General features: G+C 33.3%; 12 protein-coding genes across 21 annotated transcripts in view; 6 read left to right on the top strand and 6 right to left on the bottom strand.

Moving 5' to 3' along the window:
• Positions 1–843, top strand: part of LOC142636742 (beta-glucosidase 11-like) — a 7419-nt gene extending 6576 nt beyond the window's left edge. The window contains exon 13 of the mRNA XM_075811029.1: positions 435–843. Within this exon, the coding sequence (XP_075667144.1) occupies positions 435–681 (247 nt within the window). The 3' untranslated portion in view covers positions 682–843. The remainder of the gene's footprint in view (positions 1–434) is intronic.
• A 2721-nt stretch (positions 844–3564) lies between these two features.
• On the bottom strand, positions 3565–4500 carry LOC142635904 (myrcene synthase, chloroplastic-like). The gene is made up of 3 exons (XM_075809957.1): positions 4399–4500; positions 4026–4293; positions 3565–3896 (listed from the first exon to the last, which is right to left on the bottom strand). Exons 1-3 carry the CDS (start codon positions 4498–4500, stop codon positions 3565–3567), a joined length of 702 nt encoding a protein of 233 aa, XP_075666072.1.
• An 18497-nt stretch (positions 4501–22997) lies between these two features.
• Positions 22998–28758, top strand: LOC142636743 (beta-glucosidase 11-like). The gene is made up of 13 exons (XM_075811030.1): positions 22998–23228; positions 23371–23434; positions 24029–24084; positions 24751–24826; positions 24916–24987; positions 25113–25200; positions 25327–25582; positions 25832–25947; positions 26195–26415; positions 26518–26546; positions 26630–26717; positions 27555–27645; positions 28313–28758. The coding sequence occupies exons 1-13, from the start codon at positions 23094–23096 to the stop codon at positions 28557–28559; spliced, it is 1539 nt and encodes a 512-aa protein (XP_075667145.1). The 5' UTR covers positions 22998–23093; the 3' UTR covers positions 28560–28758.
• Positions 28759–32390: 3632 nt separating this feature from the next.
• Positions 32391–38548, top strand: LOC142636741 (beta-glucosidase 11-like). Of its 2 annotated transcripts, XM_075811027.1 has the most exons (13): positions 32394–32628; positions 32835–32899; positions 33665–33719; positions 34170–34245; positions 34336–34407; positions 34531–34618; positions 34745–35000; positions 35253–35368; positions 35628–35848; positions 36371–36399; positions 36482–36569; positions 37397–37487; positions 38105–38548. In XM_075811027.1, the coding sequence occupies exons 1-13, from the start codon at positions 32461–32463 to the stop codon at positions 38349–38351; spliced, it is 1572 nt and encodes a 523-aa protein (XP_075667142.1). In that variant the 5' UTR covers positions 32394–32460; the 3' UTR covers positions 38352–38548. The 2 variants fall into 2 exon arrangements, with proteins under 2 accessions (XP_075667143.1, XP_075667142.1); XM_075811028.1 differs by lacking the exons at positions 36371–36399; positions 36482–36569 and having other exon boundaries at positions 32391–32628.
• A 6091-nt stretch (positions 38549–44639) lies between these two features.
• LOC142637338 (beta-glucosidase 11-like) lies at positions 44640–51961 on the top strand. Of its 4 annotated transcripts, none has more exons than XM_075811608.1 (13): positions 44641–44837; positions 45039–45102; positions 47332–47387; positions 47935–48010; positions 48100–48171; positions 48266–48353; positions 48480–48735; positions 48933–49048; positions 49281–49501; positions 49701–49777; positions 49861–49948; positions 50761–50851; positions 51523–51961. In XM_075811608.1, exons 1-13 carry the CDS (start codon positions 44703–44705, stop codon positions 51767–51769), a joined length of 1587 nt encoding a protein of 528 aa, XP_075667723.1. In that variant the 5' UTR covers positions 44641–44702; the 3' UTR covers positions 51770–51961. The 4 variants fall into 4 exon arrangements, with proteins under 4 accessions (XP_075667726.1, XP_075667723.1, XP_075667724.1 ...); XM_075811609.1 differs by having other exon boundaries at positions 49281–49513; positions 49749–49777; XM_075811610.1 differs by having other exon boundaries at positions 44642–44837; positions 49749–49777.
• Positions 51962–55493: 3532 nt separating this feature from the next.
• Positions 55494–63456, top strand: LOC142633863 (beta-glucosidase 11-like). 2 transcript variants are annotated; one of them, XM_075808119.1, is made up of 13 exons: positions 55494–55654; positions 55900–55963; positions 59127–59182; positions 59390–59465; positions 59565–59636; positions 59813–59900; positions 60022–60277; positions 60509–60624; positions 60894–61114; positions 61402–61430; positions 61514–61601; positions 62385–62475; positions 63017–63322. In XM_075808119.1, the coding sequence occupies exons 1-13, from the start codon at positions 55538–55540 to the stop codon at positions 63258–63260; spliced, it is 1518 nt and encodes a 505-aa protein (XP_075664234.1). In that variant the 5' UTR covers positions 55494–55537; the 3' UTR covers positions 63261–63322. The 2 variants fall into 2 exon arrangements, with proteins under 2 accessions (XP_075664234.1, XP_075664233.1); XM_075808118.1 differs by lacking the exon at positions 61402–61430 and having other exon boundaries at positions 60894–61132; positions 61500–61601; positions 63017–63456.
• Positions 63457–64413: 957 nt separating this feature from the next.
• Positions 64414–70942, top strand: LOC142633537 (beta-glucosidase 11-like). The gene is made up of 13 exons (XM_075807776.1): positions 64414–64602; positions 64776–64839; positions 66331–66386; positions 66615–66690; positions 66790–66861; positions 67028–67115; positions 67233–67488; positions 67766–67881; positions 68158–68375; positions 68690–68718; positions 68803–68890; positions 69740–69830; positions 70518–70942. Exons 1-13 carry the CDS (start codon positions 64486–64488, stop codon positions 70756–70758), a joined length of 1512 nt encoding a protein of 503 aa, XP_075663891.1. The 5' UTR covers positions 64414–64485; the 3' UTR covers positions 70759–70942.
• Positions 70943–72206: 1264 nt separating this feature from the next.
• On the bottom strand, positions 72207–78375 carry LOC142636374 (uncharacterized). Its single transcript, XM_075810577.1, has 6 exons — positions 77798–78375; positions 76590–76734; positions 75808–76068; positions 73883–73964; positions 73291–73478; positions 72207–72693 (listed from the first exon to the last, which is right to left on the bottom strand). The coding sequence occupies exons 1-6, from the start codon at positions 78037–78039 to the stop codon at positions 72424–72426; spliced, it is 1188 nt and encodes a 395-aa protein (XP_075666692.1). The 5' UTR covers positions 78040–78375; the 3' UTR covers positions 72207–72423.
• A 1851-nt stretch (positions 78376–80226) lies between these two features.
• LOC142633653 (YTH domain-containing protein ECT4) lies at positions 80227–88843 on the bottom strand. Of its 5 annotated transcripts, XM_075807894.1 has the most exons (9): positions 88634–88803; positions 88130–88159; positions 87008–87045; positions 86726–86900; positions 86211–86287; positions 85507–86022; positions 82861–83391; positions 81592–81804; positions 80227–81004 (listed from the first exon to the last, which is right to left on the bottom strand). In XM_075807894.1, exons 1-9 carry the CDS (start codon positions 88659–88661, stop codon positions 80633–80635), a joined length of 1980 nt encoding a protein of 659 aa, XP_075664009.1. In that variant the 5' UTR covers positions 88662–88803; the 3' UTR covers positions 80227–80632. The 5 variants fall into 5 exon arrangements, with proteins under 5 accessions (XP_075664009.1, XP_075664010.1, XP_075664008.1 ...); XM_075807895.1 differs by lacking the exon at positions 88130–88159 and having other exon boundaries at positions 88634–88843; XM_075807893.1 differs by lacking the exon at positions 88130–88159 and having other exon boundaries at positions 87008–87084.
• Positions 88844–94384: 5541 nt separating this feature from the next.
• LOC142633875 (organic cation/carnitine transporter 7) lies at positions 94385–99161 on the bottom strand. The gene is made up of 6 exons (XM_075808130.1): positions 99022–99161; positions 97720–97988; positions 96640–96877; positions 95525–96053; positions 95202–95404; positions 94385–94664 (listed from the first exon to the last, which is right to left on the bottom strand). The coding sequence occupies exons 2-6, from the start codon at positions 97986–97988 to the stop codon at positions 94416–94418; spliced, it is 1488 nt and encodes a 495-aa protein (XP_075664245.1). The 5' UTR covers positions 99022–99161; the 3' UTR covers positions 94385–94415.
• Positions 99162–107892: 8731 nt separating this feature from the next.
• LOC142634060 (coniferyl alcohol acyltransferase-like) lies at positions 107893–111060 on the bottom strand. Its single transcript, XM_075808329.1, has 2 exons — positions 110512–111060; positions 107893–108897 (listed from the first exon to the last, which is right to left on the bottom strand). The coding sequence occupies exons 1-2, from the start codon at positions 110932–110934 to the stop codon at positions 107953–107955; spliced, it is 1368 nt and encodes a 455-aa protein (XP_075664444.1). The 5' UTR covers positions 110935–111060; the 3' UTR covers positions 107893–107952.
• A 26236-nt stretch (positions 111061–137296) lies between these two features.
• Positions 137297–138273, bottom strand: LOC142635903 (uncharacterized). Its single transcript, XM_075809956.1, has 2 exons — positions 137986–138273; positions 137297–137653 (listed from the first exon to the last, which is right to left on the bottom strand). Exons 1-2 carry the CDS (start codon positions 138271–138273, stop codon positions 137297–137299), a joined length of 645 nt encoding a protein of 214 aa, XP_075666071.1.
• Between the last annotated feature and the right edge of the window lie 5906 nt (positions 138274–144179).

Raw genomic sequence — 144179 nt, 5'->3', positions numbered from 1 at the left:
AGAAAGTTCATAAAACTGAACTCACTGTTGGCTAATTTGTCGACACAAAGTTAAACAAATTCATCACCTAAAGGCACAAGCTGTGGACATAATTATATCACACAGAAAAACATGGAAAAAGTCTAAAATGTTGGGTTGTGTCTGATGCTCCATGCACCCTCACAGAAATTCAAGCCACATAATCAACACAATCAATTCCATTTCATATACTTGTAAAACTAGATTGATGGATTAGTGTTAGATATCTAATATGTATTTTCCCTTTGGTTTTCCTTAAAACTAAATTGGCTAGAATTGTTTGTACAAAAACAAAAAATCATAATACATTACAAAGCATGATTCTAAGCTTCCACTTGTTTCTTTACATTAACATATGGTTATTACTTCTTTGACATAACTCCTCCTCCTTTTTTCTCTTTCTCTAACTTTGGTAGGAATGGATCAAATGCAATAGGCTATTTTCAATGGGCCTTCTTGGATGTATTAGAGTTGTTGGATGGCTATGAATCAAGCTATGGCCTTCACTATGTAGACTTGGATGACCCGGATTTAAAAAGGCAACCAAAGCTTTCTGCTCACTGGTACTCCCATTTCTTGAAAAGCAAAGGTGTCAGCTCAGATGGGTTTATCAAACTTGAGAAGAATTTGACTGCACTTTCCCATGATCACTTCTCTCAGTAGATCCTGTCATTCATTGATGCATATTTACATGATGGTCGACGTGGTGGTGCTTCTGTTTTTTGTTTTCTAGAAGTAAATTTTTTACCATAATGCTAATTTACTGCCTTTGTTTTTGTTTTGTTTTTTTTAAATCAAAACATATAATACAAATATACAATATCCTTTAACTTTCTTCAGTCTCAATTCCAAACAACATAGTACATGTTTCTTTAAGTTCCTTCAGTCAGTCACACGCACAAGCACGCATACACGCACAGAATTTCAATCATTTGTTAGAAGATAAAATGTTTAGACATACATATGCTGTCATAAGACAGACAATGGTAAAGCTACTCAAACTGTTGGAGGAGTTATAGTTCAACTCTAACTATTAGACAGAAATAAAATAGTCATAAATGACTGGAGATGGCTTCAAATTTGTACAAGAAGACACACATACTGAACTCTGTTACACTCCTTTCTGTTACCACAAGCAAGCAAAGGTTTTGGAGACTCTTTTTAGGTGATGAACAAACAGGTAATAGTTTGTTGTACAAAGAGACTCTTCTCTCTGCTGTTCTAGAATTTGGAAGGAACTGGATTAAAATAACCTTGGACACTCTGTTAAAGCATTAAAATCTAACTTGAAATTCTCTGATATTTAAAAAAAAATCTATTTTTTATTTTATTTTTTAAGTGCAGCTTGTAATTCATTTGAAATTGAACAAGATAATCACTTAATTGAACTTTTCATTTCTAAAGTTATTTTAACGCATATCTATCTTCCTCTCCCAAGATGATAGGATGAAAGATTGACTTGGAGGCTGAAATTTTGAAGCAGGAGGACATAGTACCGAATAATGCACTTTGTTTTCCGTTCGGAACTCACACTATTACAATGGAATATAGATCAATCAATAATTACAAATAAATTTATCAGACTTCGTCAACACTAAAAATCCCAAGAAACTCAAATTCCAAATACAACTCAAAAAGGTCTCTCTCACCACAACTACCAGTCCACAAGAATTCTTAATTCTACAAAAATTTGATGTGTTTAAGATCAACGTTGTTTGTGCCTCTCTCTCTCTCTCTCTAAAACAACCAGAAAGCAGCACATCTTTTTGTGTATGAGGTTTGAAATTCCCTACTTTTTTTTTATACAGGATAGAATTTCTACTCTAGCCTAATCTAAGTGTATATGTATATAAAACTCCCTCTTGGAGACTTGAACCCCAACCCTTGCCCTCCACACCCTACAAGCATTTATATTTATAAAATGACCACCGCACCAAGGAGGAGCGGTGGTATTCCCTACTAAACAAGACGAGGTTGGTAAATGGCAAAATTATAACAAGCAGCAAGGCAGATGACACTGTCGAGTCTAGATTTTTGGTTGGCAAACCGTGAACAAAATAATGTCTTATATTTGTCTTAGAAGTATATTTTTTTTAGACAAGCATATCAAATTCAAGTTTTTGTAGGTTTGATAGTTTTTGATGGCTAGTCGATCAATCGATCAGTCAAGCTTATTTTAGTCCATTTAGCCTATCAAGTGACTAGGGTTTCATGCATGTAAGCTTAAAGTATATAACAAAACCCTAGAGCATGTGAAAAAGACTTTTAGAGAGCTACTTATTGTAAATTTTAATGGAAATGTGCTTCCTAATCTCAAAAGTCTATATTAGTGATCAAGCTTGAAGAAAATTCAAAATTGGTGATGTTGAAGTTGATGCATATTCCAGAAATTACAATGCTGAACCAAATTTTTTAAGCGAGTGTTTGAAGTTGTGGACAGAGGTTCACATGCAATAACTCTGTAATTGAAGAGTCCGTGAATTCAAAATTGTATTGGGTAACATTAATAAGTAATGCTATAAGTTGTAAAAATTTAGAAATGGGTAATTCTATTTTGTAAAATTTCAATTCTATTCAGTAGGTTGCCACCTAAACCTAATCCATTGTAGACAGCACAAGATTCCCCTTCTTCTTCTTCTTCTTCTTCTTCATTGTTTAATCTCTGCTTCTTCTTTTGTTCTTCATATTGTAGTCTCCTGCCTTCAGTTTAAATAAATGCTTTGTTTTCAACTTTATTTTCCTTTTAGTTTGTTGAGCGTAGTCATGTGACAATGCATTGGAAATAACAAAAAAAGAATTTGAAAGTTTCTGACTCATTTATTGAGTCACGGCCTTTCTCTCGTTATGTTAACGAGTGCTCTTAGAGCAATTGTTAATAAACCAAATTAAGAAAGTTTTAACATCACATTTATGAGAAATATAAAAAGCTATTAGAACAAAAATTAATTATTTTATCAATTTCCAATAATATATTAACATTTCCCTATAATTTATGATACACCATTGTTTTCTTTACTTGTGCCATTTTTGGCTTTTGTTTATCATTATTATTATTACTAGCACCAGTTTCATTCATGTAACATTGGATTGATTTTGGAACATCACCTCTTTTTAATTCACTCTACGTTTCCAAAGAAAAAAAATAAAAAGAAAACATTGTTAGGCTATGCTTGTGTGAAGTAGTTGAAAGCATTCTTAATGAAACTATTAGGATAGTGTGATTAACATACTACAGATGTTCCGAGATCAACTGTAAGTCGTATAATCATTGATGACCAATAGAATGTTTTGGGGTACTCTTCCAAGCAATCCAAGGCTTCCTTCGTTATTGGATTGGTGACCATAAAGTAAGCGTGCATTAGTATAATTGATGCAGTAAATTATTCAGTATCACCACCAGTTATACTAATGCACGCTTACTTTATGGTCACCAATCCAATAACGAAGGAAGCCTTGGATTGCTTGGAAGAGTACCCCATAATATTCTATTGGTCATCAATGATTCTACGACTTACAGATGATCTCGGAACATCCGCAGTATGTTAATCACACTATCCTAATAGTTTCATTAAGTAAGATAGGGTTCATGTCTTCTCTACTCCTGTATACATCAATAAACCACATTGTTTCAAACTTTATTATTATCCAATGCAGTGGAAGCTCCAAGGCATAAGTCACCATAGCAGAAAGAGTTTTATCTCTATTCTGCTTGACATATTCTTGGAGGTGCTTTGTTGCAAAATTTCTCAATTCCTCCAACATATTCTCACTTTCTGTCAAAAGGAATGATGCTTCATACAAGGATAGTATACCCTTGGTTTCCTCACAAAGGCATGCCTTGAATTTCCCTCTCTTATCCTTGAAAATATTGAAAACTCCTGCAATGACCAACACAATAATTATTAACTATATTACGGTAATATGTACACTATCAAATCCAAGAAATAAACTCTTTACCTAAATGTACTCTTTCCATTTATTCCGGTTTTTTTTTTTTCCTAAATTACCTTGAGAGATGTTGTATCCATGTTGTCTTAGGAGTTTAAATTTAAGAGTTGTGGTATATAAATTCTCCTTCCTCCACGTATCACCACTTTGATCATTGTTGTATAGACCTTCCAATATTCTCTTCATCTCTCCCTCAAAGCGATGAGATAATCCAAGTCTTTGCAAGATATCTATCAGCTCGAGTTGCTCTAAAGGATACACCACTTTGTGAATCATCATCCTCACATGTTCCTTCAACACATTACTTTGTCCAGTGCAAGTTTCTCCCTACATCACAATTTTATCTTTAGGGTCTAGTCAGTTTCCAAGTAATATATAGTCAGAAGCACTAGTAAAACGATATAGCAATTGAAAACAATAATAAAATGATACCATTCTTAGTGACTGGATGTAATTGTAGTCCCAAATGGAAGGTTGGTAATTTGCCGATCGCCGAATGATACTGGAATTATTTGAAGTATTGTTGTTTGTCATGCTAGCTGGATGTTATACTAAGTGAGACTGAGCTTTAGATGTGGGGTGCTCCTGTGAAATCCAAGTATGGAGAGAAAGCAAGTAGGTTACATACATATATAATATCCATTGAGGCAGAGTCACAGTGGTTTTTGAGATTGAAAGAGTTATTATTTGAAAAGACTCAGAGAAAAGAAATAGAAATGCAAGAGAATGAAAGTAATTTGTAAAACGAAATCTACATTGCAAACATGGGCAGCGCTACGTTAAGGTTAGGACCAAATTTGTAAAACGAAATCTGCATTGTAAACATGGGCAGCGCTACGTTAAGGTTAGGGTGGTCCTGGGGACCACCTTGATGTGAAAAAAAAAATTTATATATAATAATTTAAAAATTTTTATTTGTTTACCTTTTAAAAAAAATTTAAAAACACCCTCAATTTTTTTTATGTCAATAAAATTAAATTTTGCTCCATAATTTGTTTTACATTCAGTGGATGAATAATTGTTTGGTTGTTTACATTGAAAGAGATGCAGTTTGTTACATTGATAATGAGACTATCATGCAACGATTTCAAAATATAAAAACTTGTAGAAGGCAATTGTAAATTTTATATATTTGCGTGTTTTTTTTATTATTGTTATTGTCAATATATGAATTTCTTTTTTTATTAGATTGTGTAATTTATGCTACTTAAGGAATACTCTGAGAAAAATTCCTAAAGTCGCTACTGATTACAAAACTTGATTATGTACATTGTCCTAATTAATTACAAGTCCTAATGAAACATCTAACAATAATTGATTTAACCTCATTTCGTGATTCAAAGATGTAACGCCCCCAAAATTCATAAATAATAAATGTCTATTCAATCTAAATAAATAATTAATTCTTACAACAAATTCATAACTTATAACTCATCAATATATTATCATTAAATATTTCATATAAAAGAAAATATTTTTTTATTGTGAGCCATCATAATACATATATCAATATCATCATATAAACAATTTCTTAGGTTTTTCTTATGGTCAACGCTTACGCCCCATTGACAGGGTTGTGCTGTTCCCTTTTTGGGACTGGAATCTCCTTTTCATCCATTTTCTTAAGGATGACTCTTTTCAAACCTAAAGGTGCACTCCCTTACTAAGGAGTTTTCTTTTTGGATCCTCAATAGTATACTCCCTTGTTAAGGAGCTATAAAATATGTACTGTCCCCTTTTCTGGGACCGTCCCTTGCTAAGGACTAACTGTAGTATGATGGTCTCTTGCTAAGAACTAAATACAATACTGAGCTTTTAATCATGACTTGCCATAAGTTTTCAAAACATATTCAATATGCTCACAAAAATAATCCATTCATAATTCTCAAACATATAAAGATATATTCACACATACAAGTTTAAATAAATTTAGGTTGTTCCACAAGTTTTTCATAAGACAAATAGTCGATGTGCACATCAAAAATTTATAAAATATCAATCTATATACAAAATATCAATATATTTCTTTGATATAAAATAGTCTAATAATCAACAACGTTTGGGAAAAATCTCTAAAATTAGTAAACACCACTTACCTCTTAGTTGCAAAATAAAAGGAATCAATCACCCTTGAGTCACAATAAATCAGTAGAATTAGAGCCTAGCAACACCAAAAATAGGTCCATCAATACCCGAATTTTTCACTAAAATCTGTTTTCATACTTAGACAATATAATCTTAGACAACATTGATATTTCCAAAATTTTACATTTATTTACGTAACTCTCCAATTCACTTTTAGCTTTAATCTAATTGTTCTGTTTTTTTTTTTTTTTTTTTTTTACTATCTATTAATAGGCATGATTGCACAGCAACTCTATAAGACTCTAGCATTTCACTATAGGTCTAGCCATCATGTATTCTACTATTCCTTAGAAGCCACATGATATATATACATATCTGATTAACCTAATATTTATATCTATTAGTCAAAAAGTAGAAGCCACATAATATAGTTTTGTCAAATCAATATTAAAGCCTATGGAAGACCATATGGCTATACATACTATTTTTACCTAATCAATCTCAAGGCTTACGAAGGACCATACGGCTATATATATATGTACAATTCCTATTGTAATATTGTAATAAATCATAGGTCGGCTAGAGAAGCTAAACTCCCTTTTTTTTGTCTTTTAGGTGGGTCCCTAGAGAAGCCAATGAGGCTGCCCACTCTCTTGCTAAATGGAGTTGATGTACAGTATATTTAGATTCATGAACCCAATGCCAATTATTTTACTTGGTACCAACATAACAGATGCACAGACACATGTCTTCCTATAAGCGTGGGGACAATTGTTAGCCATAGAATAATTCTAACTCTGTAAATCTTTCAACCTTCTAAAATTTCAGCAAGACAAACCATACCTGAAATACTTGTGCACAGCCGTAGAGAAGAAGAGGAACAGCTCAATTGTGTGTTGCGGCTGAAAACAAAAAGGAACTTTCTCATGTACATACACATGTAACTTAAAATGTAAAAGGTTAGGGTTATCAAGGCTCATATATTTACTTATGCCACTTCACTTGGGCTTCATATCCCACAATATTTATCTTATTTTTAATATCTTAGGCCCAAATTAATTTAATCTATTTAATTGTAAGTCTTCTTTATAATTTACGTATAATAATTAAATAGGTATCAAAATTACAAGGTGTTACAGAAGAATTCCAAGAGCATCGCTCCCTCCTCTTTAGAATACACAGTGCTCTGCTCTTGTGGAAGATTGGTCTGTGTGTGTCAGAAGAATGAACACACTTTATCCATATTAAAGTTGATCTATCTCCATTTAAGAAGTTCATATCATAGAAACATATGGCAGAAATTTCATATGGAATTTCTTATAAAATTCCATGTTTCACTTACCAAAATTTTGTTTGGATCTATGTTAACTCATGTAGTATAGTTTTTGGTATTTGATGCGCCAAATGCTAAATATTCAGCATTTGGCACACTTGATGCTAGTGCTCTATTTAACTCAACTTATCATCCAATTAGACAGACGAAATAGACAGGATTCAAATTCTGTCTATAAAAAAGATTTATTTTTATAAACTTTTCAGTCTCAGTCATTAATTTATTACTAGCCGCAGACCCATGCGATGCGTGGGAATAGATAATTATATTTTAATTATAGTATAATATATAATTAATGTGTTATCTAAATTTTGAAGAAAATAATTTGTTCTCCCAAAAAATTAAAGAATTTCTAAAAATATTTTTCATTTATTTATCTCAAAAAATATATCATCATTTTCTTATTTGAATTTTTTTATTGATAATATTCATTTTTTATGCAGTCCATATTTTGATAAATTATGTTATTGTGTGTTATATTTTCCTAATTTGTTTTTCCTGTACAACTAAACTGTTTGAGTTTCAAATATATTATTCAAAATTTTCATTCTCTTAAAAAAATATATTATTTATAATGTTTCTTATAGTAGGAGTAGCTTCGAACAATTGATTGGGTTTTGTTTATTAATATAGATACATGAGATTAGAACTGCATATTTTTTAGACATTTTGAGGAGATTATACCATATTATAATTTTAATATTTAAAATAATATGTAGGAAAACAAAAAGTAGACTTTATGTCTAAAATTGAACACTTTACCTATTGAAATAAAAGAAAATTATTTGTATAACAACATATAGAGAACGTGATCTAACAATTTTTTTTTACTACATACACTTTGATTTATTAAGATTTAATTTCCTTTAATTGGATCTTCATATTGTATTTTTGTTGCTATGCTCCTATTGAGCTTTCACATCTGTCACATCATTGGCCATATCATTATTCTTTTTATTATTTATTTTTTAACTTTTTTTTTTGAGATAATTTATTTTTTAACTTTTAGTTCTTTGACAATATTAAATATATAACTATATTGGTTTTACAAATTCATTTTAGGCAGTTTTATCTTTACATATTCATTTACTTTAATTTTAATGTTATAACTAAATAATAAATCAATGAAAAATTAAAACAAAAATATTTTCTATACATATTCATCTTGGGCGGTTTTAATAGTTGATAGACACAATTAAATACATATCTAAGATTGTATTTTGATATAAATTCAAAATCTCACTTCCAAAATAACTAAGTATTTTGTCTTAAAAAAATCAAACAAAAGTTATAAGAGGGGAAGAAAAGACTTGTGATGGAAAACTTAAAAAACCAAACACACTACCAAATCGTATTAACCCAAAATAGTACCATAAAAAAAATTACAATGATTCATCAATCTAAAGTAAAGTTGCAAAAATTAATAAATAATATATATATATATATATAGAGAGAGAGAGAGAGAGAGAGAGAGAGAGAGAGAGAGAGAGAGAGAGAGAGAATAGTCACCTCTTTTAGAGAGATAGATAAAAGAAAATAAAATGAGAAGAAGAAGTGTCAAAATAAGAAATATAGTCATAAGTCAAACACCAAATATTCCAAGCCATGCTATATAATAGAATAACATAACATTCTTGTAAACTATCTTTAAAAGGAATAGAATAACATTTAACAATCATAGGAAAAAAAGGATAATAACTTAAAAACACAAAACCAAACTTCATCAAATCCAAAGTAAAATTCTATAGAACACATAAATTCATCAATGTAAAGTAGAGATACAAAAAAATAAAAAGTTCACACAAAAATAAAACATGAGAGAGAGAGAGTAATAACATTTTTTCATGTGAGAAAATATGTATAGAATGGAAGAGGGAATGACATATTTATAGTAATAGAATGAGGAAAAGAAAAGCCAAAATAAAAAGGAAGAGGAAGGGATAGATGAAGAGTGACATAAAGGTTGAGAGTAGTGGAAAGATGAAAAGGTAAAAGAGATATTATGATTGGAAGTAGTGGAGAGAAATAAAATAGGTAAATAATGTGGCTGCTGATGTGACTCAACAGGAGCGTAGTAACAATAAATGCTACACTTCAATATATATATATATATATAGATTATTATTATTATTATTATTATTGTTATTATTATTTTATAATTGATAATATTGCATTGATTGTTGAACACTATAATAAAAGTTGTGACATGAAAAATATATTTAAAAAATGGTCTTTAGATTTATCTGCACTGTTTTATTGAAAATTTCTTTTTGTACTAATTTAATATATTTATTTATATTTGTAATTATTATTAAATTAATTATAAAGTAATCACAGTTCAATCTTGGTTGGATCTCATCTAATTTCAAAAATCTTGAACCTCTTCTTTCCACAATCCGTTGAATGATCCGATTTCAAAATCATGACCTTTCCACTAAATTTATTTTTTAAAATATTAGTATTATTCACTTAACCAAGAGGCAAGAGCTGTTCATAAATCATCTGTTTTCAGGGTCTAATGTCTAAGAAGGTATTTGGTATCAAATGATACCACGTCATCGGTATTAAAATTTGTAAAGTTGTGATTTACAATTATTTTGTGTTGCCTTTAATTCAATACCAAATTTGATTGTAATTTTATTCAATATTTTGTACCTTGTATTTTATGTGGGATTTATTTGTAAGGACTGTGTGTGAGAGAGAGTGTGTGAAGACTCAAAGGCAACATTGAAGACTAAAGAAGTTTTTGCGGGTAGCTTGCAAGTACCCTTCCCGCAAAGTGAAGCATGTGCTCAGCACATGACTGGAATGTGAAGAGTCATGACAGATGGTGACAGCTAGTTTTCGCGAGTGTCTCGCGGGTAAGGCCTTCTCGTGAAAGATCCGCGAAACATTCTGTTTTGCTATTTTGTTATATCTGTTTCACTACATCTTCATACACACTATATATACCCACATTACCCACATATTGAAATGAGTGCTTTCAGAGAGAAAATCCTAGCCATAAACCCTTGAGACTTAGAGATTGTCATACCCACAATTCTCTACGCCATCCATTGTGGTTTTCCTCAACTCCTACCTCTCCATATCTAAATCCTTGAAAGGTTGATAGCCCAAACACTTACCACACCCATACTGAGTATCAAGTGAGGTTTTGGTGCTACTAGGAAGTATTAGAAGAAGCCACGTTTTGGCAGATACAATTGGGCGCATTGCGAAATCCAGAAAGTTAGACAAGACACGGTTCCAAGGAGCCTTGTTGAAGTAGGAGCTTGGAGGGCTTAGGTGCACTGGGTAGATTAGGCTTGGAGGGTCTCTTGCTATTCGTATATCCCAACTTATTGTCTAGGGGATCGATTTACTGCATGAAGAGCGGCAGAGAAGTTTTTTGCCAAGTTCTTTAGTTTTCTCTTCGATAACACATTGACGTGTTATCTTGTGTTTGTATTTCTCTTTCCTACTCTTTTAACTTTCACTTTATTGCTGAGATTTGATGAATATGGCTTGGAGTAGCTTTATTGTTTGTTCGCTCGCATTTACTCTATTTCGCACTTAATTTAAGTTAGAATAAAATCAATCGAGCCGTAATTTTTAATTTGGGGTCTAAACAGCTCTTGTATTTTTAACACAAATTCGAGCTTTTAATTGGTATCAGAGCGGGTGCACTTGTTGTGGTTTCATTACCTAAGTGTGATCCTAGACCCCTTATCTTGCTATGGATAGTGCTATGGCTAAGGCCAACATGAAGTGTAGTTCATGTGTTTGTGATAATGACTCTATGAGCAATTATATAGATTGTCCTAGCAATGAGCTTTTAGAGTTATTCAAATCTAAGAAACATGCTAGAATTTTTGTACACATGCTAAAATCCTTAGAACAAAGGAATCATGATATTCATAATAGCTTGTGTGAGTCAAATTCCTTGATTGCTAAATACAAGAGAAGGAATAGACATTTGTGTGATAAATTTGATGGCTTGAAAAGAAAGCTCCACTCATCTATGAATGAAATAAAAGAAAAGGAGTGTATCTTTAAGGGTCAAGAGTGCTTATCTCATGCTTGTCTTTTTGTTCATATTGCATTGAAAGTGTTTAATTCGTGTTTGTGGTATCTTGACAGTAGATGTTCAAAGCACATGACTGGAGATAAAACACTATTCAAAACTCTTAAGGAGAAGGAAGACGTCTTTGTGACTTTTGGAGATGGTAGCCATTCACAAGTTCTTGGAAAGGGAACTGTTGATATTCTGGGACTTCCCTTGTTGACCGATGTTCTTTACATCAAAGGATAAAAGGTGAACTTGCTGAGTATCATCGAAATATGCGATGAAGACTTCATAAATTCTCAAAGAAGGGGTGTCTAATTCTCAATGAAGAAGGTGTTCAAGTTTTGAAGGGATTTAGAACCACTGACAATTGTTCCCAAGCCAAGCATATCATGTCGGAGTGCTCGAGTAAATCTTTTGGAGTTGTGGCACCAACAATTTGGGCATGCAAATTACAAGCAAGTAGCAAAAATCTCAAAGCTTGAAGCGGTGATTGGCTTGTCAAAGTTTGGAAAGATTGAGAACAATATTTGTGGTCCATGTCAATTGGGAAAACAAGCAAAATGAATCCATCCCAAAGTTAGTGTAGTGTCTACCTCTCGTCCTTTGGAGGTACTCCATGTGGATCTAATGGGTCCAATGAGAACAGAAAGCTTGAGTGGAAAATGATATATCGTGGTGGTGGTTAATGATTTCTCAAGATATTCTTGGGTGGAGTTCCTTAGAGAGAAGTCGGAGGCATGCGACAACATGGAAAGGTTATGCAAAAAGCTCCAAAATGAAAAGGGAGTTCCCACAGTCAAAATAAGGAGTGATCATGGGAAAGAGTTTGAAAATGCAAAATTTGAAGCATTTTGCAATGAGCACGGTATCAAAAAGGAATTCTTCGCTCCAAAGACACCACAACAGAATGGGGTGGTGAAAAGAAAGAACCAAGTGATCCAATAGATGGCAAGAGTAATGCTTCTCAATAAAAACATTCCATAGAAGTTTTGGGCTGAAGCGGTAAACACATCATGTCACATTGGGAATATGATTTTCTTTTGGGCTGGAACAAAGAAGACATCGTATGAGATTTGGAGGGAAAAGAAGCCGAAAGTAAAATACTTTCGAGTATTTGGAAGCAAATGCTACATTCTCAATGATAGGGAGAATCTTGGGAAGTTTGATGCTAAGAGTGCTAAAGGGATCTTCTTAAGATACTCCATAAATAGCCAAGCATATAAAGTGTACAACAAGCGTACTAAGACGATGATGGGGTCAATAAATGTGATCATAGATGACACCATCTCCGAATGGTGAGAATGGTGAAGCACCAACCCTTAAGAAGAATGAGGGTGATGATATCATGTCTCAAAGGGATGAGGGTGAGAAAGAATCATCGGAAAAGGAGTCCACACCTCCTACATCAAGAAGGGAGACTAGATTAATGCAAAGGCCTTCAAGTCCACTCACCCCTCTGGAAGTTCAACCTCCAATTTCACGGGATGAGAAACCCTTTACTTCCAAGAAACCATCATCAAGAGTAAGTCTCAATCATCCTATAAGCAACATCATTGGTGATTTAGATGAGGGACTTCGTTTGAGAAGAGGATCGAACTATAGCTTGAATCATGTGACATACAATTGCTATTTTGCTCAATTTGAACCCAAGAAAGTGGAAGAAGCTTTGAAAGATGAGAATTGGGTGGAATCCATGCATCAAGAGTTACATCAATTTGTTAAAAATGATGTATGGGAGTTGGTACCAAAGCCCAAGGATACACATGTAATCGGTACCAAGTGGATATTTAAGAACAAGACTGATGAAGATGGTGAGGTCGTTCGAAACAAGTCTAGATTGGTGGCTCAAGGATATACTCAAGTTGAAGGTGTAGACTTCGATGAGTCATTTGCTCCAATAGCAAGATTAGAGTCAATCTGAATTCTTCTTTCCATAGCATTTGTTGTGAACTTCAAGCTATACCAAATGGATGTGAAGAGTGCCTTCTTGAACGGATTTTTGAATGACAAAATGTTTGTTGAGCAACCAAAAGGGTTTCAAGATCCTCGCTTTCCGAACTATGTGCTAAGATTAAAGAAAGCTTTATATGGGTTGAAGCAAGCACCAAGATCATGGTATGATCACCTCACTGCATATCTTGTGGATCATGGTTTCAAGAGAGGTCAAGCCGATAGAACACTCTTTGTTATAAAATGAGAAATCCCTCCTTGTTGCTCAAGCATACGTGGATGACATTGTCTTTGTATCCACAATTGATCACCTTGCTCAAGAATTTTCAGAAGAAATAAAAAAAGAGTTTGAAATGAGCATGGTGGGGGAGCTAAACTACTTCTTAGGGTTTCAAGTGAAACAACGAAAAGATGAGATATTTATCTCTCAAGAGAAGTATGCCAAAAATTTGGTAAAGAGATTCGGCTTAGACTCCAAAAAGCATGCATCCACCCCCATGAGTTTATCGGCAAAACTAAGTCTTGATCCAGCCGGTGTGGAAGTAGATCCAACACTCTATTGGAGCATGATCGGCGGTCTTCTCTACCTAATGGCAAGTAGGCCGAACATCGCCTTTAGTGTAGAGGTATGTGCTCAATAAAATAACTACCCTACTAACAAATGAAAAACATGTATTTTTTTTTTATACAAGATAAAATTTTACTCTAACATAATTTAAGTGTATGTGTATGTGAAACTCTCTCCTAGAGACTTAAACCCCAGCTCTTACCATCCACACCTTACAAGCACTTATACTTGTAGAGTGACTATCGCACAAAAAGTGTGCGATGGTGAAAAATATGTATTAATAGGTAGTTATTTTTATACACATATTTTTCATTTATTGAGTTTTAATATGGATAATATAGTATTATACAAAATATTTTTTCCTAATTTCTAAACAAACCAACAAACACCGTGAATGCAAGTGTCAAACTATTCTGTCATATTCCTTTTAACGTTGGTAAAAAGTACAGTATTTCCCGAGTCGGCAACCAGGACAAGTTTGTCTCTTTCTCATTTCTCAATGTACTAAGATACTAACTTGGATGCACAACCCATCCTTTGCATGTCGATTTTTCTACTGGTGGGACCCACTCTTTGTCTGGCTATAAATTAAAGCTATAGAGGACAATAAACATGCATGCTTTGAAAGCATTGCTTTGAGATACATCACTTGCTGCTCCTCCAATTCACATCTCAATTGTTGCATTAACTGAGCTGAACCATTACTAAACACTCCCTTCCTAGCCCTTTTATTCCTTGAAGAACTCCTTTCTTCATTATCATTCTCATCTTCATGTAGTACCCCATGCCCACTATGTCCCCTAGAATCATCTTGATCCTCTTGATCCTCATCCTCGTCCTCATCTTCATCAGAATCATCATCGTCATCATCATCTTCCTCGCCCTCTTCATCTCATTTGTATATTCTCTCTCATATCTTTCTGTTTCTTCTGACAAATATATCAGTGGTTGAAGTACTAGGGGTTGATAAATTTAGCAGAGATGACTTCCCACCTGACTTTGTGTTTGGTTCTGGGACCTCAGCTTATCAGGTATGTTTATTAATAAAAGTTCTGGGACCTTAGCTTTTCAATTTTTTCTTAAAGATAACTTCTTTTTTTCTTTATAAATGTGCTATTTGTTTAGTTATTTCATTACTAAAAGTTGCAAAGAATTGATGATTTCTAATAGATAATTAATATTCTCTATATTTCTTCACATCCTTCAAAAAAATGTTTATATATGAAAGGTTGAAGGTGCAGCAAATGAAGATGGGAGGGGGCCTAGCATATAGGATTCTTTTTCCCATTCTGGTAAGCTTGTTTATAATTAGTATTGCATTTTAAAGTCATATGCGTGCTCATGCACAAAGAGTTTGTTTGTACGTATGCTTCTTGCTCCCTTAGAACTGAAGAATCATTCATCAAAGTAATGCTAGAGGGCATTTTGATAGAAATATGATTTTTAACACAGAATTTTCTTTTCATGATTTTGGTCCTCTTAATATAAGTTTCTTTACTTTAAATGTGACTCTTGCTTCCTCATTTTGAATCACAAATATTAGGTAACTACGGAGCGCATAATAAGCCTTTATTGGCAGACTTAGTTGCAAATGAGAAGAGTTTCTTTTACTCTATCTTCAATTTTAATATTTGTAAAAGCTGTCACTAGTTTTGGTATATGGACTTGATAGATGGACATAGAAATATACCGACTGCCATCACAATTTGGCATTTTATAATACATTATCTGAAACAACAATCAATGGGCAGCCTGCATAGAGGATCAATGTCCATGAACTAAATGTTTGATAGAACGTCAACCATTTTATTCTCGTTTTCAAATGTTTGCACCATTCAAAATGAAAGTGATCAAACAATGAACAAATGAGTTACTTTAAAAAAAAAAAAGAAAAAAGAACCCCTGATTGTATCTTTCATATTTTCTTCCATTGCCCTCTCAAATACCATTTGTTCTAACTTACGATTTTTGTTCATGTTTGGGGGCAGTACGTAGCTAAGTTCAAAATCCAATTTTATTTTCATTTTAAGTGATCCCTTAATTGAGAAAATTAATCTTTTTTTTTTTTTGGTTAGGGAGAAGCTTAATCTTGGTTTTAATGTTTTTGCAGGACAGCAAACACCACATAATTCATCATTGGAAGATGAGACAAGGGTGAACTACTTGCATGGACATATTGGGGCTTTGCTTGATGCACTGAGGTATGCCCATTTTCTATTGATTTCTGTTTAAATCTTATAAATAATCTAAAACTATTTTAAATATTACCTTCACTATAATCTGAGTGTCTGCAATTCTAGACATCCTGATCCTATCTCAGTGGTCACATCGCAAATTAGGGAGATCATAGAAGTGGCGCAAAATACTGACAGAATCCAAAACTTAATACATCAAGAGAGTTCTCTAACTTTCTCTTGTCTAATACCAATAACACAACAAGATATTTATATTTATATTTCTCTGCCACAAGACACGTGGCGAGGAAAGAAAGTTCATAAAACTGAACTCACTGTTGTGGCCTTGTGGGTATAATTAGTTGTCACACCAATTTAAGACACATTATCATCACAAATAATTCCATTTCATACACTTGTAAACCTAGATTGATGGATGATCTGATATGTATATTCCTTTATGTTTTCCTCAAAACTAAGTTAGCTAGCAAAATTTATTTGTACTAAAGACTAAAAAGTCATCAGCTAATTTATACATTGGAGAGCATTATTATAAGTTTCTAAATGTTTCTTTGCATTGATATATGGTTTTCACTTCCTTGACATAATTCCCCCTTCTTTTTCTCTTTCTCAAATCTAATTTTGGAAGGAATGGATCAAATACGAGAGGCTATTTTCAATGGTCCTTCTTGAATTTATTAGAGTTATTGGACGGCTTTGAATCAAGCTTTGGCCTTTACTACATAGATATGGATGACCCGGATTTAAAAAGGCTACCAAAGCTTTCTGCTCATTGGTACTCCCATTTCTTGAAGACAAAAGGTGTCAGCTCAGATATTTTATCAAACTTGAGAAGAATTTGACTGCATTTTCCCATGCTCACTTCTGTCGGTAGATCCTTCCATTCCTTTTTGCATAATGGTGTGCTAGTATACCTTGGTTCTGCACTGCTGCTCTTTTTTTTTTTCTAAAAATATATTATTTAACAATTACAACTTTGGAGCTTTTTTTTTTTTCTTCAAAAAACTGTAATAAACATCCTGTAACCTTCTTCAGTTTCGATTTCAAATGACATAATTCAGGTTTTTCCAACCTCATTCAATCAGTCACATGTGCACGCGCGCATTCACACACACAGTTTTCAGTCATTTGTTTGAAGATAATGGTAAAGCTAATCAAACTGTCGGAGGAGTTTTAGTTCAAGTACTAACTGTTAAGACAGAAACGAGATAGTCATATATGAGTGGAGATGGCTTCAAATTTGTACAAGAAGACAAACATACTGAACTCTGTTACACTCCTTTCTGTTACCACAAGCAATCAAAGGTTTTGGAGACTTTTTTTAGGTGATGAACAAACAAGTAATAGTTTGTTGTACTAAGAGATTCTTCTCTCTGCTGATCTAGGATTTGGAAAAGGAACTGGATTAAAATAAGCTTGGACATTCTGTTAAAGCATTAAAATCTATCTTGAAATTCTCTGATTTTTTTAAGTCTATTTTTTATTTTATTTTTTGAGTTCAGCTTGTAATTCATTTGAAATTGAACAAGATAACCATTCTATCTTGCACATGAAAGATCCAGTTGAAGGCTAAAATTTTGAAGCAGGAAGACAGGGTACCGAATAGTGCACTTTGTTTTCCGTTCGGCACTCATACTGTTTCAATGGAATATAGATCAATCAATAATTACAAATAAATATATCATAGACTTTGTCGACACTAAAAATCCCAAGAAACTCAAATTCCAAATAGAACTAAAAAAGTGTTAGAAATATGTGATTAAAATGATTAAATTTACTGTATCTCAATAACTTAAAACTTTTGAGATAATTGATAATTTAACAATAATATTAAAGTAGGAGGTCCTAAGTTGGTAATTTAACAAAAAGGTCTCTCTCACACCACAACTAGCAGTCCACAAGAATTATTAAGGGTCCGTTTGGATAGAACTTATTGCTGAAAACTGAAAACTGAAAACACTGTAGCAAAATAATTTTAAAATGTGTGAATAGTATCGTGAGACCTATTTTTAATGAAAAAGTTGCTGAAAAGTGAAATTTGTGGGTTCGTGAACAGTGCACGAATGCACTGTTCACAGAAGATTGGGTCAACAACTGCGGCTGGAGAAAAAAAAAAAAAACTGAAAACGCAGACGCAGCTTCAGTGGAATCCAAACGCCCTCTAATTCTACAAAAAGTTGATGTGCCTAAGATCAACGTTGTTTGTTGCCTCTTTCTCTCTAAAACAACCAGAAAGCAGCGCATCCTTTTGTGTATGAGGTTTGAAATTCCCTACTAAAAAAGACAAGGTTGGTAAATGGCAAAATCAATGACAGCACCAAAAAAAAAAAAAAAAAAACCAATGTCGGACAGGAGTGGGATTTCTGAGTTTGGATTCTATGTAACAAATAATATATGAACTTGGTGCACCTCAAATTCAAGCCACATATTATAACAAGTAGGAAGGCCGATGACACTGTCGAGTCTAAATTTTTGGTTGGCAAACCGACAAAATAATATCTTATATTTGCCTTGGAAGTATATTTTTTTTAGACAAGCATATCAAATTCAAGTTTTTGTAGGTTTGATAGTTTTTGATGGCTAGTCAATCAATTGATCAATCAAGCTTATTTTAGTTCATTTAGCCTATTAAGTGACTAGGGTTTCATGCTTGTAAGCTTAAAGTATATAAGAAAACCCTAGAGCATGTGAAAAAAGACTTTTAGAGAGCTACTTATTTGTAAATTTTAAAGGTACTGTGCTTCCTGCTCTCAAAAGTCTACATTGGTGATCAAGCTTGAAAATTCAAAACTAGTGATGTTGAAGTTGCTACATATTCCAAAAATTACAATGCTGAACCAGATGTTTGAAGCAAGTGTTTGAAGTTGTGGACAGAGGTTCACATGCAATAAACTCTATAATTGAAGAGTCTGTGAATTCGAAATTGTATTGGGTAACATTAATAATAAATTCTATTAGTTGTAAAAATTTAGAAATGGGTAATTCTATTTTGTAAAATTTCAATTCTATTCAGTAGGTTGCTACCTAAATCTAACCCATCGCAGACAATGCAAGATTGCGTCTTCTTCTTCTTCTTCTTCTTCTTCTTCTTCTTCTTCTTCATATTTTAGTCTCCTGCCTTCGGAATTTTTACATACTCTCGAAGCACGGAGAAATAGTGCTCACTTATCTCACATTCATGATAGACCCTACTATGAATTTAATGAGGGGACCTTACCATGAATGTTAGAGGAGGAAGCACCATTCTCTGTGCTCTAGAAGTACCTAAGAATTACTCCCTGTATTCAGTTTAGGTAAATGCTTTGTTTCCAACTTTATTTTGTGGTTTAGTTTGTTGAGCCTAGTCATGTTATAATGCATTGGAAATAACAAAACAAAAAAACAAAAAAAAGAGTTTGAAAGTCTCTAACTCATTTATTAAGTCATAGCCCTTTCTGACCTATTATGTTAACGAGTATCCCTAAGGCAATTGTTAATAAACTAAATTAGGAAAATTTTAACATCATTTTTATGAAAAATATAAAAAATTATCAGAAAAATTAATTGTTTTATCAATCTCCAATAAAATGTTAACATTTCCCTATAAATTTATGATACACCATTGTTTTCTTTACTTGTGCCATTTTGGGCTTTTGTTTATCATCATCACCATCATCATCATCATCATTATTATTATTATTATTATTATTTTTGTTTATGTTTTCTTATTTATAATTGATAATATTGCATTGATTTTTAAAACACTATAATAAAAGTTGTGATTGAAAAATATATTTAAAAAAATGGTCTTTATATTTATTTGGACTATTTTATTCAAGTTTTCTTTTTCTTTTTTTTACTAATTTAACATTTTTATTTATATTTATAATTATTATTAAATTAATTCTAACGTCATCACGGTTCAATCTCGGTTGAATCTCGTCCAATTTAAAAAATCTTGAACCTCTGCCTCTTACATTCTTTTCAATGGTCCGATCACAACATCATGATCTTTCCACTACACTTATACATACATATATATATATATATATATATATATATATATATATATACACAATATTGGTATTATTCACTTAACCAAGAGGCAAGCTCTGTTCATAAATTAACCTGTTTACAAGATCTAAAGTCTAAACAAACCAACAAACACCATGAATGCAAGTGCCAAAATATTCCGTCATTTTCCTCTTTAACGTTTGTAAAAAGTCCAGTATCTTGAGTCAACAACCAGAACAAGTTCGTCTCTTTTCTCATATCTCAATGTACTAACTTTTAGGTAAAAATACACTTTTTGTCCGTATATTTTGGGTCAATTTTCATTTTGGTTTTAAAATTGATTTTATTGTAAATTTCATCCCTATAAAAAGAAAACTGCTTTTAAAATGGTCACTGCCGTCAACCCACTGACGAAAACCTCCTATGTAGTAGACGAAGTGCCTTGTTTGCTGATGTAATGCCGACGTGACCATTAAATATTATTAAAAATAATTATTTGGCATTTTTAAATAACACGTTAGCATTTTAAGTTTTTTAAACAAAGCCACATTGGAAAATTTATATAAAAAAGAAATTAAATTTATAAAGACCTTAAATTTAAACCCCTACACCTCTAGGTTTAAGTAGAGACAAAACTAAAAGATAATTTGGTAAAAAGATATGTCTAACTTACACTAAAACTAAGGTTGTCCACCAGAATCCGTGCCCGACCAACCCGAGGTGAATTGTCCAACCCGTACCCGAAACCGGCCAACCCAACACTAGTGATGGTCGGCAGAGGGTTTCAACCTCCAGAAATTGAGATCGACGGGTTGATTGACGGGTCTGCTCTTCAAGATCTGATTCCAACCGATCCGACCACCTATATATTGGAAACACCCACCGATTTTCTCAAGTATGAGGATTTCTTATTATTTCTCAACAGATCCTTTGAGATCCGGCGAGATCTCTTCAAGATTTGGTGAGAAAAGAAATTTGCTCGACATATTTGGTGAGGATGTCCGATCATTTCTCGACAGATTTGTTGAGATCCGGCAAGATCTCTTCGAGTACTTGTCGAGATCTCTTCAAAATTTGCTCGATCCAGCCCAAATCTAGAAGATTTTGGCCAGTTCCGCCCTGATTTCGGCTAGTTCCGGCCTGATTTTGTCTTCCCCGAGTCCGACCGAACATTGACCGATCAGTACCCGATATCCGAGTCGCTCGAACCGACTCATCTAATCGTCGGCGGTGGGTCTGGATGTCGGAGACTCGACGTGGTTGGGACAGTTCCGGGTTGGGCACAAACCCAACTCAAATCGACCCGTGGACAGGCCTAACTAAAACATTACTTATAAAATATGAACACTCTTCCTCTAACCCACTTCTTCAAAACAACTATACGTTTATTTTTAAAAAAATAAAGAAAAATAAGTTAAACACTCCATGTTTATCCAAAAACAAATCTAAATATTAAAAAAAAAAAAAACTAAAGGACAATCCATATTATTTTTTTGTTCTAAAATATCATTGCATTCCTATGTTTAAGTAGAGACAAAACTAAAGGACAATCCGGTAAAAATACAAAATCTAACTTCCACTAAAATATTACCTAAAAATAGAGTTACTTTCTATTGATTTTCAAATTTATTTATTCAATTATAAATTAGATTTTCAAAATAAAAATTATATATATAATAAAAAACTATAGGGATGAAAAGTGCATTTTTGCTTAGCTTTTATGCACAAATCCTTTGCATGTGGATTTTTCAACGGGTGGGTGGGACTCACTCTTTGTCTGCCTATAAATTAAAGATAGCGGCGGCTCTAGGATTTTTTTTCTAGAGGGGTCTATAAGAAAATAAATTTTATATAAAAAATTAATCATATTGTCTATATTGTTTCTTTATTACAAATTTGTCCATAGTATTAGTAAGAAAATAAAATATAAACTATTAGTTCATTTGGCATATAGTTTCATAATACAATGAACATACTAATTATTATTGCTAAGATGAAATCTTGGAAATCATTCATTGTTTTCAAATGCAATAAACATATTAATTATTATAGCTAAGTGAACTTTAATTATTATTGTTCAAAATTCTTTTATTTATTGGTTTGTTTTAACTCTTTTCAATTCTTTTATTTAACAATTCAACTCAACTTTGACAACTATTGTTCTTTGTAATTGTATTAAGCGTGTTTGGGTCTTGATTATAAACCAACTTATTACTTCATCTTTTTTCCTACTATTTGCGGGTTTCATGTGAGTTCCTACTTATTTTATACTTTTAGCAAAAATTTAGATTAATTATTCCCAAATAAATACTAAGAAAATTTTTGTTATATAAACATTTGTTTTTGTCTTCACTCAATCACTATTGGCCCATCTCATGTGCCTAGTCCTCACTTAACAAATAACAAATTATTTTATAAAAAAAACAAATAACAAATTAAAAGCACTTCAGATTCAACAACTAATTGTTAATTTCAAGGATTTAGATTAAATTGGCTTGTTGTTTGGGTTTTTTTTTATTTTTTTATTTTAAAGATGCCAAGATATTGGTAAAATGATTATATTTAAGGTTATTTTAGTTGTGCTTAAGAAAAAAAAATATAGGATCAGGGTGTTTACAGGGGTGTTTGGTTTGTATTTTTCAATAATCATTTTTAGTTTTTAAACAACATTTCACGTATTTTTACATTTTTCCACTTACTCGTATTTTCACAAATATTTTCAAATAAAAATTTACCATTTTTAAACACATGTAATAGTCTTAAATATCTAGAGAGTCAAAACAAATGAAAGTTTTATACTATATTATATTATATTATATATATATATTTATTTATTTATTTATTGGGTAAAGTCAGGGTGTTCTCTTCACCCACTGGGCTATGGCTAGCGCCGCCCTTGATAGAGGACAATAATACACGCACGCTTTAAAAGCATTGCTTTGAGGAAAAAAAAAGATGTTGGGTCTCTCTCATGTCTTTCTGTTTCTTCTGATAAACATATCAGTGGTTGAAGTACTGGGGGTTGATAAATTTAGCAGAGATGACTTCCCACCTGACTTTGTGTTTGGTTCTGGGACCTCAGCTTATCAGGTCTGTTCATTAATAAAAGTTTTACACATTCTTTTCAATTTTTTCTTAAAGATAACTTCTTTTTTTTTATAAAAGTGCTATTTGTTTAGTTATTTCATTACTGAAAGTTGTAAAGAATTGATGATTTCTTCATATATGAAAGGTTGAAGGTGCAGCAAATGAAGATGGGAGGGGGCCTAGCATATGGGATTCTTTTTCCCATTCTGGTAAAGCTTGTTTATAATTAGTATTGCATTTGAAAGTCATATTCTAAACATTTCCCCCCAATTAGTATAACTAACTTGGTTAATAAGTAGTAACATTTTTATGAAATAGTTTATTCCCTCGTATTTGTTTGTTGAGTAAAAATGAGATTACTTGCATTCAAATTGATTAGTATATCAAAAGTACTATTAGTGCTCATAATAGTCCCATTTTTCAAAATATATATCACTTGGATTGATAAAATTAGAACTGAAATGAGATATAATTAAGCTAAGTCTATTTAGACCCTATTGAAAGACAAGGATAAAATAATTTAGTGAAGCAAAAGCAAGAGAGAGAGAGAGAGAGAAAAAACACAATATCTTTAACGAACCTCTTGGTTGATTTTTATGTGGGCATTAATCAACTTTGCCCATTAACCAATTATGAATTTTAAATCTATTTACGGTTACTACCACAATATAGAAGTCACCAATAAGAATTAAAGTGTAGTGAAGTAAATAACTCAGTCAACTGGTATTGAAGTGGAAAACCTATAAAGCAATATTCAAAGGAAAAACAACTACAGGGGTTAACATAAATTTTTAAATTTTCAGGGAAAATGCATGGAGGCAATGGGGACATAGCATGTGATCAGTATCACAAATACAAGGTATGTACAATTATTCTTATCCCCTGATTGATTTGTGTCTAACAAGGTGTGTGTTGATGTATTTATCCATTAATATATTACCAATTGCAAAGGTAGTACATTTAACTTTTTAAATTTGAGTTAGAGTGGAAACATGATTTAAACTTAGCACCACTTTTTATAACACCATGATAAATGATCAATTGTCCAAAAAACTTAACATGTTTGAAGATATTTTGTAATTTGTCAATGGCTTTTCAAATGTTGAATTTCTTTTGTTCATAGAAAGGGTAATGTATCTGCACATTTGCACACCCAATGGGCAACTCTTGTGAACTAGTCTGGGCTAGTTCCTCTCTCCAATCTACCTTCTCATGTATCTCAGGCCTTTGTTAGAGATGAGTCCAGCCTGATCTTTTTGTTTCTTCCCTGTTTTGGGTGGAGTTTTTTTAGCAATAAAATATTTATTCAACAAAAAAAAAAAGGGTAAACCATAATTATAACAAAATGAAAGTGTTCTGCATGACAATTGTTCATTCCTTGATTGGTTGTGCTATGCCTGATAGATACTAATTATACGACCCATGACAAAACCAACTAATTATATGCTCATTTAATTTTAACCATCTAGTAATATGACTATAGGAGTGTGGTCTGTGTATGATAAAGTTGATCACACACTTGCAGGATGATGTCCAGCTCATGGTGGACACAGGTTTAGAGGCCTATAGATTTTCTATCTCATGGTCAAGACTTATTCCAAGTATGATCACAAATTTCTTTCATTAACCGAACAAGAAATGATTTAGTACTTTTTCTCATACTTAAGCTGCTTATTTTATAATGTTTCAGATGGAAGAGGACCTGTCAATCCAAAGGGTCTACAATATTACAACAATCTTATCAATGAACTATCCAGCAATGGTTACTGTCCATTCCAATTATAAATGACAACAGTACAATTTTCTCTAGTTGATAGAGTCCATCTGTATGCTAATTTGTCTGTGCCTTTTTTTCCTGCTGATGTCTTTTGTTTCCTGATCGAGCAGGAATCCAACCTCATGTTACATTACATCACAGTGATTTCCCACAGGCACTGGAAGACAAGTATGGAGGATGGGTTAGCCGAAAAATGGTGTATGGCTCTCATCCTTCATATTTATTGTTGTAAAATACTATGCTGGAGTGTATATATCCACATTCTGTGTGGAAAGAAGAAAACCTGGCAAGGAATGTGATTTAATAATCTAGATGTGGATGCAGGAAAGACTTCACGGCATATGCAGATGTCTGCTTCAGGAATTTTGGTGACAGGGTGTTACATTGGATTACTATGAACGAGGCCAATGTGTTCGCAATGGCGGGTTATGAATCGGGATCTACACCACCTGAGCATTGTTCTCCTCCGTTTGGCATTAATTGCACCAGAGGCAACTCCTCAACTGAGCCATACTTGGCAACTCATCATATCTTGTTAGCGCATGCATCAGCTGCTAGATTATACAAGGAAAAGTACCAGGTACTATAGAAGCTATTCATTTCAAGTGGCTTGGTCAATTTAATGAATTAATCAATGTTTTGCCTTAAGGATATGATGTTCAAAAATGAAGATCATACTTGGGTTTTTCAGCCTGAAGAAAGAAGCACCCTCTTTTTAGTACTTTTATGCCTTTGTTCTAAACTTTTAGAATAACACATACCAAAGGGAAAAAAAAGATAATAAAAATTGGGAACATATATGTGAACAAATTGAGTGCGGGCAATGCAGGACAAGCAGCATGGATTTATAGGAATCAATCTCTTAGCTTTCTGGGTTCTTCCTCTAACAAACAAAACTGAAGATGTTATTGCCGCTCAAAGAGCCATGGACTTCCAGATTGGTTGGTAAGTTACACATTCATGAACAAATTGACCTTACATGCTGTCATCTCATTGTGGCGTCTATGAAGTGTAATGTGAATATGGTATAGCCCTAGAGCAAGTAGTCATTACAAATTTTGAGATTCTTTTGTTTTAGTTTTTTTGTAATTGTTTTTTATTGTGAAGATTTTATAATTTTTGCATTATAAGCCGTGTATAAGCTAGGTTCAGAATTCTTTTTTAGGCTATCATGAGCTGCTTGGGATTGCAGGTATGCAGATCCCTTGGTTTATGGAGACTACCCTGATGTAATGAAAAAAAAATTAGGTTCAAGACTTCCAGCCTTCACCAATTTTGAATCAAATCTAGTTAAGGGTTCATTCGACTTTCTAGGATTAAATTATTATGCCATGTTGTACATCAAGGATGACTCCAGCAAACTAAACATGGAGGTCAGAGACTTTAATGCAGACATGGCAATAGAGTTGACAGGTATGTTCTATTATACATGATGGTCCTGAATAAATTCACCATTGTGTAACCAAGTCTTTAGCAATGAAACTGAAGTAGCATACTACTTGTCCTATTGTGCAGCTATTCAAAATGATTTATCAGTAAATAAGGTGAGAACATGAACATAAAATGCAGAGATCGTTTACTTGTGAAGGTCATATCAGTGTAATACTAATTAGCCTATTTGACTCAGTTTTCGATTGAGCCCTGGGGTTTGCAAGAACTGCTGGAGTATTTCAAGCAAGCTTATGGAAATCCTCCAATTTACATTCATGAGAATGGTCTCTCTCTCTCTCTCTCTCTCTCTCTCTCACACACACACACACACACACACACACACAAACACACATGCGTGCTCATGCACAAAGAGTTTGTTTGTATGTATGCTTCTTGCTCTCTTAGAACTGAAGAATCATTCATCAAAGTAATGCTAGAGGGCATTTTGATAGAAATATGATTTTTAACACAGAATTTTCTTTTCATGATTTTAGTCCTCTTAATATAAGTTTCTTTACTTTAAATGTGACTCTTGCTTCCTCATTTTGAATCACAAATATTAGGTAGCTACGGAGTGTATAATAAGCCTTTATTGGCAGACTTAGTTGCAAATGAGAAGAATTTCTTTTACTCTATCTTCGATTGTAATATTTGTAAAAGCAGTCACTAGTTTTGGCATATGGACTTGATAGATGGACATAGAAATATACAGACTACCATCACAATTTGGCATTTTATAATACATTATCTGAAACAACAATCAATTGGCAGCCTGCATAAAGGATCAATATCCATGAACTAAATGTTTGATAGAACGTCAACCATTTTACTCTCATTTTCAAATATTTGCACCATTCAAAATAAAAGCAATCAAACAATGAACAAATGAGTTACTTTAGAAAAAAAAAGAAATCCTAATTGAATCTTTCATATTTTCTTCCATTGCCCTCTCAAATACCATTTGTTCTAACTTATGATTTTTGTTCATGTTTGGGGGCAGTACGTAGCTAAGTTCAAAATCCAATTTTATTTTCATTTTAAGTGATCCCTTAATTGAGAAAATTAATCTTTTTTTTTTTTGGTTAGGTAGAAGCTTAATCTTGGTTTTAATGTTTTTGCAGGACAGCAAACACCACACAATTCATCATTGGAAGATGAGCCAAGGGTGAACTACTTGCACGGACATATTGGGGCTTTGCTTGATGCACTGAGGTATGCCCATTTTCTATTGATTTCTGTTTAAATCTTATAAATAATCTAAAACTATTTTAGATATTACCTTCACTATAATCTGAGCATCTGCAATTCTAGACATCCTGATCCTATCTCAGTCGTCACACGCAAATTAGGGAGATCACAGAAGTGGTGCAAAAATACTAACAGAACCCAAAACTTAATACATCAAAAGAGTTCTCTAACTTTCTCTTGTCTAATACCAATAACACAACAAGATATTTATATTTATATTTCTCTGCCACAGCACATGTGGCAAGGAAAGAAAGTTCATAAAACTGAGCTCACTGTTGTCTAATTTCCCTACACAAAATTTAACTAACTTATCACCTAAAGTCTCAAATTGTGGGTATAATTAGTTGTCACACCAATTTAAGGCACATAATCATCACAATTAATTCCATTTCATACACTTGTAAACCTAGATTGATGGATGCTCTGATAGTTATATTCCTTTATGTTTTCCCCAAAACTAAGTTAGCTAGCAAAATTTATTTGTACTAAAGACTAAAAAGTCATCAGCTAATTTATACATTGGAGAGCATTATTATAAGTTTCTAAATGTTTCTTTGCATTGATATATGGTTTTTACTTCCTTGACATAATTCCCCCTTCTTTTTCTCTTTCTCCAATCTAATTTTGGAAGGAATGGATCAAATACGAGAGGCTATTTTCAATGGTCCTTCTTGGATTTATTAGAGTTATTGGACGGCTATGAATCAAGCTTTGGCCTTTACTACATAGACATGGATGACCTGGATTTAAAAAGGCAACCAAAGCTTTCTGCTCATTGGTACTCCCATTTCTTGAAGACAAAAGGTGTCAGCTCAGATGGGTTTATCAAACTTGAGAAGAATTTGACTACATTTTCCCATGCTCACTTCTCTCGGTAGATCCTTCCATTCCTTTTTGCATAATGGTGTGCTAGTAAACCTTGGTTCTGCACTGCTGCTCTTTATTTTATTACTAAAAATATATTATTTACCAATAAACTACGTTGGAGCTTATTTTTTTCAAAAAACTGTAATAAACATCCTGTAACCTTCTTCAGTTTCAATTTCAAATAACATAATTCTGGTTTTTCCAACCTCATTCAGTCAGTCACATGTGCACGCGCACAGTTTTCAGTCATTTGTTTGAAGATAAAATGTTTAGAAGTATATCTGCTTTCATAAGACAGACAATGGTAAAGCTAATCAAACTGTCGGACGAGTTTTAGTTCAAGTACTAACTGTTAAGACAGAAACGAGATAGTCATATATGAGTGGAGATGGCTTCAAATTTGTACAAGAAGACAAACATACTGATCTCTGTTACAATCCTTTCTGTCACCACAAGCAAGCAAAGGTTTTGGAGACTTTTTTTAGGTGATGAACAATCAAGTGATAGTTTGTTGTACAAAGAGACTCTTCTCTCTGCTGTTCTAGGATTTGGAAAAGGAACTGGATTAAAATAAGCTTGGACATTCTGTTAAAGCATTAAAATCTATCTTGAAATTCTCTGATTTTTTTTTAAGTCTATTTTTTATTTTATTTTATTTTTAAAGTTCAGCTTGTAATTCATTTGAAATTGAACAAGATAACCATTCTATCTTGCACGTGAAAGATCGAGTTGGAGGCTGAAATTTTGAAGCAGGAAGACAGAGTACCGAATAGTGCACTTTGTTTTCCGTTCGGCGCTCATACTATTACAATGGAATATAGATCAATCAATAATTTCAAATAAATTTATCATAGACTTTGTCAACACTAAAAATCCCAAGAAACTCAAATTCCAAATACAACTCAAAAGTGTTAGAAGTATGTGATAAAAATGATTAAATTTGCCATATCTCTATAGCTTAAGCTTTTGGGATAATCGATAATTTACAACAGTATTAAAGCAGGAGGTCCTAAGTTGGTAATTTAACAAAAAGGTCTCTCTCATACCACAACTAACAGTCCACAAGAACTCTTAATTCTACAAAAAGTTGAGGTGCCTAAGATCAGCGCTGTTTGTTGCCACTCTCTCTCTCTCTAAAACAACTAGAAAGCAACGTGTCTTTTTGTGTGTGAGGTTTGAAATTCCCTACAAAAAAAAAAAGACAAGGTTGGTAATGGCAAAATCAATGATCAATGTCAGGCAAGAGTGGGATTTCTGAGTTTGGATTCTATGTAACAAATAATATACGAACTTGGTGCACCTCAAATTCAAGCCACATATTATAACAAGCAACAAGACAGATGATGCTGTCGAGTCTAGATTTTTGGTTGGCAAACCGTGAACAAAATAATATCTTATATTTGTCTTAGAAGTATATTTTTTTTAAACAAACATATCAAATTCAAGTTTTTGTTTGTTTGATAGTTTTTGATGGCTAGTCGATCAATTGATCAATCAAGCTTATTTTAGTCCATTTAGCCTATCAAGTGACTAGGGTTTCATGCATGTAAGCTTAAAGTATATAAGAAAACCTTAGAGCATGTGAAAAAGACTTTTGGAGAGCTACTTATTGTAAATTTTAAAGGTACTATGCTTTTTGCTCTCAAAAGTCTATATTGGTGATCAAGCTTGAAGAAAATTCAAAACTGGTAATGTTGAAGTTGCTACATATTCCAAAAATTACAATGCTGAACCAGATTTTTCAAGCGAGTGTTTGAAGTTGTGGACAGAGGTTCACATGCAATAAACTCTATAATTGAAGAGTCCTTGAATTCAAAATTGTATTGGGTAACATTAATAAGTAATGCTATAAGTTGTAAAAATTTAGAAATGGGTAATTCTATTTTGTAAAATTTCAATTCTATTCAGTAGGTCGCCACCTAAACCTAATCCATTGCAGACAGCGCAAGATTGCCCTTCTTCTTCTTCTACATTGTTTAATCTCTGCTTCTTCTTTTGTTCGTCATATCGTAGTCTCCTGCCTTCAGTTTAGGTAGATGCTTTGCTTCCAACTTTATTTTGCCTTTTAGTTTGTTGAGCGTAGTCAGGTGACAATGCATTGAAAATAACAAAAAAAGAGTTTTGAAAGCTTTTGACTCATTTATTGAGTCATGGTCTTCCTCCCGTCATGTTAACGAATGCGCTTAGAGTAATTGTTAATAAACCAAATTAGGATAGTTTTAATATCACATTTATGAGAGATATAAAAAGTTATTAATATTTCTTTATAATTTATGATACACCATTGTTTTCTTTACTTGTGCCATTTTGGCTTTTGTTTGTCATTATTATTCTTTTTTATTTATTTATATATATATTTGATAATATTGCATTGATTTTTGAAACACTATAATAAAGTTGTGATGTGAAAAATATATTTAAAAAATGGTCTTTATATTTATCTAGACTATTTTATTCAAATTTTCATTTTGCACTAATTTAATATATTTATTTATATTTTTAATTATTATTAAATTAATTATAACATAATCACGGTTCAATCTTGGTTGGATCTCGTCTAATCTCAAAAATCTTGAACCTCTTCTTTCTACGATTCTTTGAACTATCTGATTTCAAAATCATGATCTTTCCACTACATTTATTTTTAATTTTTAAAATATTGGTATTATTCACTTAACCAAGAGGCAAGAGCTCTTCATAAATGAATCTAAGTTAAAATACAAAATTGTCCCTCTAAGTTTCTTCAGATTTCATTTTAATCCTCTAACTTTACTTTTATTCATTTCAGTCCTCTAACTTTCAAGTTTATTTAATTAAGGATTTTCCATCAACTTTTGTTATATGTTGTGGTTAATTTTTCAATTTTTTAAATTTTTCTTCAAATTTTTTAAATTAAAAAATTCAATTAATGATTGAAAATTTTTTGCTAATTTTTTTTTTCAAAAAAATTTTAACAAAGGATATAGGAAAGGCCTTCATTGAATAAATTTGAAACTTAAAGAACTGAAATGAACTAAAGTAAAGTTAGAGTACTGGAATGAAATCTGAAGAAAATTAGAGGGTCAGTTTTACATTTTAGTCATGAATATTTTAGGGTCTAATGTCTGAGAAAGAAGGTATTTGGTATCAAATGATACCATGTTAGCAGTATCAAAATTTAATAAGTGTGAGACATGTCAACAAAAAATAACTACCCTACTAATTATTTTTACACACATCTCTCATTTATTGAATTTTAATAAGTTAGTGTAGTATCATTTCATACAAAATATTTTTTTCTAATTTCTAAACAAACCAACAAACGCCATGAATGCACTAAAGGTTTTGTAACTGAATTGGTACCTCTTCGTATACAAAAGTACTTAGGGTCTAAGGAGAAAGGGTTCGAATGGCAAGTTAGCCTATTATAATTATCTCTAATAAAACAAACGCCATGAATGCAAGTGTCAAAATATTCTGTCATTTTGCTGTTGACATTTGTAAAATGTCCAGTATTCCTGAGTCGGCAACCAGGACAAGTTTGTCTCTTTCTCATTTCTCAACCTAGTAAGATACTTTGATGCACAACCAATCCTTTGCATGTCGATTTTTCTACTGGTGGGTGGGACCCACTCTTTGTCTGGCTATAATTTTTTTTTTTTTTTTTTGATAGGAAGTCTGGCTAAGGGTTGTGTTAACGGTCATTGAAATGTGTCCATCAATGAGTAAATTTTTGGGTAATTTTTTTAATTTTTGGCAATTTTTTAGTTTTTGGTAATTTTTTTTTACATTTTCTGACAATTTTTTGACAATTTTTTTTTTTTTTTTTAAAGGTAAAACACAAAAGAGAAAATCTTAACAAGCACCGCCCGTGCTTGTTAACATTTCCCATAGAGCCATTCATTTGGGTCAAGCTATAGAGGACAAGAATACATGCATGCTTTGAGGAAAAAAAAAAAAGCAAAGATGTTGAGTCTGTCTCATATCTTTCTATTTCTTCTGGTAAACATATCAGTGGTTGAAGTACTGGGGGTTGATGAATTTAGCAGAGATGACTTCCCACCTGACTTTGTGTTTGGTTCTGGGACTTCTGCTTATCAGGTCTGTTTATTAATTAATGGTTTTATAAAGTCTTTTCAATTTTTTTTTCTTAAACATAACTTTATTATTATTATTATTTGAAGTGTTATTTGTTTGTTTAGTTATTTCATTACTAAAAGTTGTAAAGAATTGATGTTTTATAATAGATAATTAATATTCTCTCTATTTCTTCATATGCTTGACAAAAATGTTTATATATATAAAAGGTTGAAGGTGCAGCAAATGAAGATGGGAGGGGGCCTAGCATATGGGATTCCTTTTCCCATTCTGGTAAAGCTTCTTTATAATTAGTATAGTATTGTGAAGTGATATTCTAATCATTTTCCTCCCAAAAAGTAAATTAATGTTCTATTATACAACTAACTTGGTTAATAAGTAGTAACATGTTTATGAAATAGTTTATTCCCTGGTATTTGTTTATTAAATAAAAATGAGATTATTTGCATTCAAATTGATTAGTATATCAAAAGTACTATTAGTGCTCATAATAGTCCCATTTTTCAAGTGCTTGAAAATCAAAATCTCATTTATTCCATATAAAGCGAATGACTATATATCACTTGGATTGATAATATTAGAACTGAAATGAGATATAATTAAGCTAAGTCTATTTAGACCCTGTTGAGAGACAAGAATAAAATAATTTAGAGAAGTAAGAGCAAGAGAGAGACAAAACACAAGAGTACATGGTTTCAGCTTGACGGCCTACGTCTACTTCTACATGATAAAGAGCTAGGATTAGCCCTACATAAACTTACAATATATTGGGCCTTTTGGGGCATTAGATTAATATAAACCCAATATCTTTAGCAAACCTCTTGGTTGATTTTTATGTGGGAACTAATCAACTTTGCACATTAACCAATTATGAATTTAAATTTATTTTCAGTTAAGTAACCAAAATATACAAGTCACCAATAATAATTAAAGTGTAGTGAAGTAAATAACTCAGTCAATTGGTGACGAAGTGGAAAACCTATAAAAGCAATATTTATAGGAAAAACCTGAGGGGTTAACAAAATTTTTAAATTTTCAGGAAAATGCATGGAGACAATGGGGACATAGCATGTGATCAGTATCACAAATACAAGGTATGTACAATAATTCTTTTCCGAGGACTGTTTGAAGTGGACTATAGGTTAGTTTATCCCCTAATTGATTTGTGTCTAACAAGGTGTGTGTTGATGTATATATCCATTAATATATTACCAATTAAACAGGTGGTATTTTAACTTTTTAAATTTGAGTTAGAGGGAAAACATGATCTAAACTTAGCACCACTTTTTATAATACCATGATAAATGATGAATTGTCCCAAAAACTTAAGATGTTAGAAAATGGTAAACCATAATTATAACAAAATGAAAGTGTTCCACATGACAATTGTTCATTCTTTGATTGGCTGTGCTCTGCCTGATAGATACTAATTATACGACCCATGACAAAACCAACTAATTATATGCTCATTCAATTTTAACCATTTAGTAATATGACTATAGGAGTGTGGTCTATGTATGATAAGGTTGATCACACACATGCAGGATGATGTCCAGCTCATGGTGGACACAGGTTTAGAGGCCTATAGATTTTCTATCTCATGGGCAAGACTTATTCCAAGTATGATCACAAATTTCTTTCATTAACCGAACAAGAAGTGATTTAGTACTTTTTTCTCATACTTAAGCTGCTTATTTTCTAATGTTTCAGATGGAAGAGGACCTGTCAATCCAAAGGGTCTACAATATTACAACAATCTTATTAATGAACTATCCAGCAATGGTTATTGTCCATTTCAATCATACGTGACAATAGTACAATTTTCTCAATTTGATAGTCCTTATGTATGCTAATTTGTCCATGCCTTTTTTTCCTGCTGATGTCTTTTGTTTCTTGATCAAGCAGGAATCCAACCTCATGTTACATTACATCACAGTGATTTCCCACAGGCACTAGAAGACAAGTATGGAGGATGGCTTAGTCGAGAAATGGTGTATGGTTCTCATCCTTCATATCTATTGTAGACAACTATTATGCTGGAGTGTATTTATCCACATTCTGTGTGGTATGAACAAATCCTGGCAAGGAATGTGATTTAATAATCTAGATGTGGATGCAGGAAAGACTTCACGGCATATGCAGATGTCTGCTTTAGGAATTTTGGTGACAGGGTGTTACATTGGACTACTATGAATGAGGCCAATATATTCGTAAAGGCAGGTTATGAATCGGGATTTCTGCCACCTGAACATTGTTCTCCTCCATCTGGCACTAATTGCTCCAGAGGCAACTCCTCAACTGAGCCATACTTGGCAACTCATCATATCTTGTTAGCTCATGCATCAGTTGCTAGATTATACAAGGAAAAGTACCAGGTACTATCGAAGCTATTCATTTCAAGTGGCTTGGCCAATTTAATGAATTAATCAATGTTATGCCTTAACTATATGACGTTCAAAAATGAAGATCATGGTTGGGTTTTTCAGCCTGAAGAAAGAAGCGCCCTCTTTACAGTACCTTTGTGCCTTTGTTCTAAACTTTTAGAAAAACACATACCAAGGGAAAAAAAGATTAAAAAAAAAAAATTGGGAACATATATATGAACAAATTGAGTGCGCGCAATGCAGGACCAGCAGCATGGATTTATAGGAATCGATCTCTTAGCTTTCTGGTTTCTTCCTCTAACAAACAAAACTGAAGATGTTATTGCCGCTCAAAGAGCCATGGACTTCCAGATTGGTTGGTAAGTTACACATTCACAAACAAATTGACCTTACATGCTGTCATCTCATTGTGGCGTCTATGAAGTGTAATGTGAATATGGTATAGCCCTAATGCAAGTAGTCAATACAAAGTTTGAGATTCTTTTGGTTTAGTTTTTTTTAATTTTTTTTTTTATTGTGAAAACATTTGATTTTTTAATATTTGCATTATAAGCCATATATAAGAAAGGTTCGGAATTCTTTATATGTCAGGCTATCATGATCTGCTTGGCATTGCAGGTATGCAGATCCCTTGGTTTATGGAGACTATCCCGATGTAATGAAAAAATATTTAGGCTCAAGACTTCCAGCCTTCACCAATTTCGAATCAAATCTGGTTAAGGGTTCATTTGACTTTCTAGCATTAAATTACTATAACATGTTGTACATCAAGGATGACTCTAGCAAACTAAACATGGAGGTCAGAGACCTTGATGCAGACATGGCAATTGACTTGACAGGTAAATTCTATCATATGTTGACTCATCACAATGGGGACTAATTTCACCGGTGATTAGATTACCTTCTAGCCTTTCTCAGCTTACCAATTCAACTCTGTCTGTCTGTTGTTGAATTTTACAATTTGGGCTTCATTCTATTATTTTAGGATTTAGATCCTCTACATTTCTTAGGGTACTCTACCAAATAGATTTCCTTAAATCTTAACCACTCTTTAATGATTTAATGGTATAGATTTTGCCATGTCAGCATTCCACTAACAATATTCCTAAAATAATAAATTAATGTTGCAAACAAAATAATTAAGATTATTGTTAGTGGAATGCTGACATGACAAAATCTATACCATTAAATCATTAAAGAGTGGTTAGGATTTAAGGAAATCTATTGGTAGAGTACCCTAGGAAATCTAGAGGATCTGAATCCATTATTTTATACATGATGGTCCTCAATAAATTCACCATTGTGTATCCGAGTCTTTAGAGATGAAACTGAAGTAGCATACTACTTGTCCTATTGTGCAGCTATTCAAAATGATATATCAGTAAATAAGGTGAGAACATGAACATTAATGCAGAGATGGTTTACTTGTAAAGATCATATCTGTGTAATACTAATTAGCCTATTTGACTCAGTTTTCGATTGAGCCTTGGGGTTTGCAAGAACTGCTGGAGTATTTCAAGCAAGCTTATGGAAATCCTCCTATTTACATTCATGAGAATGGTCTCTCTCTCTCTCTCTCTCTCTCTCTCAAATACACACACACACATGCGCGCTCATGCACAAAGAGTTTGTTTGTATGAGTGCTTCTTGCCCCCTTAGAACTGAAGAATCACTCATCAAAGTAATGCTCGAGGGCATTTTGATAGAAATGTGATTTTTAACACAGAATTTTCTTTTCATGATTTTAGTCCTCTTAATATAAGTTTCTTCATTTTAAAAGTGACTCTTGATTCCTCATTTTGAATCACAAATATTAGGTAACTACAGAGCGCATAATAAGCCTTTATTGGCAGGTTTGGTTGCAAATGAGAAGAAATTTCTTTTACTTTATCTATAATTTTGGTATATAGACTTGATAGATGGAAATAGAAATATACAGACTACCATCACTATTTGGCATTTTATAATACATTATCTGAAACAATAATCAATTGACAGCCTGCATAGAGGATCAATATCCATGAACTAAATGTTTGATAGAATGTCAACTGTTTTACTCTCGCTTTCAAATGTTTGCACCATTCAAAGTAAAAGTGATCAAACAATGAACAAATGAGTTACTTAAAAAAAAACCCTAATTGAATCTTTCATATTTTCTTCCATTTCCCTCTCAAATACCATTTGTTCTAACTTATGATTGTTGTTCATGTTTGGGGGTAGTAGGTAGATAAGTTCAAAATCCAATTTTATTCTCATTTTACATGATCCTCTAATTGAGAAACTTAATCTTTTCTTCTTCTTCTTCTTCTTCTTCTTCTTCTTTTTTTTTTTTTTTTTTTTTTTTTTTGTTAGGGAGAAACTAAATCTTGGTTGTAATGGTTTTGCAGGACAGAGATCACTACACAATTCATCATTGGAAGATGAGCCAAGGGTGAACTACTTGCGTGGACATATTGGGGCTTTGCTTAATGCATTGAGGTATGCCCATTTTCTATTGATTTCTGTTTAAATATTATAAATAATCTAAAATTATTTTAAATATTACCTTCACTATAATCTGAGTGTCTGCAACTCTTGACATCCTGATCCTATCTCAGTGGTCACATCGCAAATTAGGGAGATCACAGAAGTGGCTCAAAATACTAACAGAACCCAAAACTTAATACATCAAAAGAGTTCTCTAACAGTCTCTTATCCAATACCAATAGCACAGCAAGATATTTACATTTCTCTGCCACAACACATGTGGCGAGGAGAGAAAGTTCATAAACTGTTGTCTAATTTGCCAACACAAAATTTAACAAACTTATCACCTAAAGTCTCAAGTTGTGGGGTGTAATTAGTCGTCACACCAACTTAGGACACATAATCATCACAATTAATTCCATTTCATACCCGTGTAAAACTAGATTGATGGATGATCTGATATTTATCTTTATGTTTTCCTCAAAACTAAGTTAGCTGTCATCAGCTAATTTATACATTAGAGAGCATTATTATAAGTTTCTAAATGTTTCTTTGCATTGATATGTGCTTTTTACTTCTTTGACATAATTCCCCCTTCTTTTTCTCTTTCTCGAATCTAATTTTGGAAGGAATGGATCAAATACGAGAGGCTATTTTCAATGGTCCTTCTTGGATTTATTTGAGTTATTGGGTGGCTATGAATCAAGCTATGGCCTTTACTATATAGACATGGGTGACCCGGATTTAAAAAGGCAACCAAAGCTTTCTGCTCATTGGTACTCCCATTTCTTGAAGACTAAAGGTGTCAGTTCAGATGGGTTTATCAAACTTGAGAAGAATTTGACTGCATTTTCCCATGCTCACTTCTCTCAGTAGATTCTTCAATTCCTTGTTGCATAATGGTGTGCTATTATTCCTTGGTTCTGCACTGCTGCTGTTTATTGTTTTCTAGAAGTATATTATTTACCAATATACTACTTCGGAGCTTAGTTTTCTCAAAAATTGTAATAAATATCCTGTAACCTTCTTCAGTTTCAATTTCAAATAGCATCATTCAGGTTTTTCCAACCTCATTCAGGTAGTCACATGTGCACGCGCGCATGCACACAGACAGTTTTAAGTCATTTGTTTGAAGATAAAATGTTTAGAAGTATATCTGCTTTCATAAGACAGACAATGGCAAAGCTAATCAAACTGTCGGAGGAGTTTTAGTTCAACTTTAACTGTTAGACAGAAATTAAATAGTCATATATGAATGTAGATGACTTCAAATTTGTACAAGAAGAGAGACATACTGAACTAGTGAACTCTGTTACACTCCTTTCTGTTACCAGATGCAAACAAAGCTTTTGGGGACATTTTTTGGGTGATGGAACAAACAAGTAATAATTTGTTGGACAAAGAAACTCTTCTCTCTGCTGTTCTAGGATTTGAAAGGAACGGACTAAAATAAGCTTGGACATTCTGTTAAAGCATTAAAATCAAGCTTGAAATTCTCTTATTTTTTTATTTTTATTTTTTTAAAATCTATTATTTATTTATTTATTATTATTTTTAAGTTCAACTTGAAATTCATTCAAAATTAAACAAGATAACCATCCTATCTTCCACATGAAGTCCTGATTAAGATGAGACATGTAATAATCTCGTGTGGTAACTATCGATTTCAAGAATGCATATTATCCATCAAAACTTACATACAATATTGATACGACTTTTCATATTTGTAGTCAGATTAAGTACCCAAGTCCTCCAAGCTCCGGCCAGTGCTACCTAGCTTGTAGATCATATCTTAAGCCCCCCCCCCCCCCTCCCCCTCCTTTTTTTTTTTTTTAAGGAAATTTCTTAAGCCTTATTAATTACTTATTGCCTCATGATTGGAGCCACTCTGTCTCTTTTTCTTTTTCTTTTTAAATATTAGTATATGCTTGTCTCATTTTTTTTATTATAAATATTAGTATATGTATAGGTACTAATTTTAGCAACTGTAATTTATTTACTCCCTCTTAACAATATCATTGATTCCCATAAAAAAATAATAATAATAATATCATTGATTCTTTTAAGACTAATGTTATAGCTACAAATTTTTTTACAATGTTTTTACAAATTATTGAGATAGTAAATTCTAATTGGTTCGCATCTGAGCCCGACATTTATATCACTTTTTTACTTACTAATAGCCACTCACCACATCAGCAATTTATAATAAAATTTGTAACTCTAGCATTTTTCTCTTTTTAAAAACCAAAAAAAAAAATCTATAGATCTAAAATCTAAAATAAAATTACTAGCCCAAAAAAATTAGTCCAATAAACCAATTTTATCCCCCAAAAAAAAAACTGAACCTTTAAAAATTTTAAACAAAATAATTTGTCAATACTCAGCAGTGGAAAAAAAAAAAATAGGAAGCCCAAGGAATTCTCTCGTTAAGTATTTATCTCTGCTTTGTGACCGTCTTCCTCTCTTAGTAACTTGGATTGAATTTCTATTTAAATAGGTGTAGGGTTTTGGGGTTAAAACTTAAATGCCTATGAAAAGCACGTGGAAAGCCAACTCGATGGGTTTCTAAAACAGGGTTGCTCGACCGAGAGTTTTGTGAGTTATGGCTAAAAGCTTATGTCCAAAACCCAGTTTTTGTTTATCAATCAAGTCCTCATTATTGACTAAGATCTTCAAATTAACATTCTGAACATAATCTTCAGTCTTCAACCTTTGATACTAGTATACTATATATATGTTACAATGGAATATTGACCAACAATCAATCAATATATATATAAAAGCAGAGACCTCAACTGAGAGATCATGAGGTTCTGCCAAGTGGCACCCTTCTTTGATTTAGCCATTCAGCTTTTTATTTTTATTTTTTCTACTTCCATCTCATCATTTAACACTGCTACTCTACGTTTCTCTCAACTCTTCCACTTCCCCATTAATTCCCTAGGCTATTCAGAATTCTAAAACGTTTTTTTAGTTCTCTCAACTCTTCCACTTCCACGGTTATAAAATGCTTCAACGGTCTCAATGATGATGCAAAGCATGCCGCATCATATTTACGAGCATGGAAGTCTAAGCAAGTCAGGTGTGAAGTTAACAAGGCTGCACACCGAATGGCAAACAAGGTTGCATTGTTTCTGGATAGTCCTTCCATTTGGTTTTAGGATGTGCCTGATTGTATTGCTAATATTGTTGAAGTCTAATTCTCATCTGTAAGGACTAATTCGTAGTAATAGAATGCCCTCTTACCATCACTTCTATCTTCTTTTTTAGTTTCTCCTTTTTATATTTATTTTTTTTCCTTTCTAAAATTTTTAGTTTGTCAATGCCATTGCTAGCTTTGCATGATTAATCACAAGTATGCTATAGTGGTGATTCAAAAACATTGTTTTATTACTCACAGTTTTATAACTTAACATTTTGCTTGTGTAGGCTAGATAGTGCTCTAAATGTGACTAAATTCAAACATGGCAAGTGTTTAAAATATTGTTCTTTTTTGCCTTTTCGGAAAAGGCGTTGCATTCTTGGGTAAGTAAGAGGAAACACAAATACAATAGTTTATCAAATATGAACTAAATTTATTTATGATATAAAATTTATCTATATAAAACCAACAAGGAATTGGTCATTGAAGAAAGAAAAAAACAACACATGGTTAGGGTTTTGTTGTGTTGATATCAATGTAAGAGAAAAGTTAACGGATGCCTTAAGGGTTTAGGTTTATGATATATATATATATATATATATATATATATATATATATATATATTTTAATTACAAGAAAAGAAAAAAGTAACTGCTTTCAATAAAATTTTGCATTAGAATTTTTGTAAATCCCATTGTCCATACCCTAAATCTAATATATAGTTTACAATTTAGCCGTGTTGGGTGTTTTGTTGAATTACAGTCAAAAGAATAGGCATATATATATATATATATATATATATATATATATAAAAGGAAGTGACTTATGAAATCCCATAACAACGGCAATAGCAAGGAGTTCAAGCATATCCAAGTCCAATTATTCTCTCTTACTCCTTCACCAAAATTGCCTAAGTATCATCACAATTGAATTTTCCCTTTAAAGTCAAGCTTTTCTTTTATATCTTTCATTTTTATGTTCTTCATCAACTATCATATGTCAATATCAATAGTTTGTGACTAATATCCTTTTGCTGGTTGGTTAGGATTTGGTTTGCTTGTGATGAGAATGGGTGTTTGGGATTTTTAAATCTCTACAAAGTCCATAGATTTTTACACTTTTACTGGCAAACTTAGTAGATTTGGTTTTTAATGATAATAAAATTTGGTTTGTCTATTATTGTACACTTATACTGGCAAATTTCGTACATAAACTATGACTATTGTAACTAAGAATAATAGTATTGATGAATCCAATGAGTTATAAGATAATTTATTACAAAATATTTGAAAGAGACCTCATACGAGAAAGCATGAAGTTTTGCGAAGTGGTGTATTTTATGTAAAGAGAATTGATATTTTCTCAATTGTGCCACATCCAAGATAAGAATAAATTAATGGTCCATTTGAATTGAGGGGAATGGAGGGGGAGTAGAGTAGAATAGAGTAGATTTAGCACAAAATTAGTTTATTTTTAGCCAAATCTACTCTACTCTCCTCCACTCTCCCTCCTTCCCCCCTCCATCCAAACAGGCCATAAATATTGTTTTTTTTTAATATTTGATTCAATGTTTCAAGAGTTTTCTAATTAAAAAATAAATATTCTTTGTATCATTTGGTTCAATATTTCAAGACTTTTCATTCCTTACACATACACACAACACTCTTTAATTTGCATTTTAATTCATTATTTTTACCTCTTGCACTTCTACCCCTTTATATATACCTACTATAACCCTTCATGACATTCTACGTCAAATACACACAAACAAAAAACAATGTTATTTTCCTTCAATCTTTCAACTACACCTACCTAATTCTAACATTGTGTCTCATCTAATCCTAACCCGTATAAGTTGGCTACAACCAAGGAAGAGGGACTTGCATTTTATATTGAGTAACAACGACAATTGCGATTTTTATGTTAATGTCGGATGTTGTGGATTTGTGAGTTTTGTAAATGATGTGATTAACTGTTAGTGTTTAAGATGTGTATTTTGTTTTAGAATTAATGAGAAAGAGAAAAACACATTTTATATCAAATTTTATTCTATCATATTCCTCCAAAGTTTTTTTTTTCCTCATTACTTCAATTGAATAATTATAATAGATATGTGTGTGCAATTTATAATTGTTGTTTTTAATGATGAACTCATTATTAAGAAATTTCTATAACAATTATGCTATAATAATTATACAACATTTCCTAAAACTATCTTATATAAAATATTACAACATTATCTGTGCATCGCACGGGTAACTTACTAGTTATAAATAAATTTATGGGTAAAATGCAAAACTGACCCTCTAATTTTTTCAGATTCTATTCCAGTCCTTTAACTTTTAAGTTTATTCAATCAAAGCTTTTTTACCAACTTTTGTTATATGTTGTGGTTAATTTTTCAATTTTATAATTTTTTTTTCAAAAAGTTTTAACAAAAATTAATGGAAATGCCTTATTTGAAAAAATTTGAAACTTAGAGGATAGAAATGAACGAAAATAAAGTTAAAGGACTGAAATAAAATCTGAAAAAAGTTAGAGAGCCAGTTTAACATTTTAACCTAAATTTATCATTGAATTAGTCATCACTAAAAATCCCAAGAAACTCAAACTCCAAATACAACTCATAGAGGCCTCTCTCACCACAACTAACACAAGAATCCAACAATTGATGTGCCTAAGACCAAATTTGCCTTTTGTCTCTCTCTCTCTCTAAAACAACAAGAAAGCCACGCGTCTTTTTCTGTGTGAGGTATGACATACCTTATCATAAAAAAGGCGCAAGGTTGGTAAATGGCACAATCAATGTCATTAGAAAAAAAAAAAAAAAAAAAAATCAATGTCGGGCACACAGGACAGGAGTGGGATTTCTAAGTCATGATTCTATGTAACAGATAACATATGAACTTGGTGCACCTCAAATTCAACTCAAATATTATAGCATCCACCTAAAATTCAAGCAGCATATTATAAGTTATAGCAAGCAGCAAGCAGCAAGCAGCAAGGCAGATGACACTGTTGAGTCTAGATTTTAGGTTGGCAAATCATGAACAAAAGTGGCTTATATTTGCTTTGGAAGTGTATTTTTTTAGACAAGCATATCAAAGATTCAAGTTTCAATAAGTTTGATAGTTTTTGATAGCTAGTCAATCAATCCAGTAGCCAAGATTTCAATCAATCAAGCTGATTTTGGATCAATTGAAATGTGTCAGGTGAAAATCGTGAGTTCAGTCCATTCAGCCCATCAAGTGACTACGGTTTCATGCATCTAAGCCTAAAGTATATAAGAAAATCCTAGAGCAAGTGAAAAAATTTTAGAGAGCTACTGATTGTAAACTTGAAGGTACTATATTGGTGATCAAGCTTGAAGAAAATTCAAAATGGGTGGTGTTGAAGTTGTTGCATATTCCAAAAGTTAAAATGCTAAACCGAAAGTGTTTGAAGTTATGGACAGAGTTTCACATGCAACAAACTCGATAATTGGAGAGTCCATGAATTCAAAACTGTGTTGGGTAAATTTAGTGAGTACTACTAAATTGTAGCAATTTATTAGAATTTGGTAATTTTATTTTGTAAAACTTCAATTTGGTTAGTGGATTTGGTTTTGCCTCAAGGGTTGGTAAGGTCAAGCCCTCCTTGTGGTTTTACTTTGGAACCATATTATGTGGTATATTTCCGCTACATTTATTTTTGTTTTTAAAATATTGGTGTTATTCATGACTTAACCAAGAGTTGTTCATAAATGGATTAATCAACCATTTGGCCTTAAAATTGGTTAACCGTTGTTTTCGGGGTCTAAACAAACCAACAAAATCAATGAATGCAAGTGTCAATATACTCTCTAACTTTCCTTTGAACTTTCCTTTAACATTTGAGAAACGTCCATTATCCTAAGTCAGCAACAAGGACAAGTTTGTCTCTTCTCAATACACTTATGCATGCAGAACCAATCCTTCGTATGCATTGCACGTCGATTTTTCTACTGGGACACACTCTTTGTCTGGCTACAAATTAAAGCCATTCATTTGGGTGAAGCTAGAGGATAATACAAGCTTGCTTTCAAAGCATTGCTTTGGGAAAAAATGTTGAGCCTCTCTTATTTCTTTCTATTTCTTCTGATAAACATATCAGTGGTTGAAGTACTAGGGGTTGATAAATTTAGCAGAGATGACTTCCCACCTGACTTTGTGTTTGGTTCTGGGACCTCAGCTTATCAGGTCTGTTTATTAATTAATGGTTTCATACATTCTTTTCAATTTTTCCTTAAACATAACTTTAATATAGAAAAAAAAAAAAAAACAGTGCTATTTGTTTTGTTATTTCATTACTAACAGTTGTAAAGAATTGATGATTTCTAATAGATAATTAATATTCTCTCTATTACTTCTTATCCTTGAAAAAATGTCTATATATGAAAGGTTGAAGGTGCAGCAAATGAAGATGGGAGGGGGCCTAGCATATGGGATTCTTTTTCCCATTCTGGTAAAGCTTTTTTGTAATTAGTACTGTATTTTAAAGTCATATTCTAAACATTTTCCCCCAAAAAAGTAAATTAATGTTCTATTATAGTTATAACTAACTTGGTTAATAGCAACTAACATTTTTATGAAATAGTTTATTCCCCGTTATATGTTTATTAAATAAGGGTCTTGCTAACAAGTGCCCTTAGAATAATAGTTAACAATTTATTTTAAGGAAGTTTTGACATCACCTTTATGTGAAATGAAAAAAGTTGTCAAAATATTAATTACTTTTTCTTTTTCTTTTTTTCCATAAAAACATTTTTAAAATGGATTGTTAACCATTACCCTAAAGGCATCTGTTAGCATTTCCCGTTAAATAAAAATGAGATTATTTGCATTCAAATTGATTAGTACATCAAAAGTACTATTAGTGTAGTGACCCAAAAGGGGGTCTTGCATTTCATGGAATCCCACTTTACCTAGGGAGGCACATGAGGATGTGCTTATAAGGAATGCCCTCTCTTGTTGTGTATAAGGCCTTTTCACCAACACAACTTGGGGAAGAACAAAACATTGAGAGATGAAGAGAGCTTTAGGGCCGCCTAAAGAGGACAATATTATGCACACGGGGGCGAGACATGAATGATGGTATCAGAGCCGACCTGATAATCCCGTGTGGGCTCCGAAACACTACCTAACAAAGTGGGCCCTAATGAGGATGTTAGGGATTTAAGTGGGGGAGATTGTGATGCCCCAATTTGATTGATTGTGTGATATGTGTGGGTGTGTGATGAATCCTACATCGAACATTTACTGGGTAGAACTTGGTTTTATTAACAACTGCAAGGAGCCTCAATTGTGACTAGTTTTTTGAAGTATAGCGCAAATGTGGTTAGTGTTTTTCCTTGGAGCATTACAACGAAATAAAGGGGGAGGTAATTCCCCAATTTGATTGATTGTGTGATGTGTGTGAGTGTGTAATGAGTCTCACATCAGGTATTTACTGGGTTGAACTAGGCTTTATTAACAATTGCAAGAAGCCTCAATTGTGACTAATCCTTTTGAAGTATAACACAGATGTGGCTAGCATTTTTTCTTGGGTCATTACATATGGTATTAAAGCCAGGTTGGTAACCCCGTGTGGATTCGAAGACACCGCTCCACAAAGTGGGCCGTAACGAGGACGTTAGGGATTTAAGTGGGAGAGATTGTGATGCCACAATTTGATTGATTGTGTGATGTGTGTGTGTGTGTGATGAGTCCCACATCGGGTATTTACTGGGTTGAACTGAGCTTTATTAACAACGGCAAGGAGTTTCAATTGTGACTAGTTCTTTTGAAGTATAGTGTAAATGTGGCTAGCACTTTTTCTTAGGTCATTACAGATGGTATCAGAGCCATGCCCTAGCCAGAAGTGTGGGCCCCACACACGAGGACGTGTGTGCCCGTAAGGGGGGTGGATTGTAGTGACCCAAAAAGGGGGTCTTGCATTTCATGGAATCCCACATTGCCTATGGAAGTACATGGGGATGTGTTTATAAGGAATGCCTTCCTTTGTTGTGTATAAGGCCTTTTCCCCAGCGCAACCTGGGGAAGAACAAAACCTTAAGGGATTAAGAGAGCCTTCGAGCCTCCCAAAGAGGACAATATCATGCACACGGGGTCGGGGCGTGACAATTAGTTCTTATAGTAGTCCCATTTTTCAAGTTCTAGAAAATCAAGATCTCATCTATTCCATATAAAGTGAATGACTATATATCACGTGAATTGATAAAAGTTGAACTGAGATGAGATATAATTAAGCTAAGACTATTTAGACCCTATTGAAAGACAAGGCTTAAATAATTTAGAGGAGCAAAGGCAAGAGAGAGAGAAAAGGCAAGAGTTGCGTGGTTCAACCTGACACACGATAAAACTCTAGGGGCTACATCTTTATTGTGTTCTCAATTGTTGATTACAATGAATTCTAGTAAGATATATAAAAGAACTTGTATTAGCTCTACATGGACTTACAATATATTGGGCCTTTTGGGCCATTAGATTGATATAAACCCAATATCTTTAACAATATGCATAAATTAATCAACTTTGCTCATTAACCAATTATGAATTTAAATTTATTTTCAGTTAAGTAACCACAATAAATAAGTCACCAATAATAATCAAAGTGCAGTGAAGTAAATAACGTAGTCAACTAGGGACAAAGTGAAAAACCACTATGGGGATTAACACATTTTTAAATTTTCAGGTAAAACGCATGGAGCCAATGGTGACATAGCATGTGATCAGTATCACAAATACAAGGTATGTATAATAATTTTTTGGGTTTGACTTATTTTCAGTATTTTTTAGAAATAAATCTCCTTTTGTTTTAATGAGAGATTACCACATCCACCTTGCCATTGTATATTTAAAAGAAAAAGACATGTATATTTAAAAAGGTATTGGAGGTAGGCCAAATCTTAATCCTTTGTGTGTTATAGGGTGTGTGTAAAAGTATTTATCATTTACTATATTACCAATATCTGCACACGTAGTTTTTTCTACTTTTTAAATTTGAGATAGAGTGAAAACATAATTTAAACTTAGCTCCACTTTTTATAATACCATAATAAGTTATTAGTTGTCCCGAAAACTTAAGTTGTTAGAAAATGGTAAAAAAAAATTAATTATAACAAAACAAAAGTATTTTGCATGACAAATACACATTCCTTGATTGGTTGTGCTCTTCTTGATAGATACCAAATTATACGGTCCACGACATAACCAACTAATGATATGCCCATTTTATTTGAACCATCTAGTAATAGGAGTATGGTCTGTGTATGATAAGGTTGATCAACTCTTGCAGGATGATGTCCAGCTCATGGTGGACACAGGTTTAGAGGCCTATAGATTTTCTATCTCATGGTCAAGACTTATTCCAAGTATGATCACAAATTTCTTTCATTAACCGAACAAGAAGTGATTTAGTACTTTTCCTCATACTTAAGCTGCTTATTTTCTAATGTTTCAGATGGAAGAGGACCTGTCAATCCAAAGGGTCTACAATATTATAACAATCTTATCAATGAACTATCCAGCAATGGTTACTGTCCATTCTCATCATAAATGACAATGGTTCAATTTTCTTGGCATTGATTGAGTCCTTCTGTATGCTAATTTTTTTCTTGATTAAGCAGGAATCCAACCTCATGTTACATTACATCACAATGATTTCCCACAGGCATTGGAAGACAAGTATGGAGGATGGCTTAGTCGAGAAATGGTGTATGGTTCTCGTCCTTCATATCTATTGTAGACAACTATTATGCTGGAGTGTATATATCCACATTCTGTGTGGTAAGAAGAAATCTTGGCAAGGAATGTGATTTAATAATCTAGATGTGGATGCAGGAAAGACTTCACGGCATATGCAGATGTCTGCTTCAGGAATTTTGGTGACAGGGTGTTACATTGGGCTACTATGAATGAGGCCAATGTGTTCGCAATTGGGAGTTACAATGGGGGATATCTACCACCTGGGCATTGTTCTTCTCCATTTGGCATTAATTGCACCAGAGGCAACTCCTCAACTGAGCCATACTTGGCAACTCATCATATCTTGTTGGCGCATGCATCAGCTGCTAGATTATACAAGGAAAAGTACCAGGTACTATAGAAGCTATTCATTTCAAGTGGCTTGGTCAATTTAATGAATTAATCAATGTTTTGCCTTAGCCATATGATGTTCGAAATTGAAGATCACCTTTGTGCCTTTGTCCTATATTTTTACAATAACACATATCATGTTAAAAAAAAGTAAAATTGGGAACATATATATGAACAAATTGAGTGCGGGCAATGCAGAACCAGCAGCATGGATTTATAGGAATCAATCTCTTAGCTTTCTGGCTTCATCCTCTAACAAACAAAACTAAAGATGTTATTGCCACTCAAAGAGCCATGGACTTCCTGATTGGTTGGTAAGTTACATTTTCTCATCTTATTGGGGCATCTATGAAGTGTAATGTGAATATGGTATGGCCCTAAAGCAAGTAGTGATTCCAAACTTTGAGATTCTTTTGTTTTAGTATTTTCTGATTGTTTTTTAATGTGAAAACATCTGATTTTTTAATTTTTGGAATATAAGCTGTATATAAGCCAGGTTCAGAATTCATGATTTTTTAGGCTATCATGATCTGCTTGGCCTTGCAGGTATGCAGATCCCTTGGTTTATGGAGACTATCCCGATGTAATGAAAAAAAATGTAGGCTCAAGACTTCCGGCCTTCACCAACCTTGAATCAAATCTGGTTAAGGGCTCATTTGACTTTCTAGGATTAAATTACTATGCCATGATTTACATCAAGGATGACTCCAGCAAACTAAACATGGAGGTCAGAGACTTTGATGCAGACATGGCAGTGGGCTTGTCAGGTATGTTGTCAGGTATGTTGTATTAGATATAGACCCATCAAAATGGGGACTAATTTCACCAGTGATAATCTTCAGATTATAGCCTTTCTTAGCTTATAAATTCAACTCTGTTTGTCTATTGTTGAATTTTCCAATCTGGGATTCATTCTATTGTTTTATACATGATGGTCCTTAATAAATTCACCATTTCGTTACCTAGTCTTTAGAGATGAAACTGAAGTAGAATACTACTTGTCCTACTGTGCAGCTATTCAAAATGATACATCTGTAAATGAGGTGAGAACATGAGCACAGAAAGCAGAGATGGTTTACTTGTGAAGGTCATATTAGTGTAATACTAACTAGCCTATTTGACTCAGTTTCCAACTACGCCTTGGGCTTTGCAAGAACTGCTGGAGTATTTCAAGCAAGCTTATGGAAATCCTCCTATTTACATTCATGAGAATGGTCTCTCTCTCTCTCTCTCTCTCTCTCTCTCTCTCTCTCACACACACACACACAAACACACGTGTCCTCATGCATAAAGAGTTTGTTTGTATGTGTGCTTCTTCCTCCCTTGGAACTGAAGAATAATTCATCAAAGTAATGCTAGAGAGCATTTTGATAGAAACATTATTTTTAACTCACAGAATTTTCTTTTAATGATTTTAGTCCTCATGATATAAGTTTCTTTATATTAAAACTGAATCTTGCTTCCTCATTTTGAAACAAAAATATTAGGTTACTAAAGAGTGCATAATAAGCCTTTATTGGCAGACTTAGTAGCAAATGAGAAGAATTTCTTTTACATTATCTTCAATTTAATATTTGTAAAAGCTGTTGCTAGTTTTGGTACATGGACTTGATAGATGGACATAGAAATATACAGCCTACCATCACAATGTGGCAATTAATAATACATTATCTGAAACAACATTCAATTGGCAGCCTGCATAGAGGATCAATATCCATGAACAAATGTTTGATAGAATGTCAACTGTTTTACTCTCGCTTTCAAATGTTTGCACCATTCAAAGTAAAAGTGATCAAACAATGAACAAATGAGTTACTTAAAGAGAAAAACCCTAATTGAATCTTTCATATTTACTTCCATTGCCCTCTCAAATACCATTTGTTCTAACTTACGATTGTTGTTCATGTTTGGGGGTAGTAGGTAGATAAGTTCAAAATCCAAATTTATTCTCATTTTATGTGATCCTCTAATTGAGAAAATCTTTTTTTTTTAGGGAGACTTAATCTTGGTTGCAATGTTTTTGCAGGACAGAAAACACAACGCAATTCATCATTGGAAGATGAGCCAAGGGTGAACTACTTGCATGGACATATTGGGGCTTTGCTTGATGCACTGAGGTATGCCCATTTTCTATTGATTTCTGTTCAAATCTTGTTAAATAATCTAAAATTCTTTTAAATATTTCCTTCACTATAATCTAAGTTTCTGCAACTTTAGACATCCTGATCTTATCTCAGTGGTCACATCACAAATTAGAGAGATCACAAAAGAGGCTCAAAATAGTGAAATACTAATAGAACCCAAAACTTAATACATCAAAACAGTTCTCTAACTGTCTCTTGTCTAATACAAATAACACAGCAAGATATTTATCTTTTTCTACCACAACACATGCGGCAAGGAGATAAAATTTCATAAAACTGAACTCACTGTTGTCTAATTTTCCAACACAAAATTTTTCAAATTTATCACCTAAAGTCTTAAGTTGTGGCGTAGATTTAGTTGTCACACCAATTTAATATACATAATCATCACAATTAATTCCATTTTATACACTTGTAAAACTAGATTGATGGATTATCTGATATGTATATTCCTTTATGTTTTCCTCAAAACTGAATTAGCTAGCAAAATTTATTTGTACTAAAGACTAAAAGTCATCAGCTAATTTATACATTGGAGAGAATTATTATAAGTTGCTAAATGTTTCTTTGCATTGATACATGGTTTTTACTTCTCTGACATAATTTCCCCTTCTTTTTCTCTTTCTCCAATCTAATTTTGGAAGGAATGGATCAAATACAAGAGGCTATTTTCAATGGGCCTTCTTGGATGTATTAGAGTTATTGGATGGCTATGAATCAAGCTTTGGCCTTTACTACGTAGACTTGGATGATCCGGATTTAAAAAGGCAACCAAAGCTTTCTGCTCATTGGTACTCCCATTTCTTGAAGACTAAAGGTGTCAGCTCAGATGGGTTTATCAAACTTGAGAAGAATTTGACTGCATTTTCCCATGCTCACTTCTCTCGGTAGATTCTGCCATTCCTTGTTGCATAATGGTGTGCTAGTAGACTTGGTGGTACTGCTGTTTATTGTTTTCTAAAAGTATATTATTTACCATTATGCTACTTTAGAGCTTAATTTTTTCCAAATTTGTAATAAAATAACCTGTAAACTCCTTCAGTTTAAATTTCAAACAACATAATTCAGGTTTTTCTAACCTCATTCAGTCAGTCAAATGTGCACACAGGCATGCACACACACAGTTTTTAGTTGAAGAAAAAATGTTTAGAAGTAAATCTCCTTTATTCATAAGACAAACAATGGTAAAGCTAATCCTAGTGTGGGAGGAGTTTTGATTCAACTCTAACTATTGACATAAATGAAATGGTCATACCTGAGTGCAAATATTTCTTCAATGTTGTACAAGAAAAGAGAGATACTGAACTTTGTTACATACTGATACTGACAATCCTTTGTGTTTCCACAAGCAAGCTCAGCTTTTGGATGGTATTTTGGGGTGATAAACAAGATAGTTTATTGGACAAAGAGACTCTTCTCTCTGCTGTTCTAGGATTTGGAAGAAGCAGATTACACTGTACAGAACAGGAGCCAAAGCCAAAGTTCTCTTAGAACTATATGGGCTGGATCAAAATTTACAACAATAAATGATGCTAATCCCCTACGGAAATAAATAGCTATTAACTATATATGGTTAATTATTTGGATATTATTATTTTTTAATTATAAATATTAATATCTAATTTAAAAATAAATAAGAAAAAAAATTGATCAATTGAAAGGGGTCGGCTTTTCTGAAAAAATAGCTATTAATTGAAAATACCACAGTTTTAGAAATATTTTAAGTACAGCCCAAAATGATTCCTATAAAAAAGAAAAAGAACAAAAGAGAAAAGTCCAAAATTAAGAAAAAGAACAAAAGAGAAAAGTCCAAAATTTTAACTCATTTAAAAAGTCCATATTTAAGTTGCAATTGGAAATCCCCTACGGAAATAAATTTAGCGTCAAAATCAAATCACGCAGAAATTCATCTAATCTCCAAAATATCCAAAATATCTAAATTCCACAAGGTTCAAAAATAAATAAGAACCCCAATTAATTCCCCACAAAAGTATTTTTTTTAAATTAAATTTAAAAATTTTAACACATTATAAATTTCTTCAAGAACGTTCTTGAATCTCAATAGATATCCACCATGAGCAGAGGGATCATGTCCTAGCAACCTAATGGGCTAGAGGAAGCAAATTCCTCTGTCCACGCGTGGACTAGACCGATTGAAAAGATTGGAAGGCTGGGTCAGGCAAAAAGACGGGTATGACTCTCCTAGAAGAATGGACGTGTAGAAGCATCTCGATTAGTTTATACCATTTGTAATTGGTAACGAAAAGGATTGTTGATGCTCTGCTTGTACACAAGAAGTCGAATCCGGCTTTTTCTTTTGATTATTAGGAGTATGCCAGGTACTGCTTTTGGATGATCATAGGCCCTCAGATAATGATTGTGTCAGTGCATGATGACCCGAACTCTTAATGCCATAATGCCTTTCAAATCCTCCTAGCCATTATCCTACTGCAATAATTCTTGCTAAGAAGAATGCCCATGTTGTGGCAATTTTGCCCAGAAGGTAATGAGCTACTCCTACAGCACGTCCTTGGACAATGCTCAAGGCTCGAGGCTGAATAGCAGGAGCAACTTTTAATTTATTATGAGCCCAAACGATGGATTCAATAAGTTCTTGCTAATAACCACGTCCGTTGAATAGAAACATTAAACTAAAAGCCCATACAAAATGAGCACCTAGGAAAAAGAGGCCATATGCAGATAATGAGGAACCATAAGACTGAATTACCTGAGATGCCTGTGCCTATAAGAAATCGCGGAGCCACCCATTAATAGTAGTGGAACTCTCTCTCTCCTTTTTTGCTCGTGGAATATATATATATATATATATATATATATATATATATATATATATATATATATTATTGGTTTTGTCCGGCTCAGTATTAGTATTCTAAAAGGGAATGGCTCGTCGAGAAACAAAGAGAAGATGTGTACGAACGAGATATCCAGCAACAAGAAGAAGGAAAAGGATTGAATAGAGGAACTCCCGAACATTTTGCGATCTCAGATGTGTCGATATCAATGGTGACTCATTATTTCGATGAATTATTTTTTCGGACAGAAGAAAATTATGTAAACACTTACTCGAAATCTCACTTATCAGATTTCAATAGCGGCATCCAAAATGCCTATACAAATGCAATTCATTATTTCGGGATAAGAATGTATAACCAAAGAAAAGAAATCTTTTGAATGAATATGACTATAAATCTGAATAACTGATAAAAGAAAAAGAAAAAAAATGATATATATATATATATATATATATATATATAATAATAATGAACTAAAAGCCCAATAAGTGATAATTCACACATTCCTGTTGGGAGGTAACAGAAAAGACACTACAAGTTTGTATGGAACAAGAAACATATGGAATATCAACAAAGTGACTTACAATAAATCAATAAATTTAATATTCACACAACGTAAAAGACAAAGAAAGTAGGATAAATGTGTTGGCAAAAATGGCCAAGTACCATCTTTAGCTGAAATTACTAGTGCTCTACCATTGTTTCCGAAATAATTAGTGATCTACCACTATTTTGAAACTCGAGTTTGCGATGTAACTTGAGTCCTTCAAACTCGAGTTTGCTATGTAACTCGAAGTTGCAATTAAAATTTGCCACGGTGGCACCTGCTAAGTTGGATTTTTTAATCAAAAAATTCCTCGTGAAACTCGAGTTCTAAACTCAAGTTCTTTGTAATATAAAACTTGAGTTCTTTAAACTCTAGTTATGAGTAATGTGGAACTCGATTTCTCTAACAGCGAGTTCCACTTTAAGTAATAAACCCATCTTGGGGGACTGTTTGATTTAAGTACATTATGAACCTTGTTACAAGACATGATACAAACCATTATTGTGAAAATTTGACACATGGAAATATTATACATAACGTTCTTGTTATGAGAGAGTCATGAGATGTAACTAATAATCATATCAATTAAAAATTTTCACCTCTAATGATAGTTGTGTGGTTGATATATGATCCTTGAACAACATTAAGCTTGGTAAAATATACTAATTAGTAAAAGAATGATCATTGGTTCGTTGGATTTAGATATGTGAGACTTATTACTAGCCTGCTCCTCATCACGATAGTGACAAAACCATACCTTTTGTCAGAGCGTAAAAATGGAATGATTCAGTTGCACTTGTGGTAGCAGCATGGATTTTTCATGAAAGGGAATTATCCATTATAAGTAGATAAAACACTGCTCAGGCATAACTCTATCTATATCTAAGAATCAGCTACTAATTGGCCCAACTCAGATTTCGGGGAATATAAGGTTAGTCTATCTAATGAGCCTTTCTAAAAGGTCTTTTACCATAAATAGTAGATACTGATTACATATTTGAGCTCAATTACATAAACAGGCTTAAATCTTGAAAGAAACTCCCTTGATGAAGCTTACAATGAGTTCAATCTTGTCTTTTCCATGCATTCTCAAAGTCAAATGAAAAAAAAAAAATTGCGGCCATAAATTAAAGCTATGTGTTAGGACTCACGAATGGACACATCCAATAAGATTGTTTCTTTTTTAAGGAATCCAATAAGCAGCTAGAACTATGTTCTTTCTATATATATATATATATATGGAGAGAGAGAGAGAGAGAGAGAGTACTGCTAGGCTCCAACTAAACCAGAAGGAAAATGTTGAGGCTAGTTTTGCTGACAAGTTTAGCAGCACTAGTTTTAGGCACTGATAAATTTAGCAGAGATGATTTCCCACCTGACTTTGTGTTTGGGGCTGCTGCCTCAGCTTATCAGGTGATCACTTAAATTCCTTTTTGCTTCTTTATATGTGTTAAAGATTTTTTTTTTTGGTTTACTCATTCTAATGTAAAATAACAAGCTTCCAGCAAAAAAAAAAGGCAAAATGACAATCAAATATCTTTCATAATAGTTAAATTAAAAAAAAAAAAAATCTCTGATAATTACAAAATTTTCTTTATCTTATATATATATATATATATTTTTTTTTACAATTTTGTTTCTTCAATCGTTTGTGAAAGGTTGAAGGTGCAGCAAACCTAGATGGGAGGACACCCAGCATATGGGATACATTCGCCCATGCAGGTCACCATATGTTATTACATATTTTTATATTCAAATATTGTTTTAATTTGTATTAAAAAGTAAGGTAAATATTCTCTTGTAAACAACATTATTTACAAAAGTTGATGCATCGTGAAAGTACTTTAGGAATTGACAATTGCTTCCCAACAAATTTTTTCTTAAAATCCAACCTTTCTTGCCTTCTATCCAGAAAAAGAAAAATTATCCATCTAAAAGTTTATAAATCATTAAAAAAAATGAAAGAAACACTTTTAGGATCCAAAACCCAACAAAAACACAATTCGAAACAAAAAAGAAAAAAATTACATCAAAATACAAAATTCTCACCCTAATAACCAAAACAGAGAAAAGGTATCTCAATAATTTATGACAAACCAAAATTAAAATGAATATAAAGCCATAAGAGATAGAATTTGTAATAATTAATTACTCAAATAATTGGTAGACACATTCTAATACATAGAAAAGTTGAGTATGTTATGATTTAAACTCAAATTATCACTTCTAAAACAACTAAATATTAACCCAAATTTGATTAATACACACACGCACTAACCCAAACTAAATTCAAACCAAATTCAATAGAGAGTAGAGGTGGCAAAATTGGATACAACCCGCGATCTCGACACGACATGACACGAAATTAGTAGGTTATGGGTTGAGGCTTAATAAGTTAGTGTCATATTCGGGTTGACACGACTGACCCGTTTAATAAACGGATTGGGTTAGTGTCCAATTCTTGGAACCCGTTTGACCTGTTTGACCCGTTTAATTAAATGACATATTACCAATATACCCTTCAAACCTTAGATATATAAACTTATTAGTTAGTGTGATTTATTTTCTTTGACATATTATGATTGATTAGTTGTGATATTGAGATATATTTTAATTTTGAATGATTATTTGTGGTGCAATTACTCGTTAGTTTTGAATTTTATATTATATATATATATATATATATATATATATATTAGTTTTCATAATCCATATCAATTTGGTTAATACTAAATTTTTTTTTTCATTTCAATAAAATTTGATAAATAGGTCGACATTATTAACCCGTTTAATAAATGAATTGTGTTAGGACTGAAGAATCTTGACCCATTTAATAAATATGTTGGGTTAGTATTGACCCATATAGTCAAATATTTATAAATCGATATGACACAAATTCGACGCGCGAACATGAATTGCCACCCCTAAGAGAAAGAGCCTATGGCGGGAAATTCAAACACCAAAAGGTATCAACCCGAAACAAAATTGCAAGAAAGAATACAAAATTCACCACAAATGTGGCAAAAAAAAAAAAATCAGATCCGCCCAAAAAAGAAGAAGAAGAAAATCAAATAAAGAGAGAAGGAAAGAGCAATCACATTTTTTGTTGTAGGAAAAACCTGAAATAAAAAGATGAAGAAAAGTCAAAATAAGGAATTTATAGAAAAGAAGATGGGGGAGAAGAATAGTCAAAATAGCTAGGGAGATGAAGAGTTGGAGTAACAGTAGGGGTGGCAATTCGTGTTCGCGTGTCGGGTTCGTGTCGTGTCAATTCATACATATCCGACTATATGGGTCAACACTAACCCGACATGTTAATTAAACGGGTTAAGATTCCTCAACCCTAACACAACCCATTTATTAAATGGGTCAATTGTGTCGACATGTTTATCCGATTTTATCAAAATGAAGAAAAATATTTATGAAAAAATAAGCAAATAAATATTTTAAATATGAAATTCAGAGCTAATGAGTAATTATATCACAAATAATCATTCAAAACTAAAACATATTTCAATATTATAAATAATCAATAACAATACGACAAAGAAAATAAACTACAACAACTAATAAGTTTATATACTCATAATTTGAATGGTATATTGGTAAAATTTCATTTAATTAAACGGGTCAAACGGGTTCTATAAGTTGAACCCTAACCCAACCCATTTATCAAACGGGTTAGTTGTGTCAACCCGAATATGATACGAACCCATTAAGCCTCAACCCATAACCTGTTAATTTCGTATCGTGTCGTGTCGGGTTCGCGGGTCATGTCAAATTTTGCCACCCCTAAGTAATAGTAATGATAAAGTGAAGAATTATAGGGAAGAATAAGAGTTAAGAAAGGGAGAAGAGTTGGATAACTGATAGGGAGACGAAAAGTCAAAAAACTAAAATTAATTACTAAATTTAATTATTATATACTGTATAGATATTATTATTTAAAATTAATATGACCAAAAAATAGAAAAATTTATTGGTAAAAGGAGTGAAGTGACCGATGACATGGCACCATAAGAGTGTTGTAAAAATAAAAGGAAAAATAAATTGCCTAATTTGTCCAAGAAAAACTAAATCTATGACATTATCCTTTTTTTTTTTTTTTTTGATCTTGGGGACACTTAATGGTTATACACTTATGAAGGTGAGAACTATATTTTGTCTTTTTCTTTTTTATATATGAAGACCAAAGGTACAATTGTTTCTCAAAATAAAATAAAAAAAGACCAAAGGTACAATTTGTCTTTTTCATTATCTTTTTGTCAACATAACTTCAGGCTTAAGCTTCTCTGTCTCTCTCTCTTTTAGGCAAGTAATCTATCTTACACATCTCATGTTGTAAGTAATTTAAGGCATGAACAAGCATAAGACTATCTATTTCCCTTTTTTTTTCCTTCCTTCTGGGGTTGGGGGCTGTTTGGTTTAAGTACATTATGAACCATGTAACAAGACATGATACAAACCGTTATTGTGAAAATTTGACACATGGAAATATATCCATAACATTCTTATTATGAGAGAAAGTCATGAGATGTAACTAACAATTGTATCAATTAAAAATTTTCCCCTATAATGATAGTTGTAAGTGTGATTGATATGATCCCTGAACCACATTAAGCTTGGTGAAATATACTAATTACTAAAAGAATGATCATTGTCTGTTGAACTTAGGTATGTGAGACTTATTACAAGCCTGCTCCTTGTTACAAAACCATACCCTTTTGTCAGAATTTGAAAATGGAATGATTCATAGAAGAAAAAAACAAGCCTTTTTTTTTTCATGAAATTGAATTATCCATTATAAGTGGATAAAACATTGCTGAGACTTATTTCTGTCTATATCTGAGAATCAGGAGCTTAATTGGCCCAACTCATATTTCAGGGAATATGCATGGAGCCAGTGGGGACATAGCATGTGATGAGTATCATAAATATAAGGTCAGTCTAAAAGATCTTTTACCATAAATACTAATTACATATTTGAGGTCAATTAATCATCTTATTGTTTGCACAGGAAGCTAATGATTCTTTCTGTCTGATATTTCTTGTAACAATTATATGGTTATGTCCTAACCAACCAAGCATAATCAACTCACTGTCAAAAACACACCTTCTATGTACGATTACATTCGTTTAACTATGCAGAAAGATGTCCAGCTCATGGAAGACACGGGTTTAGAAGCCTATAGGTTTTCCATATCATGGTCAAGGCTTATCCCAAGTATGATCACATAATTGGCACTCACTTTAACTAAAAAAAGACATAAGCTATTTCTGATTCTTTCTCTCACACTTGAACTTCTGGTGGTCTCTGATTCAGATGGAAGAGGAGCTGTTAATCCAAAGGGTTTGCAATATTACAACAAGCTCATCAATGAGCTAATCAGCCATGGTTATAGCCAGCTTCTATCATAGATGTTCTTAATGCCAATTTCTTGATAATGCAGCCATTTTTTCATTAAAAAAGAAAAAAAGAAAAAAAAGTGGGGGGGGGGGGGGTAATTCCAAGAAGCTAATATAAAAATGTGTTCCCTTATCTGATGTATTTCACTTCTTGATTTCACACAGGAATACAACCACATGTAACATTACACCACACTGATCTTCCTCAAGCACTTGAAGATGAGTATGGAGGATGGGTTAGTCGGAAGATTGTGTATGGTTCCCAACCCTTGTCCATCATACACCACTTCTTTGCACTTAAAAGTATATACATTCCTTGCACTAAGCACAAATAATTGCTAGGAATGTGACTCAATAACGAGATTTGGATGCAGGAAAGACTTCACCGCATATGCAGATGTGTGCTTCAGGAAGTTTGGTGACAGGATTTCATATTGGACTACTATGAATGAGGCCAATGTGTTCGTGCTTGCCGGTTATGATACTGGATCTCTTCCACCTCAGCGATGTTCACCTCCATATGGTGGTAACTGCTCTATAGGAAACTCCTCAACTGAGCCATACATGGCAGCTCATCATATTCTGCTGGCACATGCATCAGCTGCTAGATTATACAAGGAACGATACCAGGTATGATTAAATCTGTTCATTGTCAGAATTTTGACCAATGTAGCAAATATCTAAATTGCCTACTGTTTGATGTTCAAGGGCAATTATCATGCTTGAGCATCCCAGCATGATCAAAAATCCACTACTTCTTTGTACAGCATTTAGGCCTTCATTTTTCATTTGGGAAACATGAATTTGAACGTTATGACTATATATCAAAATGCCATTTTAGAGAAACTATGGGCAATGCAGGACAAGCAGCATGGTTTTATAGGGCTCAATGTCTTTTCCTATTGGTTCATTCCTCTAACAAATAGTACTGAAGATAAAATTGCCACTCAAAGAGCCAACGATTTTTACTTGGGTTGGTAAGTTCTAGTATCATGTATATGAAGTGGTATCTGTTTTCTTTCATTTGTTTGTGTGATTGTCTATCTATTGGGCTTTCATCATCTTAGTCTGGATTCTGTCAAGTCTAATGTCTTTCTAAGAAGGCACAAGAAATAAAAGTTTTTTGCGGATTTTGTTTTGCCCTATAAAAACTACTCATGTCCAATTTCCTTTAGTAAGCTGCAAATGAATTGGATCTCAGAATTTATTCAAACTTTTGGCAACCGTTCCTGGCTTTGTGCTGCAGGTTTGTGGATCCCTTGGTATTTGGAGACTATCCTCAGACCATGAAAAAGATTGTAGGCTCTAGACTTCCATCCTTTACCTATGCTGAATCCAGTCAGGTTAAGGGTTCATTTGACTTCATTGGAGTGAATCATTACATCACAATGTATGTCAATGATAACCCGAACAGCCTAAATATGGAAGATAGAGATGTTTGGGCAGACATGGCGGTACAGTTTACAAGTATGTTTTTGACACATTGTTGAGATTTTAGTGGAATAGGTTGATAATGATAAACAAATGAACAAAAACCATTAAGTTTAAAACTAATTTCAGCGAGTATTACATTAATTTGTTTTAGTTTGATTGACAAAACTTCCATATTTTCCGTACTGCATTGGATACACGTCCTGTATTTCTTGCCACACTGAAGTCTTGGCCAATGTAACCTGTTTGTTAAGCAGTTGTAGTTGTGCTCATCCAGTTTAGATATGGAATTGAAATAACTCACTAGTTTTTGGTTGTGGCAGGAATTCGAAATGATACATCCATATTTGAGGTGAGAGGCTGAGCATAAAAATTTAAGGCAGTTTGATTTTTCTTGTTATTTTAGTTCTTTACTAATCAGCTTGTTTGACGCAGTATCCAATTGCACCCTGGGGTCTGCAAGGAATCCTGGAGTATATCAAGCAATTTTATGGCAACCCTCCTGTTTACATTCATGAAAATGGTCTCTCTCTCTCTCTCTCTCTCTGTGTGTTAGCAGTAGCACAACAGATCATTTCAGCTTCATTGTAGTATTACAAGACATGATAATTTGCTTTTCATTTTGTCAAAGTAGTTCTTTACAATAATTTTTGCATTAGTATATTTAGCCTCTGATTCCACGGTTTGAATTTGGTCACAGTTTCACTTAAAAAAGACCAATGATAAGTTTTACTAAATTGTAACTGGGCAGCAAAATCACTTGTCAAAATATATTTTCCCAAGCTGTAGACTTGCGTTGCAAATATATAAAGTATTAAATTCTCCTTCCATTTTAACTTCTTTTTTTTAATTTCATTTTTGGAGCAGTTATGTCAATTTTTATAGAGATAATAGCTGGATGTGGAATCAGGAAAACATCCTCTTCAGGAAGAATGGAAATCAAATTGCAGAGAAGAAAAAAGAAAAGATTATGAGAAGCCATATGAGAGTATGATTTGGAAGTATGCTGCAATACACAAGGCTATTGTGGCAGAATGCGACAAACTTTTAATAGATTATTGAAATATCTATTGGTAGGAATAGTTAAAGTATCATAATGCACAAACTAATGGTTTGGCACAGTTTGAAAAAAATCAAACATTGCATTGATAGAATTAACTAAAACTATAGAAAAGTTTCAACTTTTCTTCATGTTTCTAGATGAAATATTGCTCATTCTTTCTTTGGGCATACTCTTCTAGTATAGAGCTTGCATAGGTTGGTCATCCAATTGAGGAAATCTGACATGACTTGTATCTCTCTGCAGGTCAACGAACAAGACATAATTCAACACTGGAAGACTGGCCTAGGGTAAAATATTTACATGGATATATTGGCAGTTTGCTTGATGCATTGAGGTATGTATGTAGACCTTATATAAACCTAATACATGATGATGTGAGAGTCTTGTCATAATTTTCATTGAGTTATTTGCAGTCCTTGACAGAAATTTCTATTTGCATACCTAGTGGCTCATGATTTGATGATTCCATTTCACATATATACTGAATTCAAAAATAAGATTAATGTAGATGTTATGACCTAATATGTGTAATATATTTTCTGGAAAGAGAGTTTGATGTAACTAATTAGTGCTACAAAATCAAATGGAATTAGTTGCTTCACTTGATCAATTTTTTTTTTTTTTGAGAAAATTCACTTGATCAATTAAAAGGGTACCATGATATGTAGATTCCAATTATCTCATCTAGTAATGTCTCTCATTGTCAAATAAACCAATATGAGATGGATGCCATTCGTTTCAAAGTCTACTATATCTACAATAAAAATCATATGATAGGTCTTAATTATATTTCCGGTTGTTTCTTTTTAATTGATACATGGTCACTAAAATTGGATGTGATTACTTTTCTCTCACTACTCTTAAAATCTTGGAAGGAATGGATCAAATACAAGAGGTTATTTTACATGGTCCTTCTTGGATTTATTTGAAATGTTGGATGGCTATGAATCAAGCTACGGCCTATACTTCGTGGATTTGGATGACCCGGATTTAAAAAGACAACCTAAGCTCTCTGCTCATTGGTACTCCAATTTCTTGAAGGGAAAAAACATCAGTTCTGATGGATATATTGAACTTCAGAAGAATATATCTGCAGTTTCTCCTTATTTCCTTGAGTAGATTATACTTTGTACATGTACTTTGTATATGGTTTGTTTATTATTCTTTTTCTCTTCTTTTTTTTTTTTGTCAAAGTATATGAACCAACAGTGTGCTGCTTTGTAGTAATTTTTAATTTGTACACAAAATGGTATATAGATATCTTTGATATCTTTGCTGACAATTTCAAGGACAACGACTATTCACTTCTTCAAAAGTCATCTACTTTGATACGTGGAGATCTCTAGTACAATGCATTACACAAGGCCTTATCTCCACGTGTGTTTGGCTAAGTTATATTTTGGTAGCTTATTTATCAGGGAGTATTGGATTGAATGAATGTGCAAATGAACCAAAATGGGTTAAAAGTATGAACTTTTTTACATTTTCTTGTGCGGTTTGTCAGAAACTGAAGATGGCAACGCTGGGTAGTGCAAGGGAGGATGACCAACTCTTGTGAGTTCTTGTTTTGGTCCAAAAAATTACAGGCTTATTTTATGGTGCTTTTGTTGCTAAATAAAATTTTTGGACAAAATTTATCACTTTTGGCAACCCATGGTTCACATGAGTCCACTGCTAACATCATTTTTATCGTGCATCAATCAAATAAACCAAGTCAAAAAATTATGAAATATATATATATCTGAAATTTTTTTTCTCACTCAAATTATTATTTCAATTAATAAAAATATAGGGGTAAATTTCACTAACATATCCTGAGGTTTTGACTAAAACCAACTAGGTCCAAGACTTTTCAAAACTATCCAGTTTGGTCCCTAAAGCCAACTTAGTCCCTAAACAGTTAGTTATTTTTTCTCAACTGTTTAAGGGGCTAAACTGGCTTTAAGGACCAAATTGGTTAGTTTTGAAAAGTCTTGAACTTGGTTGTCATTAGCACAAACTTCAGATGGTGTAAATGGAATTTACCCAATATATAGATATAGAGTACTTGGTTGCAGTTAATCCAAGTAGAGGCTTATAATACCAAGCATAGAGTGCAATTCAATCCTGTCTTTACCATGCTTTCTCAAAGTCAAATTTAAAAAAAAAAAAAAAATCTGGCCATAAATTAAAGCTATGTGTATGAGGTAGGACCGTAGGACTCATAAATGGACAAATCCAATAAGATTCTTTTTTTTTAAAGGAATCCAATAGGCATCTAAAACTTTGTTGCGTACGTTCTTTAACAACGTATAAGTATATAGAGAGAGAGAGTACTGCGAGCCCCTACTAAAACAGGAGGAAAATGTTGAGGCTAGTTTTGCTGACAAGTTTAGCAGCACTAGTTTTAGGCACTGATACATTTAGCAGAGATGATTTCCCACCTGACTTTGTGTTTGGTGCTGCTTCCTCAGCTTATCAGGTAATCACTTAAATTCCTGTTGGTTCTTTTTACGTGATAATTATATATATATATATATATATATATATATATATATATATATATATTGGTTTACTCATTCTAATGTAAAATAACAAGTAAATATCTTTTTTTATTATTTATATTATTTTTGTTTCTTCAATCGTTTGTGAAAGATTGAAGGTGCAGCAAACGTAGATGGAAGGACCCCCAGCATATGGGATACATTCGCTCACGCAGGTCAGCATATGTTAATATATAATTTTATATTCAAATATTGTTATGTTTTATAGTGAAAATATTCATTTGTAGACAAACATTATTTACAAAAGTTTATGCACGCGTGAAAGTACTTTAGGAACTGACAATTACTTCCAAAAACAGACTTTCTTAAAATCCAAACTTTCTCAATTCAAATAATAATAATAATTATTGCCTATCAACATTTATAAATCAAGGAAAAAAAATGAAACAAACACTTTTAGGACCCACCAAATTCAAGAGAGAGGGGGCTTGTGACGGGGAATCCGAACACCAAAATGTATTAACCTAAAACAAAACTGCAAGAAAGAATAAGAAATTCACCACAAATGTGGGAAAAACAATAATAAATCCACCAAAAAATAAAAAGAAGAAGAAAATTGAATAAAGAGAGAGGGAAAGAAAAATTGACTTTTTTGTTTTAGGAAGAACATGGAATGGATGGGAGAGAGGTATAGAGGAAGTAATAGGAATTTATAGAAAAGAAGATGGGGGAGAAGAAGAGTCAAGATAGGGAGATAAAGAGTTGGAGGAACAATAATGCTAAAGTGAAGATTTATGGGAAGAATAAGAGTTAAGAAAGAGAGAAAAGTTGGAAAACTAAACCAAAATTAATTACTAAACCTACATTATTATATGCAGCATAGGTATTTTTTTATTATTAAATATTATCAAAAAAGAGGAAAAATTGTTGGTAAAAGGAGTGGAGTGGCTGATGACATGTTGGAATAAGAGTTTTGCAAAAGTAAAAGGAAAAACAAATAGCCTAATGTGTCCAAGAAAAATTAACTCTAATACATTATCCTTTATTTTAAAGCTTGGGGCTCCTTAGGAGGAAGCTATAGTTATATATTTATGAAGATGAGAACTACATTTTGTTTTTTTCTTTTTACCTATGAAGAACAAATGTACAATTTGTCTTTTTCGTCAGGCTTAATTAGCTTCTCTGTCTGTCTCTCGTTTGGGTGAGTAATCTCTCTTACACATCTCATCTTGTAAGTAACTTAAGGCATGAACAAGCGCAGGGGCAAGGGGGCTGTTTAGTTTAAAGTACATTCAGAACTTGGTTACAAGACATGATACAAACCGTTATTGTGAAAATTTTGACACATGAAAATATATACGTCACATTGTTATGAGAGAAAGTCATGAGATTTAACTAATAATTCTATCAATAAAAAAAAATCATCTAAAATGATGGTTGTAAGTGTAATTGATTTGATCCTTGAACAACATTAGCTTGGTGAAATATACTAATTAGTAAAAGAATGATCATTGGTCTGTTGGGCTTAGATATGTGAGACTTGTTACTGCCTGCTCCTTTTCATTAAACCATGCATTTTTGTCAGAACTTAAAAATGGAACGATTCAGTTGCACTTGTGGTAGCAGCATATTTGATAAAACATTGCTGAGACATAGCTGTCTATATCTGAGAATCGGCTGCCTAATTGGCCCAACTCATATTTCAGGGAATATGCATGGAGACAGTGGGGACATAGCATGTGATGGGTACCATAAATACAAGGTCAGTCTATGTAATGAGCCTTACTTAAAGGTCTTTAACCATAAGTACCGATCACATATTTAAGCTCAATTAATCATCTTTTGATTTACACATGAAGCTAACGATTCTCTCTGTCTGATATTTCTTGTAACAACTATATGGTTATGTCCTAACCAAGCAAGCATAATCAACTGTCAAAAACACACCTTATGATCTTTTATCTATGACTACATTCGTTTAATTCTGCAGGAGGATGTTCAGCTCATGAAAGACACAGGTTTAGAAGCCTATAGGTTTTCCATATCATGGTCACGGCTTATCCCAAGTATGATCACATAACTGTCACTCACTTTAACTAAACAAAAAATAAGTTATTTCTGGTTCTTTCTCTCATGCTTAAACTTCTGATGGTCTTAACTTTCAGGTGGAAGAGGAGCAGTTAATCCAAAGGGTTTGCAATATTACAACAATTTCATCAATGAGCTAATCAACCACGGTTATAGCCAGCATCCATCATTGATGTTGATAATGCCATTTTCTTAACAATGCAGGCGTTTTTTTTTTTTCCATTTTAAACAAGGAAGAAAAAAATTACTTCCAAGAAGCTAATATTAAAATGAGTTTCCTCTAGCTGAGATTCTTCTCCTCTTGATTGCACACAGGAATACAACCACATGTTACATTACACCATGCTGATCTTCCTCAAGCACTTGAAGACGAGTATGGAGGATGGGTTAGTCGGAAGATTGTGTATGGTTCTGTACCCTTTTCCATCATACGCCACTTTCACTTAAAAGTATATACATTTCCTTCACTTAGCACAAATCTTTGCTAGGAGTGTGAATTAATAATTAGATCTGGATGCAGGAAAGACTTCACAGCATATGCAGATGTGTGCTTCAGAAAGTTTGGTGACAGGGTTTCACATTGGACTACTTTGAATGAGGCCAATGTGTTTGTGCTTGCGGGTTACGATAATGGACTTCTGCCTCCTCAGCGATGTTCACCTCCATATGGAGTTAACTGCTCTACAGGCAACTCCTCAACTGAACCGTACATGGCAGCTCATCATATCCTGCTGGCACATGCTTCAGCTGCTAGCTTGTACAAGAAAAGATACCAGGTATGATTCAATCTGTTCGTCGTCAGCATTTTGACCAATGTAGCAAATATATAAATTGTCCTATTATTTGACGTTCAAGGACAATCATCATGCTTGATCATCCCAGCATGTTTAAAAATTCACTACTTTTTTTCATTTAGGCCTTCATTTTTCATTTGAGAAACATGAATTTGAATGTTATGACTATATATATATATATATATATATATATATATATATATATATATATATATATATATATTAAAGTGCCAATTTAGAGAAACTGTGGGCGATGCAGGACAAGCAGCATGGTGTTATAGGGCTGAATGTCTTTGCCTATTGGTTAGTTCCTCGAACAAACAGTACTGAAGATAAAATTGCCACTCAAAGAGCCAACGACTTTTTCTTGGGTTGGTAAGTTCTAATTTATTGTATGAAGTGGTATCTGTTTTCTTTCATTTGGTTGTGTGATTGTCTATCTCTTCAGCTTTCGTCATTTTAGTCTGGAATCAGTCAATTCTAATGTCTTTCTGAGAAGGCATGAGAAATAAAAGTTATCATACAATTTTGTGGATTTCGTTTTGCCCTGTAAAAACTTCTCATGTCCAATTTACTTTAGTAATCTGCAAATGAATTGGAGCTCAGAATTTATTCAAGCTTTTGGCAACCATTCTTTGCTTTGTGCTGCAGGTTTGTGAATCCCTTGGTATTTGGAGACTATCCTCAGACCTTGAAAAAGATTGTAGGCTCTAGACTTCCGTCCTTTACCTATGCTGAATCCAGTCAGGTTAAGGGTTCATTTGACTTCATTGGAATAAATCATTACGTCACAATGTATGTCAAGGATAACCCAAGCAGCGTAAATACAGATAGAGATGTTATGGCAGACATGGCGGTACATTTAACAAGTATGTTTTTGACACATTGTTGGGATTTTAGTGGAATAGGTTGATAATGACGGACAAATCAAACAAAAATTATTAACTTTAAAACTATATTCAGCTTGGATTTCATTACTTTGTTTTAGTTTGATTGAGCTTACAAAGTCAATTCTGATCACCCATCTATGAATTAGGCTTCATTCTAATATTTGTTTATGGTGTCCTGTATTTCTTGACACGTGAAGTCTTGGCGAATTTAACCTGTGTTAAGCAGTTGTAGCTATGCTCATCTAGTTTAGATATGGAGCTGAAATAACTCACTAATTTTTTGGTTGTGGCAGGCATTCGAAATGATACATCGGCATTTGAGGTGAGAGGCTGAACATAAAAGTTTAAGGCCAGTTTGCTTTTACTGGTTATTTCAGTGCATTACTAATCAGTTTGTTTGACTCAGTATGCAATCGTACCCTGGGGTCTGCAAGGAATCCTGGAGTATATCAAGCAAGCTTATGGCAACCCTCCTGTTTACATTCATGAAAATGGTCTCTCTCTCTCTCTGCATGCGTGCATGCACTCCTTTAACTGTGATAATTTGTTAAAAGTAGCAGTATCGATCATTTCAGCTGCCATGTAGTATTATAATTTGTAAGGCATGATAATTTGCTTTTGTCTTGTCAAAATAGTTCTTTACAAGAATTTTTGTGTTAGTACATTTGACCACATAGTCCACACTGAGAATTTGATCGTAGTTTCACTTAAAAAGGATCAATGATAAATATTACTAAATTTTAACGTGACAGCAAAATCAATTGTCAAAGTATATTTTCGCAAGCTGTAGACTTGCATTGCAAATAAATAAATCTTTATTAAGTATAAACATTTCCTTCCATTTTAACTTCTTTTTTAATTTCATTTTTGGAGCAGTTATGTCAATTTTTATAGAGATACTCAGTAGCTGGATGTAGAATCATGGAAATCATCATCTAAGGGATGAATATAAATCAAATTGGAGCCAAAAAAAAAAAAAAAAAAAAAAAAAAAGAACAAAAAAAAAATGTTCACTATGAGAGTATGATTTGGATGTATGCTGCAATACACAGGGCAACTGTGGCAGAATGTGACAAATATTTAATAAATTATTGATATATCTATTGGTAGGAATATTTAAAGTATCATAATGCACAAATTAATGGTTTTTAACAGTTTGAAATAATCAACCAATTCATTGAAAGAATAACTAAAATTTATAGAAAAGTTTCAAATTTTCTTCTTGTTGCTAGTTGAAATATTGCTCATTCTTCCTTTGGGAATACTCTTCTAGCATAGAGCTTGCATTAGGTTGGTACTTCATCTAATTGAGGAAATCTAACACGGCATATATCTCTCTGCAGGTCAACGAACAAGACGTAATTCAACACTGGAAGACTGGCCTAGGGTAAAATATTTGCATGGATACATAGGCGGTTTGCTTGATGCAGTGAGGTATGTTTGTAGATCTTATATAAACCTTTTTATTTTGGTAAACAAAAAATGGGTAGAGGGGAGTGACCAATGTAGCTTGCCTACCTGAGTGTAACTATAGTAGCACCCTACTCGCTCCCAGACGAGACCTCATACTCTCGGTCTGTGAGAAACTCACTTATTATTTTGAGAGTCTTGTCATAATTGTATTTGAGTTGTTTGCAATCCTTGACATCTTATACAGAAATTTCTATTTGCTGTTAGGTATATTTGGCAATATAATTTTGATAGATAATCAGCTAGACATTAGTGACTCACAATTTGATGATTCCATTTTACATATTTACTGAATTAAAAAATCAGAATATTGCTTATGTTATGTACTAATATGTGCATTATCTTTTCCTGAAAGGGGGCTAGATGTGACTAATTAGTGCTAATTTATCAAATGAATTAGTTGCTTCACTAGATGTATTAAAAGGGTGTCATGATATGTGGATTCAGACATCTCATCTAGTAAAGTCCTTTATTGTCAAAAAAAATATTCATCTTGAAGTGAATGCCATATGTTTCAAAGTTTATTATATCTACAAAAAAAAAAGTATACGATAGGTCTTAATTATATTTCTGGTTGTTTCTTTTTAATTGATACAGTTACTAAAATTTGATGTGATTACTTTTCTCTCACTATTCTTAAAATCTTTGAAGGAATGGAACAAATACAAGAGGTTATTTCACATGGTCCTTCTTGGATTTATTTGAAATGTTGGATGGCTATGAATCAAGCTATGGCCTATACTTCGTGGATTTGGATGACCCGAATTTAAAAAGACAACCTAAGCTCTCTGCTCATTGGTACTCCAATTTCTTGAAGGGAAAAAACATCAGTTCAGATGGATATATTGAACTTCAGAAGAATATATCTGCAGTTTCTACCAACTTTCAGTAGAATCTGCTTTCTACATTTACTGTATAACAGTTTCGTGTAATATTCTTCTTGTTTATTATTTTTGCCAAAGCATATGAATAACCAGTGTTCTGCTTTGTAGCAATTTTTCATTTTTATACTATAATGTTTAAATTTCTTTAATGCTTAATATAATTAGTGTGAGAGATAGAGACCCTTTATAATATTGCTGAAGGTTTTTTAAAGACAACTATTCACTTCTTCAAAATCCATCTACCATGGTAAGTGGAGATCTGTAGTAGCATAATGGTCTTCTCGGAGCCTCTTTTTCTGCTAGTGTTTTTGGCTAGCTTATATTTTGGAATGGAATGCTCTTTTAAGGGAAAATATATTTACAAATTAGAAGGGCAAAAATATCATATATGGCAATAAATAGAAATTCATTTAAAGAAAATTATCTATCAAATTTGTCCATTCTGTCTAAACATTCCCACCAAACAAATAAGGAAACAAAGGAGAAAGAAAGGTGCAATTTATTTGTGATCTTGATCATGACATGATTCCTTAATCAAACCACTGATGAATTATCTAAACTCATACTCTCCTATTCTTTCTAATCTCCTCAACAACAATATAGAATGGTATCCTCTTACTTATCAAAAAATATAAATGGTATCCTTTTGAACCAAGAAAAAAAAAATAGAAGCTTCATTATCAATTTCTTCAATTATACAAAAGGAGTTGGAGACAGTTACATAAGCACATATAAACTTTAGCTGACCCTAGTGGAGGCTTAAGCAAGTGCCACCAACCCAACGTATAGTATGCCAGTCATGCCTAATTTAAGAACAGGACAAAATCACTCATGCACACCATTTACTTGTTATGGTCTCTAATAACCTGAATAACTTAGAGCAGAACAATGAACAATCTATCATGGTATTTACAATTTCCTGACTCCTCTCTAGCCAATCAACCATAATTTACTTGCCTGCATCATGGTTTATCTTCCACAAATATAACTTAAGAAGAGAATAAAACAAGCTCTTTTTTGTTGGATCACAATAATAAATTTCCTTTCTTATTCTCTTGAGCTCTCTGCTCCAAGTGAATCTAGCTAATATGCCGGTACTGCATATTCTTAACAGAAAGGGATAGTGACGATCTAATTGTGATAACTTTTCCAATAATAAAATGCAAAGGCTGCTACATCAAAACCAACTATATTAAATGTCAAACAAGACTTGGTTAGATCAGTTTCTAATCCTTTTCACATCTTGAAGATTTACAAATGAAGTATATGGGCATTTACATACCAAAAAAAAAAAAATGTAGATGAGTAGGTAAAAAGGATCCACTGATTATATATTTAGTATTTACAACATGAAATGCATAAGAAATCAATAAGGATAAACTTCCCCCCCCCCCTCCCCCCCAACCCTGTGAGTAGCCTTGCTCCAAAATTGTTTTCTTTCACATTTACCTTTCTCTTTATTCTCTTCTCGATGCAGATGTTAAGGCAGGAAAACACCCCACAAGAAAAAAGCACATAAGTTACACTACATGCAACATAAAACAACAATTAAGCCCTAGTCCCAAATTTTTTGATACGATGATGCTGCATGCAACATGCTTCAGTTAATAAAATGTCTAGTAAACTTTACCAGATACTCCAAAATCTTTCATGATACATCTAGGTCATGTACCTCAACTTTGATTACTTTGATCTGATGAAGCACCATGCTTACTCAGCTTTGCCAAGATGTATGCCATGGCAACTTTAGCACCCAGGCTAGAGTGACCACGAGAAAGGCAGATTGCACCCCCAAGAAGAAGTAAACCATTGGCTAGAAATTTCCTTGAAGGCCTCTTAGAGATTTTCCTCTCTTTGGCTTCACTAGTTTGCCCGCAAAAGGCAGTTGCACTGGTAGATTCAGAAGAGGTTGTGCTGTTCTTGGTATCTAATCCAGTTGGCACCTGTGTGGAGGAAATTGTTAACCATAAACACAAGCAAAACAATTGATACGTAGTAATCCCCTAAAATTACTTGAAACCATTAGTTCTCTGTCCCACCAATGCATAGTGGTAGGCCAATGTTTCAACTAAGACTTGATCAATGCTGTCAAAATCACAATTAGCTATCACCTTGGACAGGAAAGCAAAGCAAATTAGATGCAGGGTTTGTCTGGGTTCTAGAACACTGCCCAAAGCATCATGGGAAATCATTGCGGTAAGCCAACCATTGAGATGAAGAAGCATATCTAGGCTGCAGAATGCCATAGATTTCTACTAATTTAAAGCACCACTGTTAATAAACCTAGTCTATACAAGCCTACAGTAGGTATGCATTTAAAATGCACATGGATAACAGCACGCATTCCCCCCCCCCCCCCCCAAAACATGATATATACGATTATCTATTGACAAACCAACTTTCTGGTGAATCTAACATATAAATACAAAGATGGCCTCAGAATATCCTAGTAGTATAAGAGCTTTAACCTCAACAAATACTTTAAATAACAACCAAAGAATACAAGAAATCAATGAAATGTGAATGGATACAGTACCAACCTTCTGAATTAGAGTTACAGCTGAACTTGATTGAGGATGGCTGATCCCGGAGTATTTGCGTAGTGCACTATCCATCTTACACACATAACTCCAAATCCCCTTAGCAAAAGCCAACTTTGCCATCTCGACATTCAGACCAGCATCTTCTTGGTGAAACATTTTGATCTCACAAGCATTTCTCCCAGGTACTGTAAATAGATAATTATAAATCACAAAACTATCACTTTTCATTTTAAGAATAAAAAATAAAGCTTGCAATTCTCATGCACCTGGGTTGACCAAAAGATCAAATTGAAGTACAGGCAGAGCTTAAGTTTAGAATAGATATATATTCTGTTTATCCATCAAGGGTATATGATACAAGCCAAAGATGATCTTAGTTGAAAAATGTATTACATGATTTTCAACAGGTTCAAAGTTTAAATCAACATAGGCTTCATAGGGTGTCACATTCATATTTCAGTTTAGCATTGAGTATATGACCAGACATGAAAGGTTGAGTAAATTCATCATTTTCTAGGAAAAAGGAAATTAGGGGAAAAAAAGAGGGGCGAGGGCAGGGGAGATGAAAAAGAAAGCATTAGGAACTTGCCTTTTCTGATCTGCCAACCAGATCTGAAAAACCTAACACGTACGAACTTCTTCTGTCGTGGTACTGAAGGATGTTCGCATTCCTATCACCAAGAATAGAAAGAACTAAAATCTCGGGTAATTGTTAAAAAATTGCAGAGAACTTCTAACAGAAACAAAAGCATCAAAAGCTAGAAAGGTTTAACTTCTACTAAAAATTAACATATTGTTTCAAACCCCTCATATAAGTATTTAGCAAGTTCATAAGCATCAAATGGAACAATGATAATTATTCTTTTCTATGCCAACCTTCGACAAGGTGTTTTGGCATCGATGCCACCATTTACTGAAGAAGAAAGATTAATCCTTTTCATTAAATCCTGAACTCTCGCTCAGATGTACCTACTTGCTTCCTTAGGTACATCTGGAATTCTCCCACAGAGAGTAGAGGGAGATTGTTTCAGAAGCATGGATGTTACAGACTTGAATACCAGTGGCTCCAAGAAATAGGATATGCCAGGAAGAAACAGGATCTTTAATGAGGGTACTTTATTTCTCTGATGTAGGCATAACAATTAGACTGATTTCCTTCACCAGTTCAACTACTAGGCACATATTGACCAAACAAGTACTTCGAAACTTAAGATAAGCCAATTTCATGACAACCTGTGAAGAATTTTTTCATGTGTCACAATCATGAGCAAAAAGATCAACAAGTGCCAAAATTGCATGGTTTCAGGTATCAATAGTTTAGTTATCCAGTAGGCTTGACTGTGCAGTATTACTCATACAATTTCAAATTAGCTGAACTACAGCAATGTACAAAAGCATTTGCTTGCTAATAGTGGACCTTAGGCAGTTATGAAGTGTCACTTCCAAGCCCAAAAGTTCACAAACCAAACTTGCCCCGTACCATAGTTGGACAAAATGTAATTTCCCCCATACATTTATTTATCTCAGTGCAGAGCAGCAGAGGCACTTGAAATTTTTTTAAACCAATGACAGAATATAAATTAAAACGAATTGAATAATCAAGAGGACAGGTTTATATCCATAAATATGGTTCCAGATCCATTCATGTACTGTATATTTAAAACCTAAGACCACAAAAATGCTATGGCATTTTTACCAATTTTTTTCCCTAAAGAATAATCCTTACTTTCACACCTAAGAGCACATACTATAAACAACAGTAATTCGCAGAAAAGTCTAACTTTCCAGCATGTTATCAAATATTTGGAGACTCAGATTATCCCCAGAATATTGAAATTACTTATCTAGGTTAAAAAAAAATTGTTTTAAGAAGCTTAATGAATGTTCTTTTAATCTTGTTACTCAATAGCACATGCAATAATATGGCCAATACTTGCCAAGATATATGAAAGCTGAATAATCATATCTCAGATTCATATCAACTTACATATATGGAAGATAGACTGGGTGGTTTGCCTATATGTATGTGCTCATGAAGGTATATGTTGCTATATGCACCATTTTACATCACTAGTCCAAGAAAAATTAAAAAAGTAACCAGTCCTATAGAGTTCAAATTTATGTAAGTGGTTTGGATTTGTATATAATTTCACCAACTAGAGTGAAAGGGGATCGTGCCCAATTCATCTTAACAGATCACAACTACGCCATTGATATCCTATTCGTTCAAACACACATACACACACAGATGCACACGTCAAAATAAACCAATGGCTAAAAGTTAAAGATGAAATTTTTAAAAGTCAGAGCAGTCTATTCAAGCCTACATGGATTTCTTCTGTTGTTACGAATCCCAAATTTCTCAACCAAGATGAACATCTTAATTATCTCTGTGTGTGTGTGTGCACGCTCATGTGCCACAGCACAACCATGTACAAAATTACAATCAGAAGAAACTAAGCAATGCCTTTAACTAATAACTTGCATATAAGACCACATTTAGGTTACATTTACCTTAAGAAAACAGTAGAATGTTTTATCCTTCCCTTCCCACAATCTCCAAGCTAACACGTATTCTCTTGGTGTCAAGAGTGGAAACTTTTTTATTGTACGACCAATTTCAACTCCGTTAATTTGATCCACCTGCAGCTGCTCATGCTCAACCACGGTCTTGTCCCACTGCTTTCTATAATCATTGTCCATGTAGAAGTTTTTTAACATCTCAGGAGAACAGTTCTCAAATACTGTCACACTCAAGTATTTCAAGGGACCATCCTGCAAGAAAAAAGAGAGAAACACTAAATCAAGTCCTTAACCTAGGAATGGCTAAACCAGTTGAATAAAATTGGACGCAGGCCCATGTCAATAGAGATTGCAAACTAGGTTTACTATTCAGGTGTCATTAACCCAGAAGACAGTAACTGGATTTTACTTTTGAAACCTAATTTGAAACTTTTTTTTTGATAGGTAAGAATTTTTTTTTTTTTTTTTTGATAAGAAGGTAAGGAAAAGGATCATAAAAGAAGGTCAGCATTATGCAAAGAAACATAAGCAGCCAGGTTACAGTCTTGACAGCAGTCACTTCATTCAAAAAATACTGGTGTCAAGCCATATTGAAGCTACCACTCCCAGGACCCATAGTAATTTGGACTAGCACCAAGTAATAACACTTTTTTATTTATAAGCTAAGAAAAGACAGTTGACATGCTTATATTAATTAAAAGAACTGAAGTTTCCAACAATCTAAAGAGCAAGAAAGGAAGTGACTTAATTTTCAACATAGATTGAGCTGTAACCTTAGGCTTGCAGCATTTTGCATTGTAGGATAGAAGATTGTTTCGTTTGTCTATGACTTGTTCCCACTTCTCACTTTCATTAAGCTTCTGATCCAATTTTCCAATTAAAAACTTTAAATCAGCATCTGAGACAATCTCCAAGATTCTACAGGAGTAAACAGAACTTCCAAGTCAGTAATAAAATCACAAAAGCTGTAAGCAATGTCAATTTAGAACATAGCAAATTTTTTTGATAAGTTGTAGAAAAGTAATGCACACCATTTAGGTAAGTCAAATTGATCCAAGTAATAATCATATTTGAAAATTGGAAACAAAGAAATCACCCACAACAATCAAAACATGAAGTACCCCATCACAGATTCTTCCAAAAAGCTAGCAACTTCATTGACAGCATTAGGATCAAGGGCCCAGTTGTGATCATAAACCCAAAATCCATAAAACAGAGAAATGGCCCACAACAAAACCAACTTTGTTGAAACCCCATCACCAAATAGCTTATAAAGCAATAAATTGAAGAAAGAGTAATCCAGTTGTTACCAGTTGTGAGTATAAACCCAAAATTCACCCAAAAGAAAAGAAAAGAAAAGAAAAAAATTACACAATACAGTACAAAACAACAACAAAATCAAGTTTCTAAAAATCCATCACAATTTCAATGAACAAGTACCAAATTGAAGAATACTATCAGTGACCCAATTTACCCTGTTGTGATGATAAAATTCCAAATTCATATAAAAGATAAAATTATCCAAATGACCCATCATCCAAATTTCACAGAAATCATTGAATAAGCACCAAATTAAATAAAAACAAGAGTAACCAAATTCAAATTACACAAAAGTCAAAACCCGTAGAGAAAAATACAATAACAAATCTGAATTGGGAGCGAATCCTAGCACAACCATAACAACAAAATCAAACATTGTGAAAAAACCCATCACCCAAATTTCTCAAAACTCAATGAAAAAGCACCAAATTGAAGAAAAACACAGAGACAAACCTGAATTGGTGATGAATCTTAGTACAACCATAACCATAACCATAACCAAAAAAAAAAAAAAAATCAAACTTTGTGAAAACCCCACCACCAAAATTTACAAAACTCAATGAATAAGCACCAAATTGAAGAAAAACAAGAATGACCCAATTGAAGTTAAACAAAACCCAGAAAGAAAAAAAAAAAACACAAGTCTTCACAATTTACATACCTGAATTGAGAACGAATTTCAGTGCTGCCAGAAATAGCGGTGGTGGTGGTGGTGGTGGTGGTGGTGGCAGTGGTGGGATTGGAAGGTGAGGAAAATCTAAAAGAGAAGGTCTTGGAACAGTGCCAAACCAAGATGAGAGACAAAGCAATAAGAGTGAACCAACAACCACCATGCCTGTTTTCCCGCCAAATTCCCTCCCATGAACCTTGGAACAACAAGGTAGAGTCCCAGATTTTCAACATGTTTTTTATCTCTCTCTCTCTCTCTCTCTCTCTCTCTCTCTCTCTGTGTCCTGTGTGTGTGTGTGTGTGTGTGTGTGTGTTTTATTTCTGTTATATATGATTGTGAGAATAGTACTATTATGTATGAACTATGTATCTATGATTCTAATAATTATTATCTACTTTTTGGGGTGCACGGAGGCTATTTAATGCATCGGTTGGAGTTTTGTGAATGACTCTTTTGAGTCTTGATAACTCATATGGGTATGGGGATTGATTTCTGATTTGGATGTTGGGATTATTGGATACCAAACGTATGGGATGGATCATGGATCTGCTCAGCTAACTGAGCTAACTGAGAGTCTTTGCTCTTAAAAAAAATCTTTAAAAAAAAAAAAAAAAAAAAAATCTAGTGGTCTTAGCTCAAAGGGTATTTTGGTCATTTCATTAAATTTTCTGGGTCTGAAATTCATAGTTATCTTGTGTGTGACGTGGCAGATTTGATCGAATCTAAAAGATTAGTTCTAGAGTCCTAAATTATTCTATGATTTGTTTGCCACAAGCCGAGTAGTTAACTATTATTTATATATGGACTTATTATTATTTTTTTATTATTTTTATTTTTATTTTTTGAGGGACCTATTATTTTTCTTTACTAATCACACTTTGTCGCATTATATTTGTGGCAAAAAGTTGTAAAAAATTTTGTACTTTTAAATTTTTTCAATCTCAAAATGATTTTTTTTTTTTTCTTTTCTGAAAAATTAGGAAAAAAAAATACATAACATCTCTTTTTTTGTGTTAAAACTTAAAATCCCCATGAGATTTTTAGTATGACACTAAACCCTAGTTGCGATTTATTTTAACTAATGTTTAATGGTTTACACAAAACAAAATTGAAAGGGTAAGCAAAGTGTTATGAATCAAAATTGTAGAGGTTTTTTTTTTTTTTTTTTTTTAGGGGAAAACCACGTAAAGGTTTTGTATAGTTTTTTTTCCTTTTTTTTTTTCCCCGGAATGCAGTTGACAATTAGGCTAGCTTCATTCAACTATGTGTGCATGCCAAGTAACTTTCTCCTCAATCTTCTCATTCATGTCAACCTCGCTAGCTACATTCCTCAATATTCAATGCACCCAACTACCTTTTTCCCATGGATTTTAACATTTAATTGCTTATGTGCCTTAAAGTCGGTCGATTCAACATCAAATAATCGTTCCCTTTATGGCTAAAACCAAGCATTCATTTCACCTTACTAATTAGAGTATTCATATTGAGAATGGCATATGCCATATGTAGAGAAAATTTAACATAAAAGCCCAAACCTCCCACACATCTGAACCTGTAAAAATCAACTATTGCAAAAAAGTTTGCAATAGTGCTTAGAATTGCACTATAACTCAATTCTAAAAAAAAAATTAGTATTTTATTCACTTTATTAATTCTTCTCTCGCTCACCGGGTTTTTGGGTTTTGGATTTTATTTATTTATTTGGGTTTTGAGATATATTATTTTATTGTGTAAAAATATTATTTTAATGTGTTATATTATAAAATAAAAGTTAGGATACTGAAAATATTATAAAATAGTATGGCATAATTAATAAAGTAATTTTTTGAGATGGTAAAATAAGATGTGATAAAATTTTGGAACATGAACGCTCTTAGTAGTTACCCAATTTGGAAAATAAATTTAAGTCAACCATAAAGATCGAGGCAAGCCCCCTAAGCAAAAGCACTCAGCTTAGAGAAAGCACACTTTTAGTAGAAAGCAAGCTATGACTAGCAATCCAGAGAAATCACCACTCAACAGAGGTTTAAAAAATAAAAAAATAAACTTGAATAACATGAGAGAAAACATCACGAGAACAAGGGGAAAAAGCATCAATGTGCCTTGCCTACCTCACCTAGATTTCAAAAGCAAACTATCAAAGGCCAAACACACATTCGTCTGATTAAGTAACAATGCCCTATTGCCCAGAGATGCATTAACAACAAATTAAGAAAAGCAGTTAACTTTGTTTCCAAGAAAAAGGGAGGGCTTTTTAAAAAAAAAATACAAACTAGTAGTTACTATCAACCATAACTATTTTGTTTATTTGCAATGGGGCAAATGAAGCTTCCAAGCAACAAAAAAATCTTTTACATACAAGAAGCAACTTGCCAGTATAAGTTTGGCCAGTTTCTTCCAGTGACATCCAGACTACAAAGTTATTTAAAAATATAAATGACAAATTGACAATTAAATAAAACAAAGTCATCCAGGCTACTTTAAAGTGTTTCTTTTGAGGTCTTTTACTACATTGCTTTTGTTTGAAGTGCCTGCAAAGATGGAGAACTTTACAAATAAAAAGCATCAGTATCTTAACATGAATACTCTCACCCAAAAAAGAAGAGCTTATGACAGAAAATGGAAAACTGAGGACTACGCTTGATAAGAAGCACTCAGAAGGGACATATCATACAGGAAGCCTATTGGCTTCATTAAGAACTTTTGCATTCAGATATCAGCAAAACCTGACCTAACAAAATAATTTTGGCACTAAAGGAGTAGAATCCAAGTCTTTAATCACGTACAGCAAGCCCACCGAAAAGTTCCCAGCGCTAATACGCTGTCCTAACTGGCATGAGCAGAAGAGACAACTGCTGGAAGAGAATCGTCAAGTAAGACTCTGGCACCCATCGAGCCATCTGAGGCAGAAGTAGCTCGCTCTGTGAGGGGGACTTCTTTACTACCCTCCTCCATGCGAACAACTTGAGCAAAACTCTTTGACATCTGCTTGATGAAATCACCAGATAAAGCAACAGCATTTCTGTGCTCATTGTCTCCAACTACTCCGACAGCCATCAGGCCAGCTTGCTGTCTGGCCTTCCTTTCTTGCATGGCTTTCTGCCGCTCTTCATAGTAATCAAAATCATCCAGAATGGACATTTCAGTTTCATAATTCTTGAAAATATTCAACATCTCAATACCCTGCTCCAATTTCACCTGTAGCATTTAAAATTAAAACAGAGTTACAGAAAAGAATTTGTAAGTAATAAGTAATTAACCTTGAAATGAAAAAAATGTTTATTCAATTTTTAACAGATTAGAGTCTTTTAAATCCAGGTTGAAGTCTATTAACATTATTGCATGTAGAACAATATAATGAACCTCAGTCTGAAAGATAGGATTGAGGTCATATGACAAGTAGGAAAGAAGCAACAAAACAAAATTTAATCTGGGAAATCATCTACAATCTAAAGACTTCAAAAGGGTTCCAAAGGACAAGACAATAACAATCAGAATGCATATTTAGCTTTTCTTGATTCTTTTCTGGTAAAGATCATGGTTTTATAAGTATCATTTTTGGCTATTCAGAATTGCAAATGAGAACCAAAATTTTTTTCTAGTTAATGGGTTGAATAGTGTGACTGAAGAAAAAATTTGTTAATATTAAAAACCATTTTTTCTCTGATTGATAACCATCCCCTCCACCCAGTGGCTATGTCAAAGGAATCTAAAGAACAATGGACCAATATCAAAAGTGTCACTCCTAATTGCTAAACATCAAATGAGTTATGCAAAATGCCTACCTCCTGGGTGTCTCGACTGTTAGTTACAGGCTTGTTGTCATTGTTTTCAAGTACAATGTGACGAAACTGACTATTAGGGACATCTTTGATTATATGCCATTTGACAGGAAACTGCCCACTCCATTTATCTTGCTGCCAGTAAGTTACACTCTTGTCAAAATCGACAGGTCCAACCATTTCAGCCACCCCACAGAACTGAGCACTGGCATTCACCTGCAGATAAAACCATCATATATAACTAGTGCACAAATTTTATGAGTGGGGCCTAATAGAAACAATATATGAAAAGAAGCAGATAAGAATCTGAATATAGAACAAAACAGTACTGATATAGTGGCCCAAACTAAATTTTCTTCTAGCACTAGAGCTTGGTATCAGGCTTGAGGCATATCAAGATCCAGCCAGAATAGTAAACACAAATAAAAAATAAAATGCATATCTCGAATCAAGTAAAATGAATAAAAAATTAATGCACACCATCATTAGCATAGACCTTCAAATCCTCATTGACCTCTCAAAAGTTAAGCATAAATGGTGAAACTAACATCTACAAAAAACAGATTGACAGGGGGGGACCCAATTGATTTTAAATGATCACATGACCAATCCACATGCCTAGAATAGTAATTTTTATTTTGTTAACCAGTACATATAACATTTCTCTTACATGGGTGGACCCCATAAGTGGGATACCCACGAGATAGATGTTATATATCCCCATTACACCAAATATCACCTCAATAGACGATAACATATTGCTCAAACTTGGGCACCACATCCATTTTCCATTTTCAATGCAAAAATGGAGCAGGTCATAAATTCTGAAAGTAATCCTTTACTTGCAAAGGACACGTAATACAACTGTGGTTTTTCAACCAATAACAACTAAATTGATAAACATGGAAGTCAACAAACATGACAAAGATGTACCAAATAGATTGCTTTTCTGAAAGAAAAGCATCCCTCAAAATAACATAAATGTGACACAGAAATGAGATCCTATACAACAAGTTGCATCATGTCAATTGGACTGAGCAAATAAAAACAGGATTTTTTAAAAAGCAGCCACAACAAGGTCAGGGATAAAAATAAATGAATAAAAACCTTCCCTTTAAAGAAAAGGACCTTAAGAAAAATCATATGCAACCCCCAATTCATGTCCACCACCAGAATTCACCTAATTATAGTCATCATTCAATAATTCTTTAGCAGCCCTAGTTGACAATAGAAATTTGACAGAAATACTATCACAAAGTATCAAGTTCTTACCGAAAAGAATAGAAAGACCGTGCAAGTATCTTGCTTCTCCTTAGCTTCACGATAAGCAGCATCTAATTTTCTATTCCCATTTGGTGTACTGGCCCAAACACTATATTTTATACTCTTGTGAACATTATCTTCGCTGTAAGATTTAATGATGAAGAACTTAGCATCCTTGTACTCTGTGACAAAATCTGGCCTGTTGTATAAACCGTCATGGAGCTTGAGGCTAAGCTTATTATTGTCAACAGAAGAATTATTGTCAGCTGTAATTTGACTCTTTGGCTTTGAGGCTCTTGGTCCTCGATTCTGCTCGCTAAGGATATCAGGAGTACCATTACAACTGCACAGAGAAGCACTGCCCCTGATATGTCTTCTGCTATTTTCAAGTGAAAGCCAGTTTCGACCATTCGATCCCAAACTGGAAATGGATGCACTCCCAAAGCTTGAGCCCTGATTGAAACCACTGGGCAAATAGCCTCTATTATAGGAGTTTGAACCAGATCCAAACCCATACAATGATCTTTGCTGTTGAGAAGGCTGAAAAGAAGTAGATAGCATTTTCACTTTAGATTCTGAGATTTCACCTAAGTACAGATGTCAATCAAAATCAATTCCTACCAAGTGCGAAAGACTGACAACAATGGCATAGTAGCTCGTACACGGAAGATAAGTAAACATTGCCTTAATAATCAAAAGAAAACAATGATGGCAACCTTGGGTTGCCAGTTTAGCTCCCACATTAATGGACATCCAATTACAAAGGCTCAAATTAGATCTTCATTCTTTAGCCTTATTTAGATAAATTTTGCATTTTAGGATGCACACTGATTTATGGCATGGACAAGAACATGTAGATACACATCAAAAAAAGAACATGTAGATAGATATTGATAAACTACTGCTTGTACTAAACTAGTAAAAGCTTAAGCTAATAGGAATGGGTGCTGTCAAAAACTTCACTAGTATTCTAACAGTCCCTCTCACATATGAGCCTAAACTCCCTCTCAATAATTTTTTTTGATAAGTAACATAAAAATTTTATTAAAAAGAACACAACCCAGTACATAGGAAATGTACTAAAGAGGCAAAAAGATCAAGAAACCAAATTGCAATGATCAAGCAAAACAAGAAGGAAAAGACAAGAAAAAGATGGTAAAACTAAACACCATTCGAGAAGAGTAAAAAAGAAAAAAAGACTTAAACTCAAGAATGGACCGTTCGCGTCCCTCAAAGCTTCTAGTATTCCGTTCCCGCCAGATACACCACATCAAACAGTGCGGCACAATCCTCCATATAACTATATTACGATGGTGCCTAAAATTGCATGACCAACCATCCAATACCCTTAGCAGCATTACCCAACAAATACCAAACAAGCAAAAGACCATACTCCACATCTCAAATGCTACAAGACAGTTAAGGAAGAGATGATCTACAGATTCTCCACACCTTTTGCAGATATAACACCACTCAAGAACAACAAAATGCCTCTTTCGAAGATTATCTATAGTTAGAATCTTGCCTAAAGCAGCAGTCCAAGAAAAAAAAGCTACCCGAGGAGGAACCTTCTAGTGCCACACCATTTTCCATGGGAAAGAAATGACAGGAAAAGGGGATAGAGAATGATAATATCCACTCACCTCGAAACCTCGACTGCTGGTTGGCTTCCAACACAGTTTGTCAGAACCAACACCCCGCACCTTTGTGGAATAGATCAAAACCATAAACGAATCCAAAGATTGTGACTCTAGATCATTCACTAAACGACAAAACTGCAAGTCCCAAAATATTCTCCCATTTGCGTAGCGCATAACCTCAGAGACCGAAGCATCCCTTGTCCCACTAATATTATATAAATCTAGAAATGCCTTCTTAAGAGGACGATCCCTACATCACACACCATCCCAAAACTTCACTCAAGTACCATCACCCACATCATACAAAAGGAACTTGGAAAAATTCAACCAGCCACTTCTAATGAACTTCCACATACAAACACCATATGTCCTAGACACAGATTTTGTACACCAACCACCCCACTCATTCCCATACTTCGCCCCAACGACCCTTCTCCAAAGGGCATCATTATCCAAACCATAACGCCACAACCATTTGGCTAATAAGGCAGAATTAAACCTTCTCAAACAACGAATGCCTAACCCTCCATTAGACCAATTTACTATATGAAGTTTACGTTTGTCACCAATATGGGGAATTTCCAACTTTTGTACATGGGAAGTAAAGTATAGACAGGATTCAAACTCAAGACCACCTACTCTGATACCATCATAAACTACTGCTTGTACCAAATTCTTAAGTTGATAAGAAAGGAAGAATTTAATCACCTAATCATTATTCTAACAGATGTCATTTGGAGCTTTCAGATTAAAAGTAATCACATTTTGAAAATGCTCAATTAGAGGATATCAACATGCACCTATAATAATATCTAAATTCTCCCTTTCTCTTCAATTTAATATAAGAAAAGGATCCCATAAAAAAGGTTAAAAAATATCTATATATATATATATATATATATGTATATATATCCACAGGTCAGATAAGTTGACGGCAAAGAAACAGTAAAATAGAATGAGATCTTTCAACAGAATGTCCATAAATAGATAGATATGCAGATGTAAGAGAACAAACCATTCCAATATTCTGTCCAAATGAGCCATGAGGGCCAATAGGCTGTGGTGATACTGCTGGTGAGAATGGCATCAAAGACCTCTGCCTGTCTGAAGGTTTAGACCAATCTGACCAAATTCCTCCAGATCTTAACCCATCAATACCATGCTGAGCATCATGAAAATTCAGACCACCAGGACTTCCAGGAAAATTGGCTCTACCAAAGGATCCCACAGGAGGATAACCAGGCCTTTGTCCAAAAACCATGCTATCACCTTGTTGATCAAGGCTTACTAAGCTGGCAAGCTCTGGCTGTGAAACTTGAGTTGGTGAAGTAAGATATGGCATGCTAGGAGGAACTAACTGCTGGTAATAAGGTGGCCCGGAGAACTGAAATTGCTGGGGGGAGTATAACTGTGCATCTCCACCTACAGAAGGCAAAGGTGTTGTGACCGGGGAATATGGTCCATATGGCATTTGTGGGTTGTAGCCATATCCAGAATGGAACAGAAGAGAAGGATTGTCATTGTAGACACCCTGATTAATTAACAATAAGTTTAATCTAACAGAGAAATGTCAATATGAGAGGAAGAGAACTACTTTTTTTTAAAAAATAATTCAATATTTTGGGGGGGGGGGGGGGGGATTTGAACCCTGGATGCTGTTGGAAACCCCAAAAGTGCCATAGAGCTACAAATTCTTAAGATGAAGAGAAAAATACTTACAGGAGATCCGATTTCCAGTCCTTCAGCATTGACATATGGAGGATATTCATCCCATTCACCACTGGCATTCTCATAACCTGGAGTTCCACCACAGATAAGAAAGTGGTGTCTTATTTTCTATAAGGATAATATAGAGCAAAATTTTAGAGATACAATGCATTGCCATTGAAGCTCTAACCATAATACAGCCTGAAAATGGTATCCTATTGATTGCACTAACCATCTTGACTAGATATTCTATCCCCATGCATACAAAGAAATAATTTTTATCAAAAGAAAATCAGAATTAATAGCACTAAAAGCAAACTTTAGGTTGATGTACCTGCATCTACACCTACGCAGAGATCCGGACACATTATAAGTATTTAATAATAATTAAAGCGAGAATTGTTGTGTAACCATTAATATTCAGGGAGGTGATTTAACAAAAAAAGAGGTAAATATTCAGGCTGGATTTAGCTGCAGCAGCCTAATTTTATGTTTTCCATCCAGATCCCGAGGAATCAATAACTAACCTCGATAGTAGAAGGGCTGAGCTTGGGGAGCATAGACATTTGGTGGGTAAACAGAGTGATCTCCACCTGAAGCCAAAGATCCAACTTGAGCAGCAGCATCCCTTGGATGGACTATAGCGGTAGCATCCTGGGAAGCATTAGGAGAAACTGGCCTCTCACTTTTCACAGAATGAGGCTGAGAACATATATACAGATGAAGGATTATCACTAAAATATTTTCTTCCAACTATCTAGATAGAAAAGGAAATAGAATGGAAGAGTTTGCCACAGGTTGACACCTACCTGTTCCTTCTTGCTATCCGGTTCGACAGGTTTCTCTTCTGCATCCATGATCAGTATGCTCAGTGACTTAGTAGAGTCTTAGAAACACAGGCAGTACAAATTATTGACCAACCAAAGCTAAATTCGGGCATAGGACAACTTGAAGCTATAAATATGTGCGCACAAATCCACGCGTGCACACCTATGCACACATGATAAATGAAGAAATGAATATTTTTAAAGTTAAAAGTTGTCAGTATACATCAAAAGTCTCACTACTAACTTATAATGAAGAATGACAAGATTAAAGATGAGGGAACAGATCCCCTATAAAGTACAAAAAGGGGTGGAATTTTATTTCTAATTTATTAACCTAGCAGAAAGGGATGACAATGTGGCTGAATGATGAGGGAAAACACCACGCCAGATCTACATATACTCATAGTCTCATACTCAACCATGTGTTTATAGGTCATTTAACCAACCTCATGACCCACATACTTTTGGAATTTCCAACTGTCATTTTAGCAGTTTCAATTTAATAGATCCTCTGGCCTATGCTATGCATTCTCTCACCATGTCCACAATTTGTGATACCCATAAACTCCCTTAAATACAAAAATCTCAACCAACCATAATGTACCAAAGCAAACTAACATACCATGGCACAGTTACAAAATTTCTCCTCAACTTGTTGAAATACCAGACCTTCACAAAATACTCCACTTGCAGTTCCCCACTTCATCCATATCATACTAATTTTTAATGAGCAACAGATATCCCCTTCCCCCTCTCAAGTAAAATCATCGTAGTGAAGGCAAGCTGTAGAATTAGCAACAGGCTAATGTTCCAAAGAGGTTATCCTCTCTTGTTTTGATCTCACATAGAATTATTTTCCCATTCCAATTTACACAGTTTGACATCTAAAGCAATTTCACATTGACAATACTTTGTGTAAATAACTCTCAGGTGCGTATCTAATATACCAATTTATTGGAGCACCATTTCTAGCTCCTGCTATATTGAAAACCAATATCTATTGCCACTTGAGTTTCTATAAACTGTGAACTATCGTAGCACTATATCTCAATATTGACAGCATCAAAATAACACATCCACACTACAGGAGTAATATTTACCTACCACAAATACCAATTATTTGACCAAAGTGATCTACAAAAAAAAAAAAAAAAAAAATCAAATAATTGAAAAGAGAATAAAAATATTAGAAGAAGTTCATAGACGATCAAAAATCACCCAAAACTTGCAACAATTCCTGTCACCTTACAATACCCAGATCCTAAATCTCAATATAGATTACACCTTACCCTCCCAATCAAACAGATCAAAAAACAAACTTTACAGACAAACCCCAAAAGTGTCAAATGATCCATCAAACCCACCACACACACACCCAGAAATTCAATGAACAATCCAATTCCAAACAACAAAATAACAAAAACCCATGTTCATTTGACTTCACACAAGACTCATACCATAAGATTACAACAAAATAACAAAAACCCATCTACCAAAACACCCAACAAGACCAATAAAAAAAAAATGTTACAAAGTACAAACAACATCAAGATCAAAACTTGATAAACTAAATAAGAACAAGAGAGAGAGAGGAATTGGAAGACGTACCAGCTGTACGATCTGGACTTGCTGCCATGAATGAAAGCAGGGGCAAAGATCTTCAGAGAACCTAAGCAAAAAGCAGAAAAAAAAAAAGACACACAAAGAGACAAGACAGAGAGTAGTATCTATCTAAACTATCTCTATTATAAATGTCAATCTAAAGCACATAATGATGACATATACGTACAGTGTATCCTATATTTATATATGTTCTGCAGAACCCAGATGAACTTTCATGCTTTCTGATTTATAGTTGAATCTAGTAAGTCTTTTTTTATATATATATAAATAAATAAAAATAATAATTATATATAATTTTTATATTGGAAAATTTGTAAATATTAATATAAAACTAAATTAATAATCAAAAGGTGGTAAAAAAAAAAAAAAGTGGTGCAGTAAATGTGGAAAGAGACTCTGGCAGTCAGGCTGTACCTTTTCCAAGGCTTGTTCAGTAAAAAGAATGTTTGAATAAATTTTTATTTTTTATATATGAAAATATTGTGAAAATAAATATTTGTGTATTTAATAAATATTTTCATTAATAAATGTTGATAGAAGCTAATTAGAGATCAGGCTAAATATAATTTATTTAAAGATAATGCAACTTATAAGGGATAAAACTTAATGGTGATTATTATCATAAATTTCCTAATTAAATTCAACTATTTAAGATTTTGTAATGGGCAATAAAAAACTAATAAAAGCTTACCAGTATTATAAATATGATATTTTTTACTCTTTCACAAAAATTGGGAATTTATTCTAAATTTTTTTATATATAAAATACTTCAAAAATAGTTAAATTTTACTAGTATAATTCAATATAAAACTCATATCATATGTTATTATTGGTTTTGAAAGCTTATATATTAGTAAAAATAAATATTATCTTCAAACTTATTTGAAATAATCTCTTTTAATTTATTATATAATGATTTATAAAATTGATTATTTGTATTATTTAAACAAATTTCTAATATTTTTAATCATAATACAATGAGTTGAAGAAAAATAATATCAAATCATTTTTAAGTACGACTTTTTTCTAATAATATTGGAACAACTCTTAATAAAAGTAAAGAATGCCTCTAACTTAAATTACTTTAATAATATAATAATAGATTAGATGCGTTTATTGGTTTATTTACTTTGTTACTTTTCTTAATTTTAACATGATTTTTTTTATTTTACTTTCTTTTTCGTTTTTCAATATAAATTTTGATGTGCACGTTTTTTTACCAAAATTGAGCGAGAACATCTTTCTTCAGTTTTTGGGATTTGACCTCAGCAACCAAATTTGGTGCTTGCTTGTACCTACTGCACTGCACGTGTGGTGATAAGGTAATGGGTTGTGGGGTTCAGTAGGAACTCCGGAACCACTTTAAAGGTTCCAATGTCCCAACTAAAAATAAAGAAAAAGAAAATATTAATGATAAGGTAAAAATATATAAAAACACTATTATGGGTAAGATGAAGAGTGCCTCGTCTTTTTTGTGTTTCCTTGCCTGCGTTAAGGTGGTAAAAGGACAAATTTTTGAGATGTTTTACTAATCCTTAGAGAAGTAAAATCAAGTGTTTTGAAGATAGTAAAAAAAAAAAATATATATATATATATATATATATATATGCGTATGCTAAATATATATATTAAGAGTGTATTTAGATACTATTTATTTTGTTGAAATTGAAAAATTATTGCTGAAAGTACTGTAGATAAAAGTAAAAATTAGTTGAAATAGTACATTGGACTTATGAATAGTGTCAAAAAGTATAATGAGACTCATAAATAGTAGCAAAAATAAATTGAATAATGAAATAATTTTCATTTATAATCTCAATCCAAACACAAACTAAATAAAATATATATATATATATACATTCAAAGTGGAACAAGGTAAGATATGGCTACACGACCAAAATCCCTCACCACTTCATCAACTCTGGAGTGAGGAAAATCCATAGGGGGTGGTGTGGTACAGGTGGGGTCATGCGGGATGGATTGATTCTGCCATCCTTAAGTGGTTCTCCTGTGAAATTCCTTGATTTTTTGAGTGTAAGTGTATAGATCTTAAGGTGTAATTTTATGTATAAATCTTTAAACATTCATGAAAATAAACAATAAGTTGTTCATGTTATGACATGTGTTTATATATATAAAATAGTACCATAGAAGGGTTTTATGTTATATTTACGTTAAATTCAAAACCTTTAGAGATGTTGTGTGTTTATAACTAAGAACCTTGTAGCTCAATGTTGTAGTATGATTTTTTTAATTGAGACATTTAAGGTTCAAATCATCCATTCTTACTTAAAATATATATAAAAAAAGTGTTTACAATGATTTGCACCTTACAAATAACGGTTTAAATTTTATAGTCAAAACTTTAGAGGGTTTCGTGCTTTATAAGAAAAAGGCACGGAAATATATATATATATATATATATATATATATATATATATATATATATATATATATCTTATTTCTAATAAAATGTTAATATCTTCATTTTGAGATGAATTTGTAATTATGTTCAATGGGTTTCATTGTTTAAAAATAAAAAATTAAAACTATTTTAAGATCAAGATTTATATATAGAACAAAAGTATGAGCTTTATGCATTAGGTATGATTTTTCTATTCATAAAACAAATGTTAAGAATCAAAGAGTGGTGTTTGTCATTAAATTTTATCTCGACTATTTTTTCTACATAATGAGATTTAATCTACTAGCCTAATATATATATATATATATTTCTAAATATTAATTTATATATTTCTAACTAACTCAAAAAAAAAGGTGGACAAGTAAAGATATGTAGTGTCAACATATCAGAACCCTTAAATGTGGTACTGATAATATTTAAATGTTTTCTGGATTGCATTGGTAAGCGTCTTAGAGCATCTACAGCAATGGAGCTAAAATTTTAGCAATTTAGTTACACAAAAAGTTACTTTATCTATTTTACCTACTCATTTTACAAAACATGCTGCAGCAGTGGATCTATTTTAGCTTTCAACACAATAAAATAATATAAATATCACAATAAAATAATATATCTACTACAATAAAATAATATATCCCACTACTCAAAAAGTATTCAACCACAATTTAATTGGAAAGGTGAATAAATTTTTTTTTTTTTTTTATAGCTCTCAGCTACAGTGCTCATGTATTGATACATGAGCACTGTAACACTTTAGCTAAATTTGTTTGCTTTACCTCCACTGCTGCAGGATGATTTTTTGTGTTTGAGTAGAGCTAAAATAGCTATATAGTTATTTAGCTCCACTGCTGCAATTGGGATAATATAAAATTTAGATAGAGTTGGTACCGGTAGAGGTTCTATGAATTTTTAGTGTTTCTTCACTAACAAAGGCTTCAATTGTGTAAGTAAAATTTAAAAAAAAATGCTACGTCCATTCTTCAAAATATTTTTACAATAAATCATAAGTAACTGGTTGTTACTAGTTGTTATTATTGGGGTAAAAAAATAATCTCAATGGTAAGTTCAAATTTAAACCAATAACTAACTATCTATAATTTATTGTGAAAATATTGTGGATAAAACACTATTTTTTTTTTTTTGTTGGTTGAATCAAGCATAAATTGATATATGTATTTTTTATTAGGAGGGCCAGGAATAGAAATTAAAACTCGTGAATGGTCACAAGGGTCAATAGGAGGCATAGTTGAAGGTTAACATAACTTAAAAGAGTAAATATAGTTTTTAAAGTTTCACCCTTCTGTGTGTGTATATGTATGTGTGTGTATATATATATATATATATATATTTTTTTTTTTTTGAAAGTAACCTTTCTATATTATTTAAGTGAATGTCAGACACATAATACAAAAACTTGATAAAACGTTGGTGGTGAATCCTCTTTGTATGTCATCACCAAGTCATTTATGAAAACATGTTGACTGTACAATATTTAACAAAGCTTTAGGAGCACAGTCATGAGCTTCTTTTAGCAATAGACCTATTCACTTTAATAATTCAACTAAGATAAAAACTATGTACCATTGTAGAAATATCATACAAAAGAGAAGCAATTTCATATTTAGTGTCTTCTCTGAATTCCAAAAGCTAGCTAGATTAAAGCCATCGAGTATGTGCAAAAGAAAATGTCTTTCACGTTCCACTTGCACCAAGTTTTCTTAAAGCAGTCATTGGCCAATTTTTTGACACCATCAATAGAAAGGAAAGCAAATGCAATGACAACCAAATTGAACCTTGCCTAGTGGCTACACACAAAACAAACTCTAGCCCATAACATCCAAAACATTGCAGCATCACAGGGTGCATCAAGAACCCATGTACCTCCTTACATGCAATGCACATACTATCAATTTTTGGTACCAAAAGACCTTAACATTTTAAAAATTTAAGGGAACAAAACCGATTATTTTTTTAAATTTGAAAGACTAAAATCGAGCTAATCCCAAAATTCAAGAACTACAAATATAATTTACCCTTTTTTTCTATTTGATGGAATTCATGAATGTATTTAAGTTTTACTAATGCATGGAATGATTAGTTATATGATGTTATTTCAAATTAAATAATATCACGAGTGTTTTTGTTGGAGTAAAATATTCTAATATCAAATCCATCATATTTTTTTGAAATTCTTATCAAGAAATTTACCTTCACTCCCTTGATTTTGAGCCCTCAAACCCAAAAGCAATCTAGGATGCAAGAATTTCCCTAGACTCTTTAGCAACAAGAATATTTTAAGCCAGAGATGGTCAATCTGAATTATGGCTGTAGTAGGTCTCTGACTTATGAGTCAAGAAGATTGGTGTGCTCCTTTTGGAGTTATTGGATTGCCATCTGTGATTTTAAGCACGGACTTAAAATAGAAAACATGGTGTAAAAATAACAATTAATCCTTGATGGAAAAGAATATGCTTAACGTTTTGATTTTGACAATGAGTACCCTCTACTACAAGCGAGGAAGTAAAATGTTGGCCTCTCTACCAATAATTGGTATGGACAGGTAGATGTAAAATGTTAATGGTTGCTAGTTTGTACCATCAACTATGCAGAAAATGAGTATACATAACTAATCAATTATCATATACGCAATGTAAATGTTGCATAATTGTCTAGCCATCGACTCCAACAAAATGAAAATTATGTAGCCACAAATGGCAAATGAAATCAATATCTGTATCTTGTTTATTTTTTATTTTTTTATTCTGGAGTTGGGGGGTGGGGTGGGGTTTGTTTTCAATGGACATACTATGCAACAGTTAGAGCCTCTCTCCATGCATTAGCTTGATGAAGAAAGGGTTATCTAAGGTCTTTGTTACAGCCCTAAAAGTGCAAAAATACTGGCACCTTCAACCTTAAATCCATATCTACCAATAAACATATTTGAGCTCTTATAGCCAAGAGCCTTGTAGCTTAGTGACATTGCCTGCCTTTATTTAAGAGAATCAGGTTCGAATCCCCCATACTATTAAAAAAAATTGATATTTTATAACATACATTAATTTCTAAGAAAATCACCAACAATATTCACGGTGATCATGTCTAGTGCGTATGTGATGTGATTGAATGAGCAGACACATAAATGTGTCTAATAAATTTGAAAATTATTTTAGATCATAAGCATTCAGTAAACAGCAGAAGGCTAAAGTTAAATTCTGTTAATCTATGATCTTATTTGAACAATCATTGTATATTTTTACTTAAATATACTTTTACCTATCAAAAAAAAAAAATCATTGTATAACAGAGGGGGTGAGCATAATTTACTGTGGTTAATTCTCAATTCATGCTGATTCAGCAATATGTTTTGGACTAGATACAGTATCGCTCAATTCACGGCCCTTGGTTTCAAAAGGGAATAGCACTACACAAATACCTGAAAAGAATATTACAATCTCAAAAAGAAAAATGGATGCTGTTTGATGACAACCATGTACTAAGCCAACTGCCACAAGAGGACATAACATTCCACCAATTCTTCCAACGGAGCTTGCAATTCCAACGCCTGTTGTTCGAACTGAGGTTGGGTATATCTACATTTCAGTGAAATCATATAAAGATTATATTATTGCCACTAATTGAAACACTTTTGTGGATAAGCATGCAAACTAACACTAACAAACAAGAGTATAGAAACAAAGAATCTAACATATTTTTCAACTGCCCAGTGCCCATGACTCAATTTCATATGAATGTCTCTTCCATAGGTTAAAACAACGAATTAAGACAAATTAAAAGTTAAAGTTGTGAAGAACTTAAAGCATCTGGATGATATTGGATCCAAATAAAGAGTTCAGATGCAATCATCAGAATTCCACAAACAAAAGTAGATGAAAAGAGGTAAATTTATGAGATCCACAAGAAAAAGTGCTGTAAGGGCTATCTGTGTCCACTAATATTTGGTTTGTCCAGATATCAATCAACATTTTTTAACAATTGAAATGGGCTTGTTGACTGTAACCCGATTTTGGCTTTAGATTCTGAAGGTGGTCTCTCTCTCTCTCAAGCACTGACCTAGACATTATGATACTTATTGCCTCTTAAGATGATAAACTAATTCAATGATTTACCTCAGGAGCATATATGTATACAATTGTGAATGTTGCTGTGATGCATATGCGAGCTCCAAAAAGAAGGCCTGTTGTTAAACCCTCAGGCTGATGGAATACCAATGGAAGTAGACAAAAGCAACACAGGAAGAACATAGCTGACATAGAAAGCTTACGACCAAGTCTATCTACAGTTGCAGCTGCTATGAGGAGCCCCGGAAACTCTTCAGGGAAAATTATAGTTAAATGTCACTTGGCTACCTTCCAGGAGTATTAAATATATACGTGCATTTATACAAATATATATATATAAATATAATATTGAGATAAGTACACCAGGTTACCTGCAAAACTTGCAATGAATACATTTTTGTAGTTCACATCCTGGGACTCTTGTGACTGCACTTTAGTCGGCATGCATTTACTATTCCCATTGTTCAACTCAGAAGTCAGCAGCACAAGGCCATAATATGAAAAAGCGTTCCCAAAGAATACTACCCACAAAAGCAAGGTAGACCTAACTAATTTTGGTGAAAGAAGCACAAAAAGTGATGAGATGCCCCCTATATTAGAATCTATCCCCTTATGGATTGCATTTTCAGTTCTTGGGGAGAGCAAATTTGCATCTTCTGATGGATCATTACCCTTTTCTTGTAACTCAATTTGGTGATCAGAAACAAGAGTGCCACAAGGGAGTTCTGTTCCATTCATTCTGGCTATTTTCTCCAAAACATCAATTGCTTCAGTTGTTCTACCCATTAGGCATAAATACCGAGGTGACTCGGGTGTCACTCTATAGAAAATGAGGAGGAGTGATGATGGGAGAGACGACAATGCAAGTAACCACCTCCAACCCAACCTTGGCATGACAACCTACAAATAACACAGCATAAAGATGAAGGTAGCTGCCCAATGAAGAATTTCTTTTTATTCACAATCTCAACTAGGGAAATCCTTTCATCTGATTTATTGAAAGAATTCCACAAAACACAGGATGAATTACTAGGTTATTATGACCACAAAACTTCTCACCACATCAGGATTTCCCAGGTTATGATGACAATGATGCTCAAATACCATAGCGTTATAGGCTACATACACCAATGGCAAAACTTTGTTAGAAAATAGCTAGGTCCATTGTGTAAGGTTGGCACTGGGACTAGAAGATTAAACATAACAGAGAAGACGAAATGTCCAAGGACATAAAAAATCTCAATATAAACTAGAAAAAAAAGTTCCCTCTAAATAGGGCCCTAAAAATTCTATGAAGTCCCTTCTTAAATATTACAATCAAATTATTTTAATAAAACTAGGATTACCTAACTGCCTTTTTGGTTAAATAGGATTACCTAACTACCTGAATCCAAATATAGAAAAATGAGAATAAAATGGAAAAATTAAAAACACCTAAATCTAGTAAGGAATTGCATGAGCAGACAAAATGAGAAGGTAATCATACCCATGCAAGAGAAGCCTCAAGAATAGTTCCAAGAGTCCAAAATGCTGAAAAAATAACCATCCAAGTGCCTCTACTAGGAGTAGGAATGAACTCTAGAAACCAGGATGAGAGTACTGGGCCACCTCCCAAACCAAGACCAACCAAACAACGAAGAATAATCAATGTCGTATAATTAGGGGCTAAAGCACTCAGAAAACCAGCTCCACCAGTAACTGTTGCTGTGATAATGAATCCTTTCCTGAGAATAGAAGAAAGAAGGCAATACAAATAGCAAGCAGAATTATTAAGATTCGGTGAAAAAAATGCATTCAATTAAAAAAAAAAATCTAGTTTTAAGAAAGTAATGAATAAAATATAATTTCCGTAAAAAGTAAGCTAAACTGAAGTTACTAATACGAGTGAAAAATTGTGGAAATTTGGAAAGAAAAAGATGTTAGAAGTCATGTTCAGAGAGCAAGAGTGTAGCAGCTGCACTTTCCACTGTCAACACCCCTACCCCCTCCCCCCTCCCCCCACCCCTCCAAACCTCTTTTTTGTATTTTTTCCTTCCTATAGGAACAAATGCTTATATGCATCCCACAATGGGGGAGGGAAAATTAGGAGGCTCTGGATCAAATCCACAGTGGTTTGTGGTGATCAAGCCACAAGGCTTCTAACTTGATAAGTTGCAGAAGCAAAAATCTTAAATGCTAATATTAAGTTTCACAATGAGGGTGATGCTAAAGTCAGATTACATATGAGGAAAATACACTCTCAAAACTGAATCCACATTCTGAGTCACCTTCTACACAAAACATTTGCACCACGTCATCTTAGAAGTGTTTACAATAAGTGGAGGTTTACAATGAATCTAGACTTGCGCACTTCTAATATCAATCTCTAGTTGGTAGGGAGCATCCATACAAGATATTGATGTAAAATGCTATCATAATCATTTTGAAGTATTGAGAGCTGATTATATTAATTTAGGACTAAAGCTGCCATTGAAATAAATATTATGGTAGGAAGATTACAGAAAATGAAGACGGTTCAAATAATGCAGAGACTGTACATGACTAACAAAAAAATGAAAGGAATAACCTCCTTCCGTGCTTATCTGATACTATGCCCCATGTATATGCTCCAACTAGCATGCCGGCAAATACCACACTAGTTATGAAGCTCTCTTCATTAGAAGAAAGATCCCATGCAGACTGAAGTGCTGGTCCAACAAAAGAAAGTAGCATCATTTCCATTGCTTCTGAAATCCAACCCATGCCAGCATAAGTGAGCACCAGAATTTGGAATTTTCCAAACCCCATGGCCGCAATAGCTTCTTCAACGGTGTACTTTGGGGTTTCATCTCCCATCTACAAGTATGGGGGAAAAGACTTGATTTAACTTAAAATACAAGAGATGCACATTGAAGATTCATTAATAGTATATGACAAATGTTGTTTTTTTAATCTCTTTTTGGTCATCAGATTAACCAGATGTAGAACACAGTAGCAGGCTTGCAGCCACAACTAGAAATCCAACACAATGATATCAAGACTGAGTGGATGATTGTTACAAGAAAATGAAAAAGCGAAAAGATCAATATCCTGATTAGAAGTCACTCCTATTCTATGATTATAAAGAAACTAGTGATTGCTTGCAAGATGGACAAAATCTACAAGCAGCATTACTCCCTCCTATTGGAAATTCCCAAAGTAACTTCCAAGGAATGAAGTAATTGCTCTTCTTAAGTATTTATAATGAAGTCATACCAGCGCGATGGTTCAGATAAAGGAGAAACAACAGACATATCGAGACAGACACACACTGAAGGAACACAAGACTGGAACAAGGTTTGCATTCCAACATGTAATGCCAAGTGAGTAAATCGGTGGCATATTTCAAGTGACCAACAAACAAACCCTTTTTTTTTTACTCATAAAAGACACCTATATGCAAACAAATCAAGTATATCTAACAATTCCAATCATTACCATCATTCAAAACAGTTTCTTAAACATTCCCATGATGTTGGGGCACTCGTGCTGCATTCTCTAAGGGAGTTAGTTAATGTGCTGTTGCTCAATGAACTTAAATTCTTTTACATAAAGCACTTCATAGTTCTTACAGCTAAAATCATATTCTTTATATCCTATAAACTATGAAGTAAATAATAAAAAGACTCGCCCATCTAGCACATTAAAATTTTCATATATTGAAATGAGGAAGATCTCTTATATTGAAAATAGAAAGTACAATTAAGAAGCTACATCTAACAGATCAAAAATTTCTAAAACCATACAAAAGAAAATGCAAAACAACACAAATATATGCGCCTTAAAAATAGACCCAACAATGAAATCCCAGAATGCAACAAATATTTTATTTGAGAGAACAAAAACGAACCTGGGAAAAACTGGGTTCTTCTTCTTCTTCGTTCTTGGGCAAGAATGATAAAGGTCAAACAGCCAAAACAGAGAGAGAGAGAGAGAGAGAGAGAGAGAGAGTTATATATATTTTTGGGTTCTTATTAAATGTGATCAGATTTCAGTTCGTTTGACTTCGGAACAGGTTTTTGGTTGTTGGTCTTTTTCATTCTCTCTTTCTTTTTTTACTTTTCCTTCTTTTTTGGGGTGGTGGTGTTGTTGTTGTGGGGTTTTTTCGGAGAGTCAGAGGTTAACTGCACTAATGGATTTCTAGATCATTGGGCAAAAGCTTTGGTCATCTTTACTTCCTTAACTTTTTCAATTAAAAGACAAAATGAAAGAATTAAATCATCAAAATAAAATGGAATATAATGGTGCTCTTTTTTAATGTGTGCAAGAGTTTTTTTTTTTTTTTTTAATACCCTTCACATTTTGTTTGTTGCTTTTCATGATAGGGATGAAATCAATAATTTACATTCATTTCATTAAGAGGAATGATAGTTTATCTTATCTTATTTTTTAATAGAATGCTTAGAAGGGAGGGAGAAAAAGAAAGAATAATAATTTTTTTTCTAAACCATTCTATTCCTTTGTACTAAACTTTAAGTTTAATTGAAAAAAAATATTTGATGACAACTCTACAAAATATATATTTTCAACTCCATTTAAAGAGCCTACAAATATAGGTTGAAACTCTCTAAAAAAATGGCTATAAAATAGGACATTTTATTATTAATCTATAATTTCAAAACAAACCTATCTAATTTTTTATTTTTTTAAAAAAAAAGAAGAAGAAAAATAAAGATGCTAGACCAAAAAAAAAAAAAAAAAACTCATCACACACTCAAAGTGTGTGTGATGAGGTACATATATCTATCTATACTATATATAAGATAATTCTCCTTTTTGGACTGAACTTTTATGTGGTTTAGAAATATATCTCCAATAATTTTACGTTTAATTGGGAAAAAACTTGAAGACAACCCGATAAAAATATATCTCCAATTTTACTTAAAATACTTACAACATAGAACACACTTCTACTCATTCATGTTTTCAAAATAAGCTTATCCAATTTTTTTTTTTTTTAAAGGAAAATTATGACACAAGAGTCTAATGGCCTCTCCTGAGTTGAGCCTAAAGTTCTAGTGAGGGTTTGGAGTTTTACTATTGTGCAAGTTCAACTCCCATAAAAAATAGAGGCTTTGAGCCGAACCTATGAGGCAGGAAAGATGGCTCATGAGCCCATCGCATGATTTTGATAATAATATGAGCCATGGCCCAATTCATTAGGTGAAGAAATGATAAAGCCCATGAGAGTTGACACTATTACATGATGTAAAAAATATATAGGTCGTGAGCCCATTTTGTGAAGTATCGGACCATTAGCCCAATCCAAAATGTATGGAGTATTTTGGGCTTAAGACAAACTATTATTGTTAGACGGAAAATTGGGCTTTAAGATGAACTTGGCCCAAGACTTATTCCTTTTGCTTTATCAAATAGTGCTGCGTTGGCATTTTTTTTTTTGGGTGAGAAAACGCGTTGGCATGTATTGTTCAACAATATTGCAGCATAGGAAAATAGTGGGCGTTGAACAATATATAATTTTTTTAAAAATCATTATTATTTTAGACTAAAGTTTGACATAACAACACACAATGGTGGATTTAACAATGGATGACTTTCAAAAAAAAAAAAAAAAAGGATAGAAATAGGGACCATACTGCTCACAAATTTAAGAAGGCAATGTAGAATGAAGCTAAAGTTACCATACGGCAAGAAGTGAAGCAGCTTTTCACCATTCCAATGGATAAGCTATCGACTTCTAAATGCAAAGGCATATTCTAAATACAAGAGACAATTTTTTTTTTTTTGAGAAGATAAATGCAAGAGACATGATTGCATAATAATTAACGAATCAAACAACCAAGTTTTTAAAGTAATCCTATCAAATCTTATCCAAAAAAAAGTAGCCCTATAAAAAAAAAAAAGTTTATTAAGAAGTATTGAGACAACGTATCAAGACATGATCATCAATCATTCATCGGAATCTCCAAAGAAATTTGATAATATTTAAGAAGTTTTCATGTAATTTAAATAAAATAGCATAGTTATTTGTTATCTTGTGAACAAACTTTTATTTATATACATATGTATATTTGAATATAAAATATTTTCAAGAAAGCAAACCAAATCACAAATTCTTATTATTCTTTCTTTAAAGTAGTTTAGTAATATTCTCGGCTTTACTTAGGGAAACCAAAATTCAAATTTCTCCTTCAAATTATTATAATTATTGAATTAGAAAAAAAAAAAAAAAAACCCATAAAAAATGGAGGCTCTCATCAATGGGCAAAACACATGACTAGCCTCATGCTCTATCAACTCCAATTCCCCTTTGGAGAGGTGCATGAACACCACCCAATCACCATTGTTAGAAGGGTTTAATATAGGCACCACAAACTGCATTCCCACCACCGCCGGGAAATAACTTGACGCCGGCCATTGCCGACCTTCTCCATCACAAAATCCACCTTTGATAGTGGGAACCTCAAACTAGATAAAACAACAAGAGTAGGTCATTCTTTATTGTCACTAACATATATCTTTGACAAAACTAAGCACCAGACGATGGGCCTTTGCCCAATCTATCAAATCCAAGAAATGATCCTCAGTCATTGCAGCTTCCACAATTCCAAAATAGACCCAACAATGAAATCCCAGAATGCAACAAATATTTTATTTGAGAGAACAAAAATGCACTTGGGAAAAACTGGGTTCTTCTTCTTCTTCTTGGGCAAGAAAGATAAAAGGTCAAACAGCCTAAACACAGAGAGAGAGAGAGAGAGAGAGAGAGAGAGAGGCCAAAATGGTTGTTTGGTTTCTTAGGATTGTAATATAAGTTGGTCAAAGCTGGAAAAGAGTTTTATTTTTTTTTTTGGGTTCTTATTAAATGTGATCAGATTTCAGTTCGTTTGACTTCGGAACAAGTTTTTGGTTGTTGGTCTTTTTTCATTCTCTCTTTGTTTTTTTCTCTTTTCCTTTTTTTTTTTTTTTTTGGGGTGTTGTTGTTGTTGTTGTTGTTGTGGGTTTTTTCGGAGAGTCAGAGGTAAACTAAATTGATGTGATACAAGCGAATGTCTAAAATAGATCTCTAGAGCATTGGGCAAAAGCTTTGGCCATGTTTACTTCCTTTACCTTTTCAATTAAAAGATAAAAAGAAAGAATTAAATCATCAAAATAAAATGGGATTCTCAAAAAAAAAAAAAAATCATAAAAAAAAGGAATATAATAGTGCTCTTTTTTAATGTGAGTAAGAGTTTATTTTTTACCCTTCACATTTTATTTGTTACTTTTCATTGTAGGGATGAAAATCATGAAATCAATATTTTACATTCCTTTCATTAAAAGGAATGACTGTTTATCTTATCTTATTTTTTTTAAAAGAATGCTTAGAAGGGAGGGAGAAAAAGAAAGAATAATAGTTTTTTTCTTAATCATTCTATTCCTTTGTACTAAACTTTCAAATAAATTAAATATTCTTTAAAAATAAATTTTAATTAACTTATTTCATAACTACTAAAGTTGTATAAAGTTCTGAACTTTAAATTCATATATATTAGTTTATCAAAAAACTCATATATATATATATACATACTCTTTGTAAGAGGATTTCTTTTTTTGAATTGAACTTTTATATAGTTTAGAAAATACCCATAAACTTTAAGTTTAACAAAAAAAGAAAAAGAAATCTGAGAACAATTCTGTAAAAATATATTTCTAACTCCACTTAAAAATGCCTACAAAATAGGACACTTTCCTATTAATTCATATTTTCCAAACAAACCTATCCAAAATTAAAAAAGAAAAAGAAAAAGAAAAATAATAACACTAGACAAAAAAAAAAAAAAGGCTCATCGCGCTCAAAGCGCGTGTGATGAGGCTAGTGTGTGTCTGTATATTTATTTATCTATACTATTTAAAAGAGGATTCCTTTCTTTGAACTGAACTTTTATGTGGTTCAAAAATACCTTTAAACCTTATGTTTAATTGAGAAAAAACTTGAGGACAACTTGATAAAAATATATCTCTAACTTCACTTAAAATACTTACAAAATATGACTCTCTCTGATTTATTTATGTTTTTAAAACAAGTTTATTCAATTTTTTTTTAAAGAAAAATTATGACACTAGAGTCTGAAGGCCTCTCTTGAGTCTAAGGTTCTAGTGAGGGTTTGGAGTTTTACTATGGCGCAAATTCAACTCCCACAAAAAATAGAGGTTTTGAGCCAAACCAACGAGGCAAGAGAGGTATGCCCCATGAGCCCATCACATGATTTTGATAATAATATGAGCCATGACCCCAATTCATGAGTTGAAGAAATGATAAAGCCCATGAGAGTGGAGACTATTACATGATGTACAAACTATATAGGTTTTGAGCCCATTTTGTGAAGTATCGGGCCATTAGCTCAATCCAAAATGTATGTTGTATTTTGGGTTTAAGACAAACTATTATTGTTAGAAGGAAAATTGGGCTTTAAGATGAACTTGGCCCAAATCTTATTCCTTTTGCTTTATGAAATAGTGCGGCGTTGGCATGTTTTGTTCAACAATATTGCAGCATAGGAAAATAGTGGGCGTTGAACAATATATAAGTTTTTAAAAAAACATTATTATTTTAGACTAAAGTTTGACATAACAACACACAATGATGGATTTAGCAATGGATGGAAATAGGGACCATACTGCTCACAAATTTAAGAAAGCGATTGTAGAATGAAGCTAAAGTTACTAAACGGCAAGAAGTGAAGCAACTTTCACTATTTCAATGGATAAGCTATTGACTTCTAAATGCAAAAGTATATTCTAAATACAAGAGGCATGATTGCATAATAATTAACAAATCAAAAAATCAAAGTTTATTAAGTAATCCAATCAAATCTTATATAAAATAAAATAGTCCTATGAAAAAAAAGTTTATTAAGTTGTATTGAGACAACATATCAACAGCAAAAATGAAAAGATGATCATCAATCATTCACTGGAATCTCCAAAGCAATTTAATAATATTTAAGAGTTCTTATATAATTCAAGTACAATAGTAAAGTTATTTGTTGTCTATATATATATATGTACATTTGAATATAAAATATTTTCAAGGAAGCAAACTAAAATAAAAATTCTTATTATTCTTTCTTTGAAGTAGTTTAGTAATATTCTTTGCTTTACTTACAAAACCAAAATTCAAATTTCTCCTTCATATTTGGAGAGGTGCATGTACAGCACCCAATCACCATTGCTAGAAGGGTTTCATGTTGGCACCACAAACCACATTCCCACCACCGCCGGGAAATAACTTGACGCCGGTCATTGCCGAACTTCCCCATAACAAAATCCACCTTTGATAGTGGGAACCTCAAACCAGATGAAATCACAAGAGCAGGACCTTCTTTATTGTCACTGACAATATTTATCTTTGACAAAACTAAGCACCAGACGATGGGCCTTTGCCCAATCTATCAAATCCAAGAAATGATCCTCAGTCATTGCACCTTCCACAATTCCACGAACTTCATTTGCTATCCAACTTGGGATTTTTTTTATTTTTTATTTTTATAAAAGCTCGTCGACTATCTTGTTACTTGTTTGATAATGATTAGAATTGAATGATTAAATTCACTATTTTGTAATAATAGTTTCAACATTTGGCACTATCTCAATTAGCAAAGGTGTAGTAGGGCACCCCGGAGTTTCTGCCAATGCCTTCTTGAGGATCTCAACCATGGACTTAAGGGTCCAGCTGTCTTTAAAGGTGGACCTTAACCATTGGCTTCTTGAAACAAAAAGAAGAAACTGTAATTCACTACCGGCATATATAAAACCCATGTCTAGGGTTGACAGTGGTTGCCAATGATTCTGCTTTGGCAACTTTACTGCCACCGCCAGCTTTTTGGTCACAGAGCTTTTAAACCATTAGGTGTTTTGTGTGTGAGAGAGAGATGGTGGAAAAAATACGAGTAGTGTATGGAACTAGGTGAGGCTGAGGAAGCATGAACAATCAAGGTTTTCAGATTCGAACTGTTCATTGAACCGTAAAAAGGAGAAGTTCGTGGTTTTTGAGGTCGAACCGAGGTTGAACCGTGATGACATCATAATTAATTTAATAATTAATTAAAACCTAAATATAGATATTAAATTTATGAAACTAGCAAAATTGACTAATATATCTATATATGTGAGGAAAATTTAATAATATTCAAGCATATATTTAATAATTAAATAAGAAAGTTAATAAAATAAAATAATAATCATGAAAACATTAAAATTTATGATTAATTTTTGAAGTAAAGTTGAATATCTTTGATGGATTTTAATTATAATTTTGTTTTATTCATTGTAAGAGATGGATAATTTAATTAAGTAGAATAAAATTGTGTTAAGTTGTTTAAAAAAGAAAATTGCGCACGGTCCAACCTCGGTTTTAGGGGTTCAACCACGGTTTTAGGAGTTCATGAAATTGTCACATATGCCCTATTCTCTATGCTTAAAAAACTGGATTTTCATCCGGTTCTTGGTTTTCACGGTCCGACCTCTCGGTCCGGTTCTGGCCTGAAAACCTTGTGAACAATATGAGCTATATGAAACATAATTTAAAGCATCGCATCAGATGTGCCAAGCATATAGTACACCAAACGTTAACAAATATGTTCCATAAATTTTTTTAGAACCATAGAAGGGTACCGTAGCATGTTCTAATTTTTATTTATTTTTATTCTTTCACTTCTGCCGCTCTCCTCTTCTCTCTCTCTCTCTCTCTCTCTCTCTCTCTCTCATTTGAATCACTTTATTTATTTTTAATTTTACTTTTCTGGAGGGGATCCAAATCTTCTGTCCCACTTTTTCTGCTCTACTCTATACTCCACAAATAAAAACTTGTCACGTGTTCATCTAATTAATTAAATACGTGGCATTAATAAGTCAATAATGATAGTATTTAATTAATTAGGTGAATACGTGACAAGTTTTTATTGGTGGAGTATAGAGTGGAGCAGGAAAAGTGAAACAGAAGATTCGAATTCGGACGAACGTACGCCTATCTCCTCTTCCAAGTCTATATTTGCAGCCTTAACCACTTGGGTGGTTGGTACTTGGTGGCATGGATTCAGTCAAGTGGCAAGGGTTTTTTTTTTTTTTTTGGGCAAAAATTTAAAATTGACCCTTTAACTTTCAGCATTTTTTTATTTCAATTCTTTAACTTTCAGTTTTGTCATTTTAATCTTCTAACTTTCAATTGTTGTCAATTTAGTATTCTGTTAACCATCTGTTAACTGTCTCGGTTAAATGAGCAAAACGACGTCGTTTTGTTTGTTTGTTTTTTTTTTTTTATTATAAAATTTTTCATAATTAAAAGAAATTAAAAAAATTGTTATTCAAAAAAAAAAAAAGTTAGGAGAACGACATCGTTTCCCTTACCTGAAATCAAAACACAATTCCTACCTAATCATCCACCACCACTTCTCCTCTAACAAACTGATATCCATCCATTACCTCTATACATACATATATCCACCTCAAGTCATTACACTTGTGTCTCATCCATACAAACACTACACTGGAAGCTTTTTTTGACTAGGAAAATGGCTAGAGTCTTATCTATGTTCACTTTTGTTGGTTGGGTTCTTCTTAGAGATCTCATTAATAGCAAGCACTTGCCATTGCTCTTCTTAACCTTCTTTAGCTTCCTCAGAAAATACCAGAACTTGGACTTGGCGGGAACCTCATTCGTGGCCCAGAGCTTCATGCGGTAAATCTTAGGGTGCTCATCGGATTTAGTGGGCAAAGCACACTCAACAACTTGGTACTGGTGGAACCTGAAAGTAACCATTTTTGATAACAAGCTGAGATCTTTGAAGCCTCTCTCTCTCTTGGTGTGTAGGAAGAAGTCTCTGTTCACTTTTCTTTTCCTTGGATTTCTTGGCTTAATTTCTTTTCTAGCTGAAGCTGCCATAAAGGAGTACCAATTTGATGGGAGAAACTTTACATGATTTGTGTTCTAATTAGGTAGGAATTGTGTTTTGATTTCAGGTAAGGGGAACAACATCATTCCCCTAAATGTTTTTATCTATTTATTTATTTAATAGCAGTTTTTTTTTTTTAAATTTCTTTTAATTACGAAAATTAAAAAAAAAAACTAAAATGATGTTATTTTGCTTATTTAACGGAGATAGTTAACAGATGGTTAACAGAATACCAAATTGGTAATATTTGAAAGTTAGAAGATTGAAATGACAAAACTGAAAGTTAGAAGACTGAAATAAAAAAAGCTGAAAGTTAGAAGGTCAGTATTGGATTTAAATTTTTTTTTTTTCTTTGTGAATGCTTAGATTTTTGGCTGGTTTTTCTTTTCAGATTTGTTTTTTTTTTTTTGTCCATTAGATTTGTGGTTATCTCCATGGCCATAGACACCTTGCTCCGCCTTGAATTTCTCAAATTAGTGATGAGGTTTTTTTATTTGGGTTTTATGGGTTTATTTTATTATTTATGTTTTGAGATGGATTTTTTATTTGATTTGGGTTTTGTGAAGGCTTGTGGTGGTGGTGGTTGGATGATAGTGGGTTGCAATTTTGGTGGTGGTTGTGGATTAATTTATGGTGGCGCTAGATTGCGATTTTGGGTTTTATGGTGGTGGAGGTTGCGGGGGAGGGGGGAGGGTTGTGAAATGGTGTATTAAAGTAATTTTTTAATGTGTCAAATGCTAATCTGTCTTCAACCAATCTTGCACATATGAATGGAGAATTACTAGTTTCACTAATAATCACACTAATGATTTTCCTCACTCCACACATTTGAAATAAATGAGTTTATTTTTGTACTGTCATTGCATAATTGGAGGCAATGATAAATGTCAATTAAGACAATCTGAAGTGCAAGGCTTAAACACATGTGCAGCCTCACACTCTATCAACTCCAGTTCCCTTTTCAACATGTGCATGTACACCACCCAATCACCATTACCAGATGGACTTGGTATTGGCATCACATACCCAACATTCCCACCCCATGGAAAATAGAATGACCCAAATGCACTCTTTCCCCACCCAAAATCCACCTTTGATATTGGAAAATGTTGTCCTGATGAAACCACCAAAGCTGGTCCTTCTTTGTTGCCACTACTATATACCTTTGCCAAACTTTGCACTGGGCGATGAGCCTCCACCCAATCTATCAAATCCAAGAAATGTTCTTTAGTCTTTGCACCTTCCAAAAATCCATGAACTTCATTAGCCACCCAACTCAATGGTTTTTCAATAAGCTCATCAATTTTCTTAGTATCATAGGGAATAGACAAGACGTTTCCAAAGTAAGAAGACATTAGTGACGTTTTCTCTTTGTCTCCAAAGCTAAGCATTGTCCTGCCATCAACAACAATACCCAATTTTGATACCCTTTTGTTTTTAGCACTTTTGGCACTAATTTTCCACAAAAGTGCACTGAAAGACTCTAGTTTAGTCCTTTTACTTTCCTTGGTGCTGGTTTGTGATTGGAGTTGGTTAATTATGTCTGCCTTAACTAAGCATATGCGGTTCTCAAAATGGTTGGCACTGGGTTCTGGATCATTGGAAGGGTTGAACATGGTGATGGGGACATACAAGTTGTGAAGGGAAGGATCAAAGGAAACGGGATGTCGAGGATTGAGCATCACGCAGTTGAAAGTTGGTAGTGAAGAGAAGGGTTTAGATTGAGCAATCTCAGCCCATGAAACAAGAAACATGCCTGCCGAGTATGCATCTACTATCTGATGGTCAAATGTGCATGCCAGTACAAGACCACCACATTTGAACCCAGTTGCCTACAAGTAGGTATCATTGTATTAGTTTCAGCAAAACCTAGGGGGATTGTGACTAGTGCAATGCTACACAAAAAACAAATTATGGTCTTATAATATTTGAGGTGACGGATTGTGACTAGTGCAATGCAATTTTACATGGGAGCACCATAGACCATTTTTAATTTCATAACAATTGTGAAATTTTTTGTGTATCTTAACTTATTTGAAAAAAAAAGGTACTACTTCTTGCATTTTGTCTATTTACTATTTCTTTTATCAAATTTTCTATAATAAAAAATGGTTTACAACTTGACCGTAGCTAAATGTTTATTGGTATCACTTCAACAACATAAGCTTTATGTGATTAGTATCCATACTTTACTCTTTGAAATATCCAAAATATTTTCCACTTTGAGACCTTAAGGAGCATAATTTTATAAATTTTCCAATATTACACACACACACACATACATGTATATAAAAATACACACACACACACATATGGCTAAATTTAATTTTGTAAACTTCATGACACATTAGGATGTTTTTTAAAATGGAGTCAGTAGTGGGTCTAGGTGAAAGTAATGTTATCTAAATTATTGCTTACAATATCAACAATTATAAAAATGAACGTGAAATTTTTGGATTCCAATAATTATTATTATTTGATTAAAAAAGTTCATTTATTTTGTCCTTTTGCTTTGTATGTTTTTAAATTGATGGATGGAAAGTTATATTGTGTCTTAGAATATTAGTGCTTCAAAAACATTCATCTTTAATTTTTAGGTGAAAAACCAAAATGAGATGGAGGTAATATAATTAGTTGAGTAATTTTAGAAATATCACAAATTTTACTGTTACGTATGCCTTATAAATTGATATGTTGTCAATCACTCAATCATAAACAAGTAATATATATATATATATATATATATATATATATATATATATATATATATATATTTGTTTTTCAAGTGACATTAATTATATTTATCACTGCATTATAGCACTTGCATCAGTCTTTGGCCAAGTAACGCTAAATAGCATGCACATCAGTGTGGATAATTGTCCAACATTATTTAAGAGGGTGTGTTCTATGTAGTATAATTTACCCCAACTCCACTTAAAAGTGTGACTTTTAAGTGGACTTGGTGGTATGCATTTTTATTAGAACCTCTTTCTCACTCCTTGTGTGTGTTTCTCAAAAAAAAAAAAAAAAAAAAAATTTATGCATCTCTTGTTCAATATCAATTCTAGCTATAGTTGCCATACAAATTTACATGACTACTGTTGTTGTGTATTTTTTTCCTTATACTTTCTTTGCATTTTCCAAGGACGAAGAAAGAGAGTGGATAGTGGTTGTGGTGTGTAAGAGAGAGAAATAATAAAAACTATGAAAATTGATATTTTAACAAAATAGATGATTTTATACGAGTTTTTTTTAAAATGATAATATATGTAAAATAGAAAAAGTTGATTCTTATGTTAAAATAGAGATGAACTTTTGCACAACTTGATATAAATGCTTTGAGTTTTTTGTATTAAAATTGGTGAAAGTTTTAGGATTTTTCATATTTGTTTAGCAATGTATTTTTCAAAATAATAACACTTTAATTTTCTACACTTTTGGCAAACCTGGACAGCCAGCACGCCATTCTTCTTCTTGGGTACAAGTTTGCAGCCAATGGTCTCATCAGGTTCATTCAAATTGAGTTTTTGAAGCTCTATATATGCAAAAGCTTCCGTGAAGTCAACCCCACGGTTGTTGCAGTGAAGCTTATGCTCACCCATGGAGTCTGGCACTTTCTCACCAGCAAGGAAATAGTAGGGCACTAGAGCTTCTTTCAAGGCCTTTTTGAGAACCTCAACCATGGCCATAGAGTTCCCATTGTCTTTATAAGTAGGCTTCTTGTAACATAAGAAGATACTAAAATCCAATGGATGTAAAATACACAAATCTAGGTTAGAGAGTGGTAGCCAATGGTCCTCATTCTTTGGCAACTGCACTGTCACCACCTCTTTCTTGATCAGAGTCACCTCCACCTCTTTAGTATTCATGCTTATGTTTATGTGTCTAATCTCTCTTTGAGAGAGAGAGAGAGAGAGATGGCACAAATAGGAGTACAAGACTAGTGTGAGCTTGAACAATGATAGCTATATGAGACATAAATTTATAGGTACATAAGTAAATAATCAAGTTTGGTAATAGGTACATATCACGTTTAACATCTAGTAACGGGTACATATCATGTATGACATATATCAATATATCATGCATGTTCAGTAATAGGTACTTATCAATGTTTAGCAATATGTAATCTCATGTTGCAGTAGCTTCAACCAAAAAATTATTAAATACTCCCAGAATAGAAACACTAATCCATATTAATAAAATAAACAACTTAATGAAAATGAAATTAATGTTATGTTCCATATGATTAAAAAAATTATTAGGTGACTTAATACTACTATACGAGAAAAGAGAGTATTGCGTTGCTCTATTACTGAAATTTTTTGAAATTGACTAATCGCTAACATTGTTATGATATTATCACATTATTTGTAAACTTTATGCAGTACATTTTATAGTTTTTTTAAGATTTTTTTTTTTTTACCTTTTTTTGGTATAGAGTAGTGCAAGGTATCACTCTAGTACTAGGAGGTGCTTAATGAAAGAGGATTTCAAGGTCGAATGTGGGTGTCCTGTCACCATGGTAACAGAGGAAGGACCACAATCTTTAATTACTGTGTCGAATCTGTCGGTGGAACAACGATTAAATAGAGATTACTTGTGTTCGAGGAAGAAAACAAAACACGAGAGAACTATATTTATGATTTGAATTTACTAGTGTACAGTGGAATTTTTTTTTTTTTTGGGTATATTTCAAATTTTGTTGAATGAGCAAGAAATTTAAAAATTACATTTCATTGTCTTTATGTAAGACTCTTTGAATTTAGGTTTTTTTCTTGCAATTTTTTTTTTGGTATTATCTAATTATGAAATTTTTAAATTTTCACTTATAATTTGTCTTTTATAATAAATAAAAGTATCCCGCACATTATGCGAGTTATAAGCTAGTTAAGAGTAATGACTAAGTTTTATCACTACAGGTTGTAGTTTGGGATTGCTTCACTTGTGATCACGAGTTTACAACAAGGGTGGGGTGGCCCATTGGAATAATGACCTATATCCACACGTAGCCCTACAACAACCATAGCCTTACACCTTCTATCCTTGTCAATTTTACTGAATAGGAAGTTCCTAACACAGACCACATGTTCTGTGTGTCACATCTCATAGAGGTCCCGGCAACTTCTACCGAAAATGCACTCTCTTTAGGTAAGCCAACATTGCTCTCTCTCTCTCTCTTCCATATTCTACCGCGCGTGTTTATGGTGAAAAGAGTACTTGGAGATTTTTTTTTCTAAACAGAGTTCTTGGAGATATTAAAGAGTTCTCTACCGTGTTTATGAACCTTTTTTTTTTTTTTTTTGTTTTTGTTGAAAACCATTTATGAACCATTTAAATACTGTTCATATATTCTTGGTGTTGGTTTTATATACACTGAAAAAGTAAATTTCTTTTGGAAATTACAATCCACTAACGTTATATACTTGATGTTAAATTCTTGGTCGTATATATACAAATAAATAATTAAGTATTTTCCTTTTGACAAGATGGCTTTATGATTTGATAGAACTAGTGTATTAGGTTGGTTATGATGTTATGGCCATCTTGTGTCCAGTGAAAGTTTTCACTGGACACAGCAGGATTTGGACACGTGTCTGAATCCTGCTGTGTCGTGAAAACTTTCACTAGACACAAGCCGCACCCATGGCCATAAATATGATTTGATGGTACTAGTGTACAGTGGAAAACTTTTTTTTTGGGTCTATTTCAAATTTTGTTGAATGAGCAAGAAATTTCAAGATTACATTTCATTGTCTCTATGTAAGACTCTTTGAATTTAGGTTTTTTTCTTGCAATTTTTTTTTGGTATTATCTAATTATGAAATTTTTAAATTTTCACCTATAGTTTGTCTTTTATAATAAATAAAAGTATCCCGCACATTATGCGGGTTATAAGCTAGTTAAGAGTAATGACTAAATTTTATCACTACAGGTTGTAGTTCGAGATTGCTTCATTGGTGATCATGAGTTTACAACAAGGGTGGGGTGAGCATTGGACCCATTGGAATAATGACCTATATCAACACGTAGCCCTACAACAACCGTACCCTTACACCTTCTATCCTTGTCAATTTTACTGAATAGGAAGTTCAAGAGGTTCAACAATTTCTAGTGGAGGATATTGCTTCCCTTGCTCAATATCTTTATGATCTTTCACTTCATCATTATTCCTAGCATCATGAAAATTTTCATTAAATATCACTTCCTCATTTGAAGCACTGTTAGGTAGAGAGAATTTTACTCTCTTGGTTGCAATACCATTAACTCTAACTCATAGTTGTGGAGTTTTCTCAAAAAAAAAAAAAAATGTTTGCATTGAACTTCTTTTTACAGGCCTTCATATGAGTCTTGTACATACCGCAACAAGCATGTCCTCTTGCAACAACCAATAGTCCTTTAGAAATTTTCCATCTTCCATTGCCAAGATGGTTATAATAACCAGCTTGATCCATAGCCAATGTAAAAAACACATTAATCCTTAAATCTAGAACATGTCGTATATCCTTTAATATCAGCATGAAACCAACATTGTCTTAATGCACAAATCAATAATTCTCAAAATTTTGAATAATTGGAGTTACCCATCTTCACAACACCAAAGTCACCTGCTTTGTATGTGGTAAACAACCCTTTTGAAGGGATAACATGGTTGGAAGCTGGTGAATCAACAACTCACTTAACATCATTTTTAGCAACATGCTCACACTTTTGCTCTTCAAGAGAGAGCATCACAACATTCTCATCAATCATAAGCTGTAGCATTCTTCTCATTATCATTCTTTTCATCTTTGTCTTCAGTTTGTTCTTTATTCCAATGCCAAACAGTTTCTTTTTATGTGACCATTTTTCCCACAATGGAAGCATTCTTTCATCTCCTTAAATTAAGATCTACCTTTTGATTGTGACCTGTCATTAAATTTAGACTAATAATTAGTCCCTCTAGTTTTATTTATACCCTGACAAGAGCTTGATCTTGTGCATTGTTTTTATATGCATCTCTTCTGCAAACCTCCTTGCTCATAATCAAATCTCAAATATTATTATATTTGAATTTGATTTTCCCTGTAGAATTGCTCATTGCTATTCTCATGACCTCCCAACTGTTTGAAAAAGAAGCCAAAACAATCAATAAACGAATCTCATCATCAAAATTAATCTCCGTAGAGGACAATTGATTTGTGATGGTATTAAACTCATTCAAATGCTGGGCCACAAGAGTACCTTCCACAATCTTCAGATTAAACAACTTCTTCATCAGATGCACCTTGTTGTTAGCCGAAAGCTTTTTATACATGCTAGAAAAAGCCTTCATTAGATCCACTGTAGTCTTTTCCATCACAACATTGTGTGTAATTGATCTTGATAGAGTTTATTGTATAACTCGTAGCACTTGTCTATCAAGAAGACTCCATTCTTCATCTTTCATACCATCTGGCTTCTTCCCCAAAAGAGGAAGTTGTAATTTCTTCCCATACAGATAATCTTCGATCTACATCTTCTAATAGCTAGAGTCTATGCCGTCAAACTTCTCGATTCCTGTTTCCTGATACCTTTCCTTCTTCTTGATGGGAATGTGTGAAATTCCCAGATCTATGAGATGCAAAAATAGAGAAAAATATATACCAAAGAAAAATAAACACACACAAGATAGTATTTATGTGGTTTGACAATTTTCCTATGTCCAAGGAGTTGTAGGATTTCACTATTATTATAAAAAATACAAAGTGCAGTAGCACAGTTTTTTTCTCTCAAAAAATTACATAAAAACCCCAATCTCCAAAACAACAGTTTTTATATCCTGTGCATAAAATTCACAATGAGCTACAAAAATGGGCCACAAAAATTTTCATGTGGCTTGTCTATGAGCACTACGGCTTGGGCCTCCGCTCTAAGCCTCAGAAAATCTCCAATTAAAAATTGTAACAATATTATTTCGAGTCGGGTCATAATTCAGACATTCCAAAATATTGTCATGTTTCTAAAAATGTAAGTTATTAATTTACTAATATTCCTATTATAACCCTACTTTATCTTCAAAATTATTTGAAAAGAAAACTAACAAATATTTAAAAGATCAATCTAATTGAGGCACCTTTTTAGTTCTCTCATTAAGAATAACTCTTTTTTTTTAAAAAAACTAATAATTTATTTAAGGGTAGTTTTATAAATTTATACATTTTTATAAGGCAGATAAGACAATAAATGATATTTTTTTAAAAAGTTTGACTTTTTAAATCGAACAAACAAATTGAAACGGAGAGAGTATTTTCACCCTACCCTTAGTCCTCACTTTCTCAGGGACTCTCACACCACCTAATGGCCAATGGCCCTACTTTATATTTCTTCATTTTTTTTCTTTCTTCCCTTGCTTGTAGGACACTCACAACTCAATAGTCACATCTTGATAAACGTGGCTTGACTTTTGTGCAAAAAATTATAACTTCTACTCTTCCTTTTTGGCAAGCTTATCCAGGAAGCTCCTTTAAATTTGCTGGCTTCTCAGCAGCTTGTGTAACAAGCTCATTGACTGAGCTAAGCCAAAGTGTGGGCTGGACCACTTGATGCAATGCACCAAACGAGAGAGAGAGAGAGAGAGAGAGAGAGAGAGAGAGAGAGATGCCAAAAACAGGAGTACAAGAGACTAGGTAATAAGACGTGGGAGCTTGAACAAAGAGAGCTATATGAGACACAATTTATAGGTACGTACTTAACTACATACCATGTTTAATGTTTAGTAATCGGTGCATACCATGTTTAATGTAGGTACATATATCATGCTCAGTAATACTGTAATGTGTACAATATCATTTGTAGTAATATAGACGTGAAAGTGAAACCTTATTTATAATGGAAAAATGTATGGGGATGAATATCAAAGTTAGCAATTCACCGAAATATATGGTAGCATGTTATGAAGAAACTTTCATGGCTAATGAGCTAGCAAAAGAAGAAACGAAACGATTAAATAAAAGATACAACTTACACGTTAGGAAGTTGTCAAATCTATCACATATCTAAAGAACAAAAGATTAAACAATTAACGCAAAGAAAATTTTATGGTTCACGATTTTACGAAATTTTCCAAATCCATCACATAAGGGCTAAAAGATTTGACAGCATGGAAACAATATTCATTACAATATAGTAGTAGAAATTTGAATTTATATATATCTTTTGGTTAAAATATAAATTGCATCTTTAGGTTTGTGTTAATTTTTATTTTCAATTTTAAAATTTCATTTTTATCATTTTAAACCCTGAAGTTCACATTTATTATTATTTTTTTTTTCCCCGAGAAAACTTTTATTTTCATTGTTGATAGTTCACTCCATAAACTCTTGTTAATCATTGAAAAATATAATTTTTTAATACTAAAAATTAAAAACCATTAGATTTTATTTTCAATAAAATATAAAATCTAATTTTTTTAATTTAAAAAAGCACAACTAACCAATTCCAAAACTAGAAGATTGAAACCCTCAACTGTTGCATCAATTTCTACCCAAGAGAAGATTTCAATAAAAGCACCCAAGCTGATAGAAATTTCGACTTAATTTCTCCTTTTACCAAAAAATATATGAATAAAAGTGGAGTAGTTTCCAAAATCCATCCCACAGCCACAAACTAAACCTAAAATCTAAACAAATAATTTGCAAAATAATTATGTCTTGGCCTATTGGGTGTTAGCAATGCTCACTTTGTAAGAACTAGAGATGACAATAGGGGTGCCTAGCTCGTCCCAATTTTATGGCTGAAAAAATCCGCATGGCACAGGAGTAGGCAAATTGGTGTAAAGTGTGGGTTGGAGGCAATTTTTCTATACCTATATAGGAAGCTCTATCGCTAATGAGATAAATATGAGAGAGAAAATAGAGGGATGACGATGAGACTGTTAGAGGCGTGTTTAGAAGATGATAATAAAATGTTTTAAAAATAATTAAACTAGAATAGTATATATAAAAATAATATAAATATATACTATATAAAATATGCATACACGCATTTGGGATAGGATAGGACAGGGCAACGTAGGGTGAGGCAAGCGAAACTTGTTCCCCACCTTTATCCCCTTCTTGAGGTAAAGAGAATTTGCATAGAATAAAGTAGAACATAAAGGATGGGTCGAGCGGCAGGAGGTTTTTCTGTCCTCCCTTGTAGGAATTTCATAAGGATTCTAATAGTCAATAATGTGTGAAGCATCAAACCAATTCTTCAATGATTGGTAGTATAAGTGGAGAAAAGAGAAAGAAAAGAAAAGAAAAAAGAATATAACTTTTTGACGTAGAACAGACAGCATAGGCCTTCTTGGAGCAGCAAGGGCGCTGGATGTGAGATGAAGGGGAGGTGTCAGTAGAGGCAATCGGGCCGACAATGTCAGAATTGCATAAAATTTGACAAGTTGAAGGGAAATGAAATTATGATCAAGACTTGAGACAAGTCTCAAGGGTTGTCCAGATTTAGGTGAATTCCTTCCCCGAAAACATTGTTTTTTGCTAGTTTTAGTAATCTATATTTTTCATTAATAACTTTTAGTTTAAAAGTCAAATTAAGGTCTCGTCTATTTTGGGGCATCTCTTAAAAACAATATTTTTAATTTTTGCGATTATCTCAATTTTTTCTATTTTTGGCAAAAATTAATATTTTGCCACCTAATTACGTTATTAGCACGACTTAGGGTTTCTGGGCGTTTTCCTAGTTGCCCTAGGTTTTTTATTTTTTATTTTTTATTACTATTTAAATATATTATAGCATTTAGGGTGGTTTAGTTTTTCATATTTATAAAAAATTAGACTTTGTCTATTTCTTTCTAGTGGATTCCAGAACTCTATCACCTTGTGGATTCAAGGGATTTCTTGTGAATTCGAGGTTTTCATACCTAGGCTAACGTGCTTAGTTTTTTTTTTTTTGGTAGCTTCTGCGACATCACTTTTGTTCAGTGATCTTGAGCAAGACAGCACATTGGACTGAAATGTAACGATTTTAAGACACTTCGTAGACTGAGAGTTGGTAAAACAGTGGACTATGACAAGCATAATTCTTAAGTCAAAATTGATAGGCCAAAAAATGTATTGACCCCTTTGTCAAATTAATTAATTAATTATCCAAGAAAATTAATTTAGTCAATTTAACATGCAATAGCGTGGTAGCACAAACAAATTGCAAATTAAAATAAATGCAGTGGAAAATAAATTTGACACGGTGATTTGTTTAGGAATGGGGAAAACCTCCAAGACAAAAATTCCACCGGGTGAATTTAAGATCACCACTCCCGAGAATTCACTATTATCAATCACAAGCGGTTACAAGTAAATGAATCTCAGTACCTTATACCGACTTACAATTGAACCCTTACCCCAATACCTAATTAAACTTGTATTGTAACGACAATCTCTCCATTCAATGTACAAATCCCAGTACGTGACTAACTAATGATGTGATAGGCCAAAAACGTATTGACCCCTTGTGATAGATTGAGTTGGTTAATTAGCCAAGTTTAATTAATTAATCAATTTATCATGCAAACACGTAGTAGCACAAACAAATCACCAATAAACTAAAGTGCAGCGGAAAATAAATTTGACATGGTGATTTGTTTACGAATGGAGAAAACCTCCAAGGCAAAAACCCCATCGGGTGATTTTAAGGTCACCACTCCCAAGAATCCACTATTATCATAACAAGCGGTTACAAGTAAAGAAATCCCAGTACCTTATACCAACCTACAGTTGAACCCTTACCCCATTACCTAATTGGACTTGTTTTGTAGTGACAATCTCTCCTTTCAATACACGGCCCCCAGTACATGACTAACCAATTGCCCGGATCCTAGTACGTGACTTCAATCACCAACTTGAGAAAGATGTTGGTTACAAAGTTCTTCAGTTCATCCTCACAATGAAGAACAAGAAGATGCTTGGTTACAAAATCCTATGGTGCATAGACACAGCAGCTTCTTCACAAAGAAATGAACTAGGGCAAACTTTGTCTCCGGTCACAAGTTGCTTGAACAAACTTTGTTCAATGGTTGTGCAACTTGTGTCTACTTTGACGGCCCTTAAAATAATTATTTTTACATGTCTAGGGTTGTGAGAAAAGAAGGCCCAAAGACATATCCACAGATTGGAATCAAAACATATCTGAAAAACTATTTTTCTTAAACCTCGATAGCTAGAGGTGTCGGGATGCTGTTGAGCAGTTGTCGAGTCTCAGGGTTGGAACAGCTTATTAAAGCTTGATAGATGAAGCTGTCGAGCTTTAATGACAGACACTTCTTTAACTTGTTTCTTGGACAGACTTTCATGGCTTTAACACTTGATCTTGAAACAAGATTTCTTGACTCATTGAACACATCCTAGATCTATTTAAATACAAGTAAAGTGCGTTTTGTCAAATGATTAGCTAATTATATAAAAGAACGACATATGCTCTTAACAAGTGAACCACATATGTCCTAACATGATGTACGGATCCTAGTACGTGACTAACACACTAACTTGAGGAAGATGTTGGCTGCAAAGTTCTTTAATTTATCAACATGAAGATTAAGAAGATCCTTGGTCACGAAATCCTTGATGCAAAGATGCAATAGCTTCTACAAAGAAAGTGATGAACTAGGGAAAATTCTGTCTTCGGTCACAATATGTGTGAATTCTGTTGTCAACACTTTTCATTCACTTGCAACACTTGTGATGGCTTTAAAAATAATCCTTAAATATGTCTAAGGTTGTGAGAAAAGAAACCTTACACAAATACACTTAGATATGCGTGTAATCAGATTTGAAAAGTCTGATTTTGTAATTCTCGATAGATAGGCTTTTGTCGAGCTTCAACATTTATTCTCGATAGCTAGGTTCTGTTGAGATTTAATGAATAACACTTCTTCACTTGTTTCTTGGACAGACTTGCATGGTTTTAACACTTGACTTGAACAACATGTTTCCTGAAGTATCAAACCATCCTAGATTTATCCAATTACAAGTAAAATGCGTTTTGTCAAAGGATTAGCCAATTACATCAAATATGTCCCTAACAAAAATCCCTCCAAAAGAAATCCACAACAAAAAGGAATTCCAAAAAAAATGGTGCAATACTAGATGGATATAGATAAAGTTGAATAATTTGGTTTCACGTTCTTCATAAAGCTTAGAGATTTATTGACTTTTAGGTTATACCAAGATTTACGTACCAAGTTTTGTTGCTGGTGAACAACGTGGGAATACATACTTTGAGGAGGAAGAGCATGGAAGATAACCCACCCACCCACCCACACACACACACACATATTTGTTAGTTTCTAGACCCCTAAAAACACTATTAGTCTTAAAATTTTTCATTTCTCGTCAAGATTCAAATAACTGATAATCACACGCAGAGAAAAGTACTCAAAGAAGAAGAAGAAGAAGAAGAAGAAGAAGAAGAAAGTTTTTACAAAGAGGAAATAATGTACTTCATATGTTTGAGAAAATGTGTGAGAGAGAAAGGACGGGTCTTGACTAAATTACCTTCAACAAATGGGTCAGCAAGTTACCTTCAACTGTGGGTCAGCAAGTTTGGAGAAAATTTTAGTGAACTCCAAGATTGATCTTCATCGAGATAGTCGACGATCCGAGGACAAACAAGGAAGAGGCATGAAATGGGTTTATGGGAAGAGAGGTGTTAATGGCATGGAAGGAAGACTGTAAAGAAACTTCCTGAACCCGATCTTCGCCGGCATTAGAGTGGGAGCTTTGAGCCGTGGATTTCTCTTCTAGGCATGGGCTTGCCTTTGCTTTGGAAGATAGGTGTTAGGGTGGGAGAGGAGTGAAATTAAAAAAAAAAAAAAGCTACAGTACTTTCAGCTGAAGCTACACTAGTTTCAACAAAAAAAAATTAGCTAGCTTAAAAAATTATTTTGCTACAGTGTTTTCAGTTTTTAGCAAAATAAGCGGTATTCAAACAGACCTTATATGTTTAACCTAATTTAATTGCCAAGTTGTTACTTAGGTCAATTATGTATATTTAGGCAAAACATTTGTCAAACATATTATGCAGCGGAAATAGAAATAACACAAGGTATGATAACCCAGGAAAACTAATGAAACAAACCAGTTTCTAAGTAAAAAACCTGAGGGGAACGATTTCAATAGAACAATCTACTATATCAAATAGAAGTTCACAGTCAAAAATATACCATTCGTAGTAATCTTAACTAAGATTATCCAATCTAGCTCTGAACCCCTCAAAATTCTTTGATGTGGATTTGCTATCACAAGAACCTCCAATTCACGCTTTAGATCTCCCACATAGACCTCCAGTCTATGACTCAAAGACCACCTTTGAAGGTTTAGATTTCTAACATTTGATGACTAGAATGATATGGCTGCAAATGCTACAGTACCGAATTTTGAGTTTCTTTAAAAAATATTGTCGGCAAAAGATTAGAGAGAGTTTTGGGTACAAAAACCCCAGATCTACAATAGAAGGCACAAGAGGCACTATTCACTCTCTAAAAACCCTTCATAGGGTTAGTTTATATGTATCCTTTAAATAATATAACAAACAAATCACAATTTGGGCTTCAAACATACAAGTTATGGGCATTTTATGTTTGTTGATTTTTACTGATCTGCGACTCTCGATTGATCCAAAATTCTATTGATTGATCAAGCTAGTCTGATTTTGAATTCATGAACTTGTAGCTTGTATGTTATTAAATTATGACTTATAACACTTTAAGCAATCATTTAGAACCTAAACATTTATACCTAAATATTTAGAACCTCACACACACACACACACACACACACACACACACACACACACACACACACACACACACACACACACATATATCTCAACTTTCTTGAATTTCGTGATTTGCACGGCTAAGCCTCCAAGCAAATGTTAAATGTGCGCGCGCGCACATGTTAAGTTTTTTAGACCCCCTAAACCATAATTGGATTAACCTAGTTAACAAGCCAAGTTATTACTTAGTCCAAATTCCAGATCTAGGTTAACACAATCATATAATTATATCAATGTAAAGTGCGAAATATAAAAACACAAAAATATGATGACCCAGGAAAACCAAATGTAAAATACCTGGGGAGGATTTAACCTAGCTATCCTCAAGGTAAACCTGAATCTACTATGAAAGAATCGAAGTTGTACAATAGCGATTTAGACCACTAACATCCTATTGCTGCCCACCAGTAAAAAACGTACTAACACAACCACGTGCAAGCTCCGAGACCACGAATTCCTTCTTTCTTTGGCCTTTGCAAAACACAAACACCCACGTTTGTGACTTTGAGATCCCAGTCAAAGGTTTAGCAACACAAACTCTCTTATTTGTGACTCCAAGACCACCCTTAAAGGTTTAGATCATTAGCACCTTTGATGACTAGAGAAGGCAGCAACTTCTACAGCACCAGATCTTGAGATTCTTCAAGTAATAACACCGGTAGAAGATATGAAAGAGTTTTTTAGGAACAAAACCCTAAATACAAAAGAGGCACACTATTTTCTCTCTCAAAAGCCTTATAAAAACGTGCTTAGGGTTTTCTTTATATAGTGGGAGAAGTAGATTAGAAACCCTAATCCTTAATGGACTTGAACTGCTGTTTGGGCTTAATTAAAATTCTGCAAATACGACTTTCGATCGGTCGAGCCTGTCTTTCGATCGATCGAACCAGGCAGTTTCTGAAATCTTCTTTCTGCAGCTTGTATGTTCTTGTGTGTTCACGATTTGCCAGTCGTTCTAAACTTTTAGAACCTAACAATCTCCCCCTCTGGCAGTTCGTGACAAAACTTTCATACAAAATAAAATGCTCAAATACAAAAACAACCCAATACAATAAAATGCTCAATTACATCACAAATCCCAATCTATAACTCCTAACCTAGAAGTTGCAATAAGAAGGTAGAAGGTCTTGATTAGAATGTACCTGTCTTTCCTGAAAACATTCAACAAACACATAAACGCATGTGTGGAAAGAAAGACATAAACAATAATATGAAACAGAATATAAAAACAAAAGTAAACTAACTCTCCCCTTAAGTTAGATACAACAAAAAGTTTTTATATTCTCCCATTTTCAAAAAAAAATTCAACCCCCCTAACCAAAACACATAGGATTCCCAAAGACATTTCATCTATTTCTCTCCCTTATTGTCACGTATTGACAAAGACAACTCAATCAAAGAGTAAACAGAAAACATACGCAATAGAGGAGAAGAGAAAATAGAGAATAAAGGGAACACAAAACAATTCAACTCTATAGAAAATAGAGACAACTCTTTCAATGAAGAGCAACAACTCCCCCTATGAACAACAAATGTTAAAAATAAGCTTCTCCCCCTATAAAAATAGGAAAAACAAAACAAGTTTTGGGAAAAATAATTTTGAGGAAAAATAGGAGGTGGGGAAAAATAAATACACACAAACCTAACTTTAAAAAAATAAAGTTGAGGATACACATGAACAAAAATATTCTCTCTTTCAATAAATGCAAATTTGACACTATGTGACCCATAAACAGTTGCATGAGTAGAGAAAATATTTGCACATTGATTATCCATCATATCTCTTAAGAAAAATATTTTCTATAGTTCACACAGAAAAATAGCATATACTAGAAAGTACAAAAGACTCAAAAATTAATCAATCAATTTTTAAATCAAGTTGAGTACCCAATTTAGCAAAGTGTATGCATGTTATGTGTGAAAACAATGAAAGATATGACTGCAAAAATGCAAGATAGATATAAAAAAAATCAATGCAATGCATGTGAATCCTAAATACAAATGATGCATGAAAAAAAAAACAGTTTGGTCAATAACATAGAAACTGAAAATTTTTTCAATTTCGATCGATCGAGAATCGATCGAATACCAATCGAGTCAGACAAGTTCAAACCAAATTTTTAATCGCAATTTCAATCGGTCGAGAGACAGATTCGATCGATCGAAAATCTGAAAAAATCAAAATTTTGAAAAACAGAGCAGTATAATGCAGAAACTCCTCAAAGCATAGTGTTTCATAAGTGAAATGCATGAGTATGAGATTAAAAGTTTTTCAAAAACACATGAATTCAACCCAAATCTTTAAAAACAAAGATTTTCAAACTATTAACCATATTTTGCATCAAACACCATGGAACACATAATCTTGGATGACCACAACAAGATTGCACACAATATAATGTACCAAGTTTAACAAAGAGTAACTTGTGTAGTGTGTGCAAGTAGCAAAAAGCTTAAGAAACATGTGAGGTGATATGTGAATAGAAATCAACCATAAAGTCTACAAAATTCATCACAAAGAATTTGAAAGAGACTATCACCTAAAGAGTTACATCATATAACTCCCATATCTCCTAGATCATAAGCTTGCAATCATGTAAGTTTCTTGATTTTGCCTCATAATGTACACACAAATTTTAAGTTTTTCAGAAACTTATTAAAAATAGTTGGGATAATATACACATCAATTTTATTTATTTGATTTAGCATTAAGGCCAATAATGTACACACCAATTTTAATCATTTAAACCAAGGCTACACCTTATGTTTTTTTTGTGCATGTGCTACACTTTCTTGAGCACAAAATCATATGATATGCACTAAGGTGTTCATGATTGGCTAGTAAACAGTGGTGAGATGGTTATTTATGCCTTTCTTATTAAGATCAAGTCCGACAATCAAAGGCATGTGACTTCAAGATCAAGACAAAGTGATCAAAGACTATAAACATCTTCCCACATAACATGCACTACAAAGCTCAAACTAGTAAAGTGCAAATAAAATAGGCTCATCCAAGCTAAACAAGGTACATAAACATGTTATGCAAAGATAATATGACCAACCTTGATTACAAATCCATGATATGTAATACAAAACAAATAAAAATCTTTTTGGTTTTTAAAAATATTTTATGACCAAAACTAAAAGCACACAGTATGCTAAGTGAAAAAAATTTTATGACCAAAACTAAAAGCACACAGTATGCTAAGTGATTAAAAATGCAAATGCAATGCATGACAATGCTTAACTAAGCTCTAGAGGGCACACAAACAAAAAATATCAATTTCTTAATTAACCCATGAGTACATGTACAAACTAGTACATACTCACACAAAATTAGAAATAGCTTAGCACATATATAACACATACTTTTCAAGTTTCTCTACAATGTCAAGCATGTTCTAAATCAAGAGAGATATTATAATTCATGTAGTCCTCAAGAAAAATAAAACAAGACTCAAAATAAAATATTTTTGTCTTTTTGAAATTTTTCAATGTTTTTGGATTTTTAAAAAAATAAAAAAACACAACCAAAAACAAAAATAAAACATGTCTACAAACAATTGAAAGAATTAAATTAGGGACAAGTTAACAACACTCACCTTAAAGAATCTTTTCTTACCCATATAGCACAAGTCTTCGGCTTTGTAGGTGAAAATCCATGAGAAGTAGAGTGTATTTGAGGGTTTACACCAATCTTCTAAGAAAGACTAAAATCCTGCAATTTCCTTTCACAAGCCAACATGCTTAAATTTTTAAAAAACATATGAAACAATGTATTTGGACTTATGGCAGGAAAAATATCATCACGTATCCTAAATTGAAATACAGAATGCTTAAATTTCAATTTATGATAATTAGGACGAATGTGACTGGAGACACCACAAAAGTGACAAACAGGAACAAATTTAGGAACATCAGTATTCCTAATAGCAAATCTAATCTCAGATTTTGGTTTTTACCTCAACAAAGAACAATTTGGTCTAATATGACCAACAACACCATAAAGGTGACAGGTAGGTACAAAAATAGATTTCTTTTGCACACTAGCAGTAGGTTTAGACATAGGTTTAGAAACTTCAGCGTTTACATCAGAACTTTTATCTTTGTCTAAACTAACAAAATAAGCCTTTTCTTTATTATTCCTCTTGAAAGGAGGGATATAAATTTTCTTAGTTTTAGGCTTAAGAGAAACAGAAACACTTCTGTTATCAATAGCAGGCTTGGTACTAGTCAAATTTTCAATTTTAGCTTTAGATTCAACTAACTTTTGTTCCAAGCTTTTCATCTTCTTATCTTGAGAGGAAATTTGATTTCTCAAAAATTCATTCTTTTTATTAGATTCATCTAATCTAAAAATCAATTACTCTTTTTCAAGATTAGCCAGTTTTAACTTTTCTTTGAATTTCTTAGCAATTTTCAAAGATTTAGATAATTCCTTACGAAGATTTTCAAAAGCATCAAAAAAATCAACAGAAACAACAGTGTCCTTTTTATTCAAATCATTACAAACATGAGTAGAAATACACTTCAAATTATCCATGATAACAAGGGTCAAGGATTAGCTCAGAGATCAAAAGATCTACAACAAAAGAGTTACCTGCTCTGATACCACTTGTTAAGTTGTTTAGACCCCTTAAACTACAATTGGATTACTTAGTCCAAATTCTAGATCTAGGTTAACACAATCATATAATCATATCAATGTAAAGTGTGGAATATAAAAACACAAAGATATGATGACCCAGGAAAACCAAACCGGTAAAAATCCTAGGGAGGATTTAACCTAGCTATCCTCAAGGTAAAACCGAATCCACTATCAAAGAATCGAAGTTGTACAATAGTGATTTAGACCACTAACATTCTATTGCTACCCACCAGTAGAAAACTTACTGACACGACCACGTGCAAGCTCCGAGACCATGGACTCCTTCTTTCTTTGGCCTTTGCAAAACACAAACACCCACGTTTTTGACTTTGAGATCCCACTCAAGGTTTAGCAACAAAAACTCTCCTGTTTGTGACTCCAAGACCACCCTTGAAGGTTTTGATCATCAGCACCTTTGATGACTAGAGAAGACAACAATTTCTACAACACCGGATCTTGAGATTCTTCAAGTAATAACACTAGTAGAAAATATGAGAGAGCTTTTTAGGAACAAAACCCTAAATACAAAAGAGGCACACTATTTTCTCTCTCAAAAGCCTTATAAAAATGTGCTTAGGGTTTTCTTTATATAGTGAGAGAAGTAGATTAGAAACCCTAATCCTTAATGGGCTTGAACTGCTGTTTAGGCTTAATTAAAATTCTGCAGATACGACTTTCGATCAGTTGAGCCTGTCTTTCGATCTGTCGAACCAGGCAGTTTCTAAAATCTTCTTTCTGTAGCTTGTATGTTCTTGTGTGTTCATGATTTGCCAATCGTTCTAAACTTTTAGAACCTAACAGCACGCGCACACACACACATACAGACCAAAATTACAAAAAACAGTTTTTATTTTCTTCGATGTATATAAAATATAATTTTAATTTAATGTGATGAATTGTGAAATAAAGAATGAGATGTAGATTGAGTTGTTATGATTATGTGAAATAGATAAAATGTTGTAAAATGCTTTTTTTTTTCCTCGTGTTTCCGGATATGAATGCTCTAACATAGTTTTAAGGCTATTTTTTACTAAGTGGCTAATTGTTTCAATGGTTAAAAATCTGATGAATTGCACAATTGTTTGTTAGATTTGGGCTTTCATGATGGTAGCGAATGCTCCATTAGCTATGAAATTTGAATGCATATAACTTTATAACCAAATGACGTGTATAGTTGAAATGGATATCAATGTGTGCCTAAAAAGACATAAAATATTATACAGATAAAAATTATAATAATTTTGAAATTTCACGCAACAATCTATTGTCCAAACAATCCTTTTCACATGCTCAAGAACATTGGTTATGTATGTGCCATTGGAGCGCACTCCCTTCAAACATAAAATTTAATCACCAACATTTATTGTCAAATATTATTCTGATTAATTAATATCATATACAAGTCCACCAAATTTTTTTTTTGAGAGATAATTACAACATGCTGCTAACCCCACAACTTGAATCCTTTCCCCCTAGACCCCCAAGCATTTTGTGCATGGAGAGGTGCCAATTTAGCTACAAGGCATTTGACACAAGTCCACTAATTGATTAAATTAAACCTCCTATAATTGCATATAAAATAAGTTCCAGCGCGATATGTCACTCACAAAATCCAATCAAGTCATTTCAAATCATATGGATGGAACTTTAGAACCTTCATAGTGAAGTTATTTGATAAAATTTAGAGGATCATAAACAGTCTTCAGCCAATCTTGCACACATGAATGGATAATGTTAACGTGTATAGTGTTATGGCTTTAGGTACAACTAAATTACTTGTATAGCACACATTCTTGTACTACACTCTTACTTGTACTGCACTCATATGCCTCCTATATAAAGGCACTCATGTATATTTTTTCACTGAGAAATATAATACTATTGAATTTATTATTTTTAACATGGTATCAGAGTCATTGCTTTGACTTTTTCTTTGCAGTCTTGTCTCTCATTGTTGTTATTCCAAACTCACAACTGCTTCCGCTGTTACAACTATTGCTGCAGCCATTCGCTGTTAAACTTCTAACGCGTCTTAGTTATCGTCTCTGGTTCCAGACCTGCAAATTGCCGCCTTCAGAGTCTCAAGACCACTACCATACCATCACCGCCGTGACCCTTGCCCTGATTGTGTTTTTGCAGGTACCACTGAGATCGTCCTTTGCCGATCTACTACTTGGTGGAAACCTGACCGTCATTAGATGCCCCACGCACCTTCATGCACCGCCCAAAGTTTTGACGAGATTGATCCATGCGTCTCACACGCTCCACGCGCTACTAGGCTACCTGCTAACGTCACCACTGCCATATTAGCACCCATATAAGCCCTAGCTGACGCCATCATTCCACGTCATTGCTTATGTCATCACCAATCAGCCATGTCAGCAACATCAACTGCTTATATCATCTTACTGATGTTATCATAGTGAGTTGACCGCGTTGTTGATCGTTGACTTTGACTGTGACCGTTGACTTTTTCCTAGAGTTGACTTTTTGCAGTCCAGGTGCTCCTTACCCAGTTTTTTGAGTAGATTTCATTTTTGCAGCCCGCTTTTGCATATTTTGCTTCTAAATGTAGAATAATGATAGGTCTTCTTCTTGTTGCAATAATCGTTGCCGACAATCTAGCAAACATTTTTGCAATTTTTGCAAACGTTTTGGCCACAATATTAAGACTTGCTATCATCACAACAAATCAGCTGTTTCAATTTCTACTGCTACTGTTGCTAACACTGAGAATGTCCAGCCAATGGCTCCCGTCTCTGCACAATCTAAATCTTCAAGATGTAATTTTACCATGTCCATAGATGACTTTAAAAACATCATCGCTAATGTCATTCGTATGGTCGGTAATGCATCTTATTCCTCTTCTCTCTCAGCTTTATCTAGTATGTCTCCTTTCTCTTGGCCTATGGATTCTGCTTGTTGCAATCACATGACACCTCACTCGTCATTATTTTTTGAACTTAAACTTGCACCACACCCTCTTAATATTCGCACAACAATGGTTCCACAATGTTTGGTCATAATATAGGTTTTGTTTCGACCTCCAACCTCTCGGTTCTTAGGGTCTTTAATGATCCTGACCTTTCTTACAATTTATTTTTTGTGGAACAATTAGTTGAGTTGGGTTATCACATTATCTTTAATTATTCTGGGTAAATTGTGCAGGATCTGAGGATGGGACAGGAGCTTGGGACCGGTCCCAGAGTTGGGCATATGTTTCTCGTGGACAACCTTCGTCTTTCACTTGTTGCTCCTGTTTCTGTTGCTGCTGCTGCTGCAGTTTCTTCTATTCCTTCCCTTGTACTTTGGCATGCTCGACTTGGTCACGCATCTTCTTCTCGGGTACAACAATTGGCTTCTAGAGGTTTGTTAGGTTTAGTGTCTACAGAAAATTTTGATTGTGTTTTATGTCAGTTAGGAAAATAGCTAGCTTTGCCTTTCAATACTAGTGAATCAATATCCACTGATATTTTTGACCTTATTCATTCTGATGTTTGGGGGCCTTCCTCTGTCTCTAGTATTGTGGATCTTGATATTTTGTTGTCTTTATTGATGATTACTCTCGCTGTAGTAGGGTTTTTTATATGAAACATTGTTTTGAATTATTGCAAGTATATTCTAATTTTGCAAAAATGGTTGAAACTCAATTTTCCAAACGTATCAAAATTTTTCGATTTGATAATGCTCTTGAGTACACTCAATATGCTTTCCAAGTTGTTTTGCATTCTTATGGCACTACTCATCAACTAACTTGTCTAGGTACCTCTTAGCAAAATGGTAGAGCTGAACACAAACTTTGTCATATTCTTGACATTGTTTGTGCTCTCTTTCTGTCTGCCAAAGTTCCTGCTCTTTTTTGGGGCGAAGCTGCTCTTCATGCTATTAATCGCATTCCTAGTCCTATTATCCAAAATTAAACTCCATCTGAGCACCTTTTTGGGTCAACTCTAGACTATCACCACCTTCGCTCCTTCAGTTCTGCTTGTTTCGTTCTCTTTCTGCTACATGAGCATAAAAAACTTGAGCCTTGGTCAAGGCTTTGTTGTTTTCTTAGCTATGACAAAACTCAAAAGGGGCATTGATGTTATGATCCTGTTTCTCATCGTCTTTGTATCTCCCACAATGTTGTCTTTTGGGAACATCGCCTTTTTGTTGAGCTCTCTCACTTCCGTGCTTCCCTATCTTCCTCCCTTGTCTTAGATCTTTTTCTAGGTGAGGCACATATTCCTTCTGTAGTTGCTCTTGATCCTCCTGTATCTGCTTCTAATTCTTCTGTAGACTTCTCTATCTAACCATTAGATATCCTTGATCCTTTCCTAGTTCACCCTTTAATGAACATGTGGAAGATGAACAGGTCGAAGACGAGCTACCCAACCCTAAGCTTAGGTCCCCTGCTCCTGCTCCGCCTGAAGATCTTGCATAAGACATTCCACCTCGTTACTCAACTCGAGTAAGATCCATTCTTGCACATTTACTTAACTATCATTGTTACACTGCCTTTGCTACACTGCACAAGCCTCACACCTATCATGAGGCTTCCACTGACCCTTTATGGTAGATTGCAATGAAAGAGGAACTTGATGCATTATCTAAAAATCATACTTAGGATTTGGTTACTCTCCCCCCTAGAAAATCTGTGGTTGGTTGTAAGTGGATTTACAAGATTGAGACTCGCTCTGATGGGTCCATTGAGCGCTACAAAACTCGTCTTGTTGCAAAAGGTTTTACATAGGAGTATGTGATTGATTATGAAGAGACCTTTGCTTTGGTTGCTCGTATCTCATCTGTTCGTGCCCTCTTAGCTGTTGTTGCTACTAGTAAATGAGACATTTTCTAGATGGATGTCAAAAATGCATTCCTTAATGGGGATTTAAGTGAAGAAGTTTATATGTAACCTCCTTTTTGTCTCTTTGTTGAATCAAATAAGGTTTGTCACCTTTGACGTGCACTTTATGACCTTAAACAAGCTCCACGAGCTTGGTTTGCCAAATTCAACTCTACCATCTCTCGCTTGGGTTACATGGCTAGTCATTATGATTTCGCCTTATTTCTTCATTGCACTGACAAAGACACTATTTTACTTCTCCTATATGTGGATGATATGATCATAACTGTTGATGACCTCAGTGGCATTCAAGAACTCAAGGATTTTCTCAGCCAGCTGTTTGAGATGAAAGATCTTGGACATCTCAGCTACTTCTTGGGTCTTGAAATCACTCATTCTATAGATGGACTTTACATTACTCAAGCCAAGTATGCCTCTGAACTCTTGTCTCGGGCTGGACTCATTGATAGCAAGACTGTTGACACTTGAGTTGAGCTAATGCACATCTGACTCCCTCAAAGGGGAAACCATTGTCTAATCCCTCTCTTTACAAACGCTTGGTTGGCAGCCTAGTTTATCTCACTATTACTCGTCTAGACATTTCCTATGCTGTTCACCAGGTGAGCTAATATCTGTTTGCTCCACGATCGACTCAATATGCTACTGTTCTGCGCATTCTTCGATACCTAAAGGGCACTCTCTTCCATGATCTTTTCTACTTTGCTCAGTCCCCTCTTATTCTCCGTGCATTTTCTTATGCTGATTGGGCAGGAAATCCCACTGATCGCAGGTCCACCACTGGTTATTGCTTTCTTCTTGGTTCTTCTCCGATTTCTTGGTGAAGCAAAAAACAAACTCATATGGCCCGCTCCAATATTGAAGCAGAATATCGTGCCCTTGCTGATACCACATCTGAGCTCCTTTGGCTACGATGGCTTCTCAAAGACTTAGGTGTGTCTACATCCTCTGCTACTCCTCTTTATTGTGACAACCAAAGTGCCATTCGGATTGCTTACAATGGTGTCTTCCATGAACGGACTAAACACATCGAGATCGATTGTCATTTTATCCATTATCATCTTGTCCATGGTGCTCTCAAGCTGATCTCAGTCTCCTCTAAATATCAACTTGCAGATATCTTCACCAAGTCACATCCGAAGGGATGCTTTTGTACATTGGTTGACAACCTTAAATTGGTCTCACATCCAACTTGAGTTTGAGGGAGGTTGTTAATGTGTATAGTGTTATGGATTTTAGGCCCAACTAAATTACTTGTATAGCACACATTCTTGTACTACACTCTTACTTGTATTGCACTCATATGCCTCTTATATAAAGGCACTCATGTATATTCTTTCACTGAGAAATACAATACTATTGAATTTAGTATTTTTAACAGATAATTACTAGTTTCACCAATAATCACACTAATGATTTGCCTCACTCCACACATTTGAGATAAAGCAGTTTATTTTTGACTCATAAAAATGCAGACAAACTGGCTAACTATGGGATTGAACGTGTTGATATGTACAGATGTACTGTGATTGCATAATTGGAGGCAATCATCAATGTCAATTAAGACAATCTGAAGTGCAAGGCTTAAACACGTGCAGCCTCACACTCTGATAAACTCCAGTTCCCTTTTCAACATGTGCATGTACACCACCCAATCATCGTTACCAGGTGGACTTGGTATTGGCATCACATACCCAACATTCCCACCCTATGGAAAATAAAATGACCCAAATGCACTTTTTTCCGCACCCAAAATCCAACTTTGAACAATGAGAGCTATCCGAGACATAAATTTATAGGTACATAAGTACATAATCATGTTTGGTAATAGGCACATATCACGTTTAACGTCTAGTAATGGGTACATATCATGTTTAACTTAGTTATACATGTCAATATATCATGCATGCGTGTTCAGTAATAGGTACATATCAATGTTTAGAAATAGTAGTGGCGGTTTCAGGAATATATTTGAGGGGATTATTAAAAAATTTAAATTAAATATAATTTAATAAAAATATAATTTGAATATATCTAGTTATTGATAAGAAAAATAGCATAGACATGAAGTTTTATAATTTCCTTCTACGAGTTTTCATATTTTAAAATCATTACATGATAGTGTAGAGAGGGAAAATTCCCGACCTATCACAAGCTGACACATCATACTACCAAAGTCCACAAAATACAACCAATTACAAAGCGCCACGTACTGCTGCTAGGTTTTGCCATCGCTATTCAGAAACCAATAGAAATTTGCCAAGTGTCATTGAAATAAAGGCATGAAACTGCATCAGCAGGTGTAAGCAATGACACAAGCAGCTCCGCACATGTAAGCGATGACACAGGTAGCCTCGCAGGTGTAAGCAATGACACAAGCAGCTCCGCACATGCAAGCGATGACACAGGCAGCCTCGCACGTGTAAGCAGTGACACAAGCACTCAGCACGTGTAAGCGATGACATAAGCGGACCAATCAAGCTGTGACAAGTGTCACCAATCAAACTCCGCCACGTGTCGCTCACCTACCCCTAAACTCCTATAAATAGAAGCCTTCCTAAGACATTTAGGAGGACACAGAACAGAGAGAAGGAAGAAGATATCTTGAGTTCAGAAACCCAGAAGCTCTGCCAGGATCAAACCTCAAAGCCTCCAAGCAATTCAAGAACTTCAACCTCGAATACAAACAACATTCGAAGCAAAATCATCCAAACTACTCGTCCAGATCTCAAAGTTCACTGGAATCAAGCTCAAAAGCCTCCAGAAACCTCAACAAACCATAAATCAACGAAGCTCTACGGAATCAAGCCTCTAAAGCACCGAAGAACTTCCCCCACAAACCTTCAAACACGAAGAACACGAAGAACACACGAAGAACACGAAGAACACGAAGAACAAAGAATTTCTAACAAGCTCATAGCCAGAGATTCATTGTAATTCCGTTTCAAAGATCTTCGATCCATTCTTCAGTCAAATTGAAGAATATCTTATGTTCAAAGCAAAATCACATTACCACAATTCCAATCAATAAATCTTTCAAGGAGATCGAATCAGAGGATCACTCCTTTGTAATTACAGAGAATTGTACCACACATTTATCAATACAAATTCGTATTTGTGAAACTATTTTACTTGTTTGATTTATTTCGAACTAAGAAATTTAGTCGTCTACAGATAGTTTATTATCAGCTATCATTATCTATTGTCAAAGTAGCTAAGTATGATCATTTTATTTTGTTAAGGTTATATATCTTTTTTATTTCTACGCAATTTCCATTATCTATCTCTCATTGTTTTTACAAAAATGTTTTAATCTAAATGACAAAACTTAATTCACTTGCACCGTATTAATTATTGATCAACATGGCTACACTCATCCATACATAAAAAATAAACTGTCTATTTAACCAATCAAATTCTTGAACAATCACTAACTTTATAACAAAAAATTATTATAACATGATAACAATACACATACGTGTGACAAACCCTCTATATTTTCTAACTATTAAATTATATAAAGTTATATAATATTTATACTAAACATGAACATATTCACATATATCACAATTCACACAAATAATATTATAACAAAAAAATAAAATAAAAATAAACACATATTAGACACACACACACATATATAATATAAATTTATAATAAAGGAAATTTATAATAAATAGAGAGACACTTACAACTCACAAATATTCACTCTTTAATCTTAGAGTTGAAAGATACTAAGATAGTCAAAAAGAGAAAAGTGAGATGAGATTCATGAAAGAGAGATCTGTGATTTGTATTGTTATTTGATTTTGGACTAAGCTGATGTGTGATTAGAGTGAGTATAATAAGTTAGGGTGTGCAATAATATTTTTAATGGTAAATTGAAATAATAAAAAATATTATATACATAATTTTGTTTTCTTTTTTTCAAGTTAGAGGGTTCATTTGAACCCCCTATAGTAGCTCTAGCGCCACCCCTGAGCAATAGGTAGTATTATGTTATAGTAGCCTCAATCAGAAAATTATTAAATACTCCTAAAATAGAAGTACTAATCCATATTAATAAAAAAACAGCTCAACAAAAATAATATTAGTTTAATGTCATACAATTAAAAAATTATTAGGTGCTCTCATAAGAGTGATGTAATATTCATCTAATGTCTCACATGAACAATAGAACCTACTATAAGTTTAATTAATCTGGCTTAATATTATTATTTGTGAGGGGGGAGTATCACGTTGCTCTACTACTGAAAAATTGACTAATAACATTATTACCATTTGTTTCTAAGCCAACATTATTATCACATTATTTGTAAACTTTATGCAATACATAGTATTTTAAAGATTTTTTTTTCCCTGCTTATTTTTACTGGTATGGAGTACTGCAAGGTTTCACTCTAGTAGTACTTCATGAAAGAGGATTTCAAGTTCGTATGTGGGTGTCCTGTCACCATGGAAACAGAGGAACACTACAACAAACTTCACTTGTTTCAACCCACTTTTCTCAAGGGTTGACTAAAAAGTGCCGAAACCATCGCTAAAATTAGAGCGCATGGCTAAGTTTGATTAGCTTTATTCCGAGGGTCTTTAAAATCCTTGAAATAAACCTGTACAACCCTCGGAATAATCTATTAAAATTAGGCAGGCTAGTTTTTACGCCAGCGCTAATTTTACCTCCAAATTTAAGCATTTTTCAACATCCTATGGCAGCCTTTGAGAGAAGATATCTCAAAATTTCCAACCCTTGAAATAAAGTCCAAAATTAAAATACAAAAGGGAAAACTCATTTTTTTCATGCTCCACACAGAAACTGCTCACACCATCAGAAAATTCTCTCAAAATTGGAGCTCATCTCAGAAAATTCTCTCAAAATCAATCTGAGCTCATCTCATCTTTGACGTGCTGATTTGCGGTGGTCAGCTATCTCATCTCTGACGACAAGCGAGCCGTTGCGGTGGTCAGCTATCTCATCTTTGCCACCCCATTTTCCGATTACAGGTCTATCTCTCTCTGTTTGTTTCCCGAGAAATTATGGAAACTACACTTATATCCGATTCTACTAGGTACAATCTTCTACCGCTTTTCATTTCATTGCATTTCTATAGATTTACTCGGATTCTGTATTTGGAGAAATTGTTTGAAATGAATAGGCTTTGTTTGAGTTTTTATTTATTTTAACAGTTATATTTATTTCAATTGCTTTGAAATTCTAGCTCAATTCGTTAGCTTTGTGGTGGAATTTGAGCTCGATTAAATTTCTTTGGACTCGTTTAGATTCTGTTTGGTTGTTGAGAAATCGTAGGAAAATAAATGAGTTTGTATTGTATTGGTTTTGTTGAGATTTTTTTTTGTTGAAAATTTTTAGTTTTTATTTATTTCTTATAATTTTATTGTTGGTGTTTTCAATTGGTAAATTTTCTAGCTCGAATCCCTAACCGTTAACTTTTGCTGAAATTTGAGTTCTATTAAATTTCTTTGATTCATTCGAGAATCTGTTTGGTTGTCTAAAAATTGTAGGAAAAGAATGATGTGTTGGAGAGGATTTTGGGATTGATTTGTACATTCTAGTTTGATTTGAGCTTAAATTATTGGTTGATTTTGCTATTTGGATTTTGGATGGAAAAATAACACGTTTGAAATTGTTAGCCTAAAGATTGAATTGTCAATAACTGAGTCTGTGGCTGGCACACCTTAGAATGTTTTTCCTCCAAGAATATGTGTGCTGTCATTAAAGCCATCATCTAGGATCCTACAAGATGCACGCACACATAAGGAGGAAAGGGAAACAACAAAGAAAAACTTTAAACTCCATACCAATTGCACTCTATTGTTCTTGTTGGCCATTTTATTTATTACTGTGGAGATGGGCGAAGGGAAGTGTGTCACATAAAAGTATAACCTGTTGAGAGATTATAGTAGGGAAAAATCTGAAGAACAGGACAATGTTTTACTCAATGGAAGAGGGGAAAGAGTTTGATTCATGACAATTGTCAAGTACATGGTGTAGACATGAGAGATCTCTAACATAAAAGTATTGCGTTCTCGGCATGCCTGATAAAACTTCTAGATCCGGAGATTCAACAGCTCGTATATGGACAATAGTGGATGGTAGCTCGAGATCTACTTCTAATGGTCCTTTGAACAACAGAGATTGGCGACAAAACACATACAAACCAAGTCGGGCACAAGACATGGCAACAACCAATCTTCTAACATCACGAAGGTGACCAACAAAGCGAGTACGCACAAGAGACGGCAATATAAAATCATTTTGCTGACCTTGAAACTTGTCAACAGTTGTAACCTATACACAAACATTAGTGAAAACAGTAGCATATTAATATGATAACATAGTGCGGTCCTACAAATATTTTAGAAGAATAACATCTAACCAGGCAACAATGACAATAAAATAAAACCTCACACAAGGATGACTAGGGTAGTCAATCATGTTTAACATGCACACAGGATATTAAAAAAGTGAAACCATCAATTAGAAGAGTCCAACCAGGCCTCTGCTCTTGGTAGAGCACACGTTCATCCCGAAAAATGTAAAATTTACACATCTTGACCCACAATTTAACTGTTGATATGCCTGCAAATTATAACGTAAAAGGGGTACACTTTATAATTTACCTTGCTGGGTGGACCAATGAAGTCATATGGAACACATCTTCTATTGATAACATCACAGATCAAAAGTTTCTGGCCATTGTAAGTTGTCAAGATGGATATCTTATTTGCTGGGTACCCAAGTAAACGCAAGTACATATAGACACTGACAACATATTCAACTTCTCCCTCATTTTGATAAAACCAAGGGGAAGGGGCACTTTCACCTCTACCTTGGTAATCGGGCACATCCACTAACTGATACTCATAGGAGAATCCAGCATTTGCTCTATGGAAGACAGCATCCTCCATTACGTAAGAGCACTAGCTCTGATATAGTCATTTCATTATCTGATACATATTATTCATTATGTACTTTTCATTGGAAGTGTTTTGGCTCTACAACAATAATAGAACCAATGTTATTGTCTCACCATTCTAGATTGTATTATCTGTTTGAAATCATGCTACGGCAGTAATTTCAAAGAATCAGTGCTAACTGTATCAATCAGGCAGGAAAGGACACCCAAAAAGATAATAGAGGTGGCACCTTTCTTACATACAGCATGAGTTAGTAACATCTTAGGTATTTGGTATTCCACATCAATGTGGAGAGGGAATAGTTCCCTCCTTTGTGTGAATGATAAGAATGTGCATTTGTACATAGCAGTACTTTTGCATTACTAATATATATATATATATATATATATATATATATATATATATATATATATATATGTTAATGTACCTCTTGAAAAGCAAGAAATGCACTTTCGAGATGCTGTTTTGATGGTACCAAAGGCTCTTGCTGATGTTGTCACCATTTTGTATGAAAAATTTGTGTTACTTTTGCCTGTCCTTATGCAGGGTGATGGAACACTACTTGCAACAGGTTCGTATGATGGGCAAGCAAGAATTTGGAGTACAAATGGTAAGCCTTATTAAGTTCAAAACAGAGTGGGTAAGTGTGTGTACTTGTGTGTTAATGAACCATTCATGTCTATAGTTTAAATTGGTATAGTAATTTATATGCATCATTTATTTGCTTTTTCAAAAATATGTTACATTTTGAAAATCACATGTCAATATGGACTTATTATATGACAATTTTTCAATCAAACACCTCAGCCATTTAACAAGTGCATTATTAATTGGTTTGTTTATTTCCTTGCAGTTCTTAATGCAAGGGAAAGTTGGTGGCTATGCATTAGTCTCTAAGAAGTACCAGGAGAAGACATCCTTTATGTGAGACCCTTTAAATATTAGTACATCAGGTTGTTTTGCATTGAAATAGAATAATATTAAGATCAGAATTTTGATCATGCATGGTTCTTGTACTGATTCATTCCTCTTCTTCTTCTTCTTCTTCTTCTTCCTTTTTTTTTTTTTTTTTTTTCCTTTATCTAGTTAAAATACTAAGTTCTTTTATGTTAATATGAAAATGTCTACATAAACTTCAAGAATGAAGAATTTAGTAACTTGGAAAGCTAATTGAATTTTGAATTGATATTTGTGTTTTGGTATAATATAGATTTTTTAATATGTGGTTCTTTAAAGTCTATGTGCATAGCTGTGGGTTTTTATTTATTTTTAAATAGAAAAACCTTATTTTGAGGGTTGGGAGACCCTCAAAAAAAGGCTATTGTTCTTTTATCCCCCTACAATTTTCAAAGGTTGCCAATCCTTGATAAAGATAAAACATTTGTTTCGAGGGTTATGTAAGCGGTTGAAATTTCAGTTTCAAGAGTGGCGAAGGCTGTAGAAATTTCTGTTTCAAGGGAATTTGTTTCAAAGGTCATCAAGGGTCAGTTAAACCCTCAAAATAATATCTTTTGAGGGCTTTTAATACTTTTTTCAAGGGTTTTGACTCTCGAAAAAACTCAACTATGTTGCAGTCGAAGGGCCACAATCTTTAATTATTGTGTTGAATCTGTGGCATGGAACAACGATTGAATAAAGATTACTTGTGTTCGAGGAAGAAAACTGAACAACCGAGAACTATATTTAGGCGTTCCTTCTTCACGTGGAAAGTGAATTTATTGCAATGAAGACATGAAACCTTTTAACTTGTAGAGTGGACTATGCATGCCCACTTGCCACTTGGGGTTGAAATCAAATTTATGAATTCACCGAATTATGGTAGCATGTCATGAAGAAACTTTGATGGATCGAATGTCAAAATAAGCTAGTGACAGATGAAACAAAACGATTAAAGAAAAGAAAATTTGTGGTAACATTTAGGAAGTTGTCAAATCAATCACAAGCATAAAAATGAACATAAAAGTAACTAAGTTAAACAACTTGTGTTAAGGGGTCTGAAAATGAACATAATTAAACCACAATTTATCACATTATGGTACATCATATTATAGTACTAAAATAAATTTGAATATATGTATTTTTAAAAGAAAAATTACAATTTATCACATTAAATTATACCACATATTACATTTTGTACCATAAACCTTTTGAATGCATTGCACTCTAAGCTATGACTCTTATTTACTTTGCATCCTAACGTTAAGTTTGCTATTAACTTGGACAAAATTTCGAAGTTTAAGGTGCATAATATATTTTAAAGTATAATTTAAGGTTGTAAAGTATAATTTTCCATATTTTTATAAATTGAACAACATTTTAACAAAATGATCATAAACTTGTGTCTTTTGGTAACTTTTGAAGTGAAAGAATTAGTATTATAAGTATTAGTAAAAACTAACATATTCTAATTAGTATTATTAGTATTACTTATAAGTATTATTAGTACTATAAGAATTAGTATTGTGTCTTTTGGTAACTTTTGAAGTGAAAGAATGAGCTTGTGGAATTTCACAAGGTAATAAGTAATAACTAACATATTCCAATTAAGTAGTAATGAGAAGTAATTCTCACAAAGACCGGTGAAAAAGTAGTAATATTGTAATACTGTATTAATTGCTTATGCTAGTTTTATACAAAATGGGAGAATTGAGTTAAGTCAATGGAGAAAAAAGCAATGTTTTATTCACTATAATAAATCTTCCGAAAGGGCTTTTTTAATTATTTTTTTTTAATATCAAATTAGGGACTCTAATTTCTGCATCAACGAAGACAGAGTGGGCCTACAAACATTTTATTAAACCTATTTACTTTTAAAAAATTCTTTGAAGTCTCTTCGTAAAAATTACAATCAAATTATTTTAATAAAACTAGGATTACCTTACTACCTTTTTGGTTAAATAGGATTACCTAACTACCTGAATCCAAATATAGAAAAATGACAGTAAATTAAATGAAAAAAGTTAAAAGTAACTAAATCTAGTAAGGAACTGCATGAGCAGTAGGTAATCATACGCAAACCCATGCAAGAGAAGCCTCAAGAATAGTTCCAAGTGCCTCTACTAGGAGTAGGAATGAAATAGAGAAACCAAGATGAGATCGAGTACGGGGCCATCTGGTCCAGACACCACCTGGATGAACCCTAATTTTTTTGGTAAGTATTTAAATTTTATTGAAATATGCACAGAAAGGGATGCAACCCCAGTATATGGGATGTACACAAAAGATACACTGAAAGCTACACCTAGATGAAGACTGATGTAAGTCAACAAAAGAAAATGTTAGATTATTTAGGAGACTCAAATTGTTTAACCTAATTTAATACCAAGTTGTTACTTAGTTCAATTAAACAAATCTAGGTTAAACATATATCAATCATATCACAAATAGCGAAAAAGTAAAAAACACAAGTGATATGACGACCCAGGAAAATCAATGAAACCGTTTAGTTTTAAAGTAAAAAACCTGAAAAGGATTTAACTTAAACAATCCTCAAGGCAACAAATTCACTATATAGAATGGAAGTTTTACGATAGATTTTTCCCTAAATCTAAAGCTACCTCTTGTAGTATTTGCTCACGTGATCACACACAGCTCTGAATCTACGAACTCTTCTATCTGAATTTGTTGCACACAAACACCTACGTTTGTGATTTTGAGATCCCACTCAAAACCTTAGATCTTCAGTAATAGTTGATTTTGTAGTAACAACTTTAGATCTATTGGTTCTAATAATGTATAAATGGAATTCCAGAAGTGACTTTGAAAGGAGAAGACACAGTAATTTTTAGATCTCAAAAGAGCAACTCCAAAGTCTCTTCAAAAGGTGACTTAGGGTTTCCTTTAAATACTTAGTGAAATAAATCTAAAACCTTAATCACTTAATGGGCTTAATGAACTGTATGGCCAAAATTAAATTCTGTAGATCCGTATCTCGATCGATCGAATCTATTCTCTTGATCGGTCAGGCAAGGTAGTTTCTGAATTCTTAAACCTGTAGCTCCTTTTTTCTTGTATTATGACTTGCAGCATCTTGAGTATTGTCTAATAAACCCTATAGACTTAGGAATCTATATCTAGACAAGTTTGTGTTCACGGTTTGCTAATTGTTTTAATAAACTTTTAGAACCTAACAGAAAAGCCTGAAACAATTATATTTATAGAGTCTAATTCAAAATTTATATGCATTAAGCATCCAAGTTAAAGATTATCAGATGCAGGCATCATTGCAGCATTCCAATGTTGAAATGAGTTCATTGTGTCAGGCCTACATGTAACATTAGATATTGAGGCAGGGGCGGAGCCAAGGGGGGGCGAGAGGGGGTAGTTGCCTCCCCTGACTTGCCCCAGAATTTTTATATAATAGTATAATAATAGAGTTTGATGTTAGAAAGCCTAAATTGCCCCTACACATCACAAAAAGCATGTTACTATAAGAGAAAAAAATAATCACCATACTAGTTTTCGTCCTTTCCTAGTGGGCCATTTAAATAGTTAAATTCGCTATTATAGAATTTCTTTACTTCTCACAGGGTCACAGTATATAATACAAACTACAAATTACAGACTGGTAGTATTTTTAGACATAAAAAAGGTCAATGATGAAAAAATTGAAATCACCTTCTTTTTGTGTGTAGAACATTAAAAAAATCTACTTTGTGTTCTTTCTATTTAGGATGTAAATCACAATATATGATTAATTTTTTTTTTAATGACCCACATGTATGAGATAATGTACTAAGTTGAGGAATGTTGTGAAATTGCTGTGAATTTTTATTGTATCCTTAACATGACTCATATTTTCTTCTAAGTTTTTCACAGTTTGATACTCTTTCTATAAATCTTAATTCTAACTACTTTAACAAATAAAGAAACATATGCTTAATTCTACAATTTTTTTTAAAAGAATGCAAGGCACTGAAACATTAATACAACTTTATAGGTATATTATTATATTCCTAACACTCCTACATTAATTTATTTTCTCAATTTATTTTAATTTCAACATTATGTATTTAGATTTTTTTTTATTTACTATAATTTGATTATTTTTGTTTTCTTTATTTTAATGATATGAAATACACACACACATGTAGTTAATTGAGTTTATGAAGAAACATGATCATAATAATGAGTATCGAAGTGTCATTTAATCTTGTCTCTCCTGAGTTGAAATTCTGGCTCCGCCACTGTTGAGGTAAGGTTATTGTTGCAAAGGTCATCTTAAAAAAATCATTAGGTTGAAATAGTTACAAATTTGATACAAGAGTTAAAGAATTATAGGTGCTTTAGTATTACTTTTTTATTTTATAGTTTGATAACGCAGGGAACAACCTTTCGAAGAAGAGACCGTCGTACTCACATCTAGCCAGTAACACCTCTCTCCATATCCCTTACACCCCCAAACCCAATGAAAACTGTTTGGATATTGTGTTTCCTGTACGATGATCAAGAGACTGTATTAGGTAACATAGCTGGCCCTCCAATGTATGTTCTTCTTGATTAAATTGATGAATCTAAACAAAAGTCCTATACAGAATTAAGTTATACATGTGATGGGGTCCAAAAATAAGAATACTAAATAACTAAATTTAGTACAAGAAAAACAATTTAAAAGATGTTGGAAGTCATGTAGAGAGCGAGAGTGCAGCTTATATGCATCCCACACCACTCTCCACCGCTCACCCCCCCACCCCTCTATTTTTGTCTTTTTTCCTTCCTAGAGGAACAAATGCTTATATGGATCCCACAATGAATTTTTGAATCAAACTTGAAAAGATAACCTACAAAAAGAATCAATTTAAGACTTAATTAGTCTAAAATAAATTGAAGGGGACCAAAATTTACCAAGTGGCCCAAAGTAGAACTAATTGGCCCAAATTGGACCGAACAGAAACAAT

Source organism: Castanea sativa, chromosome 5 (genome assembly GCF_040712315.1).
Source record: "Castanea sativa cultivar Marrone di Chiusa Pesio chromosome 5, ASM4071231v1".
In the NCBI taxonomy this organism is placed as follows: domain Eukaryota; kingdom Viridiplantae; phylum Streptophyta; class Magnoliopsida; order Fagales; family Fagaceae; genus Castanea; species Castanea sativa.
The sequence above is the reverse complement of the archived record's forward strand: the minus strand, read 5'-3'. Positions and strand labels throughout refer to the sequence as shown.

What these genes read in the sequence shown, in the direction of transcription:
- LOC142633537 (XM_075807776.1), top strand. Translation starts at nt 64,486, where the DNA reads ATGTTGAGGCTAGTTTTGCTGACAAGTTTAGCAGCACTAGTTTTAGGC. An exon ending in CATGGCGGTACATTTAACAA is followed by an intron (nt 68,376 to 68,689) that starts GTATGTTTTTGA and finishes TGGTTGTGGCAG; the next exon opens with GCATTCGAAATGATACATCG. An exon ending in TGTTTACATTCATGAAAATG is followed by an intron (nt 68,891 to 69,739) that starts GTCTCTCTCTCT and finishes ATCTCTCTGCAG; the next exon opens with GTCAACGAACAAGACGTAAT.
- LOC142636741 (XM_075811027.1), top strand. Translation starts at nt 32,461, where the DNA reads ATGCATGCTTTGAGGAAAAAAAAAAAAGCAAAGATGTTGAGTCTGTCT. An exon ending in ATCAGTATCACAAATACAAG is followed by an intron (nt 33,720 to 34,169) that starts GTATGTACAATA and finishes ACACACATGCAG; the next exon opens with GATGATGTCCAGCTCATGGT. An exon ending in TATTTACATTCATGAGAATG is followed by an intron (nt 36,570 to 37,396) that starts GTCTCTCTCTCT and finishes ATGGTTTTGCAG; the next exon opens with GACAGAGATCACTACACAAT.
- LOC142636374 (XM_075810577.1), bottom strand. Translation starts at nt 78,039, where the DNA reads ATGTTGAAAATCTGGGACTCTACCTTGTTGTTCCAAGGTTCATGGGAG. An exon ending in TGGTTGGCAGATCAGAAAAG is followed by an intron (nt 73,479 to 73,882) that starts GCAAGTTCCTAA and finishes ATCTATTTACAG; the next exon opens with TACCTGGGAGAAATGCTTGT. An exon ending in CTGTAACTCTAATTCAGAAG is followed by an intron (nt 72,694 to 73,290) that starts GTTGGTACTGTA and finishes TCCTCCACACAG; the next exon opens with GTGCCAACTGGATTAGATAC.
- LOC142633863 (XM_075808118.1), top strand. Translation starts at nt 55,538, where the DNA reads ATGTTGAGGCTAGTTTTGCTGACAAGTTTAGCAGCACTAGTTTTAGGC. An exon ending in AACGATTTTTACTTGGGTTG is followed by an intron (nt 60,625 to 60,893) that starts GTAAGTTCTAGT and finishes TTTGTGCTGCAG; the next exon opens with GTTTGTGGATCCCTTGGTAT. An exon ending in TGTTTACATTCATGAAAATG is followed by an intron (nt 61,602 to 62,384) that starts GTCTCTCTCTCT and finishes ATCTCTCTGCAG; the next exon opens with GTCAACGAACAAGACATAAT.
- LOC142634060 (XM_075808329.1), bottom strand. Translation starts at nt 110,934, where the DNA reads ATGAATACTAAAGAGGTGGAGGTGACTCTGATCAAGAAAGAGGTGGTG. An exon ending in ATGGCGTGCTGGCTGTCCAG is followed by an intron (nt 108,898 to 110,511) that starts GTTTGCCAAAAG and finishes ACCTACTTGTAG; the next exon opens with GCAACTGGGTTCAAATGTGG.
- LOC142637338 (XM_075811608.1), top strand. Translation starts at nt 44,703, where the DNA reads ATGTTGAGCCTCTCTTATTTCTTTCTATTTCTTCTGATAAACATATCA. An exon ending in CAATGAACTATCCAGCAATG is followed by an intron (nt 48,172 to 48,265) that starts GTTACTGTCCAT and finishes TTGATTAAGCAG; the next exon opens with GAATCCAACCTCATGTTACA. An exon ending in ATGATACATCTGTAAATGAG is followed by an intron (nt 49,778 to 49,860) that starts GTGAGAACATGA and finishes TATTTGACTCAG; the next exon opens with TTTCCAACTACGCCTTGGGC.
- LOC142635903 (XM_075809956.1), bottom strand. Translation starts at nt 138,273, where the DNA reads ATGGAGGATGCTGTCTTCCATAGAGCAAATGCTGGATTCTCCTATGAG. An exon ending in TCATTGGTCCACCCAGCAAG is followed by an intron (nt 137,654 to 137,985) that starts GTAAATTATAAA and finishes GTTTGTGTATAG; the next exon opens with GTTACAACTGTTGACAAGTT.
- LOC142633653 (XM_075807893.1), bottom strand. Translation starts at nt 88,661, where the DNA reads ATGGCAGCAAGTCCAGATCGTACAGCTG. An exon ending in CGGATAGCAAGAAGGAACAG is followed by an intron (nt 86,901 to 87,007) that starts GTAGGTGTCAAC and finishes ATATGTTCTCAG; the next exon opens with CCTCATTCTGTGAAAAGTGA. An exon ending in TCAGCCCTTCTACTATCGAG is followed by an intron (nt 86,288 to 86,725) that starts GTTAGTTATTGA and finishes GTGGAACTCCAG; the next exon opens with GTTATGAGAATGCCAGTGGT.
- LOC142633875 (XM_075808130.1), bottom strand. Translation starts at nt 97,988, where the DNA reads ATGGGAGATGAAACCCCAAAGTACACCGTTGAAGAAGCTATTGCGGCC. An exon ending in TCAGATAAGCACGGAAGGAG is followed by an intron (nt 96,878 to 97,719) that starts GTTATTCCTTTC and finishes TTCTATTCTCAG; the next exon opens with GAAAGGATTCATTATCACAG. An exon ending in TATACATATATGCTCCTGAG is followed by an intron (nt 94,665 to 95,201) that starts GTAAATCATTGA and finishes ACTGAAATGTAG; the next exon opens with ATATACCCAACCTCAGTTCG.
- LOC142636743 (XM_075811030.1), top strand. Translation starts at nt 23,094, where the DNA reads ATGTTGGGTCTCTCTCATGTCTTTCTGTTTCTTCTGATAAACATATCA. An exon ending in ATGGACTTCCAGATTGGTTG is followed by an intron (nt 25,948 to 26,194) that starts GTAAGTTACACA and finishes TTGGGATTGCAG; the next exon opens with GTATGCAGATCCCTTGGTTT. An exon ending in CATGGCAATAGAGTTGACAG is followed by an intron (nt 26,416 to 26,517) that starts GTATGTTCTATT and finishes CCTATTGTGCAG; the next exon opens with CTATTCAAAATGATTTATCA.
- LOC142635904 (XM_075809957.1), bottom strand. Translation starts at nt 4,500, where the DNA reads ATGACAAACAACAATACTTCAAATAATTCCAGTATCATTCGGCGATCG. An exon ending in ACATCCAGTCACTAAGAATG is followed by an intron (nt 4,294 to 4,398) that starts GTATCATTTTAT and finishes ATTGTGATGTAG; the next exon opens with GGAGAAACTTGCACTGGACA. An exon ending in TGGATACAACATCTCTCAAG is followed by an intron (nt 3,897 to 4,025) that starts GTAATTTAGGAA and finishes TGGTCATTGCAG; the next exon opens with GAGTTTTCAATATTTTCAAG.